The sequence below is a fragment of the Nannobrachium achirus genome (genome assembly GCF_963921795.1).
Source record: "Nannobrachium achirus genome assembly, chromosome: 9".
NCBI lineage: Eukaryota > Metazoa > Chordata > Actinopteri > Myctophiformes > Myctophidae > Nannobrachium > Nannobrachium achirus.
The window spans coordinates 17,058,074-17,202,252 of NC_137818.1; the positions used below are offsets into that span (position 1 = coordinate 17,058,074).

General features: G+C 43.2%; 2 protein-coding genes across 2 annotated transcripts; one reads left to right on the plus strand and one right to left on the minus strand.

The window, feature by feature from the left end:
• Positions 1 to 6,280: 6,280 nt before the first annotated feature.
• On the plus strand, positions 6,281 to 56,959 carry LOC308291423 (nucleolar protein 4-like; the record flags this gene model as incomplete). Its single annotated transcript, XM_080733432.1, has 11 exons — positions 6,281 to 6,592; positions 29,951 to 30,106; positions 35,138 to 35,249; positions 38,540 to 38,649; positions 48,271 to 48,412; positions 51,425 to 51,723; positions 52,315 to 52,509; positions 53,606 to 53,794; positions 55,121 to 55,240; positions 55,811 to 56,006; positions 56,736 to 56,959. The coding sequence occupies exons 1-11, from the start codon at positions 6,284 to 6,286 to the stop codon at positions 56,957 to 56,959; spliced, it is 2,052 nt and encodes a 683-aa protein (XP_080589558.1). The 5' UTR covers positions 6,281 to 6,283.
• Positions 56,960 to 113,312: 56,353 nt separating this feature from the next.
• Positions 113,313 to 114,098, minus strand: LOC308290678 (proteasome subunit alpha type-1-like; the record flags this gene model as incomplete). The annotated part of the gene is made up of 1 exon (XM_080732589.1): positions 113,313 to 114,098. One exon carries the CDS (start codon positions 114,096 to 114,098, stop codon positions 113,313 to 113,315), a length of 786 nt encoding a protein of 261 aa, XP_080588715.1.
• Between the last annotated feature and the right edge of the window lie 30,081 nt (positions 114,099 to 144,179).

Consider the following 144,179-nt stretch of genomic DNA (forward strand, 5'->3'; position numbering starts at 1 on the left):
TCGCAGGTGGCAAAATGTGATGGTTGTTGTGGCTTCCTAAAGGAGTAATATGTATGAATAACTGTACAATCTTTAGCTATTGTTGTTAACCACTTGAAGGAGTTGTTCCCCAAAAAATGATATATACCCCATGAAGCCTTAAATTCATGGAGAGTTTGTGTTGCTTTCCTAAACCAATAGTTTGATGAGCGGGTCATCAGAGGCTCAGTAGGTGACTCACAGAGACTCCGCCGGTCATTAAATTATTGTCTCAAAACAATCTCCATGAATTCAAGGCTTCAGGGGGCGTGTAATTTATAGAAAATACGTAATGGGTGTAAAATAGTAATTTTGGGTGAACTACTCCTCTAAGGCCAGGGGGGCCCCAAATTATTTTGGGGGGTCCCCAGATGATTAACTTGATGTGCAACATTGTTTTCTCACTCAACTGTAAACACACCAACATAAATTTTAAGTTTATAGAGGGTATCTGTGTTGGGAAATTAATTCCTTAGAAAGTAATCAATTTCCAGAAGACTCCGTTTCCCCCAAGAATATAACCATAGTCCACACCAATAAGTTAGTTTTAAGTAATTGTATTAACATAATCCAATTATCCATCAGCCAGTGATACATCAATATTCTTCTTTTGTATAATAGACAGTGACAAGGTTTTTATATGATGAAGACAATAGGATGGTATGATGTCATATAGTGCCAAGTGTCCTTATTCGATATAGATGTGAATGTGTAAAGATTGTTTACTTGACCAGTGAAATGTCAGACACTGGTACAGTGTCAAGGTAGCAGATTTAAGATGTTTTAATAACAATGTTAGAACAAACAGATTTTATTTTGGAACACGCAGAGTGGCTACAAACACAATTAAAAGATCATCTGTTCAGTACTTTGACCAGTATACAAAATTGGTACACAAATCAATACTAATTATTAACCAAAAACTTTTCAATCAATCAGCACATTTCTTAAGTGACAATTTAAGGACAGTTTAATACCTCTAAAATGACAAATTAAACCAAAATTGCCAAATATTAGAGGCGGAAATTGTGAAAGACGTTGTGAGCATGTAAATCTGCTATTTTCACAATAGAGCAACATGTAATGCCTCATTAGAGTGTTCAACGTGCAGTATTCAACGCACATCCGATCTACCTGTAACAAAACAAGGTTATAATCATGTTTTACACACATGACAGATTAACGTTCATTCAAATGAATTTCAAAAGACGGAAGTGTAGATGGACTTTTGTGAATGAACTGACATCAGAACGCCGTATGTGTGGGTGCTCTGAAATTGGAGCAGATTCAAGCATTACGAATTCACCAATTTTGCATGGTGCCACCCTATAGTGTTGTTCATTTATCTTTTCAATTAAACTTTAAACACAGAAATGTAAGACTCTGTAATGTTTGTACTAGTAGGCCTAATCAAAGTGGGGGTAAAGGACAAAACTGTATATTGTGAGTGCACACATACGTACGTGTGTGTGTACGTACGTGTGTCTGTGTATGTGTAGCACACTCATACATAGGTCACGGTCAGTGCCCCACTTGGGCCACCCCCAAAAAGTCTGGACCCACCCTGGATGGCCGGGCCTCAAAGCCAAAGGCCGTCATCATTCGCAAGATGATGGCTGGGCATCAAGGTTGGCTGGGAGAGGACAGACCATGGGTCTCGTTAGAGGACAGGGCCTGACAGAGGGCATCTGAGTTGCACAGAGGAGGGCCTGGCCTCATCTAGTCAAATATGACCATTTCTACAGCTAAGTGTGCATTTTGTGTAATAGTGTATATTGAAGAATAGACATGCTTCACACACACACCAGCTCAGGGCCTTGTGGTTAGAGTGTCCGCCCTGAGACCGGGAGGTCAAGGTTCGAACCCCGGTCTGGTCATTCCAAAGACTGAAAAATGGGACCCAGTGCCTACCTGCTTGGCACTCAGCATCAAGGGTTAGATTGGAGGTTAAGTCCCTGCCTCATACTAGCGTCATGTCCAGGGAGTGTACTTGTACATCAAGCTGCCTCACGCTACAGAAACAGGAGATAGTCTCCTGCCCTGTGGACATCATGGCTCAGCAAGGCTTACACACACACACACACACACACACACACACACACACACACACACACACACACACACACACACACACACACACACACACACACACACACACTCTCTTGTCTTCTTTTTGGGGATTAGGAAATATGATGGCTTTTGTCTCTGTATATGGTCAGTGTTGATGGGAAAGCACCTGTGTTAGATGTTGTTATTTATTTTCAAGGAGCTATATAAATATAACCTAATAAATAAAAGGTGTCTTGACTTGACACACCTCATGGGTCTGTACACCTCACAAAATAAAGTGCTGCCTCAAGGCATCCTGGGTAATTCCTGGAGCGCATCCTGAATATGGGCCAGTCCTGAGAGAGAGAGAGAGAGAGAGAGAGAGAGAGAGAGAGAGAGAGAGAGAGAGAGAGAGAGAGAGAGGGAGAGAAAACACCAAATGATGAAACGGAATGAAATGTCCTTAAGGTCCTCCTACTCGGCAGGACACACATGTATGCATGGCTGTGTGTTTGCTTGTGTTCACACGTGTGTGTGTGTGTGTGTCTCTCTCTCTCACACACACACACACACACACACACACACACACACACACACACACACACACACACACACACACACACACACACACACACACACACACACACAGAGAGAGAGAGAGAGAGACTTTATTTAACCCTCTTGAACTCCAGCATGTCTGGGGGGAACACTATCCAAAAATAGCAGCTCTACATGCCAACAAAGCACCACTGTTGTGACTTGTTGTGAGCTTGTAGATCGGCAATTTTTTGGTGATGAGATTTGGTGTGTAGCCTATAGACTATATAGAGTGAAAAAAGTGCAATACCAGGTAGGCTACAGTTGCAACTTGGGCCCACTTAGAGCGTTTAAAGAGATAGTTCACCCCCCAAATATATATTGTTTTAATCAATTACTCACACCATGGAGACTTGGATTCATGAATATTTTTGTTTGTTTTTTGTCGAATTAAGGCAAAAGACTTTATGTCCAGTAGTGGTTCCCCATGGAGACACAAAGAGCCTGCTTTGTTCCCTATGGAGACACAAAGAGTTTGCTTTGTTCCCTATGGAGACACAAAGAGTCTCCTCAAATGATTGGCTTAGGAATGTGACAATAACAAAAATAAATATCCATGAATTCAAGTCTCTATATGGGGTGAGTAATCATAGAAAAAAAGTCATTTTGGGGGTGAACTATATCCTTTAAAGGAGTACGTTTTCCATTTAAGCCAATAACCTGATGACACCAATTGACCGGGTCATGTTGAAACCTTCATTATTCCAAGTGGATTCTGCACGTCGCACGATTCTAGGTTCCTTTATGGGGGTCTAAATTGACCCTCACAAGTCTGTAACTCTGACAGTGTACAAATGGAACCAAATGGACCCTGAACGTCCATTTGGTTCCATTTGTACACTGTCAGAATTACGGGGAGACCTTCAAATGTCAAGGTTTGACGTTCGAGAACCACTGCAATATTGTGTGTGAGGCAGCTGCCTTTGCGGTGTGTTGCGGGGCTTGTAATGTAGCCTATGTGTGTGAGTGTGAGTGGGATGGCCCGTCCTGACTCCACGGTGCACCGCTGTCATGGCAACAGCAGCAGTCACCACCACCACCACCGCCAGCATGGTCACACTGCCACACACACACACACACACACCAGCATGGTCACACTGCCACACACACGCTCTCTCTCGCGCGCACACACACACGGATGTAATGAAATGGGACGGAGCTGCTAGTCTACTCCACAGCACACTCCTATGGGTCATCATGGCTTTCCCTGTTAAAACTTTAATGCACGTTATGTTACTTTGGGCCTATTTGTGGTTTCAAAAATGCATGTGAGCACTGATTACTTGAACAGTATTTCTGTAGACTGATATTCATCTTAGCCCTATACCATAACCTATACTATACTGTTCGACTACAATATTAGTTATAGTAAATTTAGCCCCATTCATTCTGAATGGGGACCCAATGGGGACCCAAATGCATTTGGGAATCAATGGGGTACATTTTTTGCGATACATTTTTTGTCTTAGGAATGCAACAAATACAAAAATATATTATTGAACTCAGGTCTCCATGGCATGAGTAATAGGAAGAAAAAAAAACATTTGGGGGCTTAACTACTCCTTTAGGCCTATAAGTGAGAGGGGAGATGAGAGGTTCAGCTGCCTACTGCTGCGAATAGGCATATATCTACAGAAATGCATTTTCACTCCAAGATAATCCAGTCATATTTCCTTGGCCATTCATGCGGGCCGGGCAGGGTGAACTAGTGTCTGTCCCCTCCCTCAGAGTCCATCTTGTACCTATATAGGCTTAGCCTACTGGTGTTGTTACCTTCCGTCTCCATATCGGACATGTTCTCCCCCGACCAGGCCAGTGAGGCAACATAAGCCAAGCTTACAAACGTCAATCAGACATTTTTTTAGGCCATGAGAAGGAGGGGGAGATGCTCGTTCAGTAGCTCTATATCCTAATTCAGCCTGTAGGCCTAAACCATCTTATATAGGCTTCACGCACCGTCTAATTTCGGAGTGGCGGTGTTTCGGATGACCGGTCCCCCGTCAGGCCTATGACATAATTGTCTAATCGCAATTATTTTGTCATAATCGTCATAATTGTTTCTATATTGAAAAATTATCATATATTTAACATATATGATCATGCACCTGGATATGAGACATGACCTAAATAGGCCTATACAAAGAATTGACTGACATATTTGACAACTTTGTACTTAAAAGAAGAACATTGATAGTGGAAATAACAGATGTAGGCCTACAGTGAGCTTGTAGATCTGTTATTGTCGCTATTTTTGAAAATATTTGAAAATATTATATTTTCAAACATTTAATTGTGCAACTTCAAAGACTAAAAGCCAAACAGGTGTAATTGTCAACACAAAAAAAACACAATTAAATCGATAATCACGATTATTTGAGTGACAATTAGGCCTTATCGTCATGTAAAATGTCATAATCGTGACAGCCCTACCCCAGGCACAGTCTATAATAAGTAATGGACGGGCTGGTAGCTATAGTTCCAGCAGCGCAGGTCCCATTCTAACAGGTGTGACGCGCTGGAACAATAACTCTATCCCAGGTTGGCGCTGCATGCACGATGCCCTGCGTTGCGTGGATTCTGAGCGGATATACAATGACAATCTGTGTGGCGAGAGCAGCAAAACGTGTAAGAAAACAGATCTTCTAGCCTCTCTTCCTTCCTCCTTCTGTGGTGAGAAGAAGAGAAGAGAGACACGGAGGAGGAGGAGGAACACACCAACCAACAGCCCGCATCCGAAAATAGTGCCGCTGCTAGCTGCACGCTGCCTGTCATAATCAGAAAGAAAGTAGGTCGGTAGGAAGGAACCGAGAGCAAACGTTATGTTTCCATGCTTTGTCTGCGCGTTCTTTGTTGTTTGAGGGACTGTGGGGTTTTTCGTTTTCTTTTTTTCCCCCCACAGTTGCCCCTTGAGTCAAGAGAGATCGTCTTTACGCACAGGTGGGAGAGAGAGAAAGAGAGAGAGAGCTCCGTGTAGGACAGCCCCCTCCTCCTCTCTTCTCTTCTCTTATCCTCTCTGCTCCTCTATTCTCCTCCGACCACCACCACGATGAAGATGATGAGGATGATGGTGATGATGGGAGAGGAGGAGGAGTGACGTTTTTTGTGCCGCTGCGGTTGGTTCGGGACGGCACGGCACACACACACAGCTTCTACAGTAACAGGTGTGCGTCCGTCCGGGTCACTTTCTCTCGTGGAGCGCTGCTGTAGCATGTGAATTCCCCCCATCACCGCTGCTGGAGGAGGAGAAGAGAACGCGGGGGATGATCGGTTTATTTGGACGGCATCGTTAACACTCCTCGACGCGGGACGGGGGAAGAGGAGGAGAAGAAAAGGGCATCAAGAACTGAAGAAAGACCCCCATAATATTCGAGCTCTGTTTCTATTAGCTTTATTTGAACCGGAGGAGGGGGGAGGGCGAGAGAGAGAGATAGAGAGAGAGTGTGTGCGCGTGCGTGTGCGTGCGTGTTTGCGCGCGCGTGTGTGTGTGAGCGGAGAGCGAGAGATGGCCACCAAGCGGACGTGTCTGGACGGTGGAGCCGTCAGACAGCAGCAGCAGCATCAGCAGCAGCGGGGCAGCAGGACTCAGAGCCCCGCCGCGGTGCCTCTGATGGAGGCGGAGATGTTCGGGGAGTTCCAGGACTGGTGCCTGCGGACCTACGGAGACTCGGGCAAGACAAAGACCGTCACCCGCAGGAAGTACAACAAGATCATGCAGACTCTGTTGCAGAGCGAAGCGTGCGACGTGCAGGCGTCGGACGGCGGCGGCGTCTACGTGGACAGCAGCCACATCAACGCAAAATTCAAGTTCTGGGTGAAGTCCAAGGGCTTCCAGGTTGGAGAGATGCAGCACCACCAGCACCACCACCAAGGCAACAAGAAGCTGGGGACGTCCGGGAAACCCGTGCTGTACGTTCCGGTCAAGTCGACGGTAAAGTGCCAGCCTACTACTAGTGCGTGTGCGCGTGCGTGCGTGCGTGTGTGCGTGAGAGAAAGAGCTGTGAGAGAGAGAGAGAGAGAGAGAGAGAGAGAGAGAGAGAGAGAGAGAGAGAGAGAGAGAGAGAGAGTGTGTGTGTGTGTGTGTGTGTGTGTGTGTGTGTGTGTGTGTGTGTGTGTGTGTGTGTGTGTGTGTGTGTGTGTGTGTGTGTGGCGCGCGTGTGCCCCCGCGCGCGCGTGTGCGGGACATGTCCCGTGAACCGCCTGTTAAGTTGCCGTTACTACAGGCTATTACGCACGTCGTTACACCTGTCAGATGAAATGATGCACTTACGACCCATCTGCGTTATTATTTCCTTTTCAAGAAATAAACCCATGCACAGACGTGAATGTTTAGGCCAGTTTTTGTTTGTTCCTTCCATTCCTCTCCTCTCCTCCAGAGCAGAGCAGCCCCGACTCTGGTCGCTTGCTACCATAGCAACGCCGGTGTCGAGAGAGAGAGAGGGAGAGAGAGGCAATTATCCTAACGGTAGGATAGGCTGTAAGCAGTGCTCCTCAAACGCTTTCATGTCAACCCCGAACGCAAATTGATACATATTTGGCCGGCCAGGGACCCTGATTTGAAAAGCTTTTGTGCCATATTAGGGACCCCTATAAAGGAAGATTGCTCAGGGTTTTTATTGTATTTTTATATATATTTGTATAGCTGATCTACAAGCTCACAAGATCGTGACACAAGCTTGTAGATGGGATATTTTCAAATTTGCTGAGAATAGGGTTAAAGTGTTTCAGCCGTTCCTCATTTTCCAGGGACCTCACTTTAAGAACCACTGTCCTAGCAGTAACTATATGCTAAACTGTGTCTTTCATAGAGCATCTCACCAAAGGCCTGTCAGTGACATCCATTTAACACTATGTAGGTACTCTGTGTGTGTGTGTGTGTGTGTGTGTGTGTGTGTGTGCGTGTGCGTGTGCGTGTGCGTGTGCGTGTGTGCGTGCGTGCGCGCGTAGTACACATGGATGTATGCCAGTGGCCTGCCAGCCTGAAACTGGGCTCGCTGGGTATATAGGCGATAAAGTAAGCTTTGGTGGTTCACCGATTAAGACGCTATATTCTGGAGAAGCTTATAAGCTCTCAGATTCATTCATTCGTCCGAGCGGCTATACCATTCCAGACTGGCAAGGGATATTATATCCCATAGACTCCACTAGGCTTATGACTAATATTTCCTATTGAGATCATTCTATAATGATCACAAGAGAAACATCACTTTGTTGGAGGTTTCGTTTGGATCAGTTGAGTGTCAGTGCAGTCCTCTCTGTGTAGAAATCAAGCATCGAAAATAGCAGAGACAAATAGCCGAGGTCTGCTATTTTTGATATTTTCACCAAAAGGCCCTTTTAGAAATTTCAGCCCCTGCCTCTCTAACATTCTCTGCACGTCCCTGGTGCAGTCCAGTCGGAGGAGCACTGGTGTTCTCCTCGTCGTCCTGGACAGGATGCGGTGCAAAGCGGTGCACCCGTTGCTCATGGCAACACCTGGCAGCCTTTAATAGTCTGTCCTGTGCCGATGCTTTTTCTCATGTGCCGACCGTCAACTCTGTGTGCGATGACACATGACAGAGTTAACTTCATTAGAATACCAGAAGAGTCACCGGAAAGAAACTCGCCGGGCTGATGGTTTATGCCTTTTGATTGATTGATTGAGTTATTTATTAGAAGTTTTGGATAGGAAAAGGTACAGTTTTACGACAGTACAGTTCACTGATACAATGTCAAATGACACTCGGTTAAGGCAAGGCTTATTTGTTATTTTCCATTGAGATCCTTAATATCCTTATAAAACTCTGTAAACCATGCCTAAACGGTTAAACCTAACCTAATTCTTAACCTTAACCTCATTAAAACGGTGCCAAAACCTAACCCTATTCCTAATCTTAACCTCAGAAAGATATGCGTAATCCTAAAGTTATTTCTAACCTTATTCTCGTGAAACAATTACAAGAATAAAAATCTCAGCAAGTTTCTTTCCGGGGACTTTAGTGGTTACCCTCTATTCGCCTATACCTATGTGTAGTAGTGTTTCTCGAAACTTTAAAATGTCAAGATCTCCCCTTAACTCTGACAGTGTACAAATGGAACCAAATGGACTTGTTAGTCTGTACACTGTTAGAGTTACAGACTTGTATGTGTCAATTTAGACTCCCCCCCCCCAAAGGAAACACAGAGTCTCTGGAATCTACTTTGAGAAATAACTGAGAACCATTGCGTTAAACAACACTGGCCCATGTCTTCGTTTTATTTCGGGGTGAGTGCTGTCCGTGCGCAATTTGGTGACCACCGTGCACAATGAAAGATATCTCCGTCGGTCGCAAACAAAAGGGTCCCCTGCCTGGAGGAGTGGTGACTCTCTACAAGCTCACAATGCCTCACAGCACGAGGCATTGTGAGCAAGGCGTTGTGAGTTTGTAGATCTGCTATTGTTGGCTAAAGTTCTCAGAATATGGACGCTAGGGTTTAAGTGGTTAATATAAAAAAGGAGAAGAAAAAGCTTCTATCACACAAAGATTTGGAGGACCCTAGTAACTCTGAGGACCCCATAGGGGTCCCAGACCCCATGTTGAAGACCCTTGGTTTAGACCTTTGAGTAGTGTGGAGTCTGTGGCCCAAAGGTTGCCCTGCACATACTAGCAGTAAGTTAATTCAAATCTATCTTCGGCCAGTGTCTCACCATGATATATGCATCCCAGCCCAGGATATGTGCACCCACGCGTGTTGTGTGCGTGCGTGCGTGCGTGCGTGCGTGCGTGCGTGCGTGCGTGCGTGTGTGCGTGTGTGTGTGTGCAACAGTGCGTGTTCGTCTGCGCGCGTGCGACGTGCGTGCACCTGTATCTCACCGTGGTCTTTGGGCCCACTGGCTCTGACAGCCAGGACCAAGCATTAACCAACCACCCAATCCAGCCACCCACCCACGCACCCTACCTCCCCCATCCTGGTACCCACCCCCCACCTTCTTGGAACAGACTCAGAACAAAAGAAACTAGTCATGTTAACAAACCAGGATGGATAATGGTACAGATTAGTGGTTTACAGTGATTCTAATTTGTTATCCTTTGGACCCTGTGATCTTAAATCATCAGTGTTGATTTAAAGGTATAGGGTAACTGGTATTTTTTGGTTGAAACCAAATGTTTTTTGTTAAAAGGTTAGAGCGTTATATTGGGACAGTAATCATCACATCTTCAGCTCATTAGTAAACATTTTCAGGTGGGTTGCAACATTTCAACCAATCAGGAGAGAGTACCCATTTATTAGCTTCAATTATATAGTGTACCCGACCTGAACATTCCTTCTCTGTTTATTAAAGAGCTTGAGAGACATGGAGACTCATACTGTCACAATAACACGCTTATTTTCTTTTTACCAAAAAAGTACCCTACCTTACAAGTACAACCACTGGTCCATTTGGTTCAATTTGTTCACTCTCAGAGTCAACATGAACATATTCTGTAAGGATGGACACCCTACTGGTGACCCAACATTGTCCTGTTTCATCTCTCTCAGCTAAGGGGTAGAAGTCGAAGACCCCTGATTTAAATCACCAGTCGCTCCACAGGTGTTTTAGTGCTGTGTGGGTGCAGGGTTTACATTGAAGCCACACAGGCTACTGGTCACAAAGGTCATCTAATCTCCAGGCTATATTATATTTCAGCCAGATAATCTGGGTAGGACTAAGGACAGGTGCTGCTGCTCTCTGCAGGTGCTCTGCAGATGGGGTCTGCAATGTGTGTCTTTATCAGCAGGATCTTTCATTGGGATAAAAATGGTGTAAGTGATTTCTTTTGTTTTGTTTTTGTTTGAAGAAGTGCTCTAATATTCTGTTAGTAATCATTGAATGTTTGTTCTGTAACGGGGCTCTCCCCATCTCTCCTAGCTCTTTAGTAAACAGAGGATATACATTTCAGACACCAATTATATAAACAATGTATCATGGAACTGACACAATATGTCCATATCGGCATTCCCAGATATGGGCTTAACTTTAATATTGATGACATCAGGGATCTAGGCCATATACTGTATGGAGCATGACATGAGGCATATTGATAACATCAGGGATCTTTGCCATATATGGAGCGTGACGCACACACGCACGTTAAATGCGACCTATGGTCATAATTTAGCTACCAAAATGTCTACAAAAACAGAGGTCTCCCCGTCCCTCCAGCTCTTTAAAGCCTCACTATGTCACTTTTTGAATTAACACAATTTCATCCCAGCTCTTCTATCGAGACATTTAGATCGTGTCAAAGGTCTTGTCGTGAGACACGGGATCTGACACAAACCTGTTCATAGATTTCATATAGTTTCATCGTTTGACACACAATCATCAGCACTCTAAAAACAAAAACTAGGCTCTACTCAATTTTATTGGTGAAACATTTTTACACTCAAAAATATTGAGTAAATATTACTGTTATGAAATCAGGTAGATGATACTCAATTAATTTGAGTAAAAGTAACCAAAACTTTTACGTACTTATTAACAACTAAAATTGAGTACAATGACCTAAAGAAATTGAGTAGATATAATTAAATTATTCAGTCAATGCCACAAAAGACTACAAGTAAATACATTGAAATATTAAGTAGATCTAATTGAATATTAGAGTATGATTTAACAAAACAAATATGTCACATTTACTTTATTCATTTACTTTTATTGATTTAATTCATATAGTACCATTTACCCCTTTCATTTACTTTACCTTTTACTCCAGGAGTACATGATGTCAAATGAATACACATGAAATAATTATGCAGATAATTATGTTTTTAATCAACTAATTGTGACCAGTGTAACACCACATCAAGTATGAACATTCAACATACTTTAGTATATGTAAATGACATGCAACAATGCCTGCAAAAACAATATGTTTAAAGATAATGATCAGGAAAGGGGTATCCCTGACACTTTTAAAATTCTGTTTACTAAAGAGCAGTGTGTGTTCACAATACTGTATATAAGTACCTCTAATTGAACTGTGCATACTGTAAGTAAGCAGTCTGTCAAACATTATGCACCATAAGAACAATGAGCCCATCAAATGAACAGTAAGTCATAACCACAAAATACATTAAAGACAGTCAGAGGCCATTTGGCATGAAAGAAAATCACAACTTGGAATATGAAATAATAAATAAGCATTTACAGTAGCTCAACATTTAAACATATTGACTATGCACACGTGTAATGTCTATATGCTAAACTGACCTGTTTGCATTATGACTCGAATGCACCAGAAACAAAACACTTTACATTAACTAATTACTATCAGCAACAAATACCATTGCAAAAATGCTGTTTTGACAATAAATCCACTTTCAGTAGGTTATACCCACTTTCTGAGAGCATCTTGCTGAACAGTAGTCGGCAAGCAGACATTTTTTCAGTCTCTGAACTTTGGCTGAAAGGTGTCCAGGATCCAACTCAACTAGTACTTTTTGGAACATCTCAAGACCATATCTGAGGTTCTTGGGGTATCTCAGATTAAAGGCATAGAACAGTCCCAACAGATAGCAGCAGACCCCCAAGATTGTTGAGGGCAGTGATGCCCTTAATCACAATACCTACATCAGTAGGTTCATTCATTGAGTTCTCTTGGTTCTGCAGCAGGTCAACTTCTCTTCTACTCTGACAGGTGCACCAGCAGCTTCCTTCCTGCACACATTGTGAAGATAATTGTTTAGAGCTCACTTTCAGGCTAAATGTTACAAGACACACAGACACACATTGAGCAATCCTAGCTGTCTCCACACATGCAGCCCTGGGCATAATCTTTAATCAGTTGGACCAGACATGCAACGGATGCAACAGCCATTCAGCCAATGTCACAACCTCATTCTCTGGACATCACTATGCTGTTCCTTTGCATGTGATGGTCTCATCCACGATGACATTAAAACGTCAAAACATTTATTTTACTAACTTGAAAGTCCTTGATCTTGACACTATCTTCTTCCAGATGGTCGATGAGACATCGGATGATGACCTCTCGTGTTCGTTGATTGGGGATTCCTCTCTGCCTTAGTAGCTATTAAGACATACATTTAGAAATGAATAATCAGGAGAGAGAGAGTTGCAGGGGATAAAGATGAGTTTAGCATAAATTAATATAGTAATTATTGTCATTAGCCAGGTGAAATATAATTAAAGCAGTTAGAGTAAATGAAAGTTTCATACCTGAAGTACAATACTCATTTGTGCCCAAACTGCCCTTCTTGGACTGGAACATGGACAGTAGTTTGGGGGTATAGAAGTCCAACATTGCCATACATTTTGGCTCAAGATTCAGTGTGGTGATCATCCTGAACTTTGCACTAACCTGGAAGACAGAGATGAGGGGAAGAGAGTAAAAAAGAAGACATGTAGATAATAATGTAGGCCTATACCTGTGCATTTTATCTTCATTGTACACACCATTGTATGCAGCTGTGCATAGCTTGTAATAAATGCAAAAAGTCACAATGACTAGAGGGCTTGCACATTCCTCTCACTGTAACCTTAACTAGCTGCAAACCTTTGTAAATAACATAAGTTATACCCAATACATTTGTGTAGCCTATATGCACAAAGATACAGTAAATCTACTTACCAATATTTGCAAACACTCTCCAGGTTTCTTGTTGAAGAAGATGTGTGCTGCTGCTGTTTGTTGACAGAATGTTCCAGTAGAATTTTCCCATGAACCCTTTTTTTCCCATGAACCCTTGTGTACAATTTTGAATCTTAGTCATAATCTACTCAATTGTTTAAGTTGTTGTGAGAGATGAAAGATTATTAAGTTGGAATGAATAATAATTAAGGGTCTTTTTAAATTGATCCATATAAGTACTCCATACTCAAATATTATGAAGGAAAATTACCAAAACAAATTGAGTATAATTCATGAATACAATCAGTTGGTCAAATACTAATTTATTCTCATGAAATTAACTCAAATAATATATGTACATCTAACTCAAAAAGAACAGTTGGATTTTTACTCATTTTGTTTGGTGTGACCTACTCAAACAATCACATACATGATATTCAGTGATTTTATTGAGTAAATATAACTTTTTCTAATAGTGCTATTTACTCGGTCACAGAATCCTTTCTTAGAGTGAGTGTATTTTGGATTCATGTCAATTTGTGTTTTCTTATACAGTATTTAACCACTTCAACCGTCAATTCTTAATAAAATTTACCTTTCACTCTGTACTTAGTCTGATCTTTTCCCCCTCCAGACCAAACCCCTTTGCCGAAAATGCTAGGTGTTGTGAGCTTGTAGATCTGCAATCTTTGGCTAAAGTTCTCACATATGGACACTAGGGTTCAAGTGCATATAAAAAAGGAGAAAAAAGTTTCTATCACACAAAGATTTGGAGGACCCCCTGTAGTAACTCTGAGGACCCCCTAGGGGTCCCGGACCCCCTGTTGAAGACCCTTGCTCTATAGCAATGATTACTATCACAATATAGAGCTATTTAAGAACTAGCATATTAGAATGAGTTCTACTGTACCCCCTGTATTATTTGATTATTTGTGAGTGGTACACATTACAACACAAATGCACACACGCACGCGGCACGGCCACACGCACAAGCATACATGCGCGCACGTACGCCCACACGCACAATGCCCACTGCCCCTTTCTACGGCTGTGGGCCGGGGGCGTGTGTCACTGGAAGCCCCCTCTGCAGCTGCTCCCGGGTTGTGCCAAGTCAGTGTGTGTGTGTGTGTGTGTGTGTGTGTGTGTGTGTGTGTGTGTGTGTGTGTGTGTGTGTGTGTGTGTGTGTGTGTGTGTGTGGGTAACAGTCACCGAGGGCAGGGTGGGGGCAGGGGTTGGGTGGAGGAGGAGGGCTGACGGGAGGACACAAGACATCCCTTCTGAGCCGGTGGCAGAGAGAGAGAGAGCGACACAAGCAGACAGTGTGTGACTGCACTGACCAGTAGTGTAGAAAGTACTCAGATTTTTTACTCAAGTAAAAGTATTAATACGGAATTATAGCAATACTCTACAAGTAAAAGTCCGGAATTCAAAATGTACTTGAGTAAAAGTATGAAAGTGTTGTCATAAAAAATATATGTACTTAAAGTACAAAAAGTAAAAAAACAAAAAATGTTTGAAAATAGCTGATCTACAAGCTCACTACGCGTTACGCTGCGACACACTGTGAGCTTGTGGATCTGCTATTATCAAATAGCCTAGGTATGAAATAGGGCTAAAGTCGTTAATTTGTGTTTTATAATTATAATTTATATCTGCTAAGTAACTAGTAACTATAAAGTTTTCAAATAAATGTAGTGGAGTAAAAGTACAATATTTGGATCCGAGATGTAGTGGAGCAGAAGTAAAAGTATTGGAAATTGTAAATACTCAAGTAAAGTACAAATACCTCAAAATTGTACTTAAGAACAGTAACTTACACCATTGGCACTGATACACAGACAGACAGACAGTCAGACAGACAGACAGACAGACAGACAGACAGACAGACAGACAGACAGACAGACAGACAGACAGAGCCCAGTTTCATTCACACACTTTTTCTGGGGAGATATGGGAGACTTATTTGTAGTAGAGGTCTGTGTGTGTGCGTCCCCAACCCCCCAACCCACCCGTCCCCCCCACACACATCTTGGCCTCTTTCTGAATGTCTCTTGTTGCCTCCTCTCTCTCTCTCTCTCTCCCTCCCTCTCTCTCTCCCTCTTGGAGGAGGAGAACGGGCCCCGGCCTGCCTTCAGTGTGTGTGGAGATGCAACCTCGTTTAGCTCCTCATTATGTCCTGATTAGAGAGACAGAGGCAGAGACACACAGAGAGATGCACTGCAGAGCACAGAGAGAGAGAGAGAGAGAGAGAGAGAGAGAGAGAGAGAGAGAGAGAGAAAGGGCGTCAGTCAGAGCGCACCCTGCTCTTTCAGAATGATGTCTTTGAATGCTGCGATACGTGTTGCTCTCTCTCTTTATCTCCCTCTCTCTCTTCCTCTCCTCCCCCCCCCCCCCCTCTCTCTCCCACATCTGAACACAGCGCGGCTCTGAGCATTTTTAACGGATGAAAGCGGTTGCTTTTTTTTTGTTGCCATGCCAACTGAAACCTGTAAATATCCCTGTGTGTAGCTCTCACAACAATGTTTTGTTTGGGGAGGCACGCACGGCCGCACGCACGCGCACGCACGCACTCTCTTTCTCTTCCTGTCTCTCTATCTCTCACACTCGCACGCACAATGTCCCAATGCAACAGTTACATCGACGTGTGATGCTTTTCCATTAAGTACTGTAAACAATACAAGCATTCACAAAACTACTCATGATGAATTAGTACAAAAAACGAGAGTTACTTGAACCCTCGCATCCCTATTCCAAAAAAGGCAACACGTTTTCTCGAAAGCTGTACGACAGGGGTCTTCAACGGGGGGTCCGGGACCCCTAGGGGGTCCTTAGAGTTACTTACTTGAACCCTCGCATCCCTATTCCGAGGAGAACTTTAGCCAACTACAAATCGCTGCGAGGCGTTGTGAGGTTGTAGATCGGCTATTTTCTGCAAATAGGTTTGATGTAGCTGTAGAGGTAAAAAAGAGCAGACCAAGTACATAGTGAAAGCTCAAGTTTACAAAATATTGATGATTTAAGTGGTTAAATGTCTGAAAATACATATTAACATGAATCCAACATAGACTGTTGACAGTGCTGTCTAACAAGTCTATGAATCATAATTATGAAATCGATGAAAATCTGCATCACACATTTATACAATATGTAGAGGGGGTCCCTGCTTCATCTCTCTCTCAGCTAAGGGTTCCGTGGCCTGAAAACGGTGAAGACCCCTGCTGTGTGACGTTGAAACACATTTCTGTAACCCTTAGCAATCACCAGCGTCGAAATTTCATTAATTAGTGGCAAATTAACACTGTGTCGCTCTATAATCTGCGTCTCAGAATATCAACCCCAAATATGTGCTCCTCCCTGTCAGAACGGGACCTCATCATCATCATTACTATCTGATTAATTAGTCCACCGTCCCCAGAGAGATCTCCGTCTGTAGACGAGGCAGAACAGTGACCTATTCTATTCAACAGTCTGGGCATTAAAGTCGATTATACAAATGTCTTCTACAGAAGTAAATCCTAACAGTTTTCAGAAAAACTTATGTTGTGGTTCTCAAACATTTTCATGTCAAGGACCCCCAGAATTATATGTAGGCTACAAGTCCTGTGCCCAGAGGGGGGGCACATATGCAGTGGTGTGCACAGTATCTGAGGGATTTAATGTAGGCTATTGTGTGTATGTAGTATTTGTACAGTATATATCTACTGATACCGTAAGAGTAGGCCTATACTATTTGTATTTCTATTTTTTGTATTGGTAAGATTACATTAGTGTGTGACGCTATACTCGACCTGAGGGATTGTTACTTGTTGTATTTGTACTGTATATATTAGGTTCTATAAAGTTCATTTATACAGAGTATGGGTATTATGGAGCACATGTCTTCAACAGGGGATCTGGGGGTCCGGGGGTCCGGTCCTCAGAGTTACTACAGGGGGTCCTCCAAATCTTTGAGTCATAGACTCAAAAAAATCGGAAAACACTGAAATAAATACTCTGATGATTGTGCTGTCAAACAATGAAACTATGGCATCTCTGAAAAGGTTGTGGGGGTCCCCCGCTTCATCTCTCTCTCAAAGGGGTCCTGAAAACGTTGAGGACCCCGTTATAGAGTATTTATATATATTGATACTATAGAGGGGGTTGCTCCTGGTAGTTGCAGTTCCCTCCCTTCAGCACCCTTTCTGTTGCCATGGAGAGACTCTTCTTTGCGTTCCCATAGGACCAGAAATTAACACCATTTTTAACTGGCCTGGGGGGCTCCCCCTCCCCCCTGTGTGGGAGACACATGCACTCTCACGCATGGAAACACACACGCACGCACGCACGCACGCACGCACGCACGCACGCACGCACACACACACACACACACACACACACACACACACACACACACACACACACGTGCACGTTGGCATTACCATATTTGTGAGGGCAGCAACATTTTAGAACGATATTGCTATAAATGGCATTGTTACCTTTTTTTGTTGCCATTTTGCCATATTAAACCTAAGGCATGCAGCGTGTTGTGAGCTTGTAGATCTGTTATGTTGGGTGTGCGACAGCAGCACACACATTTACGTGTAAATCAAAGTTAAATCTAAAATGTGTATATAACCGTAAAACTATTTATTCTAGTGAGGACCTGGAAAATTCTCCTTACTATGTCTGTTTCTCTTTTTACTACTTGTGGGGACATAGTATAGTAATACAAGTACACACAAGCGCACACACACACACACGCACGCACGCACGCACGCACGCACGCACGCACGCACGCACGCACGCACGCACGCACGCACGCACACACACACACACACACACACACATGCTTGATTCTGACAGCTATAATCTTAGAAGCACACCGCGACTGTCAGTTTTAATGCGTTGGCAAGGCCAACATTTTAACAAGTGGGACAGTATGCTAATAGCCTGTAAACGGTGCAATGCTCTCTGTGATCTTATGTGTGAGCTTGCGTGTGCGCTTGTGCTTGTGCGTGTGCTGGTGTGTGCGTGGTGTATGTCAGAGCTGTTGGTATGCTGGTTGATGGCTGTACTGGGAATGGACCTGACTCTATCAAAGAATGATAATAATCATCAGTGAGAGAGAGATAGAGGGGGGGGGGGGGGGAGAGCGAGAGAGTGAGACAGAGAGTGAGTGAGACAGAGAGAGAGTGAGACAGAGAGTGAGTGAGACAGAGAGAGAGTGAGACAGAGAGAGAGAGAGACAGAAAGGCAGGCCACTGGACAGAAGAGAATAGATCTTTATTGTCATTGTAACAACATGTACAATGAAATTAAAAGTGCCAATCGATCAGTGCATCAAATTACTAGAAATCACAAAGATATACCGGTAGATAAAAACAATACAACAAAAACACACATAACCATACTTCCTGTCATTGCTCTTATCATTCACAGCACAAACAATATGTCATTGCAGCTGTTATTGCACAAACCCCCTTTGCACTTAACCCAAAACAGCACCACATAACAAGACGGGCTTGTCTTGTGGTGCTCGGCTTGTCTTGCGGCGCTCGGGCGCGAAGAGCAGGACCAAGTTCCGCTGGCCTTCGCGCCGCTTGCAATGTCGTGGACAATAACTGTGACATATAACCATTGTATTGCTCATCAGTACGGTAGGAGAGCCAGTTCGTACATTTGCCCCTGTTAGTCCACTTCGCCGTCGCTACACCGCCCTATCGCTACACCGGCCAAACAGGATTTTCCCCACAAGACATGTATGCAGCTGCAGATCATTTCTAAAGGTGCCTCCACACCGAAAATACTACAGGAGACTCTTTCTAATTGTTCACAGACTGCAAAGAACTGGAAAAAACTAAGCACATTGTTTTCCAGCCAACTGTACGCCGACTGTAGTTACTGTACTCAGTTGTGCGCATGCACACTGTGTTGCCAGGTCTGCCTGTTATAAGCGACTTTGATCCTGTTTTCCTATAATGTTGTTAGTTGTGGGTTATTTTAGTTTGGGCTTGTTTCAAGTGTAGTTGCTTATTTGGCCTTACTTTCAACATTCTTTTAGAATAGCTAATGTAATAGAGCTCAATAGGTGAAACTTGTCGCTTCTTTTGGGCTTGTTTCCATAGACCTGGTCGCTTGTTTCACTCACAGAATCTGGCAACCGGGCAGATGCGGAGATTCTTTCTGTGCAGTGTTTTTTCTCCTCTCACCAAAACAACACACAGCACTATTAATAGTGTTGCTTTGGAGTTGATCAGTATAGATTGAGAATATGGTATGTATTAAAATGTGCCACGAGAAAATGTCTCTGGCTTATTTAGGCTTTGTTTCTGCAGCTGCAGCAAACTAATGTCCAGGAGTACCAAGTCGCCTCAATCCTACCAACCGATTGCAAAAGACTGAGCAGGTTCGGTTTTTGATCGACGGGTTCCGACAGCCCTATATCGACGGCAAGCGCCTCTTGCCGACAAGTTGCCGATGGCTCCCGGTCGGCAGCAGACGCTTTCCGCCGCCTTCCGCCGCCTTCCGCCGCCGATTCGTGGCCGAATCGGTGTGGTTAAAACCTTGCTTTAGCCGCATTGAGTGTAACTACTGCTGTGGGATAGAAGGCAGACAGACAGACAGACAGACAGACAGACAGACAGACAGGCAGGCAGGCAGACAGACAGACAGACATGCAGACAGACAGACAGACAGGCAGGCAGGCAGGCAGGCAGACAGACAGACAGAGGTAATGCTGTTTTAATGGAGTCTTTATGAAGTGAAGGAGAGACGACAGAATGACAATGAAAATAAAAGAGAGACGCTGAAGGAAGAGTAGATAATGTTCTCTCTCTCTCTCTCACACACACACACACACACACACACACACACTCAAACACACGCACGCACGCACGCACGCACGCACGCACGCACGCACACACACACACACACACACACACACACACACCATTTCTTTGTCCATTAGCCTGTTGAGGGATTTACAGTGTATGAGAGGCTCTTTAAAAGGTGACCTGTTGTCACACCTGCACTGACATCATCTCAGTCATGTGACCTCAACTGTAAGCACACTTATACGCACGCACGCACATACTTACGGTATACGCACGCACGCACACACACACACACACACACACGCACAACCTTTTCACCCGCTCTTGAACATCTCGAAAAGGTGTGGCCACTTAACATCGCTGCAGAAACGTTTTTTTTTCAAGGTTTTAAAGACAAAAATACAAAACAATATTAATGTTATATTGTCATTAGCATCTTTCAGATGTCACTTATAATATAGCCTACTGTAAGCTTAGTGTTTTTTTTATGCCTTTATTGATAGGACAGTAAACTGACAGGAAATGGGGAGAGAGATGGGGAGTGACATGCAACAAAGGATGTCGGGATCTATACTCGAACCTGCGACATGCTGTCAGGCTGGCATTGTAGCCTAGGGTGCCCGCGCCTTAGGCGTGTTTTTTTGGAAATTTTTTGTCAGCACACTAGCAATAATCGCTGACACACTATACATTACTAATAGTAGTACTATACATTACTACTGCTGTAATCATACATACATAATTAATATGTATGTTTGACATCGGGAAGCAGTGAGATTGTGTCAGCGTCACCATGGGAGGTAGTCTCGCCCAACGCGGACATTCTATGCCCCCGGAAAATCTCACCGTGTCCTCCGGCGTCTAGAATGGACGCGGAGGGGGATATGACTCCGCTTTGAGCAAATGAGGCAGTGATCCGCGGTGGAAAACGAGTGATAAATCATAGCGATTTTATAATTATAATGGATAAGCCTAAACAAACCAGTTCACATGAACAATACTGATGTAAAATAAGATATCTGAACGGCTACATATATTTTATATACAATTAAAATGTTGTGAACCATAGTTACGGGGGGGCTAGCCCAGGCTTTTCTTTTTGAAATGCCTGGATCCCGAGGCTACCATGAAGGTATGGTGTGGTGTAATATATCGTCACTAGTGTAAATTAAAGCCCTGCCTCATCATATAAGACTGTCGCACAAAACTAGTGAAAATACAGGTGAGAAGAGGTGAGTCTTCAGGCCACGGTGGAAGCTATAGGGAGTGAGTCTGTTGTTCTAAGGTTGACAGGGAGTTTATTCCACAGTTTGGGTGCCAGGAGGGCGAATTGTCTTGGGACGAGTGGATTTTTGACCTGGGGTTTTCAGCGAGGGTTCCGTCAGCATCCCTGTGTTGGCTGATCTGAGTGAAAGAACGGTTCTGGACCTACGAGGTTTCCGCCCGACAACGAAGATATGTGCGTATGTTTGACATCTAGGAAGCGGTGAGGAGGTTGCGTCACGGTTTTGTACGACCCTGTGTCGTCATGGGAGGTGATGTATGGTGAGGTGTAACACATAGTATGTCTGCTTGCTTTGTGACCCTGCTGCCCCCCTCCCCCCTCCCCCCAACCCCATCCCGACCCGCCTGTGTGCAGGATGCTTGTACTCTCCCCTCAGCATCACTGCTGTTCTGCTACTCTGTGTGTGTGTGTGTGTGTGTGTGTGTGTGTGTGTGCGTGCGTGTGCGTGCGCGTGACTGCCAGGGGGGTTGGGGGCGGCCAACTCCAACCCCTCCAGTCTCCTAGCAACAGAGCGGTTTGGTAGCGGGACAGGGGAGGAGAGGAGAGGAGAGGAGAGGAGAGGAGAGGAGAGGAGAGGAGAGGAGAGGAGAGGAGAGTTTTAAGTCCTACGGGATTAGACGGATGAAGAGGAAGGAAGAGACTGAGAGGGGTGGCACGACACACACACCCATGAATTTTGGAGGTGATCGGTGGGGGTGCACGTGTTTGGTGACTGAACACTTAAAGATGTCGGAAAGCATGTACCCGTACGTACATCTGAAAAGCATGAACAAATATACAATATAATAATAACTACATTGCATCCATCGGTATTCACACATACTTTCTCCCCCCTTTGCCACATGGGTGCCCGCTGTCATGTGCCCAACACAGGGATGCCACGCAGGGAGAAAGTTAGCGATGAGACCAAGCCAATTAACAACTGTTAGTCACACGTTGGATTCTATATGCTGAGTAAACATGGACTGAATTAGAACACACACACCACTACAATATAAAAATACTCTGTTACAACGTGAAAGTCTGGAATTCAAAATGTACTTGAGTAAAAGTACAAAGTTATTGGCATTGAAATGTACTTAAAGTACCAAAAGTAAAAGTACTCATTATGCAGAATGTTCCATTTCAAGTTTTCAAATGTATACATATCTTTTGAAAATAGCAGGTCTACAAGCTCACAATGCGTGCGGCGATGCGACTCATTGTGAGCTTGTAGATCTGCTATGTCCAAATGGCCAAAATGTATACAGGGTTGAAGCGGTTAATGCATGTTGTTGTGTAATAATAATCAAAATCTACAATGTGACTAGTGACTAAAGTTTCAAATACATGTAGTGGAGTAAAAAGTACAAAATTTGGATCTGAGATGTAGTGGAGTAGAAGTGAAAGTAGCCTATTGAAAATTGCTGTTTATAACTGTGAAGTACAAATACCTCAAAATGTTACTTAAGTATAGTACTTAAGTAAATGTACTTAGTTACTTTACACCACTGACACACACACACACGCACGCACGCACGCACGCACGCACGCACGCACGCACGCACGCACACACACACACACACACACACACACACACACACACACACACACACACACACATTCAGAACAAGTAATGTCCAAAGGCAGACAGAGTTGATCTGTAACATTTTATCAGATTTTTCTAACGCTGAGATGTTGGGCTGACTGCTTCCCGGAGCAGACAGAGATGTTGACATGCTGGTTGGGTTCCTGAGCAGACAAGCGAGGAAGAACTGAGGCAGAAATACATTGCCGTTATGTTTGCCTTTTATCCAACTTTCACCTTTTGTCTTACGTTAGCCCTTTCATATTTCTGCATGTTGCAAGAGGCAAAGATGTCTTGGCTCAGGCCTGCTATCTATTGTTTTGATACGGCCTGTCTTGTTATGGTGCAGCCTGTCCATGCGACGCTAGAACAGGGGTCTTCAGCAGGGGGTCCGGGATCCCTAGGGGGTCCTCAGAGTTACTACAGGGGGTCCTCCAATTTTTTGTATGATCGAAACTTTTATTTCTCCTTTTTATATTAACCACTTGAAGCCTAAAGCATCCACATTGGGAACTTTAGCCAAAAATAGCAGATCTACAAGCTCACAACGCCTCGCGCTGCGAGGCGTTGTGAGCTTGTAGATCAGCTATTTTCGGCAAAGAGTTTGGTGTAGAGGGGAAAAAGAGCAGACTAAGTACAGAGTGAAAGGTGAAGGTGAAGTATTGACGGTTCAAGTGGTTAAACATCTGAAAACACAAATTGACATGAATCCAAAATACACTGATGATTGTGCTGAAACTATATGAACGATGGAACTATATGGAATCTATGAAAAGGTTGTGGGGGGTCCCTGCTTCATCTCTCTCTCAACTAAGGGGTCCTCGGCCTGAAAAAATTGAAGACTCCTGCACTAGAGTATAAAATGATGGTCTGATCCCTGCGTTCGTTGACATAACTACCTCACCAGCCACCGATCTGCAGGGGTCATCTATGTGTCCGTACACTCATAGGTGATTCTAGCCTCTTCCAGCAGGGGGTGCACGACCTCTATTACTTCATGCACCGCGCACGCGAAAAAAATTGCGGATATTAGCGGTTTTGTAATGTTGTTTTAGCGGATTTCTGCAGTTAAATTAGCTTCATTGGCATGAGAAAACATAGATTACATTGCCAAAGCATTAAAGCAATATAACGAAACAGTTGAAAAAAGGGAACATAAGACTATGCACTTGGAGGGAGTACAACAGCATTGTGTAAACAGAGATGTGTCTTTATGTACCTGTCCTCCTGAAAGCTTGCTCGGCGTTCTCAGAACCAAAGGCCCGACATGGAAAGCAGAACGCCCGGTCATGGCGCACGCTATACTCCAGCCAGGCAAAATCTTTAAACCACTCCTTTCTGAATTTGCGTTGTTTTTCCACCAGCGGCCTTTAATGGACATTCTACATCTTCTGGCTGATATGGACCCAAAGCCAAAAACTGCTTGGCTTTATCCGGGCCATGGCAAGGGTCTCTTTCATGAACAAAGTTGGCTTCATTTGGCTCCTCTGGGTCTGGGCCTGGGGTAACAACAGTTGAGTCTGGAGTGGGGCTTGCTTGCTGTGGAGGAACCGGGGCCTCGGTCTCCGGCAACGGCGAGCCTTCCACAGTGATGTCGGTGGCTGGATCACTGCTGCTGCAAGCTCCGTCCACCTCCTCTGGTTCACGTTCATTAGCATTACTGTCAGTGTCGAGTGAACCCGTGTTCACATTTCCTGATGATGAATTATCGGTTGTGGCACTGGGTTTGCTCTTTTTTATAAAGAATTGGTCAATTGTCTTTGTATTTATAGTTCGTTTCGACATTATTGCTGCTCTGCTGCTGTATCCATATTGTTTTAGGCGGGCGGAAACAGATAAGGAAATCACAGAATTGTGGGTCATCATATCAGAGAGTCACACAGCCGGCCAGCACAGGTGTCAATCTCACAGCCCACCCACAGTGCCTGCCAAGTCTGCCAACAGCGCCGTCGCCAAGCAAGCTGATAGGTCTTACATTGCAAGCAAGCAAGCTGAAATACTTGCCCCTCCACCTCTCTTTTTGCGCACATTTTACAAATCACGATCACTGTTTTATTTAATAATTATAAAATAAAGTTACATTACAAAAAAAAAAAAAAAATCAAAATGGCCGCCTGGCGGCCAGGGGGTGCACGTGCACCCTAGGACACCCCTTAAAATCGCCTATGCGTACACTGACAAATGTGTCCGCAGCAAAGACTTGTCCTTGTCGATGGATCATTTTAGAATTTCTGTTTTACACACCATTACAATTGTCTTATTTTGACCATAATACCCAATTACTGAACGTCAAGTCTCCAGAGTTTCTTCAGAATATGTATGACACTGATTTACTATTATACCATGACACATTATGAGTCCACTGGTACAGTGGTTCTCAAACAATGTATTTTCAAGGACCCCCATAACTCTCAGAGTTACAGACCTGTTATGGTCATTCGGGGCTAGCTCTAGTCTTTATGTGTTCCTGGTAGTATTATTGTCCGCCCTTTTTGTACTGTATGTCTGTGGCAGAAATGGAATTTTGACAACAATGTCCGCCCACATGGTGATGACCCTGGTCTAATGTGCAGTAGTTCTCCCCATGATATCATGCAATGGAAGCACAGACACAACCACCTCCCTGACTCCTCTGACTCCTCTTGCATAATCAATTATTGATTGATCCAGAATTCCTCGACAACACAGACTTGTTGACCTGCTGGTTGCTTCCTGGCCAGACGGACAGACAGACAGACAGACAGACATCTTGCTACTGTTTGACACATGATTCCCTGAAGAATGAGAGAGAACAACGTTGGTCTCAGAGCAGACTTTGTCTCAGGACAAAAAGACAAAGCCAGATGTAGGAGCGGTTAGCGCCGCTCAAATAAATCAGTAGTTCCCAAACTTTTTAGCCTGTGACTCAAAAGAGAAATATTCGCCCGGGATTCAAACTACTAGCCCCCGTTGTGGGCTTGTAGATCGGCTATTTTTACTACTTCTTAAAGATGTTTGTTCTAATTTATGGCATTTCTTAGATTTTTCTTTGATTTCTTCATGAAATTACTGACAAAAATTTGAATTTTCTTTTTAATTAATGACATTTTTTGGGAATGCTTATTGAAAATATGTCGATTAATAATAATTAAAAAACAAAATGTACGAAACACAAAACAAAGGAACCCATAAAAATCTGTCTGCAACCCACACATGGGTCCCGGGGCACACTGTAATGGGAAACAGTGGAATAAAGTCATCGTATAATCGAACGATTGCCATGAGAAAATAACCGACAGTCAGACCCAACCAACCACGGCGGACGTCCCCCACACCCCCATTTCAGGCTGCGTTTCTGCAGCGCCAACAGCACTGAGAGGGCCCTCGATAAGAAAGCCTCATAAGAAAATATCCTGCCTCAGAATATCCCGTGTGGGGGTCGGCACAATAGCGCCGAGGAGGAGGATGGGATGGATGCACACACAGAGGTGTGGGTGCTGTGCTGTGCTGTGCTGTGCTGTGCTGTGCTGTGCTGCACCCCGCGGGTTGCACGCTGGGATTATCTAAATCCAGCGTGAATGGACCTGACACCATTGTGTCCCGAGTGACAGCGGTGTGATGTCATCCGGGGAGGGATGATACACACACACACACACACACACACACCTCACCTTCTGGTGGGTGATTATATACTCTATAACGGTGTGCTGATGATGAGGTGGAGGATGGACTGTTATTTCATTTATTAGCATTATCATATCTAAGTGTGGCCCATGCTGACAGCGCGAGACAGAGAGGGACAGAGAGAGTGAGAGAGAGGGATGGAGGGAGGAAGAGAGGGAGGTGTAGAGAGCGAGAGAGAGAGTAGAGAGGGATGGAGGGAGGAAGGGAAGGGAGGGGGGTAGATAGAGAAGGAGAAAGAGAGAAAAAAAGAGAGAGAAAGAGGGAGAGGTGGAGAGAGAGAGAGAGAGGGCCGGATTAAAACAAACCGGCTCTGTGAGCTGGTTTTAGTTGCCATGGCAACCATCATTACCTCGCAGCACTTGGGAGAGAGAGAGAGCAAGGAGGAGACGATGTGTCACATGACCCCCAGGAAGACATGGGAGAGGAACTTCCTCACCTGTAGTGGACCCCCAGACCCCCAGACCACTGCTTCTCAACCTGTGGGTCGGGACCCCCGGGGGGTCCCCACATTATTTTGGGGGGGTTCCCCAGGTTGATTAAATTAATGTGCAAAATAGTTTTCGCTCTCAACAGTAAACAAACCAGCATAAAGGCACAACATATTTTCAGATGGGCACCGGTAGTCTCGCGTGGCCAGACTGTTGACTCCAAATGCTCCCGTCATACAGTCTGGGGCAACGGAAGTCTTATTATGAGTATGGGATAAAGCGGATGTGACCCACCCGCTCCCTTGGTGCAAGAGAACGATAACAAGTTCTACTGGAAGCGTTATGTCTTCTTTCAATATTTTTGGGGGAGTTATTTTGTCTTTTTCTAGTGTTGTTGGTGTTACTTCCATGATGTTTTCAAATGTTTTCTTAAACTATACACGCATAACAAGAATATTCCGCTCGAATGACTCTGTCTGTGCTAGTGTGCTTCAGTTATGTTTCCAATGGGACATCAGTTTCCGTGCAGCAGTGACTACGTCCGATACTCGCCGTGCAGGATCTGTCGTTCCAGACACTATATAGCATTCGGAGAATGTGGAATAGTTGACTAAACACGAGTGAGCGGAAGTGGTCAAACAACACTTGGTTTTGCAGCTTTGTAGCTGCAGTTGAGGCCAGCTCAACATGGATTGCAGGGGTGTAACTGTAAATGTTGTAGAAGCTACAAACGTCATGGTGCAGCTTTGTGTCTTCATGTGTCTGGCTTACATTGAGAATGGATGTTGGACTGTAGCTTCCAGTGTAACTCAGCAAGAGGCAGCCCAGCCCATCACAGTAGCCCCATGTTGGGGCAGTGTGTGTGTGTGTGTGTGTGTGTGTGTGTGTGTGTGTGTGTGTGTGTGTGTGTGTGTGTGTGTGTGTGTGTGTGTGTGTGTGTGTGTGTGTGTAGGGAGCGTGCTGTTGCTCCACACAGCAGTCACGTGACCCGCTGCCCTGCACACCTGCCCGGGAGAGAGCCCTGCAGTTTCTATGGCGACAGGGTCAGCGGTACGGGAGGCAGGACGGCTGGCTGCACTGAGAGAGAGAGAGAGAGAGAGAGAGAGAGAGAGAGAGAGAGAGAGAGAGAGAGAGAGAGAGAGAGAGAGAGAGGGGGGGGGGGGGGGGGGAGAGAGAGAGAGAGAGAGAGAGAGAGAGAGAAAGAGAGTCTGATGTCCCAAGTCCAACCAGGACAGGGCAGAGGGGGGCTTTGGGTCCCCTTTTCCTCCCACCGCCCCATCAAATTGTTAGCTGGTCATCCATTGCTGGTCATCAAAAACAAAAAACTACAAAATATCCATTAATTCAATTCTCCATGAGTGAGTAATAGAAGAAAAAAAAAACTAGCCCTTTAAGATTGAGACCCATGTTTCATAAATAGTTAAAATAACTGATAACTTGCACTATTGTTTTTTTTCCTGATTTTTTCATTATCAGTATTACAAAAAAGAAAAAAAAAAGAAAATCTATTTTCTCATGACACATGACAATGTGGCTGCGACCCAATAATGGGTCCTGGTCCACTGTTTGGTCAACGAGAGAGATAGAGCGAGAGAGAGAGAGAGAGAGAGAGAGAGAGAGAGTGTGTGTGTGTGTGTGTGTGTGTGTGTGTGTGTGTGTGTGTGTGTGTGTGTGTGTGTGTGTGTGTGTGTGTGTGTGTGAGAGAGAGAGCGGGTGGGCGGGCGAGCGGGCATGTGTGATTTCCTAACGAGGACACCTGTACCTGAGACAATGGAAGCAAAGTGCACGAAACAAGCAGTGTCTGTTCTACTGTGTGTATGTGTGTGCACGTGTGTGCGTGCGTGTGAGAGGAGACCCTGGGAGAGTGTTTATTGAGTTTCAGTATGACTCATAAAGCATGGACAGCTTTTATGCTCCGCATCACAGAGAGTTCTCTATGTGTATTTATTACTCTGAAGAGCACATTCAAGGGACTGATATTTGTGTGTTTGTTAAAAGGTCTGTGCTCTGTGTTGTGACAGTAATCACTGCAGAGTGTTCTGTTCACTAACAGGGCTGTCCCTGGACCCTGTCTCTCTGGCTCTTTAATCTAAAGCTGGTTGCACAACTGCTGCGTTTTTTCGTTGCGAAATGCGTTTTTCAGGGCAAGGAGAGAGAGAGAGAGAGACATAGAGAGAGCAAGGGACCCAGTGGTCCGAAAATAAATACGAAACGAGCGGCAGTGTGCAAACCTGATTGACATAACGTGAGGTTGATTCCTTCATCTACGTGCTCCGAAATTCGCTCTTATATTCGGCAGGAAAAAACGCAGCAGTGTGCAACGACCTTTAATCAGTAGTTATCGTGCCAAGGACCCCCAAAATGATACGTCTTTGGCCGTGCGAAGGCCATCTTAAAAATGTTTTGTGCCAGGGACCCCACAGAAGAGAAGATTTGTTTAAAAGAAATCACCCGCAAAAGGCCCACACACTGTCTGGAACTTGCAAAAAAAAGATCCCCTTCTGAATATATGCAGGTTTTGTAGGTCAGGTGGCTTAGCAAAATTACTGCTGCGAAGTGGATAAAAGTGCCAAATGTTTTATGAGGCTTCTTTATGACCTACTGATGGATTCTAGCATAGGAGGCAAAACAAATCTTCTTCTCTTTTTTCTCCATTCTGTAAGTCAGTTGGGACTTTAGTAACTATAAGAAAAGTGTTTCAACCGCTCAGCCAAATGAGATATCAACATATAAGAGATATTACACTGATTGTATATCTGTTCTTGAGGTAATTGTGTATCCCCCAAAATCACAAAGGCTACTTTGACCTTTGGGATACACAAATAAGTTGGTGTGCCCAAAAATGTAATTATTTCACTTTGGCTTTAAAAACATGTTGTACTTTTTCCCCACCACTGACAGTGACAAGGCTAACACAGAGTTTAACTTGTGCTCCACAGTGCTCAGACGGCGGCTCGGTGCAGGACAACTCGTCTCTGAAGCGCGTGGCGGTGGTGGAGGACTTCTTTGACATCATCTATGCCATGCACGTGGAGATGGGCGCCGACCCCGGCAGGGCACCCAAACACGCCGGCCAGAAGAAGACCTACAAAGCGGTGAGGACATTTTACATGGCTGGATGTTGTGTTGAGTTGGATAATTTCTTTACCGCCGTAGCGCCCAAACTGTGGAACGAGCGTCTCGAACCCTGCCTGTGTTTAAAGGACAACTTTCTTTCTTTTTTTACAACAAGGGTTCATATTTTAGGTTGTAATTAGTGCAGGGGTCTTCAACGTTTTCAGGCCAAGTACCCCTTAGTTGAGAGAGAGATGAAGCAGGGACCCCGCAACCTGTTCATAGATTCCATATAGTTTCATTGTTTGACAGCACGATCATCAGTATATTTTGGATTCATTTTAATGTGGGTTTCCAGATATTTAACCACTTGAACCGTCAATACTTCATAAACTTGAGCTTTCACTGTACTTAGTCTGCTCTTTTCCCCCTCCAAAGCTCTTTGCCACAAATAAGGCGTTGTGAGCTTGTAGATCTGCTATTTTTGGCTAAAGTTCTCCGAATATGGACGCTAGGGTTCAAGTGGTTAATATAAAAAAAGTGGGAAAAACAAGTTTCTATCACACAATGATTTGGAGGACCCCCTGTAGTAACTCTGAGGACCCCCTGTTGAAGACCCCTGAATTAGAGAAAAGAAAAGATGAGTGTTAAAATGTTTTCATTTACTGCTTTCTATTGTTTTAGAGATTTGAATGACTTTGATTTCAGTGGGTGGGGGCATGCATGCAATTGGCTAAATAATGTCTTTTCAGACACAACAAGCCCATTCCCAAGATGCAGCGCAATCTTTCATGGGCAAATGTTACTTTCCCATGGGGGCTAATAGTGTTACTGTAAATAGTAATAAAGAAATCACCAGTTTATGGTGTCTAAAAATGTAGCCACTTACACGTATCGCATGCCCTCACCCACTGTAATCAAAATCGCTGAGATTGCTAAAACGATAGAAAGAAGTAAATGAAAAAAAAATTAACAATCATCTTTTATTTTCTCTAATTACAATCTAAAATATGAACCCTTGTTGTAAAACAAATTGTCCTTTAAATCACTTTTGAAAACTCACTTCAAAAACGTAGACAAAAGAGTTGACTTTCCCACTAGGCAATATGTTGTCCTGTTTATTGTGTATTGTTTGCTCTTGGCATTTGTGTACGTAGCCTATTTCTTTTTTGGTTCTGAGTGTACAGCACTTTGGTTTAAATGTGCTCGATAAATAAAGTGGATTGGAGTGGATGTTACACATTGGCCTGAGCGGTGTTCCAAAGTAACGAAATACATTTACTTATGTACTGTACTTAAGTATAATTTTGAGATATTTGTACTTTACTTGAGTATTTCCAATTTCCAGTACTTTTACTTCTACTCCGCTACATCTGGGATCCAAATATTGTACTTTTACTCCACTACATTTATTTGGTAACTTTAGTTACTTTGTAGATATAAATTAAAACATTATAAAACATACATAGACCACTTTAGCCCTATACCTAGGCTGTTTGAAAATAGACATTTTATAAGTTCACAACCCGTTGCATCGCGACGTGTTGTGAGCTTTTAGATCTGCTTTCAAACATTTTGACTTTTACTTTTAGTACTTTAAGTACATTTTGATGCCATACTTTCGTACTTTTACATTTTGAATTCCAGAAAAACTGAGTATTTCTTACTACTTAGTACCAGCCACTTCTGAATCAGACAATAAACCGCTTAGCTTATATTGAAACCAACTCCTAGCCTTGTCACTAGTTACCAAGGTAACTATCAAACACCCACTCCTACACACACACACACACACACACACACACACACACACACACACACACACACACACACACACACACACACACACACACCGCACCCCACCCCACCCCACCCCCCAAAAAGGATCATATACTGTAGTTCATCTGCAACACGGACAAAGACATACAGTAAGTGTGATTTATACTCGGTATAATTTGTGCGCTACATTTGTGGCGTGTGCCCGGGCACCAACCGGGACCAACATATTCCTGTGAGTCTAACACAAATGTAGGTGTGGCCTCCGGGGGGTAGGGGGGGGTGGGGGGGGTCTGCTGTCTGTGCCCTCGCCGAGTGGCACGGCACGGGACAGGAAAAAAAAAAAACGAGGATGGGGCTTTGTCTGCCGCTTCGGGGGTCTGTCTGTGTGTCTGTGTGACACAGTGGGAGGTCCAGAGCACCCACCCACCCGCTCCACCACCAACCACCACCACCCGCGGGACCGTAGCAACCCGCAGCCCCCCCTCGCCCCGTAGAGAGGGTCCTGTCAGCTCTCATAGACTGTACCCTTTTGAGGAGGCGAGCATGCAGCCATACCGGGGCCAGGAGGACCTATAATCTGGAACTGTCACCGACTGCGGCCTTCTGGGATGTTGAGCACACTCTCCTCTGGGGTTGTGGCCTTTATCCCCCCCCCCCTCCCCTCCCCTTCCCCTCACTGGCTGCCTCAGGGGGGGGTCGGTGGGGCGGGGCGCCCCTCCATGGTCACGTGAAGGTCGCGTTTAACTGGGAAATGCCGTGGGGGTTTGGGGTGGGGGGGGGGATGATGCACAGGGGGACGGAGATAAACAGAGGATGGATGCTAGAGCAGGAGAGAGAGAGAGAGAGGGAATAAGGGAGAGAGAGAGAGAGGGGGGGATCAGAGAGGGAGGGAGGGAGAGAGAGAGAGAGAGGGAGAGAGAGGGAATAAGGGAGAGAGGAATATATACTGTATGAGTCAACTGCACCTGGTAGGAAGAGGAAACAAGCCTCATTAGTTCGACTCGCCTAAAAGCGCAGATCTTCAAGCTGACAACACGAGACGACCAATCTCTGTTTTCACACTATCAAAGCAGGACGGCAGCTGAATCGAAGCAGCATGTCTACTGTACAAAGGCAAGGATGCTGGGATCATGAGAGCAGACATGTAGCCTGGAGGAAGAATTCCTCCACACACGCACGCACACACACACACACACACACACACACACACACACACACACACACACACACACACACACACACACACACACACACACACACACACACACACACACACACACACACACACACACCCTGCTGAGACACATAATCACTGACCCCAAACCTTCACACCAGCAGGCTATAAAAACACCCAGCAACAACACAACACCTGCACACACATGATGTGTTGAAGTCCCAGCCACCATGCAGGCTCTAACCCCCCCCCCCCCCGCCCATATGTGTTTGTGTGTGGCTGTGGCTCAGGAGGAAGAACAGGTTGTCCAAATAAGGCGACTACAAACATTAATATTAATTAAATAAGCCACGTCACGCCGAACTAATGGAATGCAGAGAGCAAATATTTAATGAGTGGCGCGAAATATTTATTTTCTACCCAAAAATACATTTTTATTCAATAGTCATGACATACAAGACAATACAAACAGTGAAAGACAGAAAGTGTTTTTCACTGGTCTTGAACCACCAACTTTTGGTACTCTAGGCAAAGTTCTTTACTACTATAGAGCTATAGTAAGTCTACAGGGGCAAAAACCCATGTCCTTTGACACCTTTATGAACATTTTCTGTCTTTCACTGTCCACCTAAATGGAAAAAAAACTTTTAAATGATGAAAAGAAAGCTTAGGCTTCTGAATCCTATGAGATTAATAACGTTGTTGTCCCCCTGTAGACTTACTATGGCTCTATAGCACAGAGGAAAGAACTTTGCCCAGAGAACCAAAGATTGGTGGTTCAAGACCAGTGAAAAGCATTTTCTGTCTTCCACTGTCCTTTTTGTGTTGTCTTGTATGTCATGACTTTTGAATAAAGATTTATTTAAAGAAAATATATAAAAAAAACCTTGACCAAGTTGAAAAAATGGCAGAGGCTTTCCACCTATGCTTTACACTGCTTTCCTCCTTTCTGGAATACATAGTTGGAAAGCCTCTGCACTGTGCCATTTCCACAGGAGGAGGAAGATTTGGTGGATTTTTTCAACTTGGTCAAGTTTTTATTTTTTTTATAAATCTTTATTCAAAAGTCATGACATACAAGACAATACAAAACAGACAGTGAAAGACAGAAAACATTTTTCACTGGTCTTTAACCACCAACCTTTTGTTCTGGAGGCAAAGTTCTTTCCTCTGTGCTATAGAGCCATAGTAAGTATAGAGGAGCAAAAATGCATGTCATTTGACACCTTTATGAAAATGTTCTGTCTTTCACTGTCCACCTAAAAGGAAAAAAAAAACGTTTAAATTATGAAAAGAATGCTCAGGCTTCTGAATCCTATGAGATTAATAACTTTGTTGTCCCTTGTAGAGTTACTATGACTATAGCACAGAGGAAAGAACTTTGCCTTGAGAACCAAAGGTTGGTGGTTTAAGACAAGTGAAAGAATTTTCTGTCTTTCACTGTCTGTTTTGTTTTGTCTTGTCATGACTTTAAGTTTTGAATAAAGATTTATTTAAAAAAATATATAAAAAAAACTTGTCCAAGTTGAAAAAAATCCACCAAATGTTCCTCCTCTTAGGAAATGACACAGCGCATAGGCTTTCCACCTATGCGCTGTGCCATTTCGAGGAGAAAAATTTGGGGGATTTTTTTTCTCAACTTGGTAAAACTTGATAAATAAAACTTTATTTATCATAACATTTTCTTGCTGTTCCGCGTTACCATGGCGATGTAATTCACAAAAAACGACGCCCAAAAACCCCATTGACTTTGAATGGGGGACTCAAAAAAAAAAAAAACATTACTCTGGCATACTTTTGCCTAGCAACGTGATTTAAACTTTAAAACGCTTACACGACTTTGGACTTTTTCCGGCCAATAGGGACAAGCTGTAATTGATTAAGCCGCGCCCCCTCTGTTTTTCTATTGGCTGGGCTTTAAACAGCCATAACTCCGGTCTCGACTCTGACTCGACCCCCCCCCCCCCTGGACTTGGTCTTGACTTGGACTCGTTTTAGGTGGACTCGACTCAAAGTGTGTGTGTGTGTGTGTGTGTGTGTGTGTGTGTGTGTGTGTGTGTGTGTGTGTGTGTGTGTGTGTGTGCGTGCCACCCTAACCCCCTCTGTGTGTGTGTCCCAGATCGCGGAGACGTACGCCTTCCTGCCCAGAGAGGCGGTGACGCGCTTCCTAATGAGCTGTGGAGAGTGTCAGAAGAGGATGCACATCAACCCCAGCACCGCAGAGTTCAAAGGTAAGAGAAACATCATCGTTGTTGGGTGGAAACCTTGTTATTATTTTAAAAACGATTTAACATTTTGATCTACAAGCACACACCGCCCTGCATTGCGAGGCGTTGTGTGCTTGTATATCTGCTATTTTCACTACTTCAGTGCGACAATTTTGTATGATGAAGTAGGGCTTTAATTCACGAAAAAAAAAAAAACATACACATTTGAAACTTGGAGATACAAGGTTTCTTTCTACCTGACAGTGATGATATAATGTACACCACCATCATTTATTCACTGAACACTTAACTTCATAAAGCAGTGGTTCTCACAACTTTTTATTTATTCTTTCATGTCAAGGAACCCCCAAAATAACACGTGTTTGGCCGCGGACCCCCATCTAAAAAGAGTTTGTGCCTAGGGACCCCCTCCACCCCCCATACAATATCTGTGTTCAATATTCTTTTGAGAATACCACATCTATTATCTTCATGACATGTGGTTTGAAATGGTTAAACAGATTTTGATGCTAAGGCTATATCAACACGTTTTCTGGGCGACCGACCCTCAAGACCCTGGGGTCCGCTTTGAGAAACATTGATGGAATCACCGTTTTTGAGGGCTATTAATTGGGGACAGCAAATAAATAATCGTTCCATACACAAGTTAAGCGCCATTCCCACTGGGCATGATAACTATTATGATAACTATAACTATATCTTTCCCCCTTTTATTAATTTTTCATAGTTGTGTGAACACTGCCGTCCATTTGGCTTAGCACTATAACTATGAGTGTGTGTGTGTGTGCATGCATGTACATTTCAAGGCTGCTCAACAGCACCTCTCTGGTCACTCAACCGTATTGCAGGCTACATGCCAGACACGGACGGATATACACACATGGCCATGCTATGGAGACGGTGTGACCACCGCTCAAAAATATAGTTTCAAAATCGTTTGAATGGCCCTTTACACAGTAGAATCCTGAGTGTTAACGCTACCCATGATGACCAACCTGGGATTTGAACTCCGGTCGTCTGCACCGCAAGCGAGAGCAAACTTCTGCCACTACTACTACCATATACTAAGATATATGTTGGGCTTATTAGCTTCAGGCAGTACTAATTGTTAACCATTAGGTGTCCTACCTGACAATGGGGTCTAAATGTCTGAATAGAAGAGTCGGGACAATGCTTCAGACCTCCCTAAACAAGCGATACAACTAGCCTACTTCACGGCCGAAAACATGTTAAATGGGGCATTCTGCATAGTCTTTTGTTACTTTAAGTACATTTTGATACCAATACTTTTGTTCTTTTACTCAAGTACATTTTTAATTCCGGACTTTTACTTGTAACGGAGTATTTCTACATTACAGTATTGATACTTGTACATAAGTAAAACATTTCACCAGAGGGAGCGACCATGATCTGGTACCACCCACATTTTAGAACAAACGTGGGAAAAATCTCATATCATTCTACTGCTATGCCACCAAAATGTGGAATGCCGGACCCCATCCATTAAAAGATGTGAGTCACTGCTTTCTTTCAGAAATGGAGACCTCAAGGGGAGGCACTGTAAATGTAAATTCTACCATCGAAAGGAGGTGTCATTCACTGCCACATTTTCTTTTCCTTTGTTGATGACATGCATTATTTGTGTACATTGTTTATATGGATGAATTGAAGTTGAACACATAGTCAACCTTTTAGCCTTAATGGTGTTTACATGTCTAATAAAGTATCCAATCAATCAATCAATCAATCAATCAATGAGTCAATCTTGTATTAACATATATTTTATATAGAATTGTGTAACATTCTCTACCATAAAAATAGAGTTAGGAGTAACTCGAGGCAAAGATGGCGCCAGAGGTACAGAATCTGTGACAGATTCTGCGCAGCTGCACAGATCTGTAAATGGCCGTGGGACTGGGAGAGGATCTTCGAACACGGGGACATGGGGATATAGAGAGAGATAACCAGGGGCACGGGGCCTTCGCCGCTCCACTCGCATCCGACTTTGGGGTGTCTCGGCCTCGGACCGACGAGTGGCACGCGTGCCGCGGACCACCTCCAGGTACCCCTGGCGATATAACAGGGGATATGGGGATGGGGATATAGAGAGATAACCATTGGCACGTGTTGCGGAGTCCCCGGAGGTACCGTATCGCGGTGGTCCGGGGACCCCCAGGCCGCGCCACACCGCAGCGGCCGCACCCTGTGTAGCCGGGAAAATGACCCTTCTAACGGGGTGGCTCACGGACGGCGCCCGGGGACCACCACTCCGGGGGACCACCGGACAGACGCAAATGTGGTCGCGCCGCCTGGTGGTTCTCTCTATATCCCCATATCCTGTGTTATATTGCCAGGGGTCCCTGGAGGTGGTCCGCAGCACGTGTGCCACTCGTCGGTCCGAGGCCGAAGCCCCAAAGTCGGATGCGGGAGCGGCGAAGGCCCCGTGTCCCTGCATGGTTCTCTCTCTCTATGTCCCCATGTCCCCGTGTTCGAAGATCCTCTCCCAGTCCCACACCCATTTGCAGATCTGTGCAGCTGCGCAGATAATCTGTACCTCCCGGCCTCGAGTTACCTATACTTGTAAAAATAAGGCAGAGGTGCAGCTTTAACTTAATTCGGAGAGTTAGGTAACCAAGTGGACCCATAAGGGTAGGCTATAAAGGTCTGTTGTACATATACTGTACTGTATAGGCCTACACTCTTTGAGTTACACATACATTAACACTTTTTTTTACCACGGTGCAACACTTAATGAAATATTATGAACTCTCTCTGGAATTGAATATTACATTTGTTGTGATTATGAATGAAGTCCCAGTCATAGAGAGAGACAGGTGACATTGACTGATGCCAGCTGCATTCTGACTGACACACCTAAGTTCTGTGCTGTCCACTCCAATCAGCTGTAATGATCTCAGCTCCATGCACAGTCAGCAGTTTTGTTAATTTATCGTTTTATTTTATTTTGTAGTAGGCTGCAACCTCATTAAGAAAATACACACATTGTCAACATCATCATGATGTAACAGACTCAAGAGGCCTTCATCTCATCAATGGGGGTAAAAAATGCTCCAAAACTGATCATATGGTCCCTCTAGTGGAAATAGCGGAGAATGCAGGCTTGTTCTCTTGCCCACATTGTTTGATTTTACTCCAGCCTCCCCATCCAATGATGCATTAGTATGACCTGGTTCTTTATCTAATTATTGAGTTAGTATTTCAAGTAAAATATTAATTTTACAGGAGGTTGTATTTAATGTTATTAATGTATGATGTATTATGCTTCCTTACAGAAAACGATAGACCAACCTCACTGGTTCCGGACCTCATCGATTACAACATGCCCCTTACTGCCACCTACCTGAAACAAATGAAACTACACTGCATGAGTGCCAATGAGCGGGTAAGACCTCTCTGTCTGTGCACACGGATACATAATACAGTACATATTTATTTAATGGTTAAAGCTCTATATTCTGATAATAAGTAATCAATCTTCAAGCTCACTATGAGCTTGTACATCGGCTATTTTCACAATCTTTGCCTTTCTTATATCGTTTTACAATTTGATCAACGTTTAACCAGTTTTTATAATACACACACACACACACACACACGGACACGGACATGTGCACACGCACACGCATGCATGCACGCACGCACGCACGCACGCACGCACGCACGCACGCACGCACACACACACACACACACACACACACACACACACACACACACACACATTTATTAGAGGACAGAACAGTTCAGATACTACTAATAGTATTTAAACCACAAGAAAGCACAATGACGTGTTTACATTGGGGACCTTTTGTAGTCAATTCATTAAAAAAAAACATTAAATGACAGATAAATAAACACAGCACTATGCAATAATAACACCATAAAACAGTCGGAAATCAGAAAAAAAAGATAATTGGTATTTACAGTAAAAGGGTCTGTAACAGGGATTACATTTCAGGTTGCCAATTTCAGTCAAATCTAATCAATCTAACCCCAACCCTATATGTACAATAATCGTAAGATGATATTACTTGTGCTCATACTGTATGACCCGCTAGTAAAGACTATTCATCCTTTTAACACCGTCGTCCTTTTAACCCAACATATAAGGCAAGGCTGCACCTCGCTGACTGGCAGTCGCTGGATTTTAAATAGACGGCGATTATGAACATTCCTGCTTCATTGAGAGAATGTAGGCTCATCATTCATAATTACAGGATTATTCACACCAATGACCAACGCTATATTCTCTGGTGGGTCAAATTAACATAAGGCAACAGACAGTACAGAAGGGTTCATTGTCAGCTTAGCGTTAATTGATGATGTGCATTATGGTTGAACATTAGGAGGTGTTTTACTGACATCGAAGCAGTATGGCAATTTGTACGCCTTAGCCCAGTGGTTCTCAACCTGTGGGTTGGGACCCCCAGGGGGGTCCCCACATGATATTAAAGTGACAATTAAGGACTTTTAAGACAGTTTTTATTTTATTTATTTTTTCAATTCCTAAAAGTAAAACAAATGAAATGACCATTACTGCAGGTAATCACTAAACTATAGGCTACAATAGAAACTGGCCAAATTGTCAAATAAAAAAAAGAAACAATATACCTGTGGAACTAAAATTCAGTGGTGGAAAAAGTAGGGCAACCTGATGATGGACTTAATATTAACGTTTTCGGGGAAGGTATAGGGTGAATCAGAGTAAAGCAGGCTCTTGGACCAGTTAGGGCCTGGGCCTAATCTCCATACATGTGATGATTTAATCACATTCTAATCTGGATATTGCTGTAGCTTTCCTGGTGGCAACACTGCATTATAGCCAAAAGGTGGCGTAAGAGTCCTAATGGAATAACAGCCCCTCTAATCTGTCTGAAAGACTCGGGCCGCAGTTTGAGCTACGCTATACGTGGCCAGTAGAATAGGCCTAATTCACAATGACATATTGGCATGTAATTTGAAATAATAAGCATGATAAGCGCATATGCATGCATTAAAAATAAATGTCCACAACATGAGTGACATTATTCATCTCAACGATCTGATGGATAATAGCCTATCGCTATCGTAGTTGCTGTTGGGAAGAAAATCTAATTGACGGTAACTCTTCATCAAGAGTGTCGTACAAAAGTTGTTAAAATGAGATCCATGCATAGCATAATACATTTTCATTATTATGAAATGTTTTTAAAAACTGTTTTGGAGTCATATATTAGGCCTACTGTCTTCCAAGATGCACAAAAACAAAACGTGCCTCTGAGCAGACTCCCTCTAGATTGGTAAGAGACAGGTTTATAACTTCTTCTTCTTATTAATATTTAATAGGCTATATGTCTAATGATGATAATTATTATAGCCTATAAATAATAACATCTCCCTTCTATATAGGTCTATAATCGATAATAATAATTATTATTATTATTATTATTGTTATTTAGGGTAATAATAATTTGTATTAATATTATTACCCATTATATATATATATATATATATATATATATATATATATATATATATATATATATATATATATATACAGTCCGTTTGGGTACAGGTAGACATTAAGGGAAATTTACTACTGGCCCTCAGGGCCAGTGGATTTTGATGATCACTGGCCCTGACACGCGTGTGTGCGCAAAACCTGCGTCCTCCTTCATCCTCGATACTAGCGTCTTTTTTTTTAATGAATGGAGTACATAGGACATAGGAGTGAACTGTACTGTCCTGTCCCTTTCGCCATTCAAAATATCATTCCCATAAAAACAACTCATTTGATTCAATAACATGTAGGCCTACTCTTAACACCAGCTGTAGCCTGTTTAACTGGTGAGGGCCCCAGCCCAGATTGACAGCTGTCTGTCTGCCTTCCCAGGATCTCCTAATGTGGGGTTAATTAGCATAGGATCAAGGCTATCAAAACTGTATTTTATAGATGATATAAAAAATTAAATAAAATACATCTATGATATTCTTGATCCAAGGCTAATGGTTTATTCTGGCATAATTGCATCATATTTACAAACTGTGTATAGTGTGTGCCAACGGCTACGTCATTGTAGTCCTTAGCGGCCATTTCTTGGGACAAAACACAGGTGTTTCAATTGTTTGATTGCATAGAACTAATGCTATAGTCTAATCAGAACACCTGTGTAAGGCTGTGTTGTCCCAAGAAATGGCCGCTCTTAGAACTACATTTGGCACACCCTATACATTCCTGCTCCAGCTAGTCAGTTATACAGATAGAAGCATAGGACAGCAATTTTAGAAATATTAGACCTTAACTGTGGAATGTTCAATCATGTTCTAATCCCGCGCCGCACCGACCCGTCGGGTCCCGTCGGGCTCGGGCTGAACTTTTAAGCTCTAACACAAACTCCCTGGATGCCAATTCAGAACCTCTGTCCCACATTTTTCACATGGCCCGGTTCTAGCGCCACCATGAGGCCGATGTTTATAAAACACATTTCTGTACACTACTCCTAGAGATTTTGTCCACAAATCATGCAAATCGGTAGACAGTATCTCTATAGTCATGTGCTCAACATGGATCTGTCCAATTTTCCATATTCCATCCTGATTGGCTACAATTGGCTCCCAAATGTTGCAAGATTGCTCCGTTTCAAAAAAATTACTCAAATCATGAACACACTGACTCACAATCTTGGTGAAATTGGGCACCTGCATTCCCACTAGGCAGAGGAAGAAATGCCACTTCAAATTTCTCAAATCAGCCTCATGGTGGCGCTATAACAGGCCAATTTGTGTTTTTACCTTTAACTCCACCGATAACTGGAAAACTTTGTATGCACACTTTTCACATTTGCATTTTATAGCACCACCACGACAACTTATGTAAAACACATTATTTGCTATTACTCCATCAGATTTTCTCCAACAATTATGCAAATCAATACACAGCATCTCTATAGTCATGGTCAAGAGCGATCCGTCTGATATTTCATATTCCATCCTAACTGGCTAATATTGGCTTCCAAAGTTTGTAGGATTGCTTCGTTTTTGAACAAAATGTGTCAAATCATCAACGTAGCTTGCGATTACCGTGAGATTTGCCACATATATTCCCACTAGGTCAAGGAACAAATGCTACCCTTTTCACATTGGACTGTTATAGTGCCACCAGCAGGTAGACTTTAGCAAAACAAATTTTTGGAACACAATGCCTCAAATCATACATGCAGCGTCCGATTGCCATGAAAGGTCTAAGATTGGCGAAGAACACGTGCCACCCTTTTTACTTTAATTTAATATTTTTATCCCACGTTTTTTGCAACCCATTTTCTCACCCAGTGCCAACTACCTAACCTGTAGTCCTGGTTTCCCTTTTTACATTGGCCTACTATAGCGCCACCAGGACGCCTGGCCTGGTGGAGACCTGTGCTCGGAAGAGCACTGCTTCTAGTTTTATTTTATTTTTTGAGGAAAAAAACGTTTTTTAGTTTTTAGCTAGTGAATTTTACAGGTATGGTGTGTGTGATATGAAATGTCTATCAAGTCACCTTAATGCAAGTGACAGATGCCATAAAAGTGGAGAAGTTCCATATATATATATATACGTTTTAATTAGTTTTTTAGGGTCAAGTCATGTGGTCTAAAGTACTTGCCCAGCCTTTGTAATCTACTGGTAGATAGCAATCTACCTTTTGGGCACCCAACCCTACCCACCGCATAAAATGACTACGAATGGATGCACTTTGTTTAGCCAGTATACAGCAAAGACTAATGCTGCATTCAGACTGAGAGAAGCCAAGCTAATGGTTTGCTTGGTAATTCAATGTAATCTCTATGCAAACAAGCTTTAAAAATGTCCAAGCTTTTTTTCCAGCTTGGAAATTTTAAAAGCTGGTTTGCATAGAGATTACATTTCAATTACCAAGCCAACCATTAGCTTGGCTTTTCTGTATGTGAATGAGGCATTAGAGCCCATAAACGGGCATGCAAAGTGCATGTTGAGTTACAGTGTTGTTTAACCCCAATATATGCTCAGCTTTATCCACAAGTTTCCAACATCCCATTGTGCATTGCGGTGTGTGAGTGTGTGGCAGTTCCGGCGCCGCAGCCGAGTGTGATTTACAAGCTCACAACGGTTGCATTTGCGACGCGACGTGAGCTTGTATGTCTGCTGTCACCGGAAGTGTCCTAATGCTACAGTAAATTCTCACGGAAACAGGTGGATACAATGTTTTTTTTATTTTTTTTAATCTTTTTTGGAAACAGTGTTTAATCCCCATATACGGCTTTTATTTGCTGAGCTGCATATCCGGTAACCACTAAACCCTTTATAATTGGTAAAAGGGACCTGGAAATAACTTACTTGATAAGATTACTTGATTCTTTTTTTTTACACTCTTAGCCAAAGAATACCGAGTCTCACACATTGTGAGCTTGCTGATCTGGTATTTTCTGGCAAATGTTTCGCCCCAGGATAATGGATGTTGGGGGTATTTTGATTATGTTGATAATATTGTAAAACCCTTTTCTTTTGGTCGCAATAGTCGTGACATGACATGAAATGTCCATATCGTCCCATCCCTATCGCTACGTCATCTGCACAGTGACCAAGTCGTGGTAGAAGCCCCGGTTGGCCAGCAGCTGCTGATGCGTGCCCTGCTCGGCAACGCGCAGGTCCCAGCCGTACAGGAAGATGATCAAACCGGTCCCCAGGTTAGCCAGGTTCTGAGCCAGCGTGGCCATGCGCAGCCCCGTCGCCCCTTGGACCTGTGCAGCGTCCGTGGCCAATCTGGTGGTCAGCACTCCCTCGTTGTTTTTAGGGTCGTCAAACCATCCCAGGTCCTGTCTCATCAATTGGTGGTCAACTCACAGTTACAACTTCTGTTCAGAATTTGTTGTCTCACATCTTTCCACAAAATATTAGAAAACGCTCAATAGTGGGCTCGATAAAAGCCCGGCTCAATAAGCAGGATGAGCTGCCTACCACTTCTCACATGATTTCATGGGGGAGTTTTGCCCGACAATCCAGGTCGAACAGTATAGCAATAGCTACCTTGGATAATGTCTTCTGCCCGATCATGTCTTGTCTGATCCAGGTCAAACAGTATATAGCCTGCATAATGCCTGGAGACTAGGAGCGTGCTGATTGACTGCCTTGGATAATGTCTTGAGACAAGGATTCATTTCTAAGATATACATGTCATCACATGGTCTGTATTGATCTACCCCATCTGCATGTGATCCTCCAAAGAGCACCATACGATCTCCCACCATGCAGCATTCCATCCCAATTCTCTTAGACGGCTGTTTCCCCATGGGCTCAACCTTCTTCCAGCAGAAGGTCTCTGGATTGAATTTCCACATGTCATTCAAGTAGCGGGTGCGGGTGCTGGTCCATGGATCTTCGCTTTTGCCAGCAAATATGTACAGCTCTCCATTGTAGGTGAAAGCTTTGTGATCCTGCCGTCCTTCTGGAAGAGGCTGTGCAGAAGGTCCTTCTGGAAGAGGCTGTGCAGAAGGTCCTTCTGGAAGAGGCTGTGCAGAAGGTCCTTCTGGAAGAGGCTGTGCAGAAGGTCCTTCTGGAAGAGGCTGTGCAGAAGGTCCTTCTGGAAGAGGCTGTGCAGAAGGTCCTTCTGGAAGAGGCTGTGCAGAAGGTCCTTCTGGAAGAGGCTGTGCAGAAGGTCCTTCTGGAAGAGGCTGTGCAGAAGGTCCTTCTGGAAGAGGCTTTAGAAAACGACTGCTTACCTTCCAGTTGTTGGTCTCTGTGTCAAACACATTGACTTGATTGTCTTGATACTTGTAGTTTTGTGGTGATATTCCCCCAAATAAGAAAATCTTTGTCCCGATGGCGGTGGCGGATTGAAATACCAAAACAGGCGCTTTAGTTCCGGTGTCCTTGATTAAACACCAGACCATGGTGCTGGTGTCCAACTTGTACATGTTAGCGTTATAAACATCGTCCACGTACATTTGAGTGTCATCATAATCATCATCGTCTAACCAGGCTCCATAGACATACATGAACTTCCCCACTACACAGGCTGAATGTGTATACAAACGCCGTGGGATGGTCCCACTAACCGTAGGCATGGACCATATGTGGGTGTTGATGTTGAATCGATAAAGCGTAATGTGGGTCTCCGAACCTGACGGGATCACCCCAGAGACGTAGACGGTATCTTCTATGAGCACGGCGGTGTGCTCGAAATGTGCTGGGGGAACGTCATTGGGCGGTTGTCCTTTTTTAGTCATCAACGTGGTCCAGCACAAATCCACCATGTCGAAGATGTGAACGTCCATCTGACGTCCATCTTCACTTTCATCAATAACGTCGTCGTCGTCAGTGACGTAGTCAGTGTCGCACTCTCCTCCGAAGCAGTAGACCTTGTCCCGCCCAACCGCCACGGCGCAGTAGACCTTGTCCCGCCCAACCGCCACGGCTGAGGCTAGTCCTTGCCGAAGCAATGCCCAGCATAACTTGTCAGCGATCAAAGTGGATTCTTTGAGTTTCTTCTCTTTGAGTTTCTTCTCTTTGAGTATCTTCTTTGTCATCTTTCTGGGTTATTTCACATCAAATCAAAGCTTAATTGGTGTCTATATGCAATCTATTACAACTAGAGGTCTGCACTCGCTTTTCCTGTTTTATAGTAAGATACCCTATGATGTCACATGAATGGTGATGTCACCATCAACAGCCATACTGTTTAGTTAAGTAATAATAGCATAATACAGCAATATAGAAACACTCAGTTAGGGTGCCCACACACCAAAATACCTAGAGTGGAATCCGCCAATGCATTTCAATGAGAATGGAGCGTTTTTTTGCCAGTAGAGGATTTCTGCAAAAAACACTCTATTCTCATTGAAATGCATTGGCGGATTCCACTCTAGGTATTTTGATGTGAGGGCACCCTTACAATTAAAAGTCCGGAATTCAAAATGTACTTGAGTAAAAGTACGAAAGTGTTGGCATCAAAATATACTTATGTACCAAAAGTAAAAGTACAAAATGTTTAAAAATAGCAGATCTACAAGCTCACAACGCATCGCATCACGACACAAAGCTTGCAGATAGTCTATCTTCAAATAGCCAAAGTATAAAATCAGTCTGAAGTGGATTAATGTATGTTTTATAATGTAATCATTTATATCTGTAAAGTAACTATAAAGTTTTCAAATAATTGTAGTGGAGTAAAAGTTCAATATTTGGATCCGAGATATAGTGGAGTAGAAGTAAAAGTACTGAAAACTAGAAATACTCAAGCAAAGTAGATATACCTCAAAAAAAGTAAATCTTCTTATAGTTACTTTACAACACTGCTAAAATTCCAAGTGCTTGTCATGGCGATGGGAGATTTGTGAAGAAGTTAATTATAGCTCAATATTATTTTGTTGGTCCAGATCTAAGCTATATTCCTGGTCAGTAACTGATTAAAATGTTGTTTTACAAAGCGTCGGTTTACCTCTTCATTCCCCAATATGGATTCATTGCCGATATATGAATGATTCCCCATAGGATAATATATGTAAGCGACGGTTCGGTTATCTGCTGCAAGTTCATCTGCAGTAATTATTGGCGTTTCAGTTCTCCTGAAATAATAAGTAAAGTTTGTTTATCACCCCTCTGGAATCTACCCAGTCCCTAAAGTAATATTCCTGAATTTACATATTCTGTATACTGTACAAAGTAACCTGGGTTTATGTAAGCATTTAGACCGCATTGTAAACACATTGTTCTCCTAAAGGAAAACTAATTACTGATGGCAACGTAGAATATTCCAAAATCTCTCTCTCTCTCTCTCTCTCTCTCTCTCTCTCTCTCTCTCTCTCTCTCTCTCTCTCTCTCTCTCTCTCTCTCTCTCTCTCTCTTCATCTCCATCTCCCTTTCTCTCCCTCTCCCCCTCCTCTCCCCCTCATCTCTCCCTCTCCCCCTCCTCTCCCCCTCCCTCCCCCTTCTCTCTCTCTCTCCCCCTCTCTCTTTCTCTCCATCTTGTTCTCCCCCTCCTTCCTCCCATCTCTCTCTCCCTCTCCCTCTCATTGTGGCATGGCTCACTGGGTACCTAATAGAGCTATCAGCAGGCGTTTTGGTTCTCCTCAGACCCGGTGCTGAGGGAAGCGTTAGAATTCCCCGGAGGAAACAGGCCTATTTGTGAGCTCTTGTGTGGGAGACATGAGAAGACTGTAACTCTGCCTTCGCTCCCGTTATTACACACGTCCAGATGTCTCCTTCTGACCTCTGTCCACAGCTGTACTGTACATGACCTGGTTCTAATCTACAGTTTTAGTTTTTACTTTTTTTATATTGTTCTTTTTAGACCAGGGTTTCTCAAAGTGGGTGCCGTGGCGTCTTGTATGTCTGCTATTTTATTTTATTGTCAAGTATAAAATAATGGTTCAAGTATAGTTCAAATTTTAATGGGCTAAATGCATATAGGATGCATAGGAAACAAGTCACAGAGGAGTCCCCAGACACATGGTGAAACGTAAAGTGCATCCAGCGCTGCTCTGCAGACCCAGACCTCTCCATCGACGTCATGCCCTGATTTATATACAGTATTATGTTGTACGACCGTGTTGCTCGCAGAAAACAGCCAATCTACAAGTTTGTGTGATGATGCGTGCCGTGGTGAAGAATGGAGGTATTTGAAAGTCTGAAAACCAGTCCTCCCTACTGTATACGCTACAACATGCATCTTTGGGGTTTGAGTGAAAAATAAGGAGTTTGCTTCAAGACATGATTTAATATGAACACTGTGTTCTGTTCTGAGATGCACGACATGATGTCAGGAGATAAACCATGATGAATAAAACAGAATTAAGAAAAAAGAAAGAAAAACATTTAGCATAGATAATGCATGCAATAAGTACTCAAAGTTGCTTTTCCCAAATAAAAACAACTTCATTTGGATAAAAGACTAGTTAGAAAGGTTAAAAGATTAAGCAACTAAGCAACAAAAAAAAGTAAAAAAAAAAAAAAAAAAAAAAACAATTAAGTGATGATCATAATTATCCTCTCTCTCTCTGTCTCTCTACCCAGGATGACAGCTCGGTCAGCAGTGAAGACATGGACACCACTGAGCCCACCTGGGTCACAGCCGACCCCCCCACAGTGCCTGAGCCCCTCCTCCCTAACGGAGAAAGGGTCCGTAGCCCACCCACCGCCATTAAGGAGGAGGACGGTAAGTGTGTGAGCGTGTGTGTGTGTGCATGTGTGTGTGTGTGTGAAGTATTGTCATTGTGTGAGAGGTAATACACTCCAGAGTCAAATGATTATCCGTATTTTTTTTATCTTCAAGCTAATGGTTTAGTTTTGTCAGGCAGTGTCTGTGATCGACTGCAGTGTGTGGGAGGCTGAAGTGAATCTTAACCGTTAGATTGGGAGGGTAGAACTGCTGTTTTCTCTAGGGGTCCTTGGCCTGAAAAACGTTGAAGACCCCTGCCTGGTGTAGAGCTTTTATGGAAACACAACAAAGACCTGCATTGCACACTCAGCAGCAGCTCAACAGAAAAGACACATTTTAGGGGAAAACAATATTATTCTGAAGAAAAATATGACTGATATACATAATGCTTACGGACCGTGCACCTGAAGATTATTTTCACATTTCATTTCAGACATTACATATCCTGCCCGTTGGGCAGAATAGTCATCATTGACGTCCAGTTGTGCAATAACTGTTGTATCCGACTCTCTGTCTGTCTCTTTTATGCCCATATATGGTGTTCTGTGTCAAGGCCAGTCTGTGATGTCATCTCCAAATTTGGGCACTGTAGTGATGTCAGTCAGTGATGTCGGGCATTGTTTCAGCATATTTACCATTGCGGGCCACACTGTTTTGTATCAGTGATGTCAGCATGCGGACAGACATTCTGTAAATGTACTGTATACAGGTAGTTAGAAGATATAGATAGTTAGATGTAGGTATATTCCAGTGTTCCACCACTGAACCGGCTGGCTGGGCCAGTCTCTACTTTCTAAACTCTTAGAGTGTTGCAGGCATTGTGTTTTCTCTCTGTATTTGAAACACCCCTTCCCCCTGTTCCTTCAGCTCATATGTATTATGACAGCTGACCCCAATACTCTCTTAACAAATACACTGCAGCCCGCCCCCATCCCCCTTAACGCACACGCACGCATGCACGCACACACACACTGTAGTGCCTTAGTATTTGTTAAGGCCCCCCACACACACCGCCTTGATGTCGGCGTTGATAAGTGTTGATGTGGCAGGAAATGGGTTGTAGTTTGTGTGCCGCGTGTAGACAGCGTGTACACAGTGTGTGTGCGGGTTTCTAGACGGTGCTGTAGTTAGTGTGTTTGCTGTAGGCAACCAGACCATTGTTCTTGTCCATTTTTATTTCGCCTAGAGTAAACCTTTTTCTGTTAACTTTTATTCTACCCATAGAAAACCTTTTTTTTCTGTAAACTTTTATTTCACCTAGAGTAAACTTTTTTTCTGTTAACTTTTCTGTAATCCCAAAAGTTCATTGAGTTCAGTGGATGTTTTTTTTTAAACATTTTGGTTGCAGGCCAAAACACACTGGGTGTGCGCACACCGCCACACAAACACACACACACAGACCTTTTCTACACACAGCAGTTCTTTCTGTCCTGATGTTTCCAGGCAACCAGATACACACCCGGCTTCGGGTTCCGGCCCCCCATCTCACAAACGTTGTCTGTAGGCATAGGGCAACCCCTTTGCCTGTTCGGCGGTTCACTGCCGGTTTCTTAGCTACAGTTTCTTCTTTACAGTAGCAAAACCACACACACAGCTCCGGGTATGAAACAACAGCCATGACCTTGGCTCAGCAGCACTATAAGCTTTGAGTGGCAGGTACACCCACACACATCCACTGGGAGACTTCTTCATTATGTCACATTAGCACATCCTGAACTCTGTACTGTACATCTCATGCGCTCACCAGCAGGGACATGCTGGGCCCCTGATTCAGCCCGGGAAAAAGAGTTGTAGAGGCCCTCATTGCGCGCTATAGAGAGAGATCTCGCTCTATAGCGCTGCTGCTACTCAAAGATTTGCCATTTCAGATCATGACAAGTGACAAGCCAGTGGGCCAATTACATGAGTTATATTTCGTCATTGTCGGGTGGAAACCTTGTCCAAAACCATTTTAAAAATGATTTAAACTAGTGAAAACAGCCGATCTACAAGCACACAACGCCTCGCACCGCGAGGCGTTGTGTGCTTGTAGATCTGCTGTTTTCACTACTTTTGTGCGACAGCCTTTTATGATGAAACAGGGCTTTGCTTTGCAGGGCTTTGCTTTCATTCCCGGCCTGGACCGGCCGGGAATGAACCGGCCGTTCGGGAGTTGTCCCGCTTTTCCCAATGGCCAGCACGTCCCTGCTCACCAGCACCACACCACATGACATCATACGCAACTCATTCTAAGGACTGCAGTGGAAACAAGCTGTACACTTTGTTGCGTTATTCAATTGATCGGCTGGGTCGGCTTTACGTTTACATGTGACATTATGTTTTATTGCAGTGGTTCTCACCCTTGGACATTTGAAGGTATCCCCTTAACTTTGACTAGCCTAGTAAACGACCAACTTCCGTTCTCCAGGAGGATTCCAGAAAATGAAATGGTTTCTGGAAGAGGGTCGGGTACGAGGCTAAACTTTGACAGTGTACACCCCATATTGTCCTTTTTACACTATCAAAGTTACAGACTTGTAAGGGTCAATTTAGACCCCCCCTAATTGCATGATCAATAAAGACATCAATCAATCAACCAATCAGTCAGTCAATGGATCGATCAACCAACTTTTTCCATCATGTTCATTTGTCGTAGAATCTCTTCTTCTCCGCCTGGGACAGAAGGGCCGCGTCTCAACTCATCCGATTGTCTGGAGCATTTTATCTGCTTCAAGTAGATTCTTTTCTCTACTGGAGGCGCCCTGGTGCATAGAATGCATAAACGCAAGGTGTGCGCAATGGCAACAAAACTCCCTTTGCAAAAAGACCAGTCACATGTGCAGAATCGAAATCCAGAGTGACCGTACCCTTATACTGTAATGCAGGGGTGTCAGGCCAAGGACCCCTTAGCTGAGAGAGAGAGAGATGAAGCAGGGCCCCCCCACTACATGTTGTATAACATTGTGTTGGCCATTAAACGTTTTCATAGATTTCAAGATCTAACTGACGTGTCTCTCCACCTCTCTCCAGACGACGACTCATCAGAGAGTGGCAGTGCCAACGGGCTGCCGGCACTCACCTCTCCGGAGGTCCTGGCAGCGGGCGGGGCCGTCCCAGAGGGCATGGCCGCCGCTGCCCCGTACGGCGTGGCGGAGGTCAGGGAGAACGGCGCGCTGAGCGCTCCCCTGGACTTCAGCACCACCTCGTCCTCGTCCTCCTCCGAGAACCTCGCCGACACACCGCTACCACCAGGGGGCTCCCCTCTCGCCTCCTCCTACCCCGCCGACCCCGCCAGGAAGTACCCGCTCAAAACGGAATACAGCAGCAAGGTGGGGACAGGAAGGTGTTAGGGAGTTACAGAGTCGTTGCCTCTTATCTCCATATTTAAACTTTTTGTCTTTTTCTGTAAATGAACACCCTACTTGATCATAGTACAGCGTCACACAAAAGCATCACAAGTAGCAGATTTTGAGCTCATAGATCTGCTATTTTGCTGATTATTTTGCCGGACATATATTTCCACCTGACAGAGACAAAATAAGTTATGAGCGGTGATGAATTCACGGGATACAGTGGTTGAAAGTAGCTATGTACTCAAGTACTGTACTGAAGTACAATTTTAAGATACGTTTACTTTACTGTGAGTAGGGTATGTCATTTTTTCAATACTTTATATGCTACTGCACTACAACGTCTTAGATGCAAATATTGTACTTTTTACTCCGCTACAATTAAACAGTTACAAGTTACTTTGTGTATTTTTGATTATTGTCAAAGTTTGAATGCTGGACTTTTACTTGTAAGTGAGTATTTCTACATTGGGGTATTGCTACTTTTACTTGAACTTTTTTCCATCTCTGTCGGGATACCCTAACCCTACCACGCACGGTGACTTATGTGTTTGTGTTGTGTGCCTCCAGTCTCCTCAGTACAGCTCGGGAAGCTACGACTCGGTGAAAACGGAGCTGAGTATGAGTGCAGAGGACCTGACGTCCGGCCGAACGCAGATGATGGATGACGATGACGACGAACACGACGACCACGATGACAGCGACAAGATCAACGACGTCGAGGGCATCGAGGGCATGGACCCTGAGAGACTGAAAGCCTTCAACGTAAGACCACACACACACACACACACACACACACACACACACACACACACACACACACACACACACACACACAAACACACACACACACACACACACACACACACACACACACACACACACACACACACACACACGGACCCTGAGAGACTGAAAGACATTAAATACAGGAATATGTAATTTGTCATTTCAAAATATTTTGTACCAGGGACCTCCCATACTAGACTTCGACACAATATACTGCACTTAGTTCAGTGTTACCCAACCTTGGGGAGAGGGCAAAGATAACAGGGCGGCACAAGGCCTTGTCTTTTTGGAGGTAGTAAATGTCAACAAAATCAAAATCTGCATTTCTGGGTCCTTTTTTATATATGTAAAAACAAGGCTATCTACAATCTTGTAGATCTGCTATTTTTGCTGTTTGTTGTATGAGAATTAGGATGCTACGTAATGTAGGACTAAAAGTGATTAACTTAAAGCTATTTGAAAAGAATAATACAAAAACACAAGAGTGAGTGTTTTTGCCTCACTTTGAGGCAGTTTGTGTCAGATGGAAGAAGGAAGGAAACAATGTTGGAAACCACTAACATAGTTGACTGGATCTCCTAGGGTTCTGTACTTGGTTTGCTCCTTTTTTCCTTTTGAGAGCTTGTAGATAAGCTATTTTCATACTTTTACTTTGGTACTATATCTGGATACTGTCATAGGCCATGGCTACACGGAGCTGGATATTTCTGAAGCTAGACATTTTTTTGTGCTGTTGGGGCTTGCAGCCACACAAAGCTGGATATTTCGGCCGCGAAGCTGGATATTTTTTAAACCGGATAAATAAGTGAAGACATTGAAAAATATCCGATTCACTGGATCCGTGTAGACACGGTACCCGGATATCTCTTAAGACTTTACTGTGTGTGTGCTTGTCCCCCAGTGGAGGTCTGGGGACACAGATTATTTTAGACCTAGATATCTTTCTCGTGTGGACCTAGATATTTTTCTATGTGGATATCTGAAAAACCGGGATTTATGAAAAATCCAGCTCCATATAGCCATGGCCTTAGACACGTGTGTTCCAATGTCTCCTCTCCTCTGCTTCTGTCAGATGTTTGTGCGTCTCTTTGTGGACGAGAACCTGGACCGCATGGTTCCCATCTCCAAGCAGCCCAAGGAGAAGATCCAGGCCATCATGGAGTCCTGCGGACGCCAGTTCCCCGAATTCCATGAGCGCTCCCGCAAGCGCATACGCACCTACCTCAAATCCTGCCGCCGCATGAAGAAGGGGGGCTTCGAGGTAGGTTAGGGAGATTGGGGTGGGGGTCTGCGACTCGTGATATGGTGGCTCTGTGGCTGGCAGTGGGGTTTCTTTGGTTTCTGGCCTGCAAAGGGGTCCGATCCTCCTTCGTGCAGCCATTGCGGGGAGCCACAATAATAGTTAAAAAAATTATATAAATATATATATAATTATATAGTATATAGTTGCAAATAAAATCCTCCCACTGATTGTCACTGCTGCTGTACCCTTCTGGCGAACCTGCCAGTGAGGAGCTCCCACCGGGACAGGCTGAGTACGCATATGACAAAGATCATCTTCCTTGCCCCCGGCTAGCTTGGGTTCCAGCCTGCTCGCTCCACTTCCGTGATTTGAGTAGGGGAGAGGGGGTAGAGGGAAGGGTAAGCTGTCAGTTTGGCTGTTTAGCCGTGAAAGAATGCGGGGTGCGGTGAGTTTCTGCAAATAAAATGGAGTGCTCGGATTTAAATTTTGTCTTCATACAGTACATCGCATAGACCCTATGGTCTATCACTCAACTTGCTGCATGTTTGATAAAAATGCAGACACATTAGTAAAGTGTGTGTGTGTGTGTGTGTGTGTGTGTGTGTGTGTGTGTGTGTTTAATGTTTGTGCTCACTTTTGTCAGCCGTCAGACTTTCGCTAAAAGCAAATTAACACATTACACACTTCACATACTGTTTGTGAAGTTGTGTTTGCACGTTGTTTCACAAGCACTTTGACAGCTGCCAGCGGCCACCTTGACTTCTACTTAGAACGGTCTTATTCTTTGTGCAAAATCAGTAGTTTGTACCAAGTGCCAAACATGAAATGAACACAATGTTTCAGCACATGTATAGACATCATGCTTCTGATTATAAACATATCACTGTAATAGCACCATGTGCAGGCTACACTCACTGTGTCAAAGGACTCCATAGGTTCACTGAAAAGCCATCGGATGGCAGGCGCAGAAAGTTCAGGCTGTGAAAAATTGTGAAATGCACATTCATGTTTAGTCCTGTAGACCTGAAATAATCAGCCTAAGAATGTCAGCTATCATGTATTTTGTGTTAAATATAACAACATTTGTACCTTTCAGCATTGGCAGCACCTGCACTCATGCACAGAAAAAGTATAGCCTCGCTTAGCCAGATAATATCACTGCGTGGAGGGCTTTTTCTTTCTTTTTTGCAATGGCAGATTCGTCTGGACCCAGGCTAGACAAAAAGTAACCTGGCTCACACAAACGTTAAAATGTGTTTGACACCCGTGCTAAAATGTGTAGGAGTCGTTCTGTGTAGCGTATGGTCTGCTTGATTAACTGTCTCATCTGTCCCGTCTTGTCAGATCCGACCGACTCCTCCTCACCTCACCTCTGCCATGGCTGAGAACATCCTGGCTGCCGCCTGCGAGAGTGAAACTCGAAACGCCGCCAAGAGGATGCGACTCGATGTCTACCCAACAACTGTGAGTGTGTGTGCGGGATCTCATCCATTCATAATTGAAAATAACAGCTAACCTTTCACCTGTCAAGACATGCTCACAATCGATTTTGTTAGTTTGTTTTAGTAACTGAACACATTAAAAGGGGGAAAACACCTGTGCCATTTTAGATTTTAGAGTTGGCTATAGAGGGTATGCGCATGCATAAAGTGAATGGAAAATTGAGTGGCAAAGTGAGTGGCAAAGTGAGTTTAGCGCCATTTAATGCAATCAGATAGGACTTTTCTGTTTGGATGTATGGGCGGTCAAGGCCAGAAAGTAGTTATTTGCCACTCAGTAGGCGTGTCCACATAACTTCCGGGTATGATGATGTCGTCATGTGCATACCCTCTATCAACAAAATAGCAGATATACAAGCTCACTTTGTGCCGCGCTGTGAGCTTGTACATCTGCTATTTCTGAACATTTTAGAAACATCTTGAAAGTGTGCGAACTACTGATTTAGAAGGCATTTGTAGAATCGGCCTCAGGCCTTAAGGGATTGAAATGATTAGTTGGATTAACGCTCTCCTAAACCAAACCTTTCATTCCTAGGATGAACCTGCCTCCGTTGACAAGCCTGTCTCCAGGGAGACGACCTCTCTGACCCCGACGGGCTTCTCCATAGCGGCCTCTGCGTTCCCCCAGGAGCAGATCTTCACCAACGGAGGCCTCGGCTACAACATCCGCAGCTATGGGACCGTTGTCACGGGCAACCAGCAAAACACTGCTGCTGCTCCACAGACCAATGGTGAGTCTTCTTTATCCTGCACATAACTGCAATTGATACTACAATGGCAATGGGACAGAGAAAGTATAGAATTTTGTATATAGTATCAAATTTGCCTCTATATTGAGAATAAGCGTTGTCAAAATACTGATATAGTAAATTGTTCATGTTTTTGTGTGAATATATTTCAATAATGCTCTGATTCATATTAGATAAATCTGTGTGACTGTAAAGACAAACGGAAGTGGGAAGGAGGCTTCACATCCGCTTTATACTTTACTCATGATCAGAGCTTCCGTTGCTCCAGACTGTATGACGGTAGGGCTGGGCGATTAATCGATTTTTAATCCTAACCGGATTTTTTTGTTCGGAAGATTACAAAAAGATATATATTGTAATTCTAGTATGAATCTCGCTCATTAGAGCCCTGCACGGGCAAAATGTCCACAGCCCGGTCTTCCTAAAACACAACAAGGTTCTGCAATATAAAAAGCCTGAGTCCGAATTAATGTAATTTCTCTCTGACGTTGTCACTTTATTAATCCCCAAATTGATCTTTCTTCATCTACGTTTTGGACTTTATTCACAATAGAAAAAAAGAAAATCACATTTGATTGCTTTTTTTTTTTTTTTATGAAAACATTTTTGAAACAATGTATTCTTTTTATAAAATCTAATTCGCTTCACTAGAGTTCTCTCTATAAAAACAATGTACTTTGCTTACCGTACTTCTCTTCCTCTCCTCCTCAGGTCCCACAGACCTCAGCATGAAGGCGGCCGCCGCGGCCCCCAACGTCTCGTCCAGCTCCAACAGCCACGGCGGGCAGGGCGGCGGGGGAGGGGGGGCTTCGGCCCAGCTCAGCGCGCCCGAGGTGACGGCCGTCCGGCAGCTCATCGCAGGCTACCGAGAGTCTGCCGCCTTCCTGCTCCGCTCGGCCGACGAGCTGGAGAACCTCATCCTGCAACAGAACTGAGTCCAAAACACCTCCACGGCAAAGCCTGGCTGAAGCAGGGGCCACAAAAAACGGTGCCAAGATCCTTCTTCTCACAGAGCCTGTCCCGTCCCCATCTCTCTGTGTGCAGCCAAGACTTTGAAGTCTGTGCAAAGCCGGTGAAACTAGAGTGCACAATTGATCCTGTGGGTAAATGCTCCTCTTTATCCGTCCGTTACACAGCGTTTGTACGTGTATTTGAAAGGAACAGAAACATATCACAGGCTGACATGTGTTAATGCGACACCTCGACCTCCATTTCCTCTCAGGTCTTCTAGGCTTACGATCTGTGCAGAACAAAAAAGCGAAATCATTGGAAAGAACATTAAGGACGTGAGAGGATTGCGTTGTTGTGAGTGGTGTTTGCTCTTAAATTAGATGTTACCATACTTTTACATTTGCTGTCGTGTGCAGAGGTTTGGGTAGTTGAGGTCTCTTCCCTGCATTCCTTTTTGAAGATGCTTGGTAATGAAGTGACCCGCAGTATCCACTTTGATTGTTACATGGTAGGAATTTGATGTTGTCAACTCGTTTTGGTGATTACAGAATGAAAAAAATATACCAAGTGGCGACATCACGCTCTGTTCTACAGTAAGTAGATACTCTCTCGTGTTTCAAAAACAAACACGTGAGCTAACAAACACTCGCCACATTCACTTATTTGTATGGACAAATTGGGAGAATTGCGTTGTGAAATTCTCGACATGGACCGCTGCTACAGACGTGGCTGTTGCGCCACTGAACTGCTAACCTCAACAGCTTAGGATGTGCTGACGTCGGTACACATGCAAAACAAACACAAAAGAATAAAAAAATACTTTCGATTTGACTGAAGCACAGAATCAGAATGGATCATTCCAGCTCAGTGTTTGTATCTCTAGTACCTCTGTCTTGTCCTTGGAGTGGTTGGTCCTTGGAGTGGTTGCCCACATTCTTAGTTTAGTGGTTGTTTACTCTTTCTCACCATGATTGAACTCTCAGTTTTTCTTTTCTTTTCAACAATGTTTCACTCCTCAAAAGGAACGCTAGAAGAGGCTTTTCAAGAAGCCTGGGTATGCAAACGAAGGTCTTAGACACCAGTCAGGGATACTAAAGGAGATTAATATATTGTTTAGGCGTCATATAACCAGTGCTACTGAAGAAGCGGAAAAAAGGTGCAATATTGAAGATAATCAGTAACGGTGTGCTTATGGAAATATGACTTTTTGAGGAATCTAACATCCGGTATAGGACTGATAATGGCTGAAGCCTTTCGGAAAAGTACTTGCTTGGAGAGAAAGGCATATTTTACTCCGGTTATGTACGCTAACGTCTTTCATGGTGTAAAATACAGTCGATTTAAAAAAAAAAAGGAAAGAAAATGAATCCCATCATGCAGCATTGTAGCCAATTTCAATGTTGTTTGTCATCAACGCTGATCGTTAACATTAACCTCACAACTGAGGCACTTTCACTGATTAGAACCAATCATTCAGGAGTGATTATGAAAAGGGACCTGTTATAAATACGAGACTTAAATGTTTAATGTCTTTATTTGATATTTTGATGTGAATTGTGTGGGAAGTAGTTCAGTGAGAGTTGTTATGGGCCCAGGTGAATAGATTTGGTACACAGTAAAATCCTCAGTGTTAATTTATCCGGTTGCACAGAAGTGGCCAAAATATTTGGTTATACCTGTACACTCTCAGAGTTAAAAGATCACTCTGGATTTTATAGTGGATGTAGAGATGGTTTTCTCATCAGCATCCTTGTGGATCCATTCTTATGCGCTCTTTTATTTTTATTTTTTATTTTTTTAGCACTGTGGGGTTTTGCTGTGTACATTCTGTCCTTAACACACTGTTTGAAATACGCAAAAGACAATCTTAGGAAAAAGAAGAAGATGTAATTACATACATCGCCGTTTACTCACAAATTCCTGCTGTGGTGTGTGCGTGCGTGTGCGTGTGTGTGTATGTGTGCCGTGCGTGCGTGTGTGTGTGTGTGTGTGTGTGTGCCCCAGCCAGATGTAGAGCACATTCTCAGAACAGACACTTTTGTTTAGGGGTCATAGGGGTCAGTGAAGTGCTGAGCACAACGGCGGTTGTTTTCAGTGTGTGTATGTGTTGATGTTGTGACATTTAATTAATCCTTTTTTATTGTTGTTGTTATTGTTGCTTGTTGTTGTAAATGTGAGCATTTACGGTGCGTTATTACTTTCTGTGTTGAGTGGAGTGGGCCATTGAAAGCGATTTTGTACAACACAGACTCATAGAGAGAGGACTGACTCCGTCAGGCAGCCAAAACATTCCAGACAACGAAAGACAATGACTTTTCATGAGAGATACCGTCTATATTTCTGTATCTATCAGAAAGCTCTCAAGTTTACCAGTTAGCATTCATTTTACACAATCTGTTTAATACCACTAAAGCTTACTTTATACTCTTATCGCTTGCCAAAAAAAAAAAAACTAATCTAGAAGCTAACAAGGCATGGCATACGTTGTATGAATACAGATTCATTCAGGCTTAATACAGATTCATTCATACATTTACAGGATATTATAGTAACAACTATGCTAGTAGAGTTCCATGTACAAACAGTCTATTCACATACTACCATGTCATGATTGGACTATATAGGACATGATCAAATGTCAAATCTATTATCTATTGCAACTTTGGAAGCACTTTATAGCTCAGGATTATGGTGACACAACACAGTGACATGAGCGTGTCTTTACCTCGGGTTCACTTCGGACATGTTATAAATTATACGATGAATTATTGAGAGCACAACTTAATTCCACCGGGAAGCACTCGGCAAGGCCAATCTGGCACTATTCAAAATCACGTACTTATCTCCTAATGTTATTTTTGCCCCCCCCCCCCCACGAAACCCTTTCTTTTTACCTGGGCTAATGATTAAAATTCTTAAACAGCATTGGTGCATATTGCTTTTGAATCTATTATTTCGGTAGGCCATAGTGACTTTGATAGACCTAATCAATCAAGCCGATAAGATGTACTTGGGATCTTTGTCCCCCTCTACGTGTCTTCCTTGTCCTTGTCCTGTCCCCGGGCCCCTTGTGTCCTGTCGGTGACACATTTGTAGTGCCGAACCTTCATTTATGCTTCTGAATTTAAATCAGTTCGGAAATACCTTGCGCTTGTCGAGCAAAACGTTGTCGCCGAAGCATGATGATGATGGAGCTGGTTCGCCGCTGTCCCCTACACTTGGTGTCTTACTCAGTGCCACAATTGAATCTCTTATCTCAATCGTGTGCTTGCAGATGAGTACACTCATACTCACAAGTCTACCTTGAGCATCTTTTTGGTGTGCGCTGGAGTTACTGTGATTGAAGACTAAACACTTGTAGACATTGTTTTTTTTTTTGTTTGTTTTTTCTAATGGCCAATGGAATTTCTCTTTGTATTGACTGGACAATGTAATGTATCAATGTTTGGTTAAAAAAAATAGGCCTGGTAGCTTGTGGATTGCTAAAGTGGTCAGATATATGTACTGTATAGCTGTACAGAGTGAAAAAAGAAATGTTTTAAACCTTTCATTTTTATGTGGGTACAGCACTGTTTAAAAAAAAACACAAAAAACTAAAAACAAGTGATTTTAACCCTTGCCTGTTTATCATTTGGTGGTGCTCTGTATGACTTCTATGGTTATTTATTATTATTTGATCTGTTGCCTCTTCTGCACAGACAGAGACTGTAGCTCTGTGAAGGGGAGGTTGTAGCTCTGTGCAAGGGGGTTCGTAGCTCTGCGCTAGGGGGTAATCGTACCTCTATGCAGGGGGTGTGTAGATCTGTGCAGGGGGTTGTACTGTAGAACAGTGTGAAGCTTTGTAATTTTTTTCCCCTCTGGTTTTTTGGACTCAGTGAAAGTGTGATGTTTACATGTACAGTTTTTCAGAATACTTTTTTTTTTGTTTTGCATTTTGTTGAGCTTACTTCCCCCCACCACCACACACACCCCAAAATCTGTGGACATTTTGCTTCGAATTTTTTCTCGTCGCGTCGCAACAAAAGTGACCACTTTGCCCCTCGGTCACGCGGCCAGCGTGCGCCGCGATGAACAGCCTCTTTGGTTGACAAACGGCGGCTGCTTATGCCTAACACATTTATACTCCGTAGGAGGACAGTGTCGTTAATCGGTCCGCAAGCGACAGCGTCATTTGGCGGGGGGTATAAATGGAGCTTTTAGTGCATCTGACTACTAAATCTGGAGTAAGAGAGAGCCTCACAACATCTCAAAGTGAACCATAAAAGATGTATTCAGCATTATTTTATATTTAATTTTATTTTTCATTGGGGATCAATCATTGTGGCCTAGCAGAGAGTGGGGTGCTCTGGGAACATAGCTGTCCCAGGAGCCTTACAGCTACATTAACCGTAATAAGTGCTCAGAATCTTTTTCCTACCCTGGCCATATTATGGTCATCCTTAACCCCCCTGGGAGGTCCACTTTGACCTGTTGTTGTATATCTCCATGGTAACACAAAGCCATTCCCCTTTCCTGGCCTTCAAAGGGGGAACCCATAAACCTCAGGAAATGCTGAATCTCCAACTTTAGCTTATATCCATTAATCTCTTCTGAAAACGAGAGTTTAAGCCTCTGCCGAAAACCATGACATTTATATGAGATGTTTATCGTTTTGTACATTTATCATTGTGATTAAAAAAAGAAGAAAAAAAGAAAAAAAAATCCAGTACCTGTGACTTAATATTTTGATTTATTTTGTCTTTATTTTATTTTTTTGGAGTGTTTATAAGTATGAATATTTATTATATGTGAAACAACTAAAATACACAAACAAAAAAAGGCTGTTTCATTTGTATGATCCATGCAAACCTGTCAAGGTGGGAATCTCTCCGCCTCTTACATATCACTAATGAGGACCTGTGTTTGTTTGGAAATAGCGCTTTCTCAGTGTTGCATCAACGCTATATGGTAAAATTAAAAAGAAAAAAACTAAAAAATACCAACACCAGTGGTTTACCAACAGCAGAGTTGCAGGCCTCTCCTCTTCTCCTGAGATGTCAGTAATTGAATAAAACAGTGCGATGAGCTATCAAACTGAGACGTGGCTCCTGGTTTTCTGTTCTTTGTTCCTTCTTTGTATAATCATCTGCAACCATTACAATTCACAATTTAGGCATTTAGCAGACACTCTCAATCCAGAGCGACATACAATAAGCAAGGTAATACATACATCAAATTTATAGGATAGAAATAGTAATCTAAGAAAATCCTATATGCCACACACCTTATTCAGTAAAAAACCTGTGAAACTGTGCTACTTCCGCCGGGAGAATTTCACCAGAAGACTGAACGCATGAAGTAACTTCCGTTAACCGCAGCACTTCTGCCACTTCCGATGTCTGCAGGTTCATGCCATTTACATCGCCTGTTGTGGCCAGGGTGCAAGTGCTACAGTAAATGCTATGGGCTAAGGTGGAGTCTGAAAAGGTGAGTCTTCAGACCAAGGCCAGCAGTGCGAGCAGCAACCGGGAGCCAGTGGAGGGAGTGTAGCAGGGGGGAGACAAGTGAAAGTTTTGGCTGGTTGAAGACCAATCGTGCATGCTGTGGCATATTCATCTATTTATTTTAGATTGATAGAACAACTTCATTATTTCTGCACAGGAGCAGATCTTGAAAAAGGATTCCTCCACTGGATTTTCACTAATACATTGATGGCCATATATGGAGATCTCTGGGTCAATGTCCCTTTTCTCCTTTTATGCCCATATATGGAGATCCCCAGCGTCATCAATATTAAGCCCATATATTGGAATGCCCACAAATGTCAATCTCATGTGGTCTATGACGTCAGACATCTATGATGTCAGTCATTTCCATATTTGGGAAAAGTTATTTTGTGGCATTTTCCCATTCAAGTAAATGGTGAAAATTCATTCAGGAATAAATGTATATAAATTAAACTATAACATTGTCCCAGGTAGGATTCGATGTGTCCCTCAGCAAGACACTGCTCCTAGTTGTTATACTGTAGGATGGTCAAATGCAGGACACATTTTACGTTATGAAACTGTACCTTTTCCTATGCAAACTTCTAATAAAGTCTTCAATCAATCAATCAATCAATGTGCAAAAGTACTGCGACAAAAAAACACCCCAAGGCGTGAGGCCTATATTATATTATACAGTATATATTATGCATTATTGAAATACACCCCTGCGTGTCCCAATGAAGCTGGTCGATTTGACATACTGTATGGCCCGTGCCAAGACAATTGTGGGAGGAGTAGTGCAGCAAAATAAAGTTTATCTGAAGTGGATGGAAAGAATAAAGTCAAACAAGTAGCCTCTATAGTCTGGTTGCCCTGCAGGGGGAAACCACACTAAATAGGCTATCTACAAGTGTAGATGTTCTTTTTTTAAACGTTTGTCTTTGTAGCTACTGGGTGTCCCACAATTACGCTGTGTAATAAGCAGCTTATACTGTAGCAAACTCCTCACTGTTGCCATCTGGGGTCACCACCTTGGCCTGTGTACTTGCATACATGGTCTCTATTGCCTGGAGCAAGTTGGCAGGGACACTGTAGGCCTTCAGGATCTTCATCATGGTGCCTCTGTGTATTGAGTCAAAAGCCTCTTTTTTTTAAGATTTGTTTTTGGGCTTTTCATGCCTTTATTGACAGGACAGTAGACCGACAGGAAATGGGGAGAGAGATGGGGAATGACACGCGGCAAAGGTCGTCCGGATCGGTTATCGAACCGGCGACGCCAGCAGGCATCATAGCCTAGTATGTGGTATGCGCCTTTGACCACCAGGCCAGCGGACATTTAGGATGGGAAAAATATATAAATGAATTAACCACTTAACCACCATTTAAAATTGGGGGATTTCTTTTATTTTGTTTACTTAAAAATGCATATCGGTTCTTAATATCGGTTATCGGCCTCTTTGATCACAACAAATCGATATCGAAATCACACATGAAAATCCCATATCGGTCGACCCATAATACCCCCCTCCCCCCCCTCAGTTAACCAATGTGATATGATTAAAATAATTGGATAAAATGGATTGATCGAACACTTTAAGTACTGTGGCGGTTATTATACAATAATGCCAAAAGAATAACATAAAAAGGCCCTGGGGGCTTGTTTCTATTGTGGTCCTATGGTGCTCCATTGGCTGTGTAATGAAAACCAGCAGGATTACATTATAACACCAAATATATACAATTCTAGAAACACAATTGTACCATGTATTATTTGTAGGGCAATTCATAGTATGAGTGAATAACACCAACATCATTTGCAATGCAATATGACTGCAGGGTCTGACATTAATGAGTCGTCTGAGACCTTGCAGATCTCCACAAGCAAAGTCACATCGAACTGCATCTTGGTTTGAAGATTTATTTTTGTGCACACGACTCCATACTACAGTCTGTTTGTATGTGCGTGTGAACTGTATCCAAAAACTGATCAAATTACATTTAGAGAATGCACACACACGAGAGGCAATTCAATCGAAAACGCTGTCAATGAAAATATAAGTTTGTCTTGTGTGCAACAATGTTTCCATTTTAAGACAATGATAATTGAATTGTGTCATGACAGTCACTTTGAAGAGAAGGATAGTTATTGAAGTGCATTTCATCAACATATAAAGCTCCTATACACTCGCAACTAAACCTAAAACAGTGAAAGACGAGCCTAATAATTGTGCGATTGCAAAAACGCAATCAGGTGAAATGTTGACTCTCACACTAATTTTGGTATCAGTCTAGAGCAGGGTTTCTTAGTGGGTGCTGTGGCACCCTAGGGTGCCTTGATGCAAGACCAGGGGCGCCTCAGAGTACTTTTTTTTTTTAAATGTTTTTTATCCCACGTTTTTGCAACCCATTTTTCTCACCCGGTGACTACCTAACCTGTAGTCCTGGTTTCCGCTTTCCCCCTGCCGCGCCAGGGGACATTGGGGAGCACCCGGCTGGCTAGGGGGAGGTGGTATAGAAACCAGGACTACTGCATGTTTTTGTGTGAGGGCCTATGCCCAAGGAGACACGGAGAGAACATGCAAACTCACCACAGAAAGGCCCTATCGCCAACCCCACCTAGGGTGTGGGTGCTGATGACGCGGGTGGAGGAACACGCCCCCAGCGCCCACAGCTTCCCCCGGCGGGAATCGAACCCAGGACCTACTGGTAGAGTACTTTGATAATATTTGGAAATGTATCAATGTCACTTCGGTTTAACCACTTAGACCCTATACTTACTGTAGTAAAAGGGACCTGAGTTAAACTGTACTTTAACTCTTTTTCAGCCTACAGTACACCAAGTCTTCTCATCAAAAATAGCAGATCTACAAGCTCACAACGCGTCACGTTGGAAACAGATATTCTACCCAGTTTACCTGGTGATATACTGTATCTGTGGGGTAAAGATTGACATATCTATATATCATTAATATGACAAAAGGTGTTATAAATAACAATGTAATTCAAGGGTACCGTGGATGGAAATGTTATTTACAGAGGTGACCTGTGCCAAAAATAATGTTTTCAGAGAACACAACCAATGGAAACTCTTGTCACATGTTTTCAGTGGAAAGGTTTTTTATCTATTGTGGAGACGCTGGTGCCTTTTCAGGGTACCTGACTCACTGAAACTCTTGTCACAATGTTTACAGTGGAATGGTTTTTCTCCAGTGTGGATACGCTGGTGTTTTTTCATGTCAGATGACTGACTGAAACTCTGGTCACAATGTTTACAGTGGTACGGTTTTTCTCCAGTGTGGATACGCTCATGTGCCTTTAGATTACCTAACGCGTTGAAACTCTTGTCACAATGTTTACACTGGAAAGGTTTTTCTCCGGTGTGGATACGCTGATGCCTCTTCAGGTCACCTGACTGACTGAAACTCTGGTCACAATGTTCACAGTGGAAAGGTTTATCTCCAGTGTGGATACGCTGGTGCCTTTTCAGGGTAGCTGCCTCGCTGAAACTCTTGTCACAATGTTGACAGTGGAAAGGTTTTTCTCCATGGTGGATATACTGGTGTTTTTTCATGTCAGATGACTGACTGAAACTCTGGTCACAATGTTTACAGTGGAAAGATCTTTCTCCCTTGTGGATACGCAGGTGTCTTTTCAGATTAACTGACTGATTGAAACTCCTCTCACAATGTTTACAATGGAAAGGCTTTTCTTCAGTGTGGACACGCTTGTGTCTCTTCAGTTCAGATGACTGAATGAAACTCTTGTCACAATGTTCACAGTGAAAAGGCCGTTCTCCAGTGTGGACACGCTGGTGTACTTTCAGGTTACCAGAGGTATTGAACATCTTGTTACAAAATTGACAGAGAAAAGGCTTTTCTCCGGTGTGGATACGCTGGTGTCTATTCAGGGAACTAGACTGACTGAAAGTCTTATCACAATATTTGCAGGGGAAGGGTTTTCCTCCAGTCTGGACACCTCCGCTTGTCTCCCCCAAATCATCCCTGTCTTCAGTGACTTCAGTGTCAGATTCGAGTTCAACTTCAACAGTGCAGTGTGAAGAGATGTCTTCGTCAACTTCGGTTTTCACTGGTAGAAATGTCAACATTGACCCATCAGGCTCCCCTGGTATCTTGTGTTCTTTAATGTGTGGAGACTCTGGTTCCTCCTGCAGCAGACTGGGGCTTCTCTCCTGTTCAGGAGAAACCTCCTCTTTACACACAACCATGTGCAGGGTGTCTAGGAGCAGGGGGAAAAAAAACAATTGAGAGCCAATCACAGTTTTCCAGCTCAATGTTTACAACAGTTACACGGCGTACACACAGTATTTGATTTAAAGTATGTGATCTAAACTTGTTGCATTGCACAATGCAACAGGCAGAGCTGAATCAAGTGTATGTTTCTATGATACGGCATTGACTATTTCTCACCTCAAATGTTTTTGAAAACATTTAACATTTAAAAACTGTATGTTAAAAATGGGAGCCAATGTCTCACAATTTTCTTAACCGATACGTCATTGACTGCATCAAGTATGAATATTATTAGTACCTTTTACCAATTCGAGCCTTATCGGTTACATAACCGTTAAAATGCGCTATTTTACCCATTAAAAACGTGTCGATGCGTGACCGCATCAACACGTAATACTCGCAAGTTGTGTTTAAGCTCTTCTTTTTTCTCTTTAAAACAGGGTTCAATTCGACGGGTGATGGGATCTGTTTTGAAAAATTCAAACAGAGAATTTTGCCTATTAGTGAACTAATAACAATGTTGAGCAGGGTTGACTTGAGTATCTTTTTAACCTCTAAACCAGCTCAGCTATTTATTTCAAACTAGTCCTTACCCGTTCAAAGATATGAGCTCCGAAATGATGTGCAGTGTGTGGGTTATGGGGTGTGCACTGTACACACAGTATATGAGGGATGGAAAGTAACTTTCTGGTGCTTGCATGATAATATGTAGGAGCATCAATGTAAGAAATACCCGTTTCGTTTAAAGGCTACAGAGATACTGTGTACCGATCTACATGACAACATCTGAAAGAGGGCCAGCCAACACCCCCCCCCCCCCCGCCCACCCACCCACACACACACACACACACACACACACACACACACACACACACACACACACACACACACACGCACACACAGAGAGAGCTGGTTAAACATGTTGCCTCATGCTAGATGCAGAATAGATGAGCCTCAAGCTAGATGCAGAATAGATAGTAGATACACCATAAAAATGCTAATATACAGCATACGATTTGTGAAAGTGACAAACGGGCTTCACAGTTATGTTAGGTGTGCATACAGTATATGAGGGATGGAAAGTAACTTTAACTGGTGCTTGCATGATAATATGTAGGAGCATCAATGTAAGAAATACCTGTTTCGTTTAATGGCTACCCCCCCCCCAGCCCGCCCGCCCACCCGCCCACGCACACACCCGCCTGCCTGCACACACACACACACACACACACACACACACACACACACACACACACACACACACACACACACACACACACACACACACACACACACACACAGAGAGAGCTGGTTAAACATGTTGCCTCATGCTAGATGCAGAATAGATGAGCCTCAAGCTAGATGCAGAATAGATAGTAGATACACCATAAAAATGCTAATATACAGCATACGATTTGTGAAAGTGACAAACGGGCTTCACAGTTATGTTAGGTGTGTTCATATGCTAATTGTGATGCGATTTCAGATCAATTGCTCCAGCCACTGAGGAGAAACGCTGTTTCAGACAGACAGACAGACATTCGCAAAATTATAGTATAGATATGCTTGTTTGCTTGATTGATTGGTTGATACTTAAAATGTTTAAATAGCATGGGTTCAGTAAAAAAACAAAAAAAAAAGAAAGAAAGAAAGAAAGAAATAGGCTAAAAAGGCACATAAAGTCCTGGGGACTTGTTTCCATTTTTATTCCTATACAATCTGGATATTATCATTGCCATATTTGTCTTGCCATGATAATCATATAGTGAAAATACGTACTGAAGTGGTCTTCAGGTTCCTCCTGTTTAATAGAAATGTCCCTGGCTGAGTCTGGAGAGTTCATCTTCACATGTGACAGAATGGTCTGAAATTGAATAATGACTTTAATTAATGACACCAAGTGATGGTGTCAAGAATAGGGATGGGACGATATGAATTGATTGTGACAAAAGTAATTGCGATTTACGATATTATCGCCATAATCAAAATCCATTATTATGGGGCGGAACATTTGCCAAAAAATAGACGATTTACAAGCTCACGTGAGCTTGTAGATCAGCTAATTTCTTTTGGCAAAGACATTTGATAAAAGACTGTATCAAGTATGTAATTATAAGTACCTTTTACCAATTCTAGAGGGTTTACGCCCTAAATTAAATCTCCACGATTTTTATCACGATAAACGATAATATCGTCCCATCCCTAGTCAAGAATAGCAATATTTGCAGAATGTAATGTAAATCACGCTCTGTTCCATTCTGGTCGAACAGAGTCAGGGTGTTGATATTGTGCATGTTGGCTCACTGGAGGAGGGGAAAAAAACTGTGCTACACCAGCGGGTCTCAAAGTGTCCTTGAGGGGGTTCCAAATGTCCCCTTATGGGTCTGTGTACACATGGAACCAAATAAAATTGACTTTTAAAGGGATATTTCACTTTCAAAAAAACTTTAGGTCATTTTATCATCTAATCAGGCTTTTATGAACACCCTGAACAGTTTTTAATTTGCTTGATTCAGTGTTTATATTTGATGTAAATGTTATCAGGTCCTCTAGGCCCAGGGCCTCTCCCCATACACACCCATTGTAACTTTTTTCATTTATTTTTTATAATTCTTTGGGAAAATGGAAAAAAATGAAATACAATAAAACATTATTACAAATAAATGAAAAGGTTATCGAAAAAAAACACGGCCTGCTCACGTATTAGGAGGGTAGTATGAGTCACCAGAAAAACATAATGGGTGTTAATTAATCTATCATGGTTAAAATTGAGTTTGAAGTTACAATGGGTGTGTATGGGGAGAGGCCCTGGGCCTGGAGGGCCTGATAACATTTACATCAAATATCTAAATATTGAATCAAGCAACTTAAAAACTGTTCAGGGTGTTCATAAAAGCCTGATTAGACGATAAAATGACCAAAAGTTTTTTGAAAGTGAAATATCCCTTTAAGGTTCATTTGGTTCCATTTATACACACCCAGTTATATAAAATGTCTGAGAAACACTGTTCTACAATAAATGGAACAGATCCTTCATCATTGGTAACAGCTGTGAAGGAAGTAAGGCCCAATGTCTTTCCAATATGGCGGCTGTGCATAGAGCCTATTGAGAGTTCATCTGCGCCTGTAGCCTGGACTCCACAGAGTCTGCAATGAAACATGACTTTACTTCAACAATAACAGACAACAAGGAAGGAGTAACTTACTGTGTTAATAACTTTTAACGCTGTGTGAGATACTTTTTCATAGAATTTAAGAACATTGCAATTCAAGGCAGAGTTGCACATGTTAAATGAAAAGCTAGCCTGGCCCATGTTAATTGCTACTCTGGGGGCATTTTGTTGGTAAAATCGCGCTCTTTCGAACGCCCATCATTTCGACCGGAGGGTTGGCGACTCACTCCACGGAAGTTAGGGTTAGGGTGAGGGTTAGAGTACACGCTCCCCCATTTTGTCAATGCTGCTCTCAGAGCAGCATGAATGATATGCATAGACCAATGTTAAATTGCTGCTCTGGGGGCATGTTGTCAAATCCTTTTTTCATAGCATTATAAAATGCATAACTGTTAAATATTATTATGATACTCGAAACTGGTAAATGAAAACAAAGCATATCCGTACCTCCCCCTGACCTTTCTACTGTAAATATTATTTATTTTGCATTGTGTTTTACTATTGTTTTTCTGATGATATCTTCTGCCATAGGTTTTGGTTTATCCTTTTAGTTGACAGTGTACCAGTGAACTGTACTGTCATAAAACTGTTTCCTTTTCCTATGCAAATCTCTCTAATAAAATCTTCAATCGATCAATCAAAATGTGGAAAATATACTAATTAATATATTTTAATGTAATCCTTTCTCTGATATAAAATCAAGTTGCCTCTTTGATGTAAGTGGAATAAAGCATTTTCTAACTTTCTTTTGTTTTTAAATCATCCTCAATTATTTAATAATTAGTGCAAATGAAAACAGTCAGGGACCACATCACTCCTGGGTGTAGGGTGAGTAGGCCTAAGTCTAGTAGTCTACCTTAGTTGATGTTTTTTTTTTTCTTCTTTTTTTTTAATGGGTGCTTTGGCACCGTAGGGTGCCGTAATGCCAGTCCAGGGGTGCCTCAGAATACTCCGATTTGGAATTCATCAAGCTTAGTGAAACGGATCTATATGCACTGTAGTTATTTTTCCATGTCTTCACCAAAAACAGCAGATCTACAAGCTCACTGTCACGTTGTGATGTGTTGCGAGCTTATGTAGATCGGCTATTTTTGGTGAACCTTGCCCCCAGAATAGGGATGCTGGGGTTCAAGTGTAATAATGGTAATGGAAACGGATATTTCTCTGTGACATACCGTATCTCTACTAGCCATAAATCATAACTATTGTAGAGTGCTTTTATTTTGGGAAGTTTACTCTGAGAAAACGTCCCAAAATAAACGCACTCTAGTACTCTACAAGAGTTATGATTATGGCTACCGTATCTCAGGTGGGAACCGGCTTATGTAGCCAAATATGATAAATTATTTTTAAAAATAACAGTGTAATTCAGGGGTGCCGTGGATGAAAAGGTAGTTTACAGGGGTGCCCCGAATCGAAAAAGTTTAAAAACCCTTAGATAACGTTTGAGGACGTCCCAGCACTTGCGCCTGAATTAACATTTCGTTTCACTTCATTATTCAAAAAAATTAAAGGGGTGTGGCTAGCGATTCAGGGTCTGGAACTAGGCTAATTAACAGCAGGTTAACGTGGTATTTATTTCACTGTATTCTAATTTAGCAGCAGCTTAACTGGTATTTCACTCACTGAATTCTCAATCTCATCCCACGTTGCCAGAGGAACTTTGAGTGAAGCCCATGTTGCTCAAAGCTCTATCTTTGGTTGGGTTAATTGTCCTCTGTGTGTCTCCAGGTTGAAAACGGCAGAATGTCCTTCAAACTTATCCTATTACACCAAACTGTCTCTATTGTGTTCACTCTCCGTCCCAAGGAGTGAGGACTATTCTATTCCTACGTGGCGTTTATTACACAATACCATACGCATTTACTACCGGGTTAACGTGTTATAAGCATGAGCAGCAAGGGATCTAGACACTGTTGCCTTTCGCCGCCTGGTGGAGGAGGTGTGTAACTGAATCAAGGGAGGGAGGGATTGGAAGGAATACCATTGATAGTGCCTTCCACTTACAATTTACAATTTGGGCATTTAGCAGACGCTTTTAATCCAAAGCGATTTACAATAAGCAGGTAATGCATCAATATAATATGCAAGATAATATGTCAGTACATCAACAACTATATAACAATGCATATGAATATCAATCTAGAAAAACAGTAACATAGACCACGCACCTAATCAGTAGTGCTATGGGTTTAGGTGGAGTCTGAAGAGGTGAGTCTTCAGTCCACAGCGGAAGCTAGGGAGTGAGTCTGTAGTTCTAGTGTGACAGGGAGTTTATTCCAGTTTGGGGGCCAGGAGTGCAAATTGTCTAGGACGAGAATTTTTGTCCTGGGGCTTTTTAATAGCGAGAGTTCTGTCAGCATCCCTGTGTTGGCTGATCTGAGTGAACGGGTGGGGTTGTAGGGGTTGATCAGGTTTTGGAGGTATGGAGGAGCCGTAACCAACTGAGGTATTAGAATTTAAAATAATTGAGTGTATTTATTATTTTTACTAAAATGTAACAGGCTTTCATCCTGACCGGAAGTTTTCCTGAGATACAGTATAATGTCATTATACACACACGCACACACGCACACACACACACACACACACACACACACACACACACACACACAATATTTAGCACTTGTAAGTACTTTATAAAGTAACTTGAAATTCTGTGTCTACAGTGCCAAGCTACAGTTCGCCTTCAAGCCGCTGACCCAGGAGATGTTGGGTGAGACGCTGGTTGAAAATTACACACAGCCCAGGGAGTACACAGGTAACATATTGTGGAGAAGCTAATTTCATTGTGTACTCACAGTCTTGCGCCAAGTAAACTAATTGAACTGTGTGGTGTTGTTTTCAGCCAGGGGAACTCATCGGGGTGGAGTACCTGTTTTCCCAGACGGGACAGATGGTGCAGGACCCAGGCAGAGATCCCGATGCTCCAGGCGTCCAGGAGGTAGTCGACGAGGCCTGGATGGCGGAGGCTGACGAGGGCTTTGAGGATGACCTCCAGGAGACACTGCCCCTCTAGCACCTCGAGTTACAACACCAGCTTCTCCTGCACAGCACTGCCCTGACATCGTCCCGGATGGAGGAGGAGGTAAATTGATCAAAGTCTTGCATCCATTTATTCTCTTAATCATTAATGTTTGCATCCAGTGTGACTTCATGACGTTTTTTTAAGGCCTCTCTCGCAGGACATAATCGGGCCTGATGGTAAGGGCGGCTACCATCATGTGGTGCATCTGGCCACGGCGCTGGCGAAGCTAAAAGGCGCCCAGTACGGGCAACCCACTCTTGCGGTGAGGATCGTTGGCCTTTGGCGGAAGCTGTCAGACACCGACAGGGCACCGGTCTCCTCCCCCCGCCACTATCGCACCACCTTGAACAAGGGCATGTTAAAGGCCGGCAAGACTGGAGGAAAGAGCAGCGTGCCAGGCGTGGACAGTGAGAAGCGGTGAGTGTTGGCTCAATGTACATTTGAATGTGGATTGTTTTGTATTTTGTGACTCTGCTCTCATCCAGTGGTGGAAAAAGTAATCACATTCTTTACTTTAAAAGTATAAAATACTGCAATGTAAAAATAATCCATTACAAGTAAAAATCTGTAATTCAAAACTTAGTCGAGTAAAAGTATAAAGCGTTGGCATCAAAATGTACTTAAAGAACCAAAAGTAAAACTATTTTTGTACTTAAGTTAATGTACTTTGTTGCTTTGCACCACTGCTCTCATCTAACACTTTGTCCAGAGCCGCCCTGGGACTGGGTGCAGGTCCGGCAGCGTCTCCGAAACACAGCAGGCTGGTCGCAGCTATCTTCCTGGAGCTGGCTCAGACGTACCGCTATCGTCCTACTAAGTTGGACAGGAAAGAAGTCTTACCCTGGAGTCGCATCGTCAGGGACTACCACAGCTTTCGCAGCACGATGCTGAACTGTGCAACCCTTAAGCGCGATACCACCATGCAGCTTTAGCAAGTCAACGAACGCACCGTTCGCACGTGGTAAGACATGCCTCATCTTGCTTTTCTTAGTGTTAGTGACAGCAAGAATCTTAGCAAGCAAAGCATGATTTTAATGTATTGATTAATTACTCAGCCAGAGAGGGGGAGGTTGACTGACAGGCCTTGCATCGTTCCAAAGCCCTGGCCAATGGGGTGGCTCCCGAATCAGACAAAAGTTTGTTTTACCAATTATCAAGACATACGGGCAGTTGACAGTTTGCCATGGTTACTCATTGAAGTTGAATCTCCATATATGGAGATAACCTACGCATCACACTAAGTCTGACCTCACCAGCCCATATTTGGGCATGAGCAACTTATGTCTCCATATATGGAGATATGATGACAACACACAGTCCTCAGCCGATGATGTGGCGTGATGTCATACAATACACAAATGAGCCCTACAGTATAAAGGGGCAATTCTTGCCAGGAAAGAAGCATTTCTTCGACTCAGACCTTATCGCCAGGGTTGGCTTATAGCAGCTGTCGGTAGGACCATATATGGATTCTGTTAGTGTGGATCTCCTAACAGGGCATCATCTGGGATACAATCCCTTTTATGCCCATATATGGAGATCCCTAACAGAATCCCTTTCATGCCCATATATGGAGATCCTTAACAGAATCCCTTTTATGCCCATATATGGAGATCCCTAACAGCATCCCTTTTATGCCCATATATGGAGATCGCTAACAGCTAACAGAATCCCTTTTATGCCCATATATGGAGATCCCTAACAGAATCCCTTTTATGCCCATATATGGAGATCCCTAACAGAATCCCTTTTATGCCCATATATGGAGATCCCTAACAAATCCCTTTTATGCCCATATATGGAGATCCCTAACAGAATCCCTTTTATGCCCATATATGGAGATCCCTAACAGAATCCCTTGTATGCCCATATATGGAGATCCCTAACAGAATCCCTTTTATGCCCATATATGGAGATCCCTAACAGAATCCCTTTTATGCCCATATATTATGGAGAAATCCCTGCTCTGAGTATCTGACATCAGTGTGATGTCACCTGTTTATGCCCATATATGGAGATCCCTGCTCTGCGTATCTGGTTGCTATGGTAAACAGTTGGTTGCTAGGGTAAAAAAACATGGTTGCTATGGTAAACAGTTGGTTGCTAGGGTAAACAGTTGGTTGCTAGGGTAAAACCATGGTTGCTAAGGTGGTTGCTAACGTACACTAACAGACCAGCAACAACAGACTGTTGCCACAGCAACGTACACAAAGGTTTGTGTACACATGTGGTGTGATGTCATACTGAAGATATATGACATCACACCGTACACAAACAAAGGTGTGACGTGTGACGGACGGACGGACGGACGGACGGCCGGTGGAGGTTTTCATAGTAAACTGCTCCCTGACGGTCGCAATAACCTACCAGTAAGACTCCCTAATCGGGAGATAAGCGACCGTTGGTCGCTTATCTCCACAAATAGGCCAAAAGTTTGTTTTACCAATTATCAAGACATACGGGCAGTTGACAGTTTGCCATGGTTACTCATTGAAGTTGAATCTCCATATATGGAGATAACCTACGCATCACACTAAGTCTGACCTCACCAGCCCATATTTGGGCATGAGCAACTTATGTCTCCATATATGGAGATATGATGACATCACACAGTCCTCAGCCGATGATGTGGCGTGATGTCATACAATACACAAACGAGCCCTACAGTATAAAGGGGCAATTCTTGCCAGGAAAGAAGCATTTCTTCGACTCAGACCTTATCGCCAGGGTTGGCTTATAGCAGCTGTCGGTAGGACCATATATGGATTCTGTTAGTGTGGATCTCCTAACAGGGCATCATCTGGGATACAATCCCTTTTATGCCCATATATGGAGATCCCTATATGAATCCCTTTCATGCCCATATATGGAGATCCCTAACAGAATCCCTTTTATGCCCATATATGGAGATCCCTAACAGCATCCCTTTTATGCCCATATATGGAGATCACTAACAGCTAACAGAATCCCTTTTATGCCCATATATGGAGATCCCTAACATAATCCCTTGTATGCCCATATATGGAGATCCCTAACAGAATCCCTTTTATGCCCATATATGGAGATCCCTAACAGAATCCCTTTTATGCCCATATATGGAGATCCCTAACAGAATCCCTTTTATGCCCATATATGGAGATCCCTAACAGAATCCCTTGTATGCCCATATATGGAGATCCCTAACAGAATCCCTTTTATGCCCATATATGGAGATCCCTAACAGAATCCCTTTTATGCCCATATATTATGGAGAAATCCCTGCTCTGAGTATCTGACATCAATGTGATGTCACCTGTTTATGCCCATATATGGAGATCCCTGCTCTGCGTATCTGGTTGCTATGGTAAACAATTGGTTGCTAGGGTAAAAACACATGGTTGCTATGGTAAACAGTTGGTTGCTAGGGTAAACAGTTGGTTGCTAGGGTAAAACCATGGTTGCTAAGGTGGTTGCTAACGTACACTAACAGACCAGCAACAACAGACTGTTGCCACAGCAACGTACACAAAGGTTTGTGTACACATGTGGTGTGATGTCATACTGATGCGGAGATATGAGCAGGGCAAAGGTGTGACGTGTGACGTGTGACGGACGGACGGACGGACGGACGGACGGACGGCCGGTGGAGGTTTTCATAGTAAACTGCTCCCTTACGGTCGCAATAAATGTTAACCCCATTATACATGTTGTCATAGGATCTGTTTTGACCATCTGTTTGCGTGTGTCCATTTATGCCCATGGCTTGTGAGATGCGTCGGTTATCTCCATATATAGTTCAGGAGACGATCACTTGGGTTAAGATATACTTTATTGACCAGAATGAAGGCAGAAAGCAAGCATCACACAGCATGGCATATTGAGCACCCTACTATAGAGACAGCATAGAATCTAAGCCTATATCTAAGCGCATAGTATTGGCAGCCTACCTTAGCTCTACTATAAGACAGCATAGAATCTATAGCCTAAGTTAGCATGGTTTGGCATGGGGTTCTGCCTCGGGCCATGGCTCGCTGAACCCACGATCCTCATGTTACCATGAGCATCGAGGGCATAATTTAGTTACAGCGAGCCCTGGCCCGATACCCCCCGAGGGGGATCAAAGGCAGAACCTGAAGGTGGCGCTGGGGTGGTGGCGGGGCAGTGCTATGCAACAAGACTGAGTCCCACCATCTGACTTCCCTAAGAACTATGGGTAAGGGGGGGGGCAGGACCTAGTGACCCACCCCCCTCCGCGCGCGCGCTCCCTTGGGACCGCCCCCTGAACTAGCTTTGATCCTTACGAATCGTCGCACTATTTCAGGAGACGATCACTTGGGTTAAGATATACTTTATTGACCAGAATGAAGGCAGAAAGCAAGCATCACACAGCATGGCATATTGAGCACCCTACTATAGAGACAGCATAGAATCTAAGCCTATATCTAAGCGCATAGTATTGGCAGCCTACCTTAGCTCTACTATAAGACAGCATAGAATCTATAGCCTAAGTTAGCATGGTTTGGCATGGGGTTCTGCCTCGGGCCATGGCTCGCTGAACCCACGATCCTCATGTTACCATGAGCATCGAGGGCATAATTTAGTTACAGCGAGCCCTGGCCCGATACCCCCCAAAACTACAAACCCCCAAAGCACGCCAAAATCTCAGAATCCCATGCCAGTGCTAGCCAACTGCGAGGAAGGCAGCTCTGCTGTGACTCTAGCGATTAAGTTATCATTACTGCGGGGCAAACTATGAACTGCCTTCCTGCTAACGCAAAAATATAATAATTAAGCATATTAGCATCTGGCAGAGCGAATATTACTAAGGCAAAATACTAAGCAATGATATTGGCAGCTTGCCAAAAACGCTATAAGTACTGCTAAAGCAATTTAATAATTAAGAATGTTAGCAGCTGGCAGACCGAACCAACGGTGAGGAAGGTGGTACTGCTGACTATAACGATATACTGCAATCTGACTGAAGCCATACTAAAACACCCTAGAGAAAAGCGGGAGCAGCAACATGGACGTATATATATATAGACAGCAGAACCAGAAGCAGCGATGAAACCTTTAATTCATATAACTACAGCGCCATACAGCTTCACATCCTACCTAACTAACACCCCAGCAACCACCTAGCTTTTGCAAGATTGAAATCTTAAAGCGTAATATTTATCGTGGCCCGCAACCTATCAGGGGCGCGTGCCCCGAGTAACGCAACAGAAGCAGCAAATAAAACACGCAACCTATCAGGGGCGCGTGCCCCGAGTAACGCAGCAGAAGCAGCAAAATGAACCCTATGGAACAACCCTGCTAATAGTGCCTGCAGCACTATTAGCATCAGCAGCAGAAGCGTTAACTGAAACGCGTCCAACTCCAGCTTGGAACCATTACGCTTCGGTCAGTCCTGTGTTGTGTGTGCTTGATAGCTTGGCGTGCAGGATCTTGAGTTAGCTGAGGGCACCAGAAGTGCTGGTGGTGTGGCTGCTCCGATCCGGAGAGAATGCAGAGTGAAGAGGGGCGGGCCGCAAATCTGGCAGCTCTCTCCGGGGGTCGTGAGACGAGGACGTCGGGCAAACAGCCCGGTGTTCAGCATGGACATGAAAGGACAGAAAGGAGAGTTAGTTCTGCGACTGACACTGGTGTACCTTCCCTGCTTAAACTGCGAGCTGCAATCTTCAGAGGCCATGTGCTAGTCGCATCTTAAGCCTGGCCTTGGTGACCGCATGTGCTTTCCGCATAAATAACCATCTTAGCTTTAGCTGACCATAACAATGAAACCACGCCTAAGGTCGCTGACTTTTAGGATCACAGAGAAGATTTTCGCAGCCCACGGAGCGCTCTGCTGCAGAGTCTGCTGCTGCACATATGAGAATCTCCACGAGATACCCGTCTTGACCTTTAAAGGCAAGCTATGCAAGCCTAGAGAGCGGCTAAAGCCCAACATTCAGTACAAGTAAGTCGCTGCTATCCAACTATGGATGCCTATTATTAGCAAGCTTAGAGAGCGGCTGAACGCTCACAGAATCGAACAAGCAAATGCGTTGCTATTTACCTGCTAGAGTGTGGCTCCTCAGGGCATCTGGGAAAGCTGCAGCTGGCGAGAGGAATGGAGTTCCCACCGCTGGTGCTGGAACTGCAGCTTCCCATGTTCCCTTGCGACCTGGCGGTGGCGAACGACGGTCGCAGCCTGACAGCGCCTCCGGAAGATGGGCCGGCACCACAGGCTTCCAGCACGACGCAGCGCTGGATCGTGCTCATGGTAGCAGCAGTAATAGCATTAACTGATGCTGTAGCGGGCGGGCGGGCAGCCGGACGGGAGGGCCGACAGGCAGGTGGGAAGGCAGGCGGGCGGGAAGGCAGGCGGCGGCGGGCTGGCGGTAGGCCACTTCCGTCTGCTGAATATGGCGCGTGCAGGCGGGCAGCCGGGCAGGCATGCGGGCGGGAGGGCGGGCAGGCGGGCAGGCATGCGGGCGGGCAGGCTGGCAGCTCATGGTAGCGGCAGAAGTAGCGGAAGCTGTAGTAGCAATGCCCTCTCCAGTGCTAACCGACTCCTGACTGGTCTCATGGAATTATGCAGTAGTGGACGAAACTATAAAGATAAACATGTTAGCAGAAAACACTCAGCCGCTGCAGCGCGACGCTGCAATGATGGCATGCTGTAGCAGCCGCTATGCAGCGGCTCCGGCAAGAAGCTGAAAGGACAAACCTGATGTTAGCAGCAACATGTAGCAGCCGTGGCCCGAAGCTATAAAGAAAAACGCGATTTAGTGGAACATGTAGCAGCTTTAGCATAAAGCTGCCATGCTATTCTGATGCCGTGGCGGGGGCATGCCGCAGCTCCGGCCTGGAGCTGTAATGATAAATCTGTTAGCAGAAAACCTCAGCAGCTGCAGCGCCATGCTGCTATGGCGACCTGCTGTAGTAGCAGCTATGCAGCAGCTCCAGCATGAGCTGAAAGGATAGAAATTATGTTAGCATTTAGACATGTAGCAGCCGCAGCAAGAAGCTAAAAAGTAAAACACGATTAGAGGAACATGTAGCCGCTTTAGCATAAAGCTGCCATGATAACCTGATGACGTAGCAGTGGGCCTGCAGCCACTCCGGCTTGGCGCTGAAATAACAAACAGAATGTTAGCAACCAACAAGTATTCGCTTTGGCGTGAGCTGCAGCAACAGACATGTAGCACTTTAGCCTGAGCTGAAAAGAAAGCATGGCGTTAGCAGCCTTTATCCTGGAGCTGCAATGGTGAACATGATGCAACAGTCCTGTGGCCGCTTTAATGTGATTGTAAAGATAAACAACTCGTCATTTTTCACTAGCAGTAGCCTTAGCTGTAATTATTAGCTCGAGTGCCGCAGCTACGGAAACACCGCAAGGACATACAGTGCGATACGCAGAGACCCAGAACTATAACCTTAGATTGAAACAATACGGCAGCTCGATAGAGGATAGTATCCAATGACTTCAACGCTGCCACACTCGACGCCGCCCTGATGCCAACAGACACGCGGCAGTTTCTGGCCCGAGCTGCAAACATAAACAGATGTTAGCGTTTTCACCAGAGTAGCATCGGCAACCATCATCAGCTGCTATGCCGGCAGGCAGCCGCAGCTTGGGCAAAGCTAGCATTAACCGAGACCAGGCAAGATCCTCATGAACAGCAAACGAAGCCTGTATGCTAAGCTTGTACAGTGCGCACAAGCGAAGCATAGACATGGATAATACATGCGCATCCCTGCCCTATGAACTGCGCGTGCACACAAAATAATATAATAACGAAAAGAATCGTAACGGACCAGATGACCTGGAGGTTAAATGCTAGAGAGAGCCACATTACCCATGTGCTCAAAATGCGCAGACCGTGCGCCACCCTTCGCTTCGTGACGTTACCCTCTGCTAGCCTGTATGCTAGGTAGCTGCTGACCACGGACACACGCAACCCCCATGGAATAGGCAGCTTGAAGAGTCATTACGGAACGTTAGCAAACCTCTTTAGCTACATGAGTTCTGAGTTGCAAGCTAGCCGACCATCAACAGACAGCTCGTGGCTGGAATGAACGATGGCTCCTACCGTAGCAGAAGAGAATATTTAGCTGGAGCTACCGAGCATATAGAGAAGACTACGATTCCCTGCATGCACTAGCGAGTTCAACTGGTGACGTCAGGACAGACAGCACGACTTGCGTTAGCGGAAGCAAAACATTGTTGCACGTAAACTGTGGCACCTATGAGCTTGCGGGTTTCCTCCTCTCAGGAGCCCACGCAGACAGACATCCTTTATAGGCTTCTCAAAGAGGCGATTACTGTATTTAATAATTCATCCCGCGAGGGCTTCTACGCCACGGTAACTGGCAGCAGCCCTACTGTGGTCCAAGAAGCGACAGAAACCATTTATTTACCAGCTAACAGCATCCTTACCGAAATAGCCGGCTAGCAATAGCCACCTAGCTCCTAGCTGACTGTACATTAAACCTGTTGTTCCGCGCTAGCTGATACGGCCCGCGCCGTTGCAAAGCACTGACATATCGACAAACCCAACAACTGAGATTACTTTAACTCATGGTAGCCCAGTATAGGCCCACCAGGGCACAAAATAAGTTAGCATTTAGCCCGTAGCCACAGCCAACTTCTATGATACTGAGTTTACCTTTAGCAACTTTAGCAAGCCTGTAGCACCTTTGAAATAGCTTTAGCAACAAACAACTGAAAGTACAGAAATCAGCTAGGCACCAGCAACGATAGCAAGCAATCTGAACCTTGAAACAGCAGTTTAGAATTCAGCGATTACCAGAATAACAATCTCAAACTTCCCATACAACCTGGCCAATAACACAGCTTCTTAGTTTGGCAGCTAAGAATATGAATTGAGCGATAGTAAAATAGCAGAAACAGCCAGAAATACTCAGCCCAGTTAGGCACCCTCTCCAAGCGGTGGGCAACAGCACAGCTACCTGCAAGCAACAAGTGTGGCACTTGTGTGTGTACTGCAGCGTGGTAGCAGCAGCAGTGCTATGCAACAAGGCTGAGTCCCACCATCTGACTTCCCTAAGAACTATGGGTAAGGGGGGGGGCAGGACCTAGTGACCCACCCCCCTCCGCGCGCGCGCTCCCTTGGGACCGCCCCCTGAACTAGCTTTGATCCTTACGAATCGTCGCACTATAGATTCAACACGTGCAAAGTACAGGAGTGATGTCAGAATGAGTCAGCAGAAGTGATGTCAGAATGCCCATATGCCCATATATGGAGATCTCTGTATCTGTGTCCCCTTTATGCCCATATACGGAGATTGCGTCCATTTTATGTCACAATGAGTCAGCGCTTGCGCCGATACATCCATTTATGCCCATATATGGAGATGTGCGGCCGAGCATCTAGTCGGCGCCCTAGCCAACTCGGGAACAATGTAAATATGCCCATATATGGAGATCTCTGTAGGACCCGTTATGCCCATATATGGAGATGCGCGGCCGAGCGTCTAGTCGGCGCCCTAGCCAACTCGGGAACAATGTAAATATGCCCATATATGGAGATCTCTGTAGGACCCGTTTTGACCATCTGTTTGCCTGTTTGTCTTTGAGTCAGCAGAAGTGATGTCAGAATGCCCATATATGGAGATCACTGTATCTGTGTCCCCTTTATGCCCATATACGGAGATTGCGTCCATTGTATGTCACAATGAGTCAGCGCTTGCGCCGATACGTCCATTTATGCCCATATATGGAGATGGGCGGCCGAGCGTCTAGTCGGCGCCCTGGCCAACTCGGGAACAATGTAAATATGCCCGTGTTGTCATAGGAGTGTGGGGTCATGTGGTGTACGTGATGTCAGAGCCTTTTATGAAGTGATGTCACAATGACATGATTTCCTCCGGAACAGCCTGATGTCAACAATCAGCTCCGCATAAGGAGATTCCGAACGTTTTGCGCCGTTTCGGAAAAAAAGTGCGTCGGGTCGGGTTGAGGCCCGGCACTGCACTCCGCGCCACGGCGGAGAACGTGCGTGCCGAATCTGAAGCCGGTGGGACGAACGGTTCTCGAGATACGCGGGTTACATACACGCAGAGATACATACACGCAGAGATTTGGAGATGCGCGGCCGAGCGTCTAGTCGGCGCCCTAGCCAACTCGGGAACAATGTAAATATGCCCATATATGGAGATCTCTGTAGGACCCGTTTTGACCATCTGTTTGCCTGTTTGTCTTTGAGTCAGCAAAAGTGATGTCAGAATGCCCATATGCCCATATATGGAGATCACTGTATCTGTGTCCCCTTTATGCCCATATACGGAGATTGCGTCCATTGTATGTCACAATGAGTCAGCGCTTGCGCCGATACGTCCATTTATGCCCATATATGGAGATGGGCGGCCGAGCGTCTAGTCGGCGCCCTGGCCAACTCGGGAAAAATGTAAATAGGGGATGAATGCCCCGCCCTTTAATGCAAACCCCATTATACCTGTTGTCATAGGATCTGTTTTGACCATCTGTTTGCGTGTGTCCATTTATGCCCATGGCTTGTGAGATGCGTCGGTTATCTCCATATATAGAGATTCAACACGTGCAAAGTACAGGAGTGATGTCAGAATGAGTCAGCAGAAGTGATGTCAGAATGCCCATATGCCCATATATGGAGATCTCTGTATCTGTGTCCCCTTTATGCCCATATACGGAGATTGCGTCCATTTTATGTCACAATGAGTCAGCGCTTGCGCCGATACATCTATTTATGCCCATATATGGAGATGTGCGGCCGAGCATCTAGTCGGCGCCCTAGCCAACTCGGGAACAATGTAAATATGCCCATATATGGAGATCTCTGTAGGACCCGTTATGCCCATATATGGAGATGCGCGGCCGAGCGTCTAGTCGGCGCCCTAGCCAACTCGGGAACAATGTAAATATGCCCATATATGGAGATCTCTGTAGGACCCGTTTTGACCATCTGTTTGCCTGTTTGTCTTTGAGTCAGCAGAAGTGATGTCAGAATGCCCATATGCCCATATATGGAGATCACTGTATCTGTGTCCCCTTTATGCCCATATACGGAGATTGCGTCCATTGTATGTCACAATGAGTCAGCGCTTGCGCCGATACGTCCATTTATGCCCATATATGGAGATGGGCGGCCGAGCGTCTAGTCGGCGCCCTGGCCAACTCGGGAACAATGTAAATATGCCCGTGTTGTCATAGGAGTGTGGGGTCATGTGGTGTACGTGATGTCAGAGCCTTTTATGAAGTGATGTCACAATGACATGATTTCCTCCGGAACAGCCTGATGTCAACAATCAGCTCCGCATAAGGAGATTCCGAACGTTTTGCGCCGTTTCGGAAAAAAAGTGCGTCGGGTCGGGTTGAGGCCCGGCACTGCACTCCGCGCCACGGCGGAGAACGTGCGTGCCGAATCTGAAGCCGGTGGGACGAACGGTTCTCGAGATACGCGGGTTACATACACGCAGAGATACATACACGCAGAGATTTGGAGATGCGCGGTTCTCGAGATACGCGGATTACATACACGCAGACAGACAGACAGACAGACAGACACGCAGAGACTTCTCGCATTTATAGATAGATAATCATAAGATATTATAAAGCCTTTTATTAAGGTCAAATACCACACGGATTCATAATTACCCACAGACTTTATTTTGGCCAGGGATGATATTGTTTCATAATCATTCCCATAGTTGTAATACATTAAAATAATTATTGTGTTGTTAATTTTATTAATCATAAAAATAAAATAAAATAAAAAACAGGCAGAAGACATGATGGGGGTATTGATTTGAAGTCACAAGGCCCAGCCCTAGATCAGATGTCTCTGATATTGTCACAGTGCAGATCAGTAGATGTAGGACCCAATTGCAGAATAGACAGTCAAGAGGCAGAGCAGGTCAAATGCAAGATGATTTATTCTCCAAAGCACAGGAACATACGAATGGATGCAGGAGAATACAAGTAACATGACGAGGACTGAACACCATAACAAACATCTAACATCTAGATCTGACAAGGGCACACAAGGAAGTCAGGGTTTAAATAGACACAAGACTAACACATGATTGGCTTAGACAGGACACAGGTGGAGAACAATAAGTAATCACAGGGAGGTGAGACAAGACAGGCAACAGTAACTTGGTAATATAGGAAACACTAGAACAACACTACAAAATAAGGGTATACAGAGACAGATCCTGACAGATATCATTTATCAAATCAGATTCGTTTCCATTTACAGCTTCTTCTTTGTTTTACTCTCGTATGAATCTATGTTCATTTGGAAGTGTTTGTCACAAGCTGCATCTAAAGGGTTTTCCCCTCTGTATGAGTCCTCTTGTGTCTATGTAGATTACTGTTGTCACAAAAGCCTCTTTCACAAACTGTACAAGTGAATGGCTTTTCTCCTGTATGGATCCTCATGTGTTTTTTTAGATAACGGCTGTCACTAAGGCTTTTGTTACAAACTGTACAAGTGTGTGGCCCGTCTCCTGTATGAGTCCTCGTGTGTGCTTTTAGAATACTGCTGCTACAAAAGCCTCCGTTACAAACCGTACAAGGGAATGGCTCAATCCTCATGTGGCTTTTTAGATAACGATTGTCACTAAAGCTTTTGTTACAAACTGTACAACTGAATGGCCTTTCCCCTGTATGAGTCCTCATGTGTGTTTTTAGAACAGTGCCATTACAAAAGCCTCTGTCACAAACTGTACAAGCGAAAGGCTTTTCTCCTGTATGAGTCCTCATGTGTGTTTTTAGATTACCGTTGTCACAAAAGCCTTTGTTACAAACTGTACACGTAAAAGGCCTTTCCCCTGTATGAGTCCTCATGTGTATTTTTAGAATACTTTCACGTCCAAAGCCTTTGCCACAAACTTTACAAAGAAATGGCTTTTCTCCATTATGAGTCATCATGTGTGTTTTTAGATGACCTTTGACACAAAAGCCTTTGTTACAAACTGCACAAGTGAATGGCTTTTCCCCTGTATGAGTCATCATGTGTGTTTTTAGAGTACGCATTACAACAAAACCTTTGCCACAAATGTCACAAATAAAAGGCTTTTCCCCTGTATGAGTCCTCATGTGTGCTTTTAGATTACCGTTGTCACAAAAGCCTTTGTTACAAACATTACAAGTAAAGGGCCTTTCTCCTGTATGAGTCCTCATATGTGTTTTTAGGTCACCCTTTTGACCAAAGCCTTTACTACAAACTGAACAAGTAAATAGTCTTTCCCCTGTATGGGTCCTCATGTGTGTTTTTAGATTACCCTTATAATTAAACATTTTGCAACACACTGTACAACTAAATGTTGTCTTCCCTGTGTGGCTCTGAGTGGATTGAGTTTCTTTCAATGATTTCATGTCCTGGGACAGCTTGTTGCTCCAAGACAATCTCTGTCCTTCCATATGTTGTGTCTTGTGTGACCTCAGTGTGTTTAAAGGTGACTGGCCTACACTGGTCTCCCACTCATCACTGTCTTCAGTGATGTCAGATTCAGAACAGTGTGAAGAGAGGAGCTGGTCATCACTAGTTGGTTGTGCTGTTCTACAGTCCTCTACATCAGCTTGTGTTTTCATGTGTTCAGTTGAGGTGCTGGCTACAGGCTCTGTGTCTCCGTTTTCACCATCATCACCTTCACTTTTCACTGCTAGTAATGTCAGCATTGGTCTATCAACCTCTTCTGGTCTTTGAAGTAGCTCCTCCTGCTCCTCTTTAATGTGTGGAGGCTCTGGTTCCTCCTGGACCAGACTGGGGCTCCTCTCCTCTTTCAGGGAAAACTCCTCTTTACACACAGGGAGGTACATGATATCTGCAAAACAGAAAAAGTTCAAAGTGAGTTTAGATTTCAACTCATCGAATGTGTCTATGGGTCATGTATTGGCAAACAAAAGAAACTGTCATCAGAATTAAAGTTAATCTTTTATAAATATGTTAAAAAGTAAATAAGTTAAGTTCATAATGTTTTTGTTTTGGACAATTTCATGTATCTATGTTTCTTTCTTTGTTTCACATGATACTGAGGTGATTTCTGTGTTCTTGATTGGCCCAGGTCACACTGGCCTTTTGCTCTTTGATCAGTTAATGAGCAAGGGTGGTTGGCATCACTGTAATTAGCAGGGGAACCAGTTCATTCTGATCAAGTCATACGAGAAGAGTACGTTACAGAAGATGTACGTTTATTTCCCTCATAGTTGATGGCGACACCCATGCCAAGGACCCAAAATACCTCATTTGCGCTGCATATAGATGGATGCAAATAGTTGTTTGCAAAATAGATGTTGCTGCATTTAAACATGGACGACCACGTGGAAGAGATTAGGGCAAACGACCAAAACTTCGAGTTCTCGATAGTTTACTGAAGAAGTATGCAGGACTCAGTCCTGAAGATGACGTGGAGCTGGACTTGAACAAGACTTCCAATAAAGTTCTTACGGCATTTCATTTGGCATTTTGGTTGGCGTTAAATGTCTGTACATAAAAGAACACCTTGTGTGCATATCTATCAACCGGAGGGAACTACACTATCAAGAAACGGTTAAAAAAACCGATTTACCTCAGCTCCCCTTACTGTGCCATAGATCTAATTGTGTCTCCAAGCAAAAGCCTGCTATACTCCAACCCATTATCAAAAAACCCGGCCTAGACCCCACAGATCCAGGAAACCTCTGCCCAATCTCCATACTCCCCTTCCTGTCAAAAGTACTTGAGAAGGTTCTTCTCTCGCAACTCCAATCGTTCTCGGACGAAAATGCTTCCCTCAAGGTCTTCCAGTCTGGGTTTTGTGCATTGCACAGCACAGAGACGGTGCTCTTAAAGGTCACAAATGACCTATTTGGGACCGTAGATTTAGGTGACTGTGCCATCCTAGTGCTGCTGGACGTCAGCACAGCTTTTGACAGCTTTTGACAGTGTTGACCATGCCAAACTACTCTCATGACTGCGAGAGGTTTGCATCCAAGGACCTGGCCGTGATTCGGTTTAGGTTTCATTTCTCCGAATGGACTTTTCAAGTTGAATCCTTGGTCCCTTACTATTTTCACAGTATATGCTCCCTTTAGGCTCCATCATAAAAACAACAAGGTATTTCCTACCATTTCTATTTTCAACTCAAGCAAGATAACAATCATTCACTAAAGCCTAGACTGCCTCTTTAATCTAATTTGTAAAATAACTTTCTTGTACTTATCGACAATAAAACAGAACAGTAGTCATCCTTTTCGGCCCCCCACATAAAACCCTTGGACCTTACATGCAAACCCCAAGTAAAAGATCTGTGTGTGATATTGCACTCCTCTCTGAAATTGAAAGACAGATAAATGCTGTCATGAAAGGAGCCTCTTTTCAACTCAGGCAGATCACCAAAATTAAACTCTTCCTCTCTAGGTCTGATCTGGAGAAACGTATCCATGCCCTCATCCTTATCTCATCAAGACTCCCTGTACTCAGGAGTTGCTAGAGCACCATCCCTTTCATCACCCCTGTTCGAGCCTCCCTCCATTGGCTGCAGGTCAAACTCAGAATCTAATTCAAAAACCTTATGTTTGTCTATAAAGCCCTACACATTCTTGCTTGCCTGGCGTTGCCAGCCTCTGTCACACACTTCGTTTTGGGAAGAGAGTCTGGGATTTCAGGAAGAGTTTTCATTTCTGGGGTTTGCCCCAAACCACGTGCCCCAAGCCTACAGAAACCACGTGCCCCAAGCATACAACCCTGATTGGCCGACCCTTGAAGCTGTTTGAGGAAATAGAATCTCAATGGATCGGTGCCAGACTGTACCACACTACCGCCAGGGGGTGTTGTTGTGTTCGGTCTGGTTAATTAACCAGGCAACATTCTTGCACCACCCTATATAGCTGACCTAATTGAACCTCCCGACTCCACTAGGCCACTCAGAACAGCTGACCAGATGCTCCGAAAGGCCTCGGGCACAAATCTAACAAAGTAAAGCAAATAGATGCCTGCCTTTCTCTGTTGCTGCCTATGAGTCTAGGGATGGGACGATAATCGCAATTATCGTTTATCGTGATAAAAAATACGATAATCGTATCGTGGAGATTTACTTTATCGTGAAATCCTCCTCCGTCATGCACTGGGATCAATTCACCTTTTATTTGCAAAAAAATAAATAGCCAATCTACAAGCTCACAATGCGACACGTTGAGAGCTTGTAGATCTGCTATTTTTTGGCAAATATTCCGCCACAGCACAGGATAATGTTGGATATTGATTATCGCAATAATATCGTAAATCGCAATTTCTTTGGTCATAATAATCGTGATATGAAATGTTCACATCGTCCCGTCCCTAAAGACTGCTTCCTCCCTGGCAATTTTTAAAACCAGATTAAAGACATATTTGTTCTCCCTGGTATTAAAATGCCCAATGGATTATGTGTTGCTGTGATCATTTGTGTCACAGTGTCAGATATATTTGTGAGATTGATGGCAACACTATATTATGATTAAATGTAAACGTGTCTTTAGAAAGGCAGGAATAAGTCAGGAATAACCTAACAAGTAGGAGCACATTTACAGCAAAGTCATAGACATCTTCATTCACAGTGAAATGGAATTTGTCTACAAATGAAGCAAGTGCCTTTACACTTATTTTATCTCATCTAGTGCACTGATTATAAAGATAATTAACATGTCTAGCTACATGACTGGCAAGTCCATTGCTAGACCAACCACTTTTTTACTTTAAACCGCCATTAAATAAAACAATACATAGTTATTCTGTACAACACAGGTTTCAACCACAGTGAATGCAACACTACATACCTATCCTGTACAACTTTAATACAGGTTGCATCCTTGCATTAAACAGTCCACGTCCCTCGTCCATCTCTGGCTGTTCCTCTGACAACGTTGAATATCTTTTGGAAGCCATCTCTCTATACTGAAGACCTCTTCCTGTTATCAGGGAAATCACCAGTAGAAACAACTTATAATGCGCTAACTCGTTCTCCTGCTATACCATCAACATGTGGAACGCCTTTCCACAAGCCCTAAAGGAGAGCAAATCCCTAGCCTCCTTCAAAATTGGTATGAAAAGTCACCTTCAGACAGCAGCTACCCGTGACTTGTAAATAGACTAAGCCCCCATGCTCCCCCCCCCCCCTTTTTCTTTGTATTCTGCCTTTTGTATTTGATGTTATGCTTTTGAAACTGATATTATCCTAGATAAAGTACTATGTTCTATCCGTCTGTCTTTCAATGTTATATGAGATACTTAAAGTGTGGTTCCTGTGGAAATAAGCCTCGGCTTTCTAGGATCTCCTTTTAGTTGACCTTGTACCAGTGATTTGTACTGTCATGAAACTGTACTTTTTTCTATTGCAAACTTCTAATAAATTCTTCAATCAATCAATCAATGCATACATGCATAAATGCATGCTCATCAAATAAAAAGGCAATGTGGCAAATTATAAGAAAGTGTTTTCTTAAAAAAGAAAAAAAAAATCTGTTGCTACATTTAAAATAACAAGTGTGAACCCATAGTCACACAGTATATTGGGCCTGATTCACACTTTGTTTAGAGAATTTAAAGAGCTCAAGACAGTTTCAAAGTACAACGTATAAAAATAGTTTAATTGTACGGTTCATGAACAGGGTCAGCAGAGAATGACAGTTTGAAGCAGGATGCAAAGGACTTCTTAAACCCCGTTGTTGCTATGCGGTTTCTATGAAAAGAGGAAGTAGGTATTGAACGGTCCCCTAAACTTGACATTATCAGGATGCAACATCGACAAGTTTTGCAAGGTTCACATAGATGTCAGGATGCAGATGTGGCGGTTTAAAAAGGGAACCTAGTGGTTTCGACTCTTGGGGATACGAGGGCTACGTGACATAAAACACTCGGGTGATGGGGGCAGGCTAAGGCATGTGTAGCATGTATTGATCTCCCTCAGCACGGATGCAAACACATTGTTTTTCAGTTTCACACTGCATGCTAAGAATGAAAGGGGAAAATCTGAGGATGATGGGGAAAAACACTAGGGGTGGCAGAGAAAAACACATCACATAGGATACAGGTGGAATCAGTAGTTGCATAACACTGTGATTGACAGCATACAATGAGAATACTCCACTTTTACCTTTAGAGCCGAATTCATCGGCTCTGTCCGAACTACAATATGACTTTGTTAGTGTGTTAACTCCATGACATCATTACGTTAAGCCTATCCTTACCTCTCCCTGATCTTTCTATTGTAAATGCCAGTGGTGTAAAGTAAGTAAGTACATTTAAATACTGTAGTTGAGTAACATTTTTAGGTATTTGTACTTTACTTGTACTTCTACTCCACTGCATCTCGGATCCAAATAATATTTGGAAAAAGTACAATATTTAATATTGTACTTTTTCCTCCGCTACATTTATTTGAAAACTTTAGTTACTATAGTTACTTTGCAGATATAAATATTATTTATATCAGATATAATATTATAGAACATACATGAACTACTTTAGCCCACAGTCCTGCTATCTTCAAACATTTTGTAGCCTACTTTTTATTTTTATTTTGATGCCAACACTTTCATACTTTCAATTCATTTTGAATTCCGGACCTTTACTTGTAACAAGAGTATTTCTATCTTGCAGTATTGATACTTTTACTTAGGTAAAATATGTGAATACTTTTTCCACCACTGGTAAATACAATCTATTTTATATTGTCTATCCTCCCCGGTACATTTTGCAAACTTCTAATACATTCTTCAATAAAGATACAAACATACACTCACCCTTCAACTACATAGAAACCGCCATAGCATCTCCTTTGTGCTGCTTTTGCTGATGGTTTATAACCTCCTCGCGTCACAAGACTTTCCACCTCTCTGCTCCTCCTTGTCTCAGTGGTGCGTGACGCGTGTATCTATTCTGCATCTAGCTTAAGGCAAGACCTTGATTGAGGTATTTATTAGAAGTTTTGCATAGCAAAAGGTGCAGTTTCATGACAGTACACTGATACAAGATCAACTAAAAGGAAACTCAGATAAGGCAAAGCTTATTTCCCAAATTTAGAGTGGATATTTTAACTTGAATCTTTGCTTCTGGAATCTGGGGGTCCCTGGAACAAAATATTTTGAGATGGGGGTTGATTGTTTGAAGATTTTATTAGAAGTTTGCATCGGAAAAGGTACAGTTTCATGACAGTACAGTTCACTGGTACAAGGTAAACTAAAGGGAGATCTAGTAATTAAGCTTTTCGACTTATTTACACAGGAAACCTTTATGTACAGACGGATAGAATGACAGACGGATAGAACACGGTAGCCTACTATGCAGTAGATATCGTCAGGAAAAAAAAAGAAGAGAGATAGGCTATTTACAATAGAAGGGTCAGGGGGAGGGTAAGGCTATATAGGCCAGGTTTATTTTTTACCAGTTTCGAGCGGCTGCCGCCTGTAAGTGGTTTTTCAGGGTGGTTTTAAAGGTCCTACACCATGCATTTAAAAATAATTTATATAACACTGTTTGTGTCCCAAAAACGTTTTTGAAAAGGTTTGAGGCTAAATTACCACTCCTGAACACAGAGCCCCTGTCATTTCTGCCTGGCTTTCAGAGCATTTTCAGCTGCAGTACCACCTTGTCCTGAGTGGGAGGACTGCGCTATTGAGCCAGTTTTGGCCCCACACTCCTCCCCACCTCCTGCTCAGCAGGCCTGCCCACCCCTCCCCAACCCTCTCCCAGCTCCTCCTGCCTCCTTCTCAGGCCTGCCCACCCCTCCCCAACCCTCTCCTAGCTCCTCCTGCCTCCTTCTCAGGCCTTGTGACATCACAAATCTGACATTTCACAATCAGGACCGTTCTGAGACATGCTAACATAGATCTGCCCATAAACTGAGAAAGACACAATGGTCAGAAATAGGACTTTGTGAGGATAGAAGTTGCTGGTGGGACACCAAGAAAATACATAAAAATTGGAAAAATTAAAATTCATGGTGTAGTCCCTTTAAGGTCTGCGGCCAAATAGGTAGTCAACATATGTTGGGGTCCTTGACATGACAAAGTTTAAGAACCACCAAAGTTTGAGAACCACTTTGCAACCTATGTTGCTATATCAGTGCAAATATTTTAGTTAAACAATTTTCACTCTATTTAGGTCTTGCCTTAAGCTAGATGTAGAATAGATACATGCTGCGTCGTGACATGAGGCGCAGGCGCTTCCAAGAGGGGCTACTCGGCGCTTGGCTAACATATGAGGTGTATTCCGCCACCTGCTGTACCGGATTATTAACCTTCAGTCACCAGTCTTTCCACCTCGGAGGAAACCAGAGTATGTAGCCTATACCAGTAGCCTATACCAGGAGAGTCGCCAGAAAGAAACTCGCCTGGGCTGATGGTTTATGCCTCTTGATTGATTGAGGTATTTATTTGAAGTTTTGCATAGGAAAAGGTACAGTGTATTAGAGTACAGTTCACTGATACAATGCCAACTAAAAGGAAACTCGGTTAAGCCAAGGCTTGTTATTGGCATAATCGCGCTTTCGAACGACCATCATTTCGACCGGAGGGTTAGCGTCTCACTCCACGGAGGTTAGGGTTAGAGTCGGGTGTCGAAAAGATTACATGTAGTAACAGCGACATGCTTCCTTGTTATTTTCCATTGAGATCCTTAATATCCTTATATATGTCTGTAAACTATGCTTAAACGGTTAAATCAAACCTTATTCCTAACCTTAACCTCAGTAAAACGGTGCCATAACCTAACCCTATTCCTAATCTTAACCCCAGAAAGATATGTGTAATCCTAAAGTTATTTCTATAAACTTATTCTCAGTAAAACAAAAGGATAAAAATCTCTGCGACTTTCTTTACGGCGACTCTACTGGTTACCGCCTAGTGTATGAGTCCCCATGCTGTAGGCCAAAATAAATTGTACATCAATCCTAATAAAGAATGATACAACAACACCACTACTACTAATAATTGAATAACAATCCCAGGGACAAATACAATAGCAACAGAATGAGATAATGACGAGTTGATACAATATGCATTTCAGAAGATTTATTCAACACAAAATGACAATATGACATAATATATCATTTGTCAACACAAATGAATCCTTTGAAAAAAAACGAAAGAAAAAAAAAACATTTGTGTCCGTTTAAATAACAGCTTCTCTCAGCATACAAATCTATGTGAATTTGGACCAAAAATGTTTGCCACAAAACATAGCTAAAGCTATTGTTTTAGATTACTTGTGTCACCACACCAAAGGCTTTGTTTCAAACTGTACAAGTGAATGACTTGTCCCCTGCATGGGTTATGTGTTTTTTAGATGACTCAATTGACTACAGCCTTTGCTACAGACTTTACAAGTAAAGGTTTTTTTCTCCTGTATGAGTCATCATGTGTCTTTTTAAATGACCCCTTTGAATACAGCCGTGGCCACAAACTGTACAAGTAAATAGCTTTCCCCCTGTATGGGTCATCGGGTGTGCTTTTAAATGAGGTTTTTCCCCTTTTTGTGGGTCATTGTGTGTTGTTTTAGATATTTCTTGTCCGTAAAGCCTTTGTTGCAAACAGTACAAGAGAATAACTTTTCCCGTTTATGGGTTATCATGTGTCGTTTTAGATGACTCAGCCAACCAAAGCCTTTGCTACAAATTTTACAAGGAAAGGGTTTTTCTCCTGTGTGAATCACGTGTCTTTTTGTTATCATGTGTTGTTTTAGATGACTCAGCTGACTAAAGCCTTTGCTACAGACTTTACAAGGAAAGGGCTTTTCTCTTGTATGAATCATCATGTGTCTTTGTAGATGACCCTTTTGAATACAGCCGTGGCCACAAACTGTACAAGTAAATGGCTTTTCCCCTGTATGGGTCATAATGTGTGCTTTTAGATGATGCACCAATCTAAAGCCTTTGCCACAAACCTCACAAGTAAAGGGTGTTTCCTCTGTATGATGAGTCCTCATGTGTGTATTAAGCGATGTCTTATGATTAAACATTTTGTAACAAGCTGTACAAGCAAATGGCTTTTCCCCTGCTGTGGAGGGCAACGATTCTGTAGTCCCGAGTCGGTGTTGGCTAGAGAGCACTTTCGCATCACATCGCATTTCCCCTGTATGGGACAACAGGTGTCTTTTTAGAAGACCCTTGTGAGTAAAGCCGTGGCCACAAACTGGACACGTAAATGGCCTCTCTCCTGTATGGGTTGTAATGTGTATTTTAAGATGAAACAAGTATCTAAAGCCTTTGCTACAAACTTCACACGTGAAGGGCTTTTCCTCTGTTGTATGAGTCTTCATGTGTTTCTTCAGATTCCCCTGATAAATAAACATTTTGCAACACAACGTACAACTGAAACATTTCCTCTCTGTGTGAGTTTCTTTAGATGATTTCAGGTCCTGGGACATCTTGTTGCCCAAAGACAATCTCTGTCCTTCCACATGTTGTGTCTTGTGTGACTTCAGGGTGTTTAAAGGTGACTGATCTACATTGGGCTCCCACTCATCACTGTCTTCAGTGATGTCAGATTCAGAACAATGTGTAGGGAGGAGCTGGTCATTACTAGTTGGTTGTGATGTTCCACAGTCCTCTACATCAGCTTGTATTTTCATGTGTTCAGTTGAAGTGCTGGCTACAGGCTCTGTGGCTCTGTTTTTACCATCAACACATTCACTTTTCACTGCTAGTAATGTCAGCATTGGCCTATCAAACTCTTCTGGTCTTTGAAGTAGCTCCTCCTGCTCCTCTTTAATGTGTGGAGGCTCTGGTTCCTGCTGGACCAGACTGGGGCCCCTCTCCTCTTGCAGGATGTCTGGGGGAAAATAAAATGAAAGCAACCATGACACATTCTAACTTTTATATTTGATTTGTTTCATAGGTGTGGTAGTTGGAGTAACTTCCACTGTAAATAAATGGTCCATTACTAAACCATAGATCTATCCTCATTATCAAAGTAATATTTGTTATTGGCTGCAACCATTCCACTTTACCCATACACTTTGTGGTAGGAATTAGAGGATGAACTTTAGGGGGGATTCCCGTGGGATGGGAGTCATTTTACTATTAACTCTTTCACTGCTAGAGGTTTTCTGTCTGTCTGCAGCTCACTACCAGTATTTTTGAGCATTTCTATTAATATTTCAAGATCCAAGTGCTAGGACTGAAATCTCACCAAATATCTCAAAAGAAAGGGGTGATCCTCTACTCTTTTGAGTCCCGTAAATTGCAGCCTCAGTCCATTAAAGCTTTAATATCCGGCATTCAGTTCCATTTTCTTTGCCAAGATCCATGAGATAGTATTTTAGGAAACCCTTCAATTCACCTGCTTTCAATGGCTTCAAAAAAGAGCGACTGCAAGGGAATGACAAACTCTTCACTTACCTGGTGCTGGCATGTCTCTTGGATCCCTGTTACAACAACTATACCTTCTCCTCTGACACTACATTGACCAAAGCCAAAGAACGTCTGAAAGAGGATGCACAACAAGAACACGTAGAAGAACATGCTGCTTCAGAAGGGACCAGTGAGGAATCTGAGGTTCGGGAGCAGAAGGGACCCACAAAAGGAAACGGACAGAGCAGACACCTTCTCACGGCCACTTTGCTGACATGTTCAGGTCTTTTTAAAGTTGGAAAAACACAACACGCGTGGTGTGACCAATACTTGTGCATTTGATACATTTTGCCAATGTCTCAGCTGTGCATTCTGTGACAGTCAGACCTATTGTAGTTATGTCAACAGAGAAGAACACAGGAGTGACATTTTTCCATTTTTCATTTAGTTAGGACTATTGCCACAAAGTCAGTGGAACAGGATGCATATGCACAGAGGGTCAAAATGTTTTGAAACATATTTGATTCTGGGCAACTAAAGTATGGTGCTCAGCAGGTAGCTGCAGAGTGCCACATTTATCATCAGTGAAACAATGAAGCAAGTTCCAAGTGTGACAACCAAGAAATCTTGATTTCCTTGAAGAATACTGCATAGTCCTCAATGCCATTGCAATTGATCGGCTTCAAGGACGGAAGTATTGCTACAATGGAGAGGCACATCGGCACTCTTTACTATTCATATAACACGGGAGTGAAATGTTTCATTTAGTTAGGACTATTGCCACAAAGTCAGTGGAACAGGATGCATATGCACATAGGGCCAAAATGCTTTGCAACATATTTGATTCTGAGCAACTAAAGTATGGTGCTCAGCAGGTAACAGCAGAATGCCACATTTAACGGATCATCAGTGAAACAATGAAGCAAGTTCCAAGTGTGGAAACCAAGAAGCAGTGCTCTTCCCCACACTGCACATTGAGTACAGGACAATCAAGGGAGCACCCAGTCATTATGGCCAATAGTCTACCTTAAGGAGGAGTGAAGAATCTTCAGGCTGCAGTAGAAAGTGGACTACAAGGAGCTGCAGAGAAGAAGAGGATCCATCAGCAGCTGTTCTTGCACTCAGCAGAAGAGCTTGGCCTTCTGTCAGAAAGTGAGACTACTCCAAATGCTGGCGCTGAAACGAGTGAAGATGAGTTCTTCGTCTTTTGTGATCATGCTACAGCACGGCTGCATTGATTACATGTTACAGTCTATGCTAAGACTCCATGTGGGTGACCCATTAGACAAAGAAGACCTTGATGAGAGCTACATCGCAAGCTAAAAGGGCCAATGATTCACAGACAAACTGGCAAATATTCTGCTATGGTGGAACCAGAATGAAAAGCACACATTTTTGTATTAATTACAGTCTAAACGTTTTCTTTTTAGTTAATGTTACAATATGAAGTGTACAACTCAATTTAAGTTTGACTTGTTTTTACTTATTTTTATTTGCTTTTTAGCGTTTAAAACAAAGAGGTTTATAGGAAATGCTTGTAAAGGGAAAAATAACAAACATCTAAACAATTTTAGGCATTTGTAGTTTCATTTAGAGAAATGCTGGTGTAAAGAAAGAAAAACTAACTTTTGGACATGTGGTTTCATTGTCAGGAAAGTTGCTGCAAAAAATAAAATCAAATAAATGTTTTGTCATTTCTGTTGGAGAAATGCTGCTGTAAACAGACAGCCAGATGGGAGCTGCACTTTGTTTGCATGTCACATTTGTCCCCTGCAAAAGTTATTTAGGAGTAATTTAGAAAAACAGACTAACAAACAAACAAAAAAGGCATTTAAAATTCCTCTTTAATAGAACCTGCAAACCTGAAATAATGCTCTCATAAACAATGTTTTGAAGGATTGATTTGATCGGATGTTTGGTCATGTCCGTGAAATTGAAAACCCACAAAATAAAATGCTTGATGTTTTGCTTTAGATGTCTATCACTATTTTCAGAGTTCAGATATCAGTCACTAAGCCATATCAGACACATTCTAAATTCATATTTATAAACCAAGTCTGTCAAACAAGGTTTATGAAGCTGGTTTTGAGATTTACCATGGTTGCATTACAGTCCACCGGTAAAAGGTGTCTTGTAATTTTATTGTAGCTAATTCTATACTGACAACAGGCCAGCAAAATAATAATACATTTGTGACTGCTGGTTTCAGAAACTGGAGAAAAGCCACAGAAAAATAGAATAGAAAACACTGTGTGTCATCATAGCCATGCAGTATAAGGGAGTGCACATCAGTCTAATCCCGTCACTGTTCAGTTATCCTGTGCTTGGGGAAAACAACAAGAGGAGGCAAGGCAATGTTTAAAGAAAGTACTACATCAGTACCTTCCCAGACAGGGCCAAGCTGTAGGAGGCCGCACTACTGAATATAGGAATCTATGCCAGCTGTTGAAGCTTAGAGCAGAGGATGATCCAGTGTTTAAGAAAGTGTCTGGCACATACCACTAATTACACCAGTGGTACTGCACAGAATGACATTCTGAATATAATGGTAAATACAGTACTATCATTCAAAAGATAAGAGACACAATCAGGGCTCCTGATATTCTGTGATTGTAGATGGTACTATACGTATGTTTTTGGTGCAGAGCAGGAGTATACAACACATCTCTGCAGAAGAGAACTGGGACTGTGTCTGGGATGAAAGATGCTGTTGGCATAGTGTGCTCTGCTTTTCAGGGTAAACAAAACGACAGACACTATTAAAGTTCCTTGTTTGAAAAGGCAACTGCACTGGTTGAGCATTTTTTTTTTTGCATTTGATTGTGACAATAAATATTGATTCTGATTCTTGTTATCAATGCATTTGCCACAGTTGTTTGCTACTTAAGAAATACTTTCTTTTTTCAATTTTCTTTTTTTTTTGGATAGTTGGAAAAACAGATGCATTTATTATTAATGCATTTGCTGTCACTTGAAGAGTAGTACTAATTTAGATAGATCTTAACTGACTGCTAGAATGAATGACTGCCATTCTACAGCTCTGGCGCATTGCTTGCGAAATCCCAAGTGTGGCTGCCTGGTGGTGAGTAAGTTTACTGAGTTAATATAAAGCCAACATAATGTTATGAACAGAGCTCACAAGCTGCTGTGCTGCAAAACCTTCTATTCATTATGCTTTACAGTAGCTATTGATATATAATGCTCAATTGCTCTGCTGATTATTTGAATCAGCCAACAAGTAAGATAAGTAGTCCTACTCCTACATGGCTGTGTTTTGCCTTGGGGCGATCAGGGCTACTGTGAACATTACAACACGCTTTTATCCTTGTTAGATGACTACGTTTTTGTATTATTATTATTTACTTTTTACCTGAGAGAGTGTTGCACCTGGTCTTCATATGTAGTGCATCAACCTCTTCCTGTTCCTGTTGAATATGTGGAAGAGGTTGTCGTTCCTCCTGGACCAGACTGGACTCCTCTTCTCATGTTCAGGTGAAACCTCTTTACACACAGACAGGAGGAGGAAAGAAGATGTAGACTAAGTCAATATTGTCTTTGACAGTTTCATTAACGTATTGATTTATTGCAATTACAGTATGTCGCTGTCTGAGCTTGTTCATGGGAACTTTGCTGATCATTCCCTTGGGTTATGTGCAGAAGCCAGTGAGGTGTTTTTGTGATCTATTTTCCCACTTTGCATACATTGTTACATTGTATTTGTTGTACAATATTTGTGAACTTTTATGTATACCTTTATTTCAATGGAAATAAGCCTTGCCATACCCGAGTTTCCTTTAAAGTTGTCCATGTATCAGTGAACAGTACTGTCATGAAACGGTACCTTTTCCTATGCAAAACCTATAATAAATACTTCAATCAATCAAATGCTATATTTTCGTTCATGTTATGAGGGTTGTTTTGCCTAAAAGAGTGCAGGATAAATCCAGTGAGTGAGAAATAACTACTGTCTTGATTTTTGAGTGAAGGGAGTGATAATGTGTTTGACATGAATCATGAACCAACCTGCTCTTTGTAGTATGATGTGTGGCTGTAGCATCATGTCCAGCAGTTTGTTTTGTGTCTCCAGCAGAGTTTCTAGTGTCTCCATCTCTCTCTGGAAGAGGTTGCACATGAACTCTGTAGAGGCACTGAGTCGCTCCAACAGAAACACTCTGACATTAAGCTTCACACTACAAACATCAGCACCACACTGCTGTTTCTCCAAAACACACAATATCTCCTCTCCCACCGACGTCATGTGTTCATTTATCTTCAGCCGTGCAGACTCCATTTGACTCATTTTACCTCGTTTATGAGACATTTTCACCAAGCTCTCTGTTCCTTCCTACTGCAATATGCCTGTAAAGCTAGATAGATAGATAGATACCTTTATTATCATCCCAAGGGGGAAAATGTGTTGCCCAGAGGCAGCACAGCAGTATAAGGTTATTTACAAAGTTACAGAGAAGTATGAAAAAGATAAAAAGAAAAAACAAGAACAGAGTACAGAGTACAGTAAGTACAGTAAGAGCAAGGTACAACAGGAAAGGGAACGAATAATATATATACATAAAGTGTCTTAAAGCACGACTATCAAAAAATAATACAGTGCCCAAATCAAAGTGACCATACAGTCAATGCTAGTTAGTGCAACAAGTATCTCTACATCATGTCAAACACAAGCAGAAATACTAAAAGAAAACTACTAACACAACCTAATAGTGCAGTGTCCAAAGGTCAGAGCGATAAAAACAACTAGCAAAAAAGAATAAAAATAAACAAGAAAGGGTGATGCGGCAAGACGCACAAAAAAACACCCTCCCTGGAAGGTCCTTAGAGGTCAAAGTCAGTGCAGATATAGTTCCAGTAAGGAAAAAAAAGTCTACCATCGTCCTACGTTAGGAAGGTAGTCCTTGTCAATCGACCGTTGTGTGTCTCGTTGTACAGCTTGAGAGCAGCCGGTACAAAAGACTTTCCTAGTCTCTCGCATCTCCGCCCTGGGTAGACAAAACGGTCATTTCCTCTCTCTCTGTCCTGACCTAACCTCGCATCACTAGCCATAAATTATAACTTCCAGCAGAGGGTGCTAATATTCGGACGTTTTGTCTCTCCTGGAGTTATAATGCAGAGTCAAATAGCTCTCGCTGGTTGAGCCTCCACGTCCCTAATCGCCTCAAAACATGTTTAAATCATGAAGTTGCTCACCTCATCGTCGAAACAGCTTTATATCTACCTATGAGCCCACTCGTTGGCATGTGTTAGTCCATATGTTTCTAATAAATTAATGTTTACTAAAACTTCACCGAGTCTCATCGCTTTCCTTGTTTTTGAACTGCTTGGGTAAAAATGGCCGAACATATCATGTGACGTTGATCGCCGTTGCGATTCGCTCATACTAGGACATGACGTTTTTGTATGCGGAAGTATTCCAACGTTCTGTAGTTCTGAAGCGTTCTGAAGGCGGAAGGATTCCGACGAGGAAACGCGAGTCTCGGAGAAGTTTTAGTAAACATTAATTTATTAGAAACATATGGACTAACACATGCCAACGAGTGGGCTCATAGGTAGATATAAAGCTGTTTCGACGATGAGGTGAGCAACTTCATGATTTAAACATGTTTTGAGGCGATTAGGGACGTGGAGGCTCAACCAGCGAGAGCTATTTGACTCTGCGTTATAACTCCAGGAGAGACAAAACGTCCGAATATTAGCACCCTCTGCTGGAAGTTATAATTTATGGCTATCGCATCACCAGGCTTTCCGCTGGGGGAAAGCCTGGTCTTCGTTTACTAAACGGGCCCTTTGATCCGGTCGGGAGCGGAAGAGCTCCTACGTTTTTCTGTAGTCCAAAACGGACTACACTTTGGCCGGAAACAACGACCGGAAACAGTTTCAACCCAGTTAGCGCATGCGCAAGTAGTTAGCGCATGCGCAAGTACGGGTTAAAACCTGGTTAAAACTGTTTCCGGTCGTTGTTTCCGGCCAAAGTGTAGTCCGTTTTGGACTACAGAAAAACGTAGGAGCCCTTCCGCTCCCGACCGGATCAAAAGCCCGAAATTGGAAGCCAGCCCAGGCTAGTCCTGACCATAGAGTTAGGTCCTGACGTGTGGTGTTTTGATACACTACACGCGTTTAGCAAACAACAACACTCATTTAGTTCCGGGTCAACGTGTCAAGCATGAGCAGCAAAGGATCCAGGTATCTTTTATACAGTCAATGATCCAGGCACTGTTGCCTTTCGCCGCCTGGTGGAGGAGGTGTGTAACTGAATCAAGTAGGGAGGGAGAGAAGCCCCTGACTGCAGAACACAGATCGGGGCGTAGTTGGTGTATTGTTGCCCCCCACTGTTGGTCTCGGGTACTGTCCATTGTTTATATACAACAGGGGTCAGCAACCTATTTTTAAATGAAGTGCCATATGTGATATGTACATAATGTTTTTATTTCTAGATAGTCAGTGTGCCATGTCATTGTAAACATAAATTTTAATAACACCCCATCAAGAATTCTGACATATTTTGGAAATGTCATTATAGGCAAATGAAATCCAAAAATATAGAAAATAGCACATCTACAAGCTCACAACTCGGCAGTGCGATGCGGTGAGCTCGTGGATCAGCTATTTCTCCAAGTCTTAGGCTCCATTCACATTAAAGAGTGACATACCCTCTCCTTGTCCTTTGAGAATGAGGGGGGGAGGGTGTTGTCCAATTCATTCTCCATGCTATGTCACAGGGGGCTCATTTCCTATTGGGCCCCCTCGAGAAGGTGGCGGTACTTTTTGGGAGGCTATATTCTATTGAGACTATATGAGGTGGAACCATGAGGTAAAGTGGTATTAAAATTGGAACGATACAGAGAAGATTACAATTGACTCTACAAGATTCTCATCGTGGTTCTCTAATATCATCTGTATCGTTCAAATTTTAGCCCAAAGACAGCGCCCCGTTGCCAAGTTCAACAAAGGGCATTTTGGTATTGCATCTGAAACGGCTTAGAATTAGAGACAGACAGAACATGACATTTCAATAGCTGAGTGGTTGTTTAGGCTAAAACCGTATTATGGACCAATTAATATAAGATATATATTTTGAAAAGCATGGTGGGGCCCCTTTAAGGTGGCAGGACACTCTTAAGTTAGAACACTAGAGCACAATGCAATTGATGTTTGGGCAACCAGAATCATTATGTTACACGTGGACGGAATCATCCAATAGGAAGTGAAGAACAGGTACAGAATTGGAGGCGCAAACAAAATTCGCACCACAAAGCCAGCCAGGAGGAGTCCTGAATACAAAGCTGTAAAGGAAAACAGCGTTTAACTATTGGAGGATCAGAGCAGTGGTGAACCAACTCAAGTCCAAGGGCTACATCACAGCCCGCCAACGCCTTTACCTGAAAGGCCAAGACCCCCCCCCCCCCCCCCCCCCCCCCCCAAAGCCCGCCACATTTATTTCTTACCCAAAATACACAAAAAACCCGACTCCTGGCCCCTACCGTACAAAATTCCCGCAGGACGCCCGATTGTCTCAGACATCGACAGCGAGACTTACCATATCTCGGAGTACTTAGACCATTTCATGAACCCCCTTTCACACCTCCACCCCAGCTACCTGAAAGATACCTACGACTTCCTCGAGAAGGTGAGGGCGGCCCAAGTCAACCCCGGCGACCTCATCTTCTCGATGGACGTCGACGCTCTTTATACAAACATAGAGGCGGAGGCAGGCATCGGAGCGGTCCAACGCTGCTTTCTAAAGCACCCAGACCAGAGCAGACCCGACGACCTGCTCCTCCAACTCCTCGAATTGGCCCTCCTAAACAATGATTTCGAGTTCGACGGACAGACCTATCTGCAAGTTAAAGGGGTTGCGATGGGCAAAAAGTTCGCACCAGCCCTTGCGGACATTTACATGGCAGAATGGGAAGAAACCGCCCTAGCCAAATGTCCCCTTAAAACCTCGTACTACTATAGATACCTAGACGACATCTGGGGCATCTGGCCCCACTCGAGATCCCAATTTCTGGACTTCGTGGAGACCCTGAACAAACACCACCCCTCCATCTCCCTCAAATACGTCCTAGAGGATAGCTCAGTGGACTTCCTCGATACCACAACCTTCAAGGGTCCCGAATTCCTCCGTACGAGGCGCCTTGACACTATGGTTTACTTTAAACAAACGGACACCCACGCGCTGCTCCATGCCGACAGCTTTCATCCGTCCCACACCTTCAGGGGCCTAATCAAGTCGCAACTATACCGCTTCCACCGAATCTGCTTGCGTCGCGAGGACTCGGGAAAGGCCATCCAGACCCTTTTCAGGGTACTCAGAGAGAAGGGTTACACGCAAACCCTTCTGAACAAGGCCAAACGCACTTTTCTACAGACCAAACCTAAATTCGAAGGCACTCTCCTCCCCATCATTACCACATTAGGCCCGAGAGCGGTGGCCGCGAACCGCATTCTAAAAAACAGGTTCGAAACCCTCCGAAACACCTTGGGTTGGACCCAAAACTGGAGACCGATCTCGGGGTACAAGAGAAACCACAACCTAAGGGACCTGTTGGTACGGAGAAAACTCCCCCCACTCAACGACCTCAACCTTGGGTTGGACCCAAAACTGGAGACCGATCTCGGGGTACAAGAGAAACCACAACCTAAGGGACCTGTTGGTACGGAGCAAACTCCCCCCACTCAACGACCTCAACAAGAGGTACGGGGCACGCAGAACCTCTACTTCCCCAGATCGGTGATCCAACGGTGGGAGTCAGGCCTTCCTGACTCCCACCGACGGGTCAGTCGACACAACCAACTGCATCTACCTGATACAATGCCGCCATTGCGGACACGATTACGTAGGCGAAACGGGAGGCACGCTGCATAGAAGACTCACGCAGCACCTCTACAACATAAACAACAACCTTAAGCCAAACACAGCCCTTGTCCAACACTTCCGCAAGGTGGGCACGAACCACCTTAAACGGTCCGAATGCATTCCGCACGCACACACGCGCTTGCTGAATCCCACTGCTCTCTGTCCCACTGTTCCACTTTGTTCCAATGTGGCTGGGAGGGCCTGCCGGTTGCATAGGCTGCCCATTGGCCCGTTCCACTTGGATGGGAGGGCTCTGTCCCACTGAACTTCTTCGCCCTGAAGCGTCCGATTGGCCCAGAAGCCTTCCAACTGACCCACTTTCGCCCTGCAGCGTCTGATTGGCTCGTGTTCCACTGAGCAAGCCCAGCACAGCAGGGCTGCAGTGGCAGGCAGAGCTATGTCAGACAGACAGTGTGTGCACAGTTTGAATGGGGACTATACAGGAGGATTATAATCGTGGTGAATTGCAGAGTGCATTAAGGAATATAACTTTTACATCTTTTATCTGCTGAGGGTTAGATAAAGACTGGAGGAAACTGACATGTTGGTGCTTTTTCATGGAGTTCTTTCATCTTCTGTGTGTTGTGCTGTACTCAGAGGATTAACACATTGGTAAGTGCTTCTAAATCAACAAAATTAACATTTTTCATTAGTCAAGGCTTAGTTAGGAAATCGGAATGAGTTTGGAGTGCATGTGTTGCTTTTTTATTTTTTTATTTAATTATGGCCCAAGTGACCAGGCACACAAAGAGAGGAGAATTCATAAAATCATATAATATTGGCAAGTGCCCTAAACACATCAAAGTTTACTGTCTTTATCAGTCAGGTCTTATGTGAAGCCCTGGCAATTATAAATAAAGCATTTGGTGCAGTTTCCATTTAGCTATCATAAAGTTTGTCTGTTAGCCTCCGTTAGCATGTTTCGCTAGCGTCTATGTATTATGTACCTTAAATGGAGTCATACAGGCTTCTGGATAGCCATTTACATCCCAAAAATGCCTCGGTTAGAGAGTCATTGATGTTGTAAATAAATGGGACAGTAGGTGACACGTTTAATGTCCATTTGGAGTGGGGATAAGTGAGGTTGTATGATGTATCAGAAACTAGCCTCTAGGTTCAGCTTGCTGCTCAGAGTCAGATGCAAAAGGGCATAACATGATTTAATTTCCATCTATCTCTGCCCATGCAAGATGTGTATTGTTTTGAAAATAGCAGATCTACAAGCTCACAACATTGTGAAAATGGCAGATGGACAAGCTCACACTGTTTTGAGCTTGTAGATCAGCTATTTTCAAATGGCTGTTATTGTTGTGTTCATTATTTGTATGTGAGGGACCATACCTATGTTCCCCAGGTTCTATGTCCCCCCCCCCCCCCCCCCCACACACACACACACACACACACACACACACACACACACACACACAAACAAATAGGTGTCAGGGGGGAACTAGGAACATCTGGGCACCATATTTGTGTTATGACTGGGCATCTGGACGAGTGGGCACCTGGACATCTGGGCACTAGGTAGGTTAATGTGGGCATTTGGACGAGTGGGCACCTGGAAAAGTAGGCACTTAGGGGTGGAGACATCTGGGCAGAGCACCTGGACGAGTAGGCACTTAAATTAGGATTGCCCACATGTTCTTAGTGCCCAGATGTCCCTGCATTTGAGTTGTGAAAATTGGGAATTGGTATTGGGAACATATAGATTGGCTATTTCATATTCACAATCACATAACTAGACATGGTGTGGCAAGGTATTACCAAAGCACTGGTAGTTAACTTGCCGTATATGGGGTGCAACTCCACACAGTGCTGAAAACGACCTACTGTCACAGATGTCCTGTTGTAATATTTACATTTACATATTATTTACGGTTCTCTGCCCGTAGGAAAACTACCCGAGGAGGCCTGGTGACCTGAAGAACCCTACGTATCTGGATGTCCCCGCACGTCTCCGCATCGCCCATCATCATCATCATAGAGTCTAGGATTATTGGACAATAATATTTTAGGACGACAATTTTATTTATTTTTTGGGGGGCCATTATAACCCCTAAGTCTAAAGCCTTAGTTATACTTGTTGCACACCTGCTCACGTATACATCAGACACAACGTTAACCCTGACCCCTACATCTAACCTTTGAATGCCTTATCGTAATCCTAACCCAGGGCTGAATCTATTACTAATTGTAAGCCTAAGGACAATTGCTCAATGTCTATACCAGTGTTTCTCAAACCTTTACATTTCAAGGTTTCCCCTCAACTCGGACAGTGTTAGAGTTACAGACTCACACACAGTAATACAAGTATGCACACATATACAGAACACATGCAGTGTGTTCTCATTAACCCTAATGGAAAAATTACAGGTCCTTTTTTTGAAGTGTTATTGAAGAAATGACTTTCATCAGTGTTTTGATTTGTTTATTTATCGATATAAATAATTGAATTCAATCAATATACAGCAGGGGTAGGCAACCTTAGGCACGGGTGCCAACAGTGGCACAGGGGAGGGTGATCACCGGCACACTGGCAGCAGTGTGAGATGTATAGCAAATTACATCTTGCAGATAATTCAACATTCATTAAAACTCTGAACTCTGACTGGGAAGGGAGTCGGGGATGGCTCATTGCTCTGGGTCTAATGATCGTTATAACAATGTCCTGCCAATCAAAATATGACAAAATAGTTGTCATTAAAATGTACGGTATGTTGACATGGCGCAATGCCACTCTAGAAAATAAAAATGTGGCACATCATGTCAAAAAGGTTGCTGATCCCTGATATACAGTATATATTGTGCCATGCCACCTGCACCCACAAGGCCAGGTCACTGTCTGGTGGAAATGAGGACGCTCTGCCTTTAATATCAACTGTGGCCCCAAAACAACAGTTTAACTGCCTTTGTAGAAATCTACTAGGAAGACCCCCACATGTTTTTGATGGATGTGGCAACCTCATCATATTAACAGGAACCTAACTGTCATATACTGTATTATTTATATACGAATGTCTGACCAGCTACTGACCACCATCTTGTGAGAGATCTCCAACCATGAAACGGATTGGATGTTTTCTGTACTGTTAACTTTTGTCTGTCTCTCTCAAAATATAGTAAATTACACTCTGATTTCTCTCATGTCTTTTTTCTTTGAATTAAGGGAATAAGAGTCTTTGAATTTTTCTTTTAACATTTTTTATTATAAAGTGCATGTGTAAAAAAGAAAAAGTTGGCACTGGGTGAAAAATGGGTTGCAAAATTGTGGGATAAAAATTAAATAAAAAAAGAAAAAGGGTAGCACAGGTCATGCCCACTTGCCCGAAAAGTAAATTGTCCATTATAAAATGATAGGAACTATATACCGCTCAAATGAACACTTCCTTATTTTCTTTCTGTGGCTGTGAGATAAAAAATGTCATACTGTACCTCAATATTTCCAACTCCAAATACCTACATAGCTATTATTGAATGTCTATGGTCTCCACTTGTTATTTTACATTTTTAAGCGTAGCAACAGTAAAAACGGCACATATAGGTATAGGTATAGGTAAAATGTGCTCTTTTGCATTCCACAGACCAGAAGACACGATGGCCACGTTCAGGTGTTTAGACAGAGGTCTTGTTGTGTTTATAGACTGTTACGTCCCCTCTCAAAATCATAGACTGTAGCTCAAAATGCAGGTGGACAAGCCTTCTGTCAGCACTCTGTACAAGCTCTAAGTCAAGGCACCTGCCACCCAGGGTCGCTTGACTGTGGCCATACTCTTTTATTGTCTTTGGGTTGCCACACTGGGAGTCCCTTGTGCCACTGCAGAGCATAATTTAATATAAGAAATATCTTTACAACTTAAAATAAGACATGTGCACTGTTTTGCAATTATTTACAGTGTCAGTGGTGTAAAGTAACAAAGGACATTTACTCAAGTACTGTACTCGAGTACAATTTTGAGGTATTTGTACTTTACTTGAGTATTTCCAGTTTCCAATACTTTTACTTGTAGGCTACTCCACTACATCTGGGATCCAAATATTGTACTTTTACTCCCCTACAATTATTTGAAAATGTTAGTTACTTTGAAAATATAAATTATGATAAAACATACATAAACCACTTAAGCCCTATTTTAATTTATACCAAAGCTATTTGAAAATAGCAGATCTAAAAGTTGTGAGTGGTAGATCTGCTATTTTCAAACATTTTGTACTTATACTTTTGCTACTTGATTCCAATACTTTACTTTTCCTCAAGTAAATTTGGAATGACAGACTTTTACTTCTCTATGCAGTATAGACACGTCGGACCCACATGAACACATGGCTAATTAGAATAAAAAGCACATGGCTCATTTGCATATGCCATGCCCTCAACAGCGCGTTCTTTGAGGTCATCTGGAGTTCAACTTCTGGATTTCGGCAATTTTTTGGTTCTGCTGTTCCCGGCAACCAAAAAGGACAGGGTTTGTTCCGTGGGAATTGGGGGGTCCCAGGGAGCATGCCTGGGAAAAATCAGGACGGGGGCGTCCAATTTGGTGTTTAAATTGCGTGAACCAAAACAGAGAACATCCGCTTGGTTCTTCACAGCGACAGCAGACAGGGTCTTCTCTCCTTTTTCTCAGTATAGTAATGGACCTTTTCCCCAACTTTCCCTGTGTTCCGAGATATAAACTCGATTCATGCAGGACCAGCTCCTCTTCCACGTACATTGCAGATGTTGCTATAGCCTACTTGTGTTTGGCTTAGAAACCCTGTCAGCGTCCAGCCTGACAGGAAGAAGGTCTGGCGCACATAAAAACCTGGAGTCGAAGCCAGCCCTCGATGTGCGGAAACTTGGGGCCGTAGTTGGTGAGCTCTTAACTACTGATTTGTAGCCCAGCTTGCTTCTCATTCATGAATGAATTGCTCTTGAAAGGCTATACCTTTTTTAAAATCTGGCTCAAATGTGTGTGTGTGTGTGTGTGTGTGTGTGTGTGTGTGTGTGTGTGTGTGTGTGTGTGTGTGTGTGTGTGTGTGTCTCTCTAATCTAACAGGGCATGTTCGGTCCATGTTCGATAACGTGTTGAGGAGGTGAGACGAGTGATTCGAAAGAAAATGAACAACCTCTCCTCCACCAAGAAGAGCCCAAAATGATCACCTCTATTTCCTTTCTTTTACAATAATGGTTCATATTTTAGATTGTAATTAGAGAAAAGAAAAGATGAGTGTTTAAATTTTTGCAATTACTGCTTTCTATCGCTTTAGCCATTATAGCGAGTTTGATTTCAGTGGTTGGGAATGAGTAAGTGGCTAAATATATATATTGTGTCTAGCCACTTGCACGCATGCCCCCACCCGCTGAAATCAAACTTGCTAAAATGGATAAAACGGTAGAAAGAGGTAAATTGAAACCTTTTAACACAGATAAAACGGTAGAAAGAGGTAAATTGAAACATTTTAACACTCATCTTTTCTTTTCTTTAATTACAGTGTAAAATATGCACTTTTTTAATGTATTTTGTATTTATTTTAAGAAGAGCCTCAGTTTCATGCAAGAAAATAAGAACTTTATTTAGATTTTTTGATATTTATTTTGTATTTATGTATTTTTTGAGAATATAAATGGTATACCTCAAGTATACAAATAGTGCAGTTCAAATATAAACTTAGTATATGTCAAGTATAAGCTTTAAGTGCAATTCAAGTACAATGCAAGTAAAAGAGTAGTGTCCATTAAGTTCACGCCTAGTATGTTTTGAGTAACTTTTATACTTCAAGTTTAAAAGTAGTGCAGTTCAAGTATGACCATAGTATACCTCAAGTAAAAGAAGAGTGCAATTCAAGTGCACTGCAAGTAAAAGAGTAGTGTACATTAAATTCACACCAGCCCAGACTTCCCTCAACACAAGGAGGATGTCAACAGGAACATCATCACCACCAAGCTGAAGGCGATCCGGACAAAATATAGGGCAGCCGTTGACGCAGGTCGGAAGATTGGTCACGGAAGAGTGACATGATGATCTGCTTTGAACTCTACCAGCAGATATGGGGTGGTTCCCCTGCAACAACCACCATTCCCTCAGGTTTTGAAACGGGAGATATTGACCAGGCGTCCATGGAATTTCAACGTTGAAATCAGGTGATCACCTGTGTCAAATACAGACACAGGGAAAGGGTGGTGGCCAGTACTTTTACTTTGGGATTGAAACCTCAGTAGTATATTCACACACAGAACCCAGGATTTTTTGGAACGTTCAAACTCTGTTCGCCTATACCTTATAGTTAACGTTGATGGCATTTCTCCTTTCAGGTCATCTACTGCCCAGTTTTGGCCAATCATGTGTTCTTTCAGTGACTTTGAACCCTTTATAGTTGCACTCTGTTGATGATTATCTTGAACTTTTTAGCTGAATATACAAAACGTCAGACAACGAGAATCTGTGTGAATGGTAAAGAAATCCATGTGAGCATTAAAGCCTTTGTTTGTGATGCTCGAGCTCAGCAATTTTTAAAAGGTATAAAAGTGCACACTGGATATAATAGTTGTTAAAGATGCACAATTAAGGGACAGTACCACAACAAAAGAGTTGTATGCATTGAAGAAGATCCTTTAAGGACAGATGAAAGTTTTGCTTATGGAGTTTATTTTTAGAATGGGGTATGCCCTAACATTGTGGGATGTATCACAGATTTTGCTCTGGAGGACTACTTGCATCTACAGTAGTATGTCTTCGAGTTGTGAACAGACTAAATGTAAACTGCCACAGGGACAACTAGGGGAGATTTCAACTCAGAAAGCCTGTCAATCGTAACTTGATCTTGGTCATTGCGACCGTCAGGGAGCAGTTTACTATGAAAACCTCCACCGGCCGTCCGTCGGTCGGTCGGTCACACGTCACACGTCACACCTTTGCCCTGCTCATATCTCCGCATCAGTATGACATCACACCACATGTGTACACAAACCTTTGTGTACGTTGCTGTGGCAACAGTCTGTTGTTGCTGGTTTGTTAGTGTACGTTAGCAACCACCTTAGCAACCATGGTTTTACCCTAGCAACCAACTGTTTACCCTAGCAACCAACTGTTTACCATAGCAACCATGTTTTTTTACCCTAGCAACCAACTGTTTACCATAGCAACCAGATACGCAGAGCAGGGATCTCCATATATGGGCATAAACAGGTGACATCACACTGATGTCAGATACTCAGAGCAGGGATTTCTCCATAATATATGGGCATAAAAGGGATTCTGTTAGGGATCTCCATATATGGGCATAAAAAGGATTCTGTTAGGGATCTCCATATATGGGCATACAAGGGATTCTGTTAGGGATCTCCATATATGGGCATAAAAGGGATTCTGTTAGGGATCTCCATATATGGGCATAAAAGGGATTCTGTTAGGGATCTCCATATATGGGCATAAAAGGGATTCTGTTAGGAATCTCCATATATGGGCATAAAAGGGATTCTGTTAGGGATCTCCATATATGGGCATAAAAGGGATTCTGTTAGGGATCTCCATATATGGGCATAAAAGGGATTCTGTTAGCTGTTAGTGATCTCCATATATGGGCATAAAAGGGATGCTGTTAGGGATCTCCATATATGGGCATAAAAGGGATTCTGTTAGGGATCTCCATATATGGGCATGAAAGGGATTCTGTTAGGGATCTCCATATATGGGCATAAAAGGGATTGTATCCCAGATGATGCCCTGTTAGGAGATCCACACTAACAGAATCCATATATGGTCCTACCGACAGCTGCTATAAGCCAACCCTGGCGATAAGGTCTGAGTCGAAGAAATGCTTCTTTCCTGGCAAGAATTGCCCCTTTATACTGTAGGGCTCGTTTGTGTATTGTATGACATCACGCCACATCATCGGCTGAGGACTGTGTGATGTCATCATATCTCCATATATGGAGACATAAGTTGCTCATGCCCAAATATGGGCTGGTGAGGTCAGACTTAGTGTGATGCGTAGGTTATCTCCATATATGGAGATTCAACTTCAATGAGTAACTATGGCAAACTGTCAACTGCCCGTATGTCTTGATAATTGGTAAAACACATTTTTTGGCCTATTTGTGGAGATAAGCGACCAACGGTCGCTTATCTCCCGATTAGGGAGTCTTACTGGTCACAATACCTGATAATCATGTTTTAGGGTTGGAAAAATCATTGCACTGCATCTCTAAGCATGGAGTGGAGTGAAAGTTTTTCTGACTGGTGATGGTGAGGGCTGTGACACTTTTAGAACATCCAAGTCAGCCAACTCAGCCTTCCATTGGCTCATCAGGCCTCTCTGCAGCAGGCTCCTCCTCTTGGGCCACCCGTCTCTGTGGTCTTTCCTCGAGTCCATCGAGGAACGGGGCGACATCGTCATCGTCGTAGATTGTGAACTCCATGTCTTTGCCGACGATCCCAATGGACACATTCTTTGTGGTGAGATCTTGCTGAGCGGGCAGGGTCTCTCTTAGAGCGCGGAGGCCGTGTTGCACGAGGTCATTCAGATTACAGTCAAGGAAGGTGTCCATGTGTCTCTCCAAGTAGGTCCGCGCAGACTGGGAGCGCGCACCGATGGACATGGCCTTGCAATCGAAGAAGTTGGCAGAGGGGCATGTCTGGAAAATGTGTGGACCCATATCATCGTAGCCGGCAATGAGCAGCCCCACGCCATAAGGCCTTCTTCCATACCTCTGTGTCGGTACTTGGGTCTTGCTTCCGACAACCGAGACCAGGCGGGACACGTGAAGCGGCTGGTCGAACACGTACCTGGAGTCAAGGCACTCTTGGCGCATGAAGTTGCAGAGAAGCCTTGCGTCAGCGGTGAGACCAGCGATGGAGATGCCCACGTGGTTATCCACGTGGAGGATCTTCTTCTGGTGAGCGGCCAACTCGGACTGAGCTCTCTTCAGTGCAACAAGGACTGCATGAGTGCGAGATTTCAGACCCACCGTCGCGGATCCTTGCTTCACTGCTTCCATTGCATACTCGATCTGATGGATGCGCCCCTGGGGGCTCCAGATTGTGACGTCGTTGTCATACTGGTTGCGGAACATTATTTTCGATTTATTAGAAACCGGCTATATGTAAGACTGAACGTTGATGGGAATGCGACTGCTTTTATACCCGCAGTGGTTGAGTCATTCTTGGTGATGTCATGATGACAAGTCAGTTATATCCAATATAGAATCTGCATATATGGGCATATCCATATATGGACATCTCCATATATGGGCTTCTCCAAATATAGACATCTCCACACATGGGCATCCAAGGCTTGATGAGGTCAGCGTCAAGATGGGTCTCTCCACATATGGATAACCCTTCTGCCTCCTCCTCTCTCCGTCTCGGAAGTTTTTTTTTCCAGGTCCCTGTTTTTGTGCCCCCTCCTTGTGCGCTCTTTCTCTCTCTTTCTTTCTCTCTTTTTATCTTCACTCTGTCACCCCTTTTCTCCCTCTCTAACTCTTTCTCTGTTTCATTCTCATATGGTTTCTCTCTCTCTCTCTCTCTCCTGTGCTATATACAGTATAGCTCTCTTTCCCCCTCCCTCTAAGAGGCTACACAAGGGTCAGGCCCAGAGTAAATGTGTTGTTTTGTTCCTGGAGACAAAGGCTACTGTCTGCCCGGCTTTTTACAGACACTTATAGTAGTTTAACTGTCCACTGAATATTGTGTTTACTGTCTGGCTGAAATCAACAGCAGGAGATCGTGTGTGTTTTTCTTTCTATCTAGGGGCGGCAGTGGCTCAGGGGTATAAACTGTCATTAGAACACAGAGGGTTCCCAAATGGTTCCCAGTTCGATCCTGGGCTCCCCCAGAGTTAGTGTCGAAGAGTCCTTGAGCAAGACCCTAGTTGCTCCTGCCTCCTGATGAGCAGGTTGGTGCCTTCACTGCCTTGCATGGTTTCCTCCGCCATCGGTGTTTGAATGTGTGTGAATGGGTGAATGTAATGCACAATCTCTGTAAAGCGCCTTGGATAAAGGCGCTATATGAATGCACCTTTACCATTTCTGGGGATGGCTTTCCCAAATGCAAATGTCTGCCAAGCATACTCTTCGGTTTCAGTAATTATAAGCCAATTACCAAAGATGGTCCTTTTGTTTAGAGCTTTAAACTCAATACTTTTCCCCCCATAGATTTCAAGTAAAGACTTACTCTCACATACAGTATACAGAATATGCTTGCTACTCATAGGCAGTGAGCACAACTGAATTGACTAACACTTACATCTAGCACATTCCACCGGCCGTCCGTCGGTCGGTCGGTCACACGTCACACCTTTGCCCTGCTCATATCTCCGCATCAGTATGACATCACACCACATGTGTACACAAACCTTTGTGTACGTTGCTGTGGCAACAGTCTGTTGTTGCTGGTTTGTTAGTGTACGTTAGCAACCACCTTAGCAACCATGGTTTTACCCTAGCAACCAACTGTTTACCCTAGCAACCAACTGTTTACCATAGCAACCATGTTTTTTTACCCTAGCAACCAACTGTTTACCATAGCAACCAGATACGCAGAGCAGGGATCTCCATATATGGGCATAAACAGGTGACATCACACTGATGTCAGATACTCAGAGCAGGGATTTCTCCATAATATATGGGCATAAAAGGGATTCTGTTAGGGATCTCCATATATGGGCATAAAAGGGATTCTGTTAGGGATCTCCATATATGGGCATACAAGGGATTCTGTTAGGGATCTCCATATATGGGCATAAAAGGGATTCTGTTAGGGATCTCCATATATGGGCATAAAAGGGATTCTGTTAGGGATCTCCATATATGGGCATAAAAGGGATTCTGTTAGGAATCTCCATATATGGGCATAAAAGGGATTCTGTTAGGGATCTCCATATATGGGCATAAAAGGGATTCTGTTAGCTGTTAGTGATCTCCATATATGGGCATAAAAGGGATGCTGTTAGGGATCTCCATATATGGGCATAAAAGGGATTCTGTTAGGGATCTCCATATATGGGCATGAAAGGGATTCTGTTAGGGATCTCCATATATGGGCATAAAAGGGATTGTATCCCAGATGATGCCCTGTTAGGAGATCCACACTAACAGAATCCATATATGGTCCTACCGACAGCTGCTATAAGCCAACCCTGGCGATAAGGTCTGAGTCGAAGAAATGCTTCTTTCCTGGCAAGAATTGCCCCTTTATACTGTAGGGCTCGTTTGTGTATTGTATGACATCACGCCACATCATCGGCTGAGGACTGTGTGATGTCATCATATCTCCATATATGGAGACATAAGTTGCTCATGCCCAAATATGGGCTGGTGAGGTCAGACTTAGTGTGATGCGTAGGTTATCTCCATATATGGAGATTCAACTTCAATGAGTAACTATGGCAAACTGTCAACTGCCCGTATGTCTTGATAATTGGTAAAACAAATCTTTTTGGCCTATTTGTGGAGATAAGCGACCAACGGTCGCTTATCTCCCGATTAGGAAGTCTTACTGGTGTTCAAGTTGAGTAAATCTATTGGAAGGCTAAAGGTCAAGTGCAAGAACGAGATCCGCGGCTGCCCGGACACCCTGGCACTGTCGAAGCAGTACGTACATGTCGTGTCTGTACGAGCTCATCCCCTGGAAGGAGAGAAGTCTCTTTAAACAGCACTGTTTTATTTTATTGTCTGATAAAGTCTTTATCTGGCAAGCTTCCAAGCTCGCCAACCAAGATCCCTAAAAGATATGGATCAGTGGAAAGCAACAGAGTATAGGCAGTTAATTATGTACACTGGACCTGTAGTTTTGAAAAAGGTGTTGAACCTGGAAGTATATCAACAGTTTCTCTGCTTGTAGCTTTATCAATACTTCTGGACTCATCTTAGAGAAAGCGTGACGCTTATATGTGTGAAACAACTTTTAAATATTTTTTTAGACAGATATACGCGTCACAAGATTTTATGGTGTATAATGTCCATGCCTTGAAACATCTGCCGGATGACTGTAAATATTACCAGTGTTCTCTCAATGACATATTTGCATTTCCTTTTGAGAATCATCTTCAAATGGTGAAAAAGAAAAGTGAGAAATGCCAAGAATCCCGTGATCAGTCAAGTAGCAAAGAGACAAAGGGTATGACAAACAGATCTGGAGAACATTTTTTGTTAATCCTTGTGAGGCTTATCAATGTGGCATTTGTCCAAAACATGGAGAGGGTCCCGACACGCCTTAAGCTTGAAAAGCTAGAAATAGACTGCAAAGTCGCTTTTCTACCCTACAAAACTGGATATGTGATTATGCCTTTACTGCACAGCTTATTGGAGCGAAAGGTCCAAGTATACATTATCCTGCTTATTACACGACTACTTAATAAATAAAATCAATTGACCCAAAAGTAAAAAAGTGTTTCCTTGCTTACAGTAAACAGTGTTGCCCATAGGGGCACAGTATTAAACATTCAAAACATTTTCCAATTTTATGAGTGAGGGAGACGTTCACGAGAAGAGACTGTCAAACAAACAAGACAAGCAAGACAAACAAGCTGCCTTGCAGGACAATGAGAAGCTGAGGAGACAATTTGAAGTCAATGTGGCTTCTCTCGGCTCTGTCATGAGCAGAGACGATGAGTTCAGGAGTGCCTGCATGGAAAGATACAAGGTTAACAACGAGGAAGCTTTCTCCACGGCTCATACTGAAGCTTTGTGGAAATCATACAATGACGATTCATTCTAGTACGGTAGTTTATGTCAATGTCATGTTATTATTAGCCTATTATTATTTTGTATTAATGCCTATTACGTTCCACTGTCTGTTATAACTTACATTTTCTCTGTCTATGTTGGTCCTTATGTTCAAGATATTTATTCGTATTTTTATAAATATAGGCCTATATATGTTTTTAGGTGTACAGTATGTTCCTACTACCTCAATGTTCCCGAGAGAATATAGGGGGTTCCACACGGTATGGGGTTATTCACATGCATGCTTTAACAGTTTATTTTAGTGCCAATTTATAACCCATTTTATGTGTCTTATTTGTGAAAATTAGGTGAAAATTACACCATTATGAATAAAATAGGATCTATTATGTGTACTTTGTCTTTGTCACCTGCCATATGTTATGCATTGACGACCGTTTTGCTTTGCCACGTTTTTTGATTGATAGAATCATTCCAAGCATGTGAGGAGTGCGAGCTCACAGCAGCTGAAACTCCACCTACAGCCAAAAGAACACAGGGAAAAAAAAATAAGACATTTACAGATTATGAGCCCCATTTTCACCAAGCTAAACCCCAAACCCCTAAACGTCTTTGCCTTTTTTTTACTATTTTGAAAAACATTTTAAATATTTCAAATAGCTGATGTACAAGCTCACAACGTGTCGATGTAGATCAAGAGTAGTGAAATGGGAAGACTCCGCCCGCCCAGGGAGGGGAAAGCGAGACTATTATACCAGAATCGCTGTTGATTGCATCATTTGACACACTGTCAGACTCAAAGCAGAAAAGCTCACCAGGCCACCAGACCCCCCCACCCGCCTTTCTTCTTTTTGTTTCCCCTTGCAGATGAGAACAGCACCTTTCCATTTGACAAGGCCGTCATCTCGAGATTATCGTTCGTTTTACCCAAGCAACACTGAGCGACAAGTGCAAGCACTTTATGAACTTCAGGCTCTGATCATCACCCTGGATCTCTAGGTGAGTGCATACCAATTAGTAGCCCGGTGGCAAACTGCCACAAGTTCTCTGACTTGTGTACAGGCTCTCTTTCAATCCATGCATCTTCTTGTGAAGAGAGGCACTGTAGGGGGACAGCCCCACAAGCACTTCACACACCCACATAGTGGAAAGGAGATAGCAATACGGGGAGCCATCACTTGCTCTACCTCCTTTGTAGTTTATATTATAAAATGCCCATGTGGACTTGCATACATAGGCAAGACCAACAGAGCGCTGCGGACAAGAATGAGCGAACACAGAAGTAACATTAGATGTGGCGACGAACGCAACCCAGTAGCAGCTCATTTTAAAAAAATTGGACATAGCATCACTACTTTCCGCTATTGGGGTATTGAAAAGGTAGATCTACCCCCCCGGGGTGGTGACCACAACCGCCTTCTCCTGCAACGTGAAAGTTATTATATCTACACACTTAATACCATGGCACCTTATGGACTCAATGAAGAGTTTGATGTGAAGCCATTTTTGTGATTTGTCTGCATTCTCTTGTTTATGTTTATCTTGATATTGATTTTATTGTTTGTTTATTTGTTCTGTTCTTTGTCTTTTAATACTGCCTTTACTATTATGATACTTTTTGTACTCTTTTTATTTTTTTGGTCAAAATTGGATGGGCGTACACTGTGGAACTTTTTTATGCATACATACTGTTTGCTTTTTGACTAGCTACTGAACAGCCTCACCCTGAAATGGATATTTTTATCCCTTATTATGTAAACAGGCTCTTTAGTCTTACTAGACCAACTTGGCACACTGTTAATTTGGAGATCTGGTGGGTGTGTCTTAGTGATTATCCCAAGCTGTTTCATATTGGTCATTTGTATGTTCCCTTTCCTGTTTGTATTTAACGGGCTTGCCCACATTGACTTGTTAGACCTGATGAAGACCTCGACAGAGGTCGAAACGTTGTCCTTCTTGATGAAATAAAATACTATTCCTGGAGCTACGAATCAGTGTGCAGACTTTTCTCCTCCTCCTAAGGGCTATGATGTAAACCATGTAAAAGTGGAAGCACAGGGTCTGAGAGCGTATCTTGGATTGGATTTTCTCACTATCTTCACAGGACACATCTTCACAGGACACAGAAGAAGAGGAAGAACAGGAAGAAGAGGGAGAAAAGGAGCAAGCCTAGGCCAGAGCCATCTTGCATTCTTAAGGCCCACGCAGACTAGAGCAGATATTGCATAAGATCAGAACTTGTGGCCGGGGGTTGATCGGTGATCATTTCAAAAGACAGCGATCCTCTGTCTTGAATTCTGATTCTGATCCTACTGTACATCGAAACAGACACAACATATTGAACACAACCATTAATATGTTTTTCTTGTCTTGTTTCTGTCGAATTGTTTTTTAGTGAAGGACCTCGAAAGGAGGATGACCACACTCCGTACTCAATTCTCCAAACTGCTGAAGCCACAACCCAGTGGTTCATCTCCTGACCCCGCCACAATGACTCCATGGTCACAGTGGCTGCTGCGAATGATGGATTTTCTGAAACGCCACATTCAGCATCGACCCTCAGTATCCACGGTAAGATCTAATATTTGACAATTTGGCCAATGTAGAATTTGTCATTTTAGAGGCATTAAAAAGTCCTTAAATTGTCACTAACAAGAAATGTGCAAATGTTAATTTGTTTACTGTTGAGTGAGAAAACAATGTTGCACATTAAAGTTAATGAGATAATTATACCGGTATATTATATATATATATATATATATATATATATATATATAATATATATATATATATATATATATATATATATATATATATATATATATACACACACATTTACAGCACATAGATTTGATTTATCATGCAATTTCATATTTATTGTTTATTATTCTTGTTTATGGATGTCAAACCTTTTAGAAAGTAGTCAGATGTTTGGTAGCATACTCATATGTGTCAAGTACTTAAAGTAATGGATTACAAATATACAAAATTGACTCAAGCCACCACAACACTGTTTTCATGAGTTTGTGTTGTGTGTTATGTTCCAGCTTAATTTGGAAATCGGAGATGCCTTTTCTGAGAGGATGATGAAGCTTCGCAGTCGTCGCCAAAGCGTCCCGTCTCCCCTGCCGAAGGTGACTCTGCAACAGCTCCCACATCACCGGCCCGGTCAACAACGCCGGCGCCAGATTCTACGCCCTCCCGCTGGCAATCTGGGGCATGCAAAAAGCGGAAGAGAGTTGCCGCTGAGGAAGCAAGGCAGAAGCTGAACTATCTGAAACATCTCTCCGAATCAACCCAGGCAGCTGACAGGAGACAGGAGGCGAGAGCAGAGGAGAGGGCAGAGGAGAGGCTAGAGAGAGCAGAGGCTAGAGCCAGGAGAGCAGGCAAAGACGAGTATGACCACTTTGGCATATTCTTAGCAGAGCAACTGAGGCAAACTCCACAGCAGAGCAAGGCCGCCGCATTAATAGCAAAGTTTACAGCGGAGGCTTTGCAGGCCCGGTACGATGACAACACATCACCTCCGCCATCTGCACAACCAACATCTCTGCCACATCTGTTACCAGCTCATCCTGGACATCCGTTCATGGCCCCCCCAGCGCCACATTATCTTCCATACTACAGGCCCCAGCCTCTGCCGAGACTCCCTGTTGACCCTCTTTCTAGCCCCCATGGCCAGCAGAACAGGGCTCATCTGGGTTCTGCGTCGAGGCTCCTGACACCCACACCCACCATGACGCCCAGGGTCGAACCGGCTCCCACTGTCGAGCATGACCAGGGCTCTGATTTTATACAGCTGTAGTCTGAGCACTGTACTTCTGGGATTGCCACTTTTTGACAAATGACACTTTGTGACAAATCTTTCAATACTAGATGTGTTTTTCTAATTTTCATTTCAATTGTTATTTTTGTAGTTTATATTGTGTGTGTGTGTGTGCTATTTCATTAAAACAAAGTCTAAAAAACGTTTGTGTTGGAAAATGGGTCATTCCAGATTTTCCATTAAAAAGGTGAACTACCTCTCCATAATAGCATCGTGTATAAAGAAGGTATCTAGTACAGGCAGTGACAACATACTGTACTGTAGTGCAGTGGTTCTCAACCTGTGGATCGGGACCCACATGGGTACAAGATGTAACAGAAAGGGTTCCTTTATAAATAACCTACCATGTTTACATACATATATTCTAAGGAAATGTGTTGTGATTTTATAATATTAAAATGGTGAAATTAAACAAATATATTCGCAATCTAACGTCAGTTTAATTGCCATTTGTTTAATATTTTGATTAGATGGTAAATTAGATGGTAGAAGAGAGGCGTGCAGCAGCCAACTCCAAGATGTATTATCTTATATAGCCTAAATATAAGCCTCTTAGATATTATATATGCACACGTGTTGTCGTGGGGAAAGGCATTCCTCTCACATTTGGAAAACATGAACGCTATAACGTGTGTACTATGTGTAGATCAACTCTCAGTGCGCACAGAACTGCTCTGGCCAATACAAGAGTGCGCTACATCGTGATTACATAATAACATTAATTAAAAAGGGAAGAAACACGCAAATCCAGAAATATTCTCCATATAAATTACGTTCCAACCTGCATCTTCCAGGTGGCTTGTGTTGGAGTTTCACCTCGCCATAAAAAAAAACGAACCTCTGTTCGAAGTGGAGCTGTGTGTGTGTGTGTGTGTGTGTGTGTGTGTGTGTGTGTGTGTGTGTGTGTGTGTGTGTATCACCTCTCTGGTCACCCAGGATCATGTGTACCGATTGTTGTGACATTTGAAGAAAATATGTAGGAAAAGGTGCAAAAAGTGTGTTTTGGAGAAAATTCAAGATGGCGGAAAATCTATCCTGGCGCAAATGGGCGTGGCGAGGGGAGATGGGGAGATGCGTCTTGACCCAAGGAATCCAGGGAAAAAAGAATTTTAATTTTCCGATCTACGGTTCAAGAGTTACGGGGCAAGCCCATTAACATAATCCAATCGTGTCGGGGTTCCGTTCAAACCCAAGACCGTGTCCGGGGCCGACCGAACAATTTTCCCAGGGGGGGTCATAAAATTCAGCCCGAGATCTGTTCGGCCACGGGATCTGCCCAGTCTGTTGGGGCCTTTAGTCATTGTACGTGGAGTTGGTACTACTGAAGTCCGGGAGGTTGGCAGAAGGCAACCAAACATGGTGCTGTCATGGCGGCGCCCTGTTAACCACCGGCGGAACTGACAAGCAGAAACTAACTTTTTTTGACAAACAGCGTCGGTAAAACAGTGAGAAAAAGAGGAAAAAGATTTTAAAAAAACATGCCACCATGTCAATAGAATACGACATGGAAGAGCTCCGTAAAACGCTAGGCTCCCTAACAATGGATATGTCTAAGGTGCTGAAACAGCTCAAGTTGCTACCTGAGCTTGTGGCTGAAGTGAAACAACTCAAGGAAACTATACAGAAGGACAAAACCATTGAACAGCTCGAAAGAAGGGTACATGATTGCAATATACAAGGATGGCGACCATTACTTCACCCACTTGCCACTGTACTGTATACACCCACACTCTCCTCACTACCACAGCGGTCCCGTCGGTCCGACAGTCCATCGAAACGAGAGATACGTTTAAAAACATCCTTCACTGGCTACTCAGATGCCCACACAGTACCATGCCATGCATGTGACGGCCCATAAACAACCATACTCCAATGTTTCTTTCAATAAATAACCGTAACCTTTTTTGTTGAAGGCTGTCTTTGAATTCTAATTGAACAACAATGACCATATAAGTGCTCCCACAGCTAAATTCAGTTTCAAATCCTTTTGCTGCTCTGTACTTGTTTTGTGACCAGTGTGGCACAAAGTTCAGCAGAAACTGTAGAAAAGAGCCATACTGGACAGTCCCCCTCCTCATTGACTTGGCTCCACCCACTCCACCTGCAGCAATCCCCACACCTGAACTCATTCATTTATTAGCCACCAGGTATATATACAGCTTCTGCTCTGCTCTCAGTTGTCGTTTGGCCGGAGGCATAGGTAACACCAGAGAGCCCTGACCTATGAGTCCTATGAGTTATGCGTAACTGAGTAAGTTTGTACTTGTGTTTTATTGGTTATTATTGTTCCTAGTTTGATACCCAGTGCATATTTGTATGTTAGACTTGCCATTCTGACCTATTGAATGCTACAATGTTTACCTGGAATGTTGTGGAATGATATATTGTACAATGATGATGAACTATATTGTAAATGTAATTGATTGTATTTCTCTGTTTATAGCAAAATAAACCATAACAAAATGGACACCCTCCTCTGCATGGCTTTCTGATAGAAGCCCCATGGAGATGCAAATAACCTGACCAGCCCTGAACCCTAGTCAAACCCTATCCTACTTTACAGAAACAATCTCCTCAAAAAAACATCAAAGAATCCACACAGGAGAGAAGCCCTACCACTGTGACCAGTGTGGGAGAAAGTTCAGCCAAAAACCTCATCTCAAATACCACCAGAGAATTCATACAGGAGAGAATTAAGCCCTATCACTGTAGGCAGTGTGGGAGAAATTTCAGCGATAGGACTCTTCTCAACCATCACCCGCGTATGGATACAGTGATAAATGGTTCAGCACAGACGAAGGCCTCAGATCTCACAAGAGGATTCATTCTGAAACCTACTACTTCCGTTGAGAACAGTGTGAGAAAAGGTTCAAACATCACCGTGACTTAAAGAAAGAGGAAAGAAAGAGGATCCATACAGGATTAAAGTCCCACCACTGTGACCTGTGTGGGAAAACATTCAGCAACAGAGCTAATCTCAAACTTCACCAGAGAATTCACACAGAAGAGCAGCCCTACCACTGTGACCGGTGTGGGAGAAAGTTCAGCCACAAACCTCATCTCAAACGGCACCAGAGAATCCATACAGGAGAGAAGCCCTATTTGTGACAGTGTGAATTTTGTGGGAACAGTTTTTCCATTGAAGAAAATATTGAAGCTTGGAGTGAAACGTCCAAGTAAGGGATAAAGTATAGGTCATATACATTATCCTGCTTATTACACGACTACTAAAAGGAGTAGTTCACCCCCAAAATGACTTTTTTTCTATTGATTAGTCACGCGCCATGGAGACTAGAGTTAATATATATATATATATTTTTTTTTTTGTCACATTCCTAAGACAAAAATGTGATAACAATAAATGTACCCCCATTCGAAACGGGTCCCCATCAGGAATCAATGGGGGTAAATTTACTCGAATCAAAATTTTGTCTTAGGAATGTGACAAAAACCCAAAAATATTATTGAACTCTCCATGGTGTGACTAATCAATAGAAAAAAAGTCATTTTGGGGGTGAACTACTCCTTTAATAAATACAATCAATTGACCCAAAAGTAAAAAGTGTTTCCTATAGGGGCAAAGTATTAAACATTCAAAACATTTTCCAATTTTATCCATTTCAGTCACCATTGCTTTGGCTTGGGAAAGTGCAATTACAAAATTAAGATGGTAGGTGAAAATTACTCATTTGATGCATGAATATTTGTCTAATGTGAAATTGTATGTAACCTTTTTAATCAAATATATTTATATTTCTTTATTTCAGAAAGTATACTTTTGCAAGATTTGGAGGAGTGAGTAGACCATTGGACTTAGAACACATTGTTATTAATGATGCATCACAAACTCTTGCTAGAATTAATTTAAAACATGTGTGCACTACCCCCACAAAATTCACCACATATACCAATACCATAATATCTAAGTTGTGTCCTATATAATGGAAATTCAGAATCCTATCTGTTGTTAAATTGAAATAGCATTGTATGCAGCTGCAATATTACTGTCCAATTAACACTTTTTCTTTTTCCCCAATTTTTCTAGGGAAGAAAACATACCATAACAAGAGACGAAATCATCTCAAGTGTTAACAGAATAGCACTTACTAAACCATTATAAAGTGCTGTCTGTGCAGAGGCAGGCTTTTGGGCAGATGTCTGCAAAGACCTAAAAATATCAAACTCATTAAATAATCGCCTCAAGGTCAAGAAAGCCTATGTAAAGGTAATCCTCTATGAGTTTTCTTTCTTTCTTTCTTTCTTTCTTGTCATCCACATTTCACCTCATAATAACTCTATTCTACTTTGCTACATTCCCACATCAACTGCAGGGTCTAGAGGCACAGACAGATCAGCCCGAGCATGTCTCACCAGTCTCAGGCCCACAGCACTCTGCACCCCAATGTGAACGGACCCCCATTGCCCCAGAGCCCCCAGTCCGCATCACCCATCACCACCAGCCACATATCCCCAATTTCTGCCCTGGATCAAGACACTGCATTGCCATCTGTTGGAGCATCTCCAGTTGTCCCTACACCCAGAGTGAGTACAGAAGGCCAGCAGAGGAATAACAACAACAACAACAATAATAATAATAATAAGGGAAATATCAATAAGGGTAATAATAATTTGTATTAATATTATTACCCATTATATATATATATATATATATATATATATATATATATATATATATATATATATATATATATATGTATATATATATATGTGTTACAGTCCGTTTGGGTACAGGTAGACATTAAGGGAAATTTACTACTGGCCCTCAGGGCCAGTGGATTTTGATGATCACTGGCCCTGACACGCGTGTGTGCGCAAAACCTGCGTCCTCCTTCATCCTCGATACTAGCGTCTTTTTTTTTTAATGAATGGAGTACATAGGACATAGGAGTGAACTGTACTGTCCTGTCCCTTTCGCCATTCAAAATATCATTCCCATAAAAACAACTCATTTGATTCAATAACATGTAGGCCTACTCTTAACACCAGCTGTAGCCTGTTTAACTGGTGAGGGCCCCAGCCCAGATTGACAGCTGTCTGTCTGCCTTCCCAGGATCTCCTAATGTGGGGTTAATTAGCATAGGATCAAGGCTATCAAAACTGTATTTTATAGATGATATAAAAAATTAAATAAAATACATCTATGATATTCTTGATCCAAGGCTAATGGTTTATTCTGGCATAATTGCATCATATTTACAAACTGTGTATAGTGTGTGCCAACGGCTACGTCATTGTAGTCCTTAGCGGCCATTTCTTGGGACAAAACACAGGTGTTTCAATTGTTTGATTGCATAGAACTAATGCTATAGTCTAATCAGAACACCTGTGTAAGGCTGTGTTGTCCCAAGAAATGGCCGCTCTTAGAACTACATTTGGCACACCCTATACATTCCTGCTCCAGCTAGTCAGTTATACAGATAGAAGCATAGGACAGCAATTTTAGAAATATTAGACCTTAACTGTGGAATGTTCAATCATGTTCTAATCCCGCGCCGCACCGACCCGTCGGGTCCCGTCGGGCTCGGGCTGAACTTTTAAGCTCTAACACAAACTCCCTGGATGCCAATTCAGAACCTCTGTCCCACATTTTTCACATGGCCCGGTTCTAGCGCCACCATGAGGCCGATGTTTATAAAACACATTTCTGTACACTACTCCTAGAGATTTTGTCCACAAATCATGCAAATCGGTAGACAGTATCTCTATAGTCATGTGCTCAACATGGATCTGTCCAATTTTCCATATTCCATCCTGATTGGCTACAATTGGCTCCCAAATGTTGCAAGATTGCTCCGTTTCAAAAAAATTACTCAAATCATGAACACACTGACTCACAATCTTGGTGAAATTGGGCACCTGCATTCCCACTAGGCAGAGGAAGAAATGCCACTTCAAATTTCTCAAATCAGCCTCATGGTGGCGCTATAACAGGCCAATTTGTGTTTTTACCTTTAACTCCACCGATAACTGGAAAACTTTGTATGCACACTTTTCACATTTGCATTTTATAGCACCACCACGACAACTTATGTTTACATAATTATTTGCTATTACTCCATCAGATTTTCTCCAACAATTATGCAAATCAATACACAGCATCTCTATAGTCATGGTCAAGAGCGATCCGTCTGATATTTCATATTCCATCCTAACTGGCTAATATTGGCTTCCAAAGTTTGTAGGATTGCTTCGTTTTTGAACAAAATGTGTCAAATCATCAACGTAGCTTGCGATTACCGTGAGATTTGCCACATATATTCCCACTAGGTCAAGGAACAAATGCTACCCTTTTCACATTGGACTGTTATAGTGCCACCAGCAGGTAGACTTTAGCAAAACAAATTTTTGGAACACAATGCCTCAAATCATACATGCAGCGTCCGATTGCCATGAAAGGTCTAAGATTGGCGAAGAACACGTGCCACCCTTTTTACTTTAATTTAATATTTTTATCCCACGTTTTTTGCAACCCATTTTCTCACCCAGTGCCAACTACCTAACCTGTAGTCCTGGTTTCCCTTTTTACATTGGCCTACTATAGCGCCACCAGGACGCCTGGCCTGGTGGAGACCTGTGCTCGGAAGAGCACTGCTTCTAGTTTTATTTTATTTTTTGAGGAAAAAAACGTTTTTTAGTTTTTAGCTAGTGAATTTTACAGGTATGGTGTGTGTGATATGAAATGTCTATCAAGTCACCTTAATGCAAGTGACAGATGCCATAAAAGTGGAGAAGTTCCATATATATATATATACGTTTTAATTAGTTTTTTAGGGTCAAGTCATGTGGTCTAAAGTACTTGCCCAGCCTTTGTAATCTACTGGTAGATAGCAATCTACCTTTTGGGCACCCAACCCTACCCACCGCATAAAATGACTACGAATGGATGCACTTTGTTTAGCCAGTATACAGCAAAGACTAATGCTGCATTCAGACTGAGAGAAGCCAAGCTAATGGTTTGCTTGGTAATTCAATGTAATCTCTATGCAAACAAGCTTTAAAAATGTCCAAGCTTTTTTTCCAGCTTGGAAATTTTAAAAGCTGGTTTGCATAGAGATTACATTTGAATTACCAAGCCAACCATTAGCTTGGCTTTTCTGTATGTGAATGAGGCATTAGAGCCCATAAACGGGCATGCAAAGTGCATGTTGAGTTACAGTGTTGTTTAACCCCAATATATGCTCAGCTTTATCCACAAGTTTCCAACATCCCATTGTGCATTGCGGTGTGTGAGTGTGTGGCAGTTCCGGCGCCGCAGCCGAGTGTGATTTACAAGCTCACAACGGTTGCATTTGCGACGCGACGTGAGCTTGTATGTCTGCTGTCACCGGAAGTGTCCTAATGCTACAGTAAATTCTCACGGAAACAGGTGGATACAATGTTTTTTTATTTTTTTTAATCTTTTTTGGAAACAGTGTTTAATCCCCATATACGGCTTTTATTTGCTGAGCTGCATATCCGGTAACCACTAAACCCTTTATAATTGGTAAAAGGGACCTGGAAATAACTTACTTGATAAGATTACTTGATTATTTTTTTTTACACTCTTAGCCAAAGAATACCGAGTCTCACACATTGTGAGCTTGCTGATCTGGTATTTTCTGGCAAATGTTTCGCCCCAGGATAATGGATGTTGGGGGTATTTTGATTATGTTGATAATATTGTAAAACCCTTTTCTTTTGGTCGCAATAGTCGTGACATGACATGAAATGTCCATATCGTCCCATCCCTATCGCTACGTCATCTGCACGGTAGAAGCCCCGGTTGGCCAGCAGCTGCTGATGCGTGCCCTGCTCGGCAACGCGCAGGTCCCAGCCGTACAGGAAGATGATCAAACCGGTCCCCAGGTTAGCCAGGTTCTGAGCCAGCGTGGCCATGCGCAGCCCCGTCGCCCCTTGGACCTGTGCAGCGTCCGTGGCCAATCTGGTGGTCAGCACTCCCTCGTTGTTTTTAGGGTCGTCAAACCATCCCAGGTCCTGTCTCATCAATTGGTGGTCAACTCACAGTTACAACTTCTGTTCAGAATTTGTTGTCTCACATCTTTCCACAAAATATTAGAAAACGCTCAATAGTGGGCTCGATAAAAGCCCGGCTCAATAAGCAGGATGAGCTGCCTACCACTTCTCACATGATTTCATGGGGGAGTTTTGCCCGACAATCCAGGTCGAACAGTATAGCAATAGCTACCTTGGATAATGTCTTCTGCCCGATCATGTCTTGTCTGATCCAGGTCAAACAGTATATAGCCTGCATAATGCCTGGAGACTAGGAGCGTGCTGATTGACTGCCTTGGATAATGTCTTGAGACAAGGATTCATTTCTAAGATATACATGTCATCACATGGTCTGTATTGATCTACCCCATCTGCATGTGATCCTCCAAAGAGCACCATACGATCTCCCACCATGCAGCATTCCATCCCAATTCTCTTAGACGGCTGTTTCCCCATGGGCTCAACCTTCTTCCAGCAGAAGGTCTCTGGATTGAATTTCCACATGTCATTCAAGTAGCGGGTGCGGGTGCTGGTCCATGGATCTTCGCTTTTGCCAGCAAATATGTACAGCTCTCCATTGTAGGTGAAAGCTTTGTGATCCTGCCGTCCTTCTGGAAGAGGCTGTGCAGAAGGTCCTTCTGGAAGAGGCTGTGCAGAAGGTCCTTCTGGAAGAGGCTGTGCAGAAGGTCCTTCTGGAAGAGGCTGTGCAGAAGGTCCTTCTGGAAGAGGCTGTGCAGAAGGTCCTTCTGGAAGAGGCTGTGCAGAAGGTCCTTCTGGAAGAGGCTGTGCAGAAGGTCCTTCTGGAAGAGGCTGTGCAGAAGGTCCTTCTGGAAGAGGCTTTAGAAAACGACTGCTTACCTTCCAGTTGTTGGTCTCTGTGTCAAACACATTGACTTGATTGTCTTGATACTTGTAGTTTTGTGGTGATATTCCCCCAAATAAGAAAATCTTTGTCCCGATGGCGGTGGCGGATTGAAATACCAAAACAGGCGCTTTAGTTCCGGTGTCCTTGATTAAACACCAGACCATGGTGCTGGTGTCCAACTTGTACATGTTAGCGTTATAAACATCGTCCACGTACATTTGAGTGTCATCATAATCATCATCGTCTAACCAGGCTCCATAGACATACATGAACTTCCCCACTACACAGGCTGAATGTGTATACAAACGCCGTGGGATGGTCCCACTAACCGTAGGCATGGACCATATGTGGGTGTTGATGTTGAATCGATAAAGCGTAATGTGGGTCTCCGAACCTGACGGGATCACCCCAGAGACGTAGACGGTATCTTCTATGAGCACGGCGGTGTGCTCGAAATGTGCTGGGGGAACGTCATTGGGCGGTTGTCCTTTTTTAGTCATCAACGTGGTCCAGCACAAATCCACCATGTCGAAGATGTGAACGTCCATCTGACGTCCATCTTCACTTTCATCAATAACGTCGTCGCCGTCAGTGACGTAGTCAGTGTCGCACTCTCCTCCGAAGCAGTAGACCTTGTCCCGCCCAACCGCCACGGCGCAGTAGACCTTGTCCCGCCCAACCGCCACGGCTGAGGCTAGTCCTTGCCGAAGCAATGCCCAGCATAACTTGTCAGCGATCAAAGTGGATTCTTTGAGTTTCTTCTCTTTGAGTTTCTTCTCTTAGAGTATCTTCTTTGTCATCTTTCTGGGTTATTTCACATCAAATCAAAGCTTAATTGGTGTCTATATGCAATCTATTACAACTAGAGGTCTGCACTCGCTTTTCCTGTTTTATAGTAAGATACCCTATGATGTCACATGAATGGTGATGTCACCATCAACAGCCAATGAGGGCAACCTGATGATGGACTTAATATTAACGTTTTCGGGGAAGGTATAGGGTGAATCAGAGTAAAGCAGGCTCTTGGACCAGTTAGGGCCTGGGCCTAATCTCCATACATGTGATGATTTAATCACATTCTAATCTGGATATTGCTGTAGCTTTCCTGGTGGCAACACTGCATTATAGCCAAAAGGTGGCGTAAGAGTCCTAATGGAATAACAGCCCCTCTAATCTGTCTGAAAGACTCGGGCCGCAGTTTGAGCTACGCTATACGTGGCCAGTAGAATAGGCCTAATTCACAATGACATATTGGCATGTAATTTGAAATAATAAGCATGATAAGCGCATATGCATGCATTAAAAATAAATGTCCACAACATGAGTGACATTATTCGTCTCAACGATCTGATGGATAATAGCCTATCGCTATCGTAGTTGCTGTTGGGAAGAAAATCTAATTGACGGTAACTCTTCATCAAGAGTGTCGTACAAAAGTTGTTAAAATGAGATCCATGCATAGCATAATACATTTTCATTATTATGAAATGTTTTTAAAAACTGTTTTGGAGTCATATATTAGGCCTACTGTCTTCCAAGATGCACAAAAACAAAACGTGCCTCTGAGCAGACTCCCTCTAGATTGGTAAGAGACAGGTTTATAACTTCTTCTTCTTATTAATATTTAATAGGCTATATGTCTAATGATGATAATTATTATAGCCTATAAATAATAACATCTCCCTTCTATATAGGTCTATAATCGATAATAATAATTATTATTAGTGGCCAAGGCACGAAGTGCCCGAAGGCCACTTATTGATATTGGACTTCAGCACTATTATTCCGCCACTTTTTCTCTAGCGGCTAGACCGTGCAGTCGCTTTTTACGAAACTCGGCAGTATGGCAGAGGACTATGCCAAACGGCTAAAACGCGAAGCTCGCAACAATCGGCCAAAGGGTGGCGCTGCAGGAAGCCTTTGAAAAATGCCAACTTTGAACTGGTGTAGCTCATGCCCTGTTTCAGGTACAGCAATGAAACCTGTATACACTTATGCGTCTCCTCATGCCGAACAACTTTTATGCTCTGACTTTTGACCTCTGACCTTTACCTCTCCCACAATTTTGAATTATATGAAAAACAGTCAAAATCTATCTCCTCCTGGGACTTTCGCGTAACGTGCGCAAAACTTTTTTTACATGAACTTTGGACCAACACGGTCATCGCACAGCGGCCGGATTTTCTTTAAAGCGAAACATTATTTTTTAATAATTCACTCAATGTTGCAGTTTTATGCAAATTATTCTTCTGCCTCTAAATCATACATGCAAAGTGACACGTTCATGGCATTTGGCAAATATGTAGATGGTAAGTCCAAATATCACTGAAAGCAATCTTACTCCAATTGGCCAAAGGGGGGCGCTATACGAAGCGTTTGAAAACTCAAACTTTAAAGGGGCATAAGTCATGCCTCGTTTCGTTTGAAGACATGCAACTTGCTTACACGCGTGCCTTGACTCAAGCAGAAGACATCTGTGTCTTTGTTAAGTAAGCTCCGCCCTTTGATTTTCCACAATTTTGAGCAGTTTGTAAAACGTTTAAACCCGCTTTTATTCCGGAATTTTCGCATAACGTGCATGGAACTTTTTTTACATTAACTTTGGACCAATATCTAAAGATCTGTCAGATCGGATTTTTTAAAAATTGAAACATGCTTTTTTTAATAATTCAATCAATATTGCAAGTTTTATGCAAATTATTCTTCTGCCTCTAAAACATACATGCAAAGTATCATTTTCATGATGAACTACTCTAGAGGGTTAGTCCAAATATCACTGAAACCAATCTTACCCCAATTGGCCAAAGGGGGCGCTATATCATTTTGAAAGAAGGCGTCAAGTACATTACATGAAACCTTTTTTTTCTTTTCTTTTTTTTAAATGACAGGTCCATTATGTGTGACTGCCGTAGTGTAGTGGTCAGTGCCTGTGCCTGATATTCGGATGGTTGTGAGTTCGAACCCCACGTTGGGTAGAGTTGATGTTAACATCCTGGATGCCCATGGCATGTGCGTATGTCAAACTCTTTAATGTTGACACGTCTGATCTAACTCCAGATCACGTTCATGTTTAAAATGAGCCCTTCTCTACCGGCCGTTTTGAGTAAAAGAAAATATGATCACTCGAAAATGTCAGAAATACTCAGATTACATATACTCAGATTGATTTCACCCCAAGCCTCCAAAATATAAAAAAGAAATCAATAAAATCAAGGCACTCAGCCTACATAGAACTTTTTTTTTAAACAAACATGGCTAACAGATTCTGTGGCTGCCTAGTGTAGTGGTCAGGGCATATGCCTTTCATGCAGAAGGTCGTTGGATCGAATCCCGCCTGGGGTTTATATAAGCGTAAAACCATGATATTTGGTACACTTCACAGGTTTGTTCCTTGAACAATGTCTGATATGGAGCCTTCCTAAAAATGTCCCCCAACCACCCTTGATGCGTATTTTAATATCCGCCATTACTAAATAATGTATTTTGCATCATAAATCCTGAAACAAGCATTATAATACAAACTGTCATGTCTACACCTATGTTGTGATTTCCAAGGATTGCAACGATATCATGTACCAGCTCAGTGGCCTAGTGGTTTGAATGTCTGCCCTGAGACTGGGAGATCCAGGTTCAAACCCCGGTCGCGTCATACCAAAGATTCTAAAAAATGTTACCCAGTGCCTCCCTGCTTGAAACTCAGAATCAGGGGTTGGAATGGGGGAAACTACCTGTGACATGCTAGCGTCATGTCCAGGGGGTGTACTTGTACATCAAGTTGCCTTACGCTACAGAAACAGGAGATAGGCTCCTGCCCTATGAGATTCATAGCCATGCTGATTCATATGATCTTCATAGCTCAGCAAGGCTTACTATGTACAGTACATAATCAAACTGTCCAGGTGTAACAGTTTTTTATGTCTGTTGCATATAGGCCTACAGTCTTTTGCATACATGTTGTGTAGAGGCCAATTTGTGCTTTTACCTATAACCACCGATTAGTGTAAAACTTTGTATGCACACTTCCCAGAGGCCAAGGAAAAACCTGTGCCCTGCATTTTTCACATCTGCCATTTATAGCGCCACCAGAAGGCCAACTTACAGTATGTAAAACACATTCTTCGATATTACTCCTTCAGATTTTATCCGAAAATCACACAAATCAGTACACAGTATCTCTACAGTGATGTAATCATGACGGATTTGTCAGATATCATATTCTATCTAATTGGCTTGCAGGATTGCTCCTTTTTGAACAAAATGTCTCAAACGCAGCCTGCTATGTGTGTGAGATTTTGCACACACATTCCCACTAGGCCAAGGAACAGATGCCACCCTTCTCACATTGGCCTGTTATAGCGCCACCAGCGGGTCAATTTTTGCAAAACACATTTTTGGAACAAAATGCTTCAAATCCCGCATGCAGCGTCCGATTGCCGTGAAAGGCCCAAGAACACGTGGCACCCTTTTCACTTTGGCCTATTATAGAGTCACCGCTAGGCCAAAAAAAACCTACCTGACCTGCCTGAGTCCTGTTCGGAAGAACACTGCTTCTAGTTTTTCTTTGATATTCTTCTTTGCTTTCCCTTGATGCCTTTTTGCTTTCCTGCTTTTTATGCCTTGGACACTTTATCGCTGCTTGCAGCTATATTTATTATTATTATTGTTATTAAGGGTAATAATAATAATAATAATAAACTTTCACACAAAACTAAGTAGGGGGCACTCATGTAATAACAAGTGATGATTGATTCTAAAAACGAAATTAAATGAAATGCTTCTGAAATGAGTCAAAAACAAGTCTTGCTTCAAAATCACAGTGACTTTGTTGAAGGCTTGGTCTTTCCTAGTGAAAAAGTGGATCAAAACATACCGTCCTCATGGACAGTCTTGGAATTCTAATTTAACAACAATGACCATATAAGTGCTCCCACAGCTAAATTCAGTTTCAAATCCTTTTGCTGCTCTGTACTTGTTTTGTGACCAAAGTGTGGCACAAAGTTCAGCAGAAACAATCTCCTCAAAAAACACCAAAGAATCCACACCGGAGAGAAGCCCTACCACTGTGACCAGTGTGGGAGAAAGTTCAGCCAAAAACCTCATCTCAAATACCACCAGAGAATTCATACAGGAGAGAAGCCCCTATCACTGTAGGCAGTGTGGGAGAAATTTCAGCGATAGGACTCTTCTCAACCATCACCAGCGCATGGATACAGCGACGAAACCATGCCACAGACACACTCTGATAAGTGTGATAAATGGTTCAGCACTGACGAAGGCCTCAGATCTCACAAGAGGATTCATTCTGAAACCTAATACTTTTGTGACCAGTAGTGAGTCTGAAACCTTGACCCACCCACCCGCATGCGGGCGGGTTGGCGGGCGGGTGGGGGCACCGGGTCGGCCCGTGCATCACTAGTGACCAGTGTGAGAAAAGGTTCAAACATCACAGTGACTTAAAGAAACACCAGAGGATCCATACAGGAGAAAAGTCCCACCACTGTGACCTGTGTGGGAAAACATTCAGCAACAGAGGTAATCTCAAACTTCACTAAAGAATTCACACAGGAGAAAAGTCCCACCACTGTGACCTGTGTGGGAAAACATTCAGCAACAGAGGTCATCTCAAACTTCACTAAAGAATTCACACAGGAGAAAAGTCCCACCACTGTGACCGGTGTGGGAGAAAGTTCAGTCAAAAACATCATCTCAAACGACACCAGAGAATCCATACAGGAGAGCAGCCCTACCACGGTGACCATTGTGGGAGAAAGTTCAGTCAAAAACATCATCTCAAACGACACCAGAGAATCCATTCAGGAGATTAGCAGTGACCATCCTACTGTGAATTGTGTGGGAATGTTTTTTCCATTGAAGAAAATATTGAAGAGTAGGCTACCTCTTTTCTTTTTGTGTAACATGTTTTGAGGCATTATTTATACAACAAACATTAGCCTAGTAATTAACTGTCTGAAGTGCTTTGGCCAAATAGTAGTGATGTTCTACGTCAGTGGTTCTCAACCTGTGGGTTGGGACCCCAAATTATTTTGGCGTGATCCCAGATCGAAGACAGCTGCAAGCAAAATTCAGATTTTTCATGTTTCTAAATGGCTGTTGTATTTATCCAACAGGGGAGAAGGATCTAGCTGCAGACCCATGGGCGACCTCACGTCGCCACAATAATGCCACATATTCACTTCTTAAGGCAACCATACCACAGAGGTCCTCTGATACTTAACAGCAACACTGCATGGCTGACATTTTGAAGGTCTGAGTTTTCCAGACTTCAGAGAGGTTGGTTAAGACCAAGTTATTTGAAGCACTAAAACAAACCTCAAACAAAGGCACATTTATTATGTTTTTTTTTTATGAGAAAGTGACATGAGGGAAATAGTAATTTGTATGGTTAATTCACTTGGACAGCAAATTTGGTTAATTAAAAAAATAACATGTTCTATACCCAGATGTGGAACCGCTGGAGTGGTTGCAGTCAGTGCCACATGTGCAAAGGCTGGCTGCATACAGATTGTGCAGGGAAATGCAACCAATATGGAAGAGGAGCCATTTAACTCTTGATGCACGGACATGGATAACAGCCAAAGGTAACAATGTCTCTAGTAATAAACCAAAATGATAGCCAAAGCACAACAGATGTAGCAGCTAAACGCAAACGTGTCGCTGCACTCGGCATTGCACTAGACTGACTAACAGAGAGCCGTGGATGCTGTGAATGGATCACTACACAAAATGTTCCAGACTACGGAAAGCCAAAGCCCAGCACAGCTCCTGAGAATGGCAGCAGATAGATTGGATGCCGGTGGAAGAGGTACTGACACCGGCGGCATCCCTGTAGCCGCGACCCCTGTAGACCGCCTCCCTCCGCCGCCAGCGAGAACGAGCACTTTAGCTTCTCCATCACGGACTTCATCACAAAGTAAGGATGGTCTACTAGTTCGGAAATTTAAATTCTCTACTAGAGTTTTTCCCCTGTACTGTAGCAATATGAAGAGTCTATTGAATTTCACAATACATGATAGTGGTTATAAGTGGCTTGCTTGCCAGGGCCTAGCGGGCTCTATGCTAGCGGCGCTAACAATAGCATTATAAAATGGCGGTCCATGTTTTACCTGTCACTCGGTTTACGTACACACTTAAACAACCGCAATGGAAATATCGTGTTTATCATGATTCATGTTTGATGTTACCCATAAATGCCCCGCGCTCATTCTGATCCGCGCCAACTAGAGATGGTTCTCTGGGATCCGTTCCTTTCAAAGAGCCAGTCAAAAGACTGGCTCATTCTACTAGTTACTTTGTAGTTTTTGATTATAATTACAAATAACTTCAAGCCTATATACATTTATTTCTGACATATATAGGTACAAACCTGCCATTTGAAAATAGCCGATCTACAAGCTCACAATGCGTCGACATATTGTGAGCTTGCATTGTGAGCTTGTAGGCTATTTTCAAATGATTTTTCTACATTTTACTCATTGGAAAACCTGTGAAACAGGACATTCTGCATAATGAGTACGTTCTAATATTGGTACTTTAAGTAGCCTACATTTTGATACCAATAATTTTTTACTTTTACTCAAGTATATTAACATTCCAAACTTCTCCTTGATTGTATTGATAGACTCCCTACTGCGAACCGGATCCTATCGTTCATTTCAAAGAGCCGTTCAAAAGACTTGATTCGTTCGCGAACGTCACATCTCTAAGATGTACACTTAGGACAGCTCATTGACATACTTTAATGGCACTTCTTTAAGATATTTAATGACTGCTTTTTAAAAAAAAATGCCATATAGGAATCTTGCCATATAGGAATCTTACCACGTGCATGCCAATCCCGACTCCTGGAAGAGCCTCGTCCGGCACAACCAGTCCACCATTAAGGAATTCATCAGTCTCTCTCAGATGGAAGACGACACAGGTAAGGCAGGCTTCTGGGCGGTAGACCCACAGTAAGCCCCACAGTAAGCGCATCCTTCTCTGTGCTTTCAACAAGCAGATGACCATGACCTCCTCCATCCAATTTCCCTGTAATATCATACAATACAATATACTTTATAATAAGTTTTCATGAAATGTGTCTTGAGCCACAGCAGCCACATACTGTGGAATGCCCTTCCAACAGACAATCAAAAACTGTGACTCCCTGATATGTTTCAGTATGAGAACTTATTAGCCCAGTTTACATGGACACTTTTAATCGCAAGTGGACTCCCGGAGAAACTTTGTCTTATTAACATTTTAGGAGAACGCAACATAATGAAAAGACTTGATGGTCGAAAAGTCAGAAAATCTGATCTTTACCAAGAAGTCTACGAGAGATTTACCGAAGCTGGGTTCTGACAAACCTTGGAGAAAATTCAAAACAGATGGAAATCCCTCAAGGCAGAATACTACAAGACTAAAAGCCACAATGAAACAAGTGGTAATGACCCCACCAACTTTAATTTTGCAATCAATGTCTCCATTAGAGGTCGGCCATGGACGAGTGGGACATCGACGACCTACCCAACGAGGTATTCGCAGATATGTTTGATTCATAACCAGAGGTCGAGTGTGACAAGGACATTAGCTTCATGGAGGTTGCAAAGGCAAACATGGAAGCCCTTCTGAATGCCTTAAATGCCCATCAATCCACAGAGGACTGCCTGCATTCGGAAGATGTGCTTGTGGGTTCCACAGTGCCCATTGCGCAAATCCATAGGAACACTTCAAGTAAGGTTTATTACATTTTCACAACAGTTTACATGTGCATGAATGCACAATATCTTGGGTTGTGTGCTATGATGTCAAGTGTTAGCTGCTAGATGGACATTTGTATTCTTTCGACAATAATTGATTGTACTTACTTTTGTACCACACACACAGATTCAGCCCGGACATAGACGGCCTCGTGCTGGAAGTCGAGAGGTTCCGCAGCCTGAGTGCCGACTGCAATGCCCTCATGATGACATCGGCTTACATGGTCAGACAACATTGGCCTTTCCTCAGAAAACATGTAACCATGAAATATTGCACCCAGGAGGTCCAGAACATGTGGAAGAATGTCCACGGATGTGACCTGGGGGTGGTGGGTGGAGGGTGCCAGCTGAACATAACCCTGGTACCCGAACACAAAGAGGAAGTCTTCCACACTCTTGAGATGACGACCATAGCAAAGACCACTCGGATGCTGGAAAGGAGGGCAAGGGAATACCTTGAGCACATGATGGACCTCAAAATTAAGAGCGCTATCCAACTTCCGTCAAGGATTGAGGTTGTGCTCTACTACGAGGCTCCGAATTCCACACAAACTGGACCCTGTGAATATGTATAACGGGGACCAGGGGCGTTTTTATGGGTGGGGGCCCAGGCCCTCCCATGTAGAAAGCTGGCCCACCCATCTATTTTGGCCCAAAAAGAACAATGATTTTTAATTATGTCTCTTTCATTAAATAAAATGTTTTTTCTTTTTTGTGATCGTCTTGCTTAATATGAATGTGATAAGTGGGACAGGTGAGGGCAATGGCAGTCCCACAGTAATCAGTGGGATTGGTACCTGGTGTGTGCAATGGCAACACAAACTAAAGTTGGAAAACTATATTTTATGATGTAGAGTGAGTGGGATGCATTATTTGAAAGTTTTGCTGTCTTGAATGCTGTCCAGAAGATTCTCAACAGTGATAGCCCTTACTGTGCCGGCACCCAGACTGATGAGTGAGCCCTGACTGGAAGGGCAGAGATGACCAGTGTATGGACTGACCTACACATGGGTTAATATTGGTTTGACATCGTCGGGGCGCCAATGCATTTTGGGAGGGGCGAATGTGATAAGTGGGACAGGTGAGGGCAATGGCAGTCCCACAGTAATCAGTGGGATTGGTACCTGGTGTGTGCAATGGCACCACACCTTTCAAAATGGCACCTGGACAGGCAGAGTGAGACTGCGTTTGTCCAGGTTGCCTGCATGGTTCCTGCTTCGTTGTGCTTCATGCTGCTGGCGGCGTGTTGCCCTGTTTGTGCTCGTGGCATAGGCCAAATGGTAAGCTTTTGTTAATGATGTAGAACTTTCTGGTTAGTGTGATTTATGTAGACATCCTCCAAGTTAATTATATGTATGTTTTTGTTAGACATGTGACGAGCAGACTAGAGCCATTCCGGGGTCGGTGTGTGCGTGGTTACACACGCCGGGAGGTACGCATGTCTGTTAATATTGCGACATAGCACAACTGTTTAATGAATGAAATGAATTAGTTCTCACAATGCCTCTGTATCCCGCAGACGGTGCAGTGCGTGCGGCAACAGTGCAAACGTTGAACATTCAGTCTGGGATTCCCTGGCCGTCTGTCTGGGTATGTTTCAATATTTGGGACTAACCTTTGTAAAGTACATTGACTTCAGTTTGATGGTAATGGTATTGTTTAATGTCAAGTTGCATGCAGAATCTGATTCTGGGTACAGCTAGACATCAGCAAACTCACATCTTACTCGTGAGACTAATTCAGTGTTTGCTTGTTTTATTACAGAGTGTATTCTGTCAGACCGCTGTTCTTTTAACCTTTGTTTTTGTATTGTTTTTATCTATGCTGCTACATTTGAGTCATTAGAATAAGTCATTAGTATAATGCATTTGGTCACCATTAATTGTCACGCATCCTATACACAAGTGAACTGAAACTAGTACCGCTGATAAGGCAGAAATAAGAGTTGGGATTTGCAGAGCTACTCTAAAGGTTTGCTGTGCTGTGTAGTGAGGTGCATTTGTGCCTTTTTACATAATTTAGTGTTTGACTTGCTGTGGTTTTACTGATTTTGTTGTTAATTTGTGTGTACTAGAGTACTACAAAGCAGCTCACCAGCACTATTATTCTAGCCATTTAGTGGCGCTGTTTTGTTCACTGGATATTGGATGCGAGCATTAGTGGTTAACCTAAACTGTTATCTGACCCAACCAGTTGACCTATTGCTGGATGTCGTAATAGTGGTGTTTTGAATATATTTGAAATACGTGTACAATTCTCCTAAACTGCTAATAAATGTTATTTTTTGCCAACCTCTGGTTATTATTCACTCAAACCGAATACTTACCTTTGAACTCAGGTCTCTCACCCTGTAATTGAGAGTGGCGTTGTCATATACATGTACAGGAGTGCTTAGCGCCTCCACCTGGTTACATAAATAAATGAACAGTACTTTGCAACTGTCACTCCGATGATGCATCTTACACTAGCAGCAGTTGGCTACTGTATTTTTGGAGGGGGAGTGTTATTTTATATTTGGAAATGTGTTGTTGGGATGAAGTGCAGCTGGGAACTCAATGCTTTGCATTAGCCTATTAATTATTGTTCATTGATACTGCCGCCCACACCCATTTTAACCCCCAAAAACCATAATAATTTACAGGAAAAGAATAATAATAATAATCCCGCAATTTTGTGCGTGTGCCCAAATTTTCACAACCTTTACTTCTGTCCCCAATCGCTTGACTCAATTTGTTACTACTTTAGATTTCCTTATCATATTAGACTCTGACTTTCCTTCTTTACACTCTGATGTCAATTTCACATCACCTTGTTGTCAAAACACAACACACAATTTTCAGATTTGCACACACTTCTCACATAAAATCTCAAATCATCAATCCACAACACACAAATATTCAAATCTCAAAACTTTCGGGTCTGGCGAGCAATTTGCGCATCCAGTACTATGACACAGCCAATGAACTCTATGAATACATATATCTTCATAGATGAGGCTGGGTTCAACCCATAGACTGTAGAAAAATATGGACGATGCGAAGCCATTGGTTTCTATGCAGCGCAAATGGCCCTTTTCTACCCCTTGGAATGGGTGTCGCCATCATAGAATTGTAAAGGCATCAGAGATGCTATTGGCTGCCAACGGTCACGTGCAACCGCAGGGATACATGGGAGAATGTGGTCGGAGCCTCCCGAAATACAGCACACGAAGAAGAACACAGCCGGCTGGTATCAGTTTAGTTGGCCATGCCCCCCCGCAACTTTATCATTTATTTTAAAATAAATTGGACCACATTTCGACAAAACGAATATGATGGTGATTGAAAGGCATTTTTTTAACTAGCGATAGGAAAGCATACGGTATTCATGAAAATGTTAATTAAGGTTAGAAAACGAAAGGGGAAAATGAATGTGATCCCATGGAGAACAATTATTTTTGCGATCGGCCGGGGGGGAAAACAGCGCAACTAGCGGCCAATCATAGGAAGTTTTACTTCCGTATTGGAGTCATTTTAAATCGGCAGAACTATGCCCCTGGTTCAACCTGATAAAGAAGAGGCGCCGGGGAAGAAATGTGATTGGCCAGCGGGCCATAATCGAGGTCCCAGGCCTGCGTGGTGGCAACATCACTGTGTGCGGCCATGAACCACCCGCCTAGGGGCATACAACACAGCCCTTGTATTTGGATTTCTAGACGGCCTGTATGATATGCTCGTCCCACCTGATCATGACCCACAGCGGGTCCACTATGTGATAATTTGGGACAATGTAAGCTTCCGCAAGCCTGCCCTGGTGCATGAGTGGTTTCAGGACCACCCACGGTTTTCTGTTCTATACCTTCCACCTTATTCCCCCTTCCTCAATCCCATTGAGGAGTTCTTCTCAGCCTGGAGGTGGAAGGTGTATGAAAGGAACCCACAGAGCCAGGTCCCACTGCTTCAGGCCATGGAGGAGGCTTGTGGAGATGTGGGCTTTGAGGCCTGTCAGGGCTTCATGCGGCACTAGGCGGTTCTTCCAGCGCTGTTTGGACCAGGAGGACATCGCCTGCGATGTTGATGAGGCCCTCTGGCCAGACAGAAACCAGAGGCGTGATGCCCCATGATGTTTATGCTTGAATGGTGGGACCATTTCTATAATTGTGTTTTCAATTTTGCTCTTCAGTGTTCTGTACATGTTTGGTAGTGTTCAGCCAAAAGCTTAGTTGTGTTTATTCAATGAATGGTATGTGTGTGTCATGTGAAAATATGAAATGAAAACACGTACAAGTTCCAAGAGATTTGATGGCAAAGAGTTATTTTGCAAAGGGATACCAGGGTTTAGCAATTTGTGTGTGATGTTTGGAGTTTTGTGTGTGCAGTTTTGAAAAAAAATGTACAGTTTTGAAAAACGTGTTTTAGCAATAAAAATAAACTGTAACTATTGATTCATAGGGTTTTCATTGTGTTCAAACTCACATTCAACAAATCTTTAACCATTTAAACCCTAGATAGTTTGTTGACTGAAGTTAGGAATCAGTACTTTCCCCCGTCCTGTTTTTACTCACTACATTTTCTCATATTCTACAGAACGATGAAGATCTCATCATCAACAAGAGGACGTGCATCCTGATCGATGGTCCCAACAGCCGCAGGATGATCCGGAGGAAGGTGGGGCATCGCCGTGAATAGACCTGGACCCTGCCATCGACCACTCTCTACAATCTCTGAATCACCGAACTTCAGGCCCTTTGAACCACACTGGAATTAATGGACAGTAATTATTGGACATTTTTGAGTATTTTTATTTGTTGTCTATATCGGACACCACTACGAGATGGGTCCTGTCCAAGTTGTTCATTGATACTGCCGCCCACACCCGTTTTAACCCACAAAAACCCTAATAATTTACAAGAAAAGAATAATAATAATAATCCTGCAATTTCATGCGCGTGCCCAAGAGCCCCCCCCCCCCCCCCACGGTTTTCTGTTCTATACCTTCCACCTTATTCCCCCTTCCTCAATCCCATTGAG